The sequence below is a fragment of the Solea solea genome, chromosome 1, assembly GCF_958295425.1.
Source record: "Solea solea chromosome 1, fSolSol10.1, whole genome shotgun sequence".
Classification (NCBI taxonomy): Eukaryota; Metazoa; Chordata; class Actinopteri; order Pleuronectiformes; family Soleidae; genus Solea; species Solea solea.
This window is the reverse complement of record NC_081134.1, coordinates 40,469,066-40,590,961: the sequence shown is the minus strand read 5'-3', so window position 1 is coordinate 40,590,961 and position 121,896 is coordinate 40,469,066. Positions and strand designations below refer to the sequence as shown.

General features: G+C 40.9%; 7 protein-coding genes and 1 long non-coding RNA gene across 12 annotated transcripts; 4 read left to right on the top strand and 4 right to left on the bottom strand.

The window, feature by feature from the left end:
- The first annotated feature begins 1,074 nt into the window (after positions 1–1,074).
- On the top strand, positions 1,075–15,911 carry dap (death-associated protein). The gene is made up of 4 exons (XM_058641619.1): positions 1,075–1,276; positions 3,562–3,658; positions 11,389–11,431; positions 14,527–15,911. Exons 1-4 carry the CDS (start codon positions 1,222–1,224, stop codon positions 14,644–14,646), a joined length of 315 nt encoding a protein of 104 aa, XP_058497602.1. The 5' UTR covers positions 1,075–1,221; the 3' UTR covers positions 14,647–15,911.
- Positions 15,912–17,190: 1,279 nt separating this feature from the next.
- ankrd33ba (ankyrin repeat domain 33ba) lies at positions 17,191–35,173 on the bottom strand. Its single transcript, XM_058646548.1, has 6 exons — positions 34,289–35,173; positions 23,124–23,253; positions 22,675–22,815; positions 21,668–21,809; positions 21,259–21,457; positions 17,191–20,679 (listed from the first exon to the last, which is right to left on the bottom strand). Exons 1-6 carry the CDS (start codon positions 34,718–34,720, stop codon positions 20,134–20,136), a joined length of 1,590 nt encoding a protein of 529 aa, XP_058502531.1. The 5' UTR covers positions 34,721–35,173; the 3' UTR covers positions 17,191–20,133.
- A 3,425-nt stretch (positions 35,174–38,598) lies between these two features.
- ropn1l (rhophilin associated tail protein 1-like) lies at positions 38,599–46,201 on the bottom strand. Of its 2 annotated transcripts, XM_058638395.1 has the most exons (6): positions 46,090–46,201; positions 45,123–45,255; positions 44,039–44,159; positions 43,259–43,420; positions 42,490–42,674; positions 38,599–39,342 (listed from the first exon to the last, which is right to left on the bottom strand). In XM_058638395.1, the coding sequence occupies exons 2-6, from the start codon at positions 45,251–45,253 to the stop codon at positions 39,240–39,242; spliced, it is 702 nt and encodes a 233-aa protein (XP_058494378.1). In that variant the 5' UTR covers positions 45,254–45,255; positions 46,090–46,201; the 3' UTR covers positions 38,599–39,239. The 2 variants fall into 2 exon arrangements, with proteins under 2 accessions (XP_058494378.1, XP_058494369.1); XM_058638386.1 differs by lacking the exon at positions 46,090–46,201 and having other exon boundaries at positions 45,123–45,452.
- An 841-nt stretch (positions 46,202–47,042) lies between these two features.
- On the bottom strand, positions 47,043–58,419 carry nup58 (nucleoporin 58). Of its 3 annotated transcripts, XM_058633292.1 has the most exons (14): positions 57,976–58,419; positions 56,971–57,125; positions 56,829–56,861; positions 56,465–56,743; positions 56,211–56,376; positions 56,032–56,097; positions 55,701–55,875; positions 55,534–55,613; positions 55,166–55,284; positions 54,738–54,820; positions 54,347–54,548; positions 49,925–50,008; positions 49,051–49,149; positions 47,043–48,690 (listed from the first exon to the last, which is right to left on the bottom strand). In XM_058633292.1, the coding sequence occupies exons 1-14, from the start codon at positions 58,053–58,055 to the stop codon at positions 48,518–48,520; spliced, it is 1,794 nt and encodes a 597-aa protein (XP_058489275.1). In that variant the 5' UTR covers positions 58,056–58,419; the 3' UTR covers positions 47,043–48,517. The 3 variants fall into 3 exon arrangements, with proteins under 3 accessions (XP_058489275.1, XP_058489282.1, XP_058489290.1); XM_058633299.1 differs by lacking the exon at positions 49,925–50,008 and having other exon boundaries at positions 57,976–58,418; XM_058633307.1 differs by lacking the exons at positions 49,051–49,149; positions 49,925–50,008 and having other exon boundaries at positions 57,976–58,416.
- Positions 58,420–59,084: 665 nt separating this feature from the next.
- Positions 59,085–68,449, top strand: mtmr6 (myotubularin related protein 6). The gene is made up of 15 exons (XM_058647846.1): positions 59,085–59,287; positions 61,446–61,577; positions 62,313–62,475; positions 63,262–63,419; positions 64,328–64,456; positions 64,597–64,731; positions 65,191–65,323; positions 65,434–65,543; positions 65,773–65,898; positions 66,282–66,331; positions 66,410–66,503; positions 66,587–66,693; positions 66,999–67,133; positions 67,285–67,411; positions 67,745–68,449. The coding sequence occupies exons 1-15, from the start codon at positions 59,264–59,266 to the stop codon at positions 68,096–68,098; spliced, it is 1,977 nt and encodes a 658-aa protein (XP_058503829.1). The 5' UTR covers positions 59,085–59,263; the 3' UTR covers positions 68,099–68,449.
- Positions 68,450–74,165: 5,716 nt separating this feature from the next.
- amer2 (APC membrane recruitment protein 2) lies at positions 74,166–79,036 on the top strand. Its single transcript, XM_058641793.1, has one exon. The coding sequence runs from the start codon at positions 74,245–74,247 to the stop codon at positions 76,363–76,365; it is 2,121 nt and encodes a 706-aa protein (XP_058497776.1). The 5' UTR covers positions 74,166–74,244; the 3' UTR covers positions 76,366–79,036.
- Positions 79,037–82,619: 3,583 nt separating this feature from the next.
- LOC131468373 (beta-1,4-galactosyltransferase 1-like) lies at positions 82,620–85,040 on the bottom strand. The gene is made up of 2 exons (XM_058642537.1): positions 84,421–85,040; positions 82,620–84,036 (listed from the first exon to the last, which is right to left on the bottom strand). Exons 1-2 carry the CDS (start codon positions 84,820–84,822, stop codon positions 83,368–83,370), a joined length of 1,071 nt encoding a protein of 356 aa, XP_058498520.1. The 5' UTR covers positions 84,823–85,040; the 3' UTR covers positions 82,620–83,367.
- LOC131468379 (uncharacterized) lies at positions 84,835–91,329 on the top strand. 2 transcript variants are annotated; one of them, XR_009241699.1, is made up of 5 exons: positions 84,893–84,972; positions 85,481–85,587; positions 87,600–87,755; positions 89,253–89,341; positions 91,235–91,329. It is a non-coding gene; the product is annotated as an uncharacterized LOC131468379 (long non-coding RNA). The 2 variants fall into 2 exon arrangements; XR_009241696.1 differs by lacking the exon at positions 85,481–85,587 and having other exon boundaries at positions 84,835–84,972.
- The last annotated feature ends 30,567 nt before the right edge of the window (positions 91,330–121,896 follow it).

Sequence of the window (121,896 nt, the reverse complement as noted above, 5' to 3'; positions counted from 1 at the left end):
AATTAAAAACGCGCATTGGAGATTGGGTAACTTGCTCAGGAGGACCCCAACCCTCGGGTTACAAGCCCAGTTCCCTTCCATGGACATTAATTTAGTTTCATGGCAACCTCATAGTATCTTTAGTATTTTGAAAATACAAAAATATAGGATTTTATTTGGAAATAAGGCATGGCAGCTGTATTTGTGAGTGATACAACCAACAATATTTGTTTACAAAAGTATTCGGCTTTGAATATTTGAATATTTGAAAGACCCCAAGTCTCAACCCTGGAAAAGCCCTTTTAAGTTCAGACATTTTTCAAGACATTTTTGCTAATTAATCATTTATGTATACAATTATTACGCTACAGAATTCTGGGAGCTTCAACTTTATTGAAAAAACAATTCTATTAAGAGGTAACATATGACAGGGACAATAAATAATGATGTTCCTCCAAGTACCACCAGAGGAAGCTCACGTACCACTGGTGGTACATGTACCACAGTTTGAGAACCAAAATTGACACAATATCAAAATAGTATTAAAAGTATGCAACTAAGGGGGTTTCTTCTTTGAAGAGATGCGAGTGGAGTTTAATTAATACTCTTATTTGTATTGACAAATGTCAAAGTTAATGTGTTCTATGTTCTTTGAATTCCGTGAGAAAGACGATACAAATACCAGAAAATTTACTTTTGTGTATGTGATATGTGCCATATAAAACCACTCTGTCCCTCTTTGTTTTCCCTCAACTTTATAAAGAAAAAACTTCAGCTTTGTACATGAAACATACATGTACTCAGATCCAACAGTGTCAATAAGCCATAAAAACAAAAGATAAGTGCAAAATTTAAATTCACAATTCACTAGATTAAAAAAAAATGTTTTTTTATACTCCCGTTTGTAGTGACAGATATTAAAGTGCTTGTATATTCTTTGAATTTCATCAGAAAACTCGTTCGTAAACTTGCACTCGTGTACATGTGAAACTTGCAGCCAGATTCCCCTTACGTGGTTCAACGCCAGACTACGTCTGACGTCATCGCGCTCTTTACGTCCTTCGTGCCCGACGAACGTCATGACGTCACCACGCATCGTTTCCAAACAATGCTCAAGGAAAAGCCACGTTGGCGATCCACACTGTAGTGAAGTCCACATTTTGAGGGCAGAAATAACGCAAGGACGTTAGCTCCTCGCACACTCTGGTTCCTTCTCGCCTCTGACGCCACATCGGAGCCGAGATGTCATCACCGCCGAAGGAGAAAATCGAGACGAAAGGAGGACATCCCCCTGCAGGTAAAGCTCCATGAGCTGCTTCTGCTGCTACTGTCTGTAAAAAGCTTCCTATAAGTCCACTAGGCCTCTGCTTGTGCACAGTGTTGTGTGTGGGGAAAGAAAAAAAGAATCACATGACGATGATTAACAACCCTTCTGCCTGTAAAGTGGCTGATGCAGCGAGTGGACGTGTCTCGACCACGCTCAAGTGGAAATAATGTGCTGTATTAGCTAGTTTTCCCCCACTTCCTGATCAGAGTGACACCTTGGAGCAGTAAACAATAACGTGTTGTGGGGATTATATTGAGGATTTTCTGGCCCACAATGTTACAGATTGGGGTTTGCTGAGTGGTGGTGACGTGGAGGTCAGAGGCTCCAGTTTTGTGGCTGTTAGCTAAAGGGGGGGGAGAAGAAGGAGAAAAAACAGGAGATAAGGTGTACGTGGACATGAGCTGTGTGGAAGTGCAGGAGGCCACAGCAGCACACCACTGATGGCACAGTACGATTACAAATGCCCCTTGGCACACAACCTGTAATTAGTGCGAGGCCCAGTGAACACAGCAGCATGCAGGTATGTCACTGTGCAGTTATGAGCTCTGCATGGATGACGTTAATTATTATTTAAAATGTTGCCCCTGCTGTACAGTACAATTCAAACTATCCACGGCAGTCATTCCATTACCCTCTGCTCTATTCATATTTATTTGTCAGTTTGTTAAACATGGAGAAAAAAAAGTCAAATCCCTTGTATGTGCACTCATATTCTGAAAACATCATTCTTACGAGCTGGTCTGGAAATGTGATACACGTGATTCACTTCATTGTCCCTGTGGTGAAATCCATTTTAGGCTCCTGTGACTCTGCGTTCATCACAATCAATAAATGCAATCGACACATATGACAGTTACTAATGAAATGAATAGAATAACCAAACATAACATTAATATTGTAGCTATTCAGTTGCCACGTATTGCACAGACCCTCATATTGCACTCCAGATGGTATGGCACAGAAATGAACAGCATACTGCCACAGACAGATCTTCATGTCTGTGGCAGAATCTCATTTAAAATTGCTCATCGAAAAAGGCTTTTAAAATGATTCAGTTGACACTGTGGTACTCTGTGTCTTCCCCGTATTCACAGTGAAGGACTTGGGATGGATCGTTCACTATTCTCCATACTCCTCTTATGACACACTACTCTGAAATAGTTTAGAAGGAATCAACCCTTCTGTTATTTTCAGAACTTTGCCAACACTGTAATTTTAGTGCTAAACCTCAGTTGTGGAGTTCAGGGTTAGTCACTATCCCACTATGCTGTGCAATGTAAGGAAGAACATGGTTTTATTTGTTGAGGAAAATGACTTGTGACTTAAAACACAAAGACAAGCCCCCAAAAAGGTTTTGAAAGTGAATTCTACTGCAAAAGAAACATGATTGTTCAGCAGTTTCATGGGATAAATACTTGTTGTCTCCACCTGTGCCTGCGCTGCTGCTGTATTCACTGGAGCTGCAACTAATGATTATTTTCTCGATTAATCGTTTGGTCCATCCATAAAATATCAGAAAACCTTAAAAAAATGTTGATCGGTGTTGTCAAACCTTGATCTTCTCAAATGTCTTGTTTTGTCCACAAACCAAAATGATTGACTTTTAATGATTTATTTGTTATTTGAACTCATTTATAATGACCCGTAATTCAAACCCACCCCTGCGAGCGCATGCCGCTGCCGCCCCCACCACTCCCCCAATACTCCACAAACGTCATGGTTTTTCTTTACTTCTTTACTTTAATTTTAACAATTGTTATATTATTAACAGTGCTGCTAGTGTTACATGTATTAATGACATACAACAGCCAGTCAGTCAGTCAGTAGAGTGGCGTGAAATAAAAACTCCACTCTTACTTCTTGTTCTTTATCTAAATTATAATGTACATCCATGTTTGTCAGTGCAAACAGCTTTTCTGATTTCTGATATTATTTAATAGAAACCCAAGTCTTATTTACATGAATACCCACTCATGTGCAGTAGGCTTGCATGTTATCCTCACTGCAGTTGACACTATCATTTGATGCCCTGCATATAACCTTTAATCCCACGTTCAAATTTCAAACAAAAAGTGAAAAGAAAAGTTGCACACTGCAGCTTTAATTGTCCAAATGCTCAAGTGTTTGTTTCATAGCCGTATCGGGAACCTTGGTATTCCCATATTATTGTAAATGTCTCCTGCACTAAACACTTGTGAGCTCTTGAGGTAATTTTATCCATTAAGTAATCAAGTGTGTGTGTGTGTGTGTCACAGTGAAGGCAGGAGGTATGAGGATAGTGCAGAAGCATCTACCACCTGCTGCCCCAGAACCGCTGCCGAAAGAAGAAGAGGAGGAGTACGCCAGCAGCAGGTAATACACCCACGCAGTCATGTAAAATCGACAACCAGTTAAGACACACCCACTTACTGATATTGTAAGTTGGTCACGCCCATACAAACAACGCACCAAGCAGCAGAACAATTGCAGTGTTGTTACTTTCCCATAGGGCGATGAACTGCGTGAGATTTTGCCACAGACCTGTTGCATTGATGGCAGATTCAGTAAACAACATAATGAGGGTATAATTACAGTATTAACTTCAGCAGCTTCTTACAGCTGTTGCCATTGTTTGCTGCAAGCAGCCTCAGATTGTATGTTTGTGTTCTCTGTGCATTATTGTTTCTCCTGTCGCTCCTGTTTCTTCCATCTATAGTTTGTACTGATGTCGCATAGGGATGGTGCAAGGTGCCGCTTCTTGTGTGTGTGTGTAATGTTGTGCAACATATTTTATTTGGTCATATGATTTTTCTTTACGTTTACGTCATGTACCGGCTGCGTAGTATGTGTAGTTTTTGTATTACTGTGAGAAATCCCTGTCTCTGCATACACAATGACAGTTTAAGGGGAAATAATAATGACATAATGACATTTTTTGCTGAAATCTATAGTTTATAAATGCTTAAGGATCTACTGAAACAATCTGTGCACATGGTACAGTTTAGATCGAACCTCCGTGAAAGAAACCACCATGTACGATGTTGATTTCTTTTCTCTTTTTTTTTAATAACCAGTATTGATTTCTGCCAGGGAAAATTGATAGACCAAGATACACACACTTGCCATACTCGCCTACATCATGTCGCCTCAACATTCACGGAGGCCCCTCACCTTTTTGTGTGTGTGTGTATTGGTTCAGGTGGCGTTTTCACACCGCATATCTTTTTGTGTGTGTATATTAATGAGAGGTGATAAACGAGGAGTGACAAGCAGTGCATAGCAATAAGTGAGGTTCAAGAACATAGCCAGCTGTCCAGAAATATTCTGTGCGTGTATGTCATGCATGTATCCTCACACCGATGATAAATGATGTAGCATGTGATGCTCCACTTCTCGCTTTGCCAACATAAGTGACAGTAATAGACGCAGCCTAAAGGTTTAAAAACAGACTTGGTTGCTTTTAAATTTACATGGTTTCTGTTACATAATTACATGTTTACCTTTTTATAATGTAAGGTTTAAGTTGAACTGCTTTCAGTAAAAACCTTACAAATATGTGTAAAAAGTGGGTCTTCGTAGTGTTTGCTCTTGCCAACGCCATTGTGTCATTCTGTTCCGACAAAATGACCAGGTATGTTAGTCTGACTAAGAATAGCTCAATTTTAGTTGGACTAATGTGTTTACATGACATTGAGAAAACCAAATTATTGTCTTAGTCTGAATAAAATTGGACTTTTGTGGCTCGGGGTAAAAACAAAAACTACTTTCACTAGAAGTAATCTCCGAGTACACAAAAACACTTGAGTGACACCGGATAATCTATAAAGTATCATCTTTTTCCCTCACCTTGTCTCATGCTTATCGTCGCACTCATAGCCAGAGTCACTTTTTACTGTTTGAATTTGGGAACGGGCCCAGATATTCACATTGATGGATTACTGTCAGGCATCTGAGATCCAACAACAAGTCTCTCAGATTGAGTCTTTCGACATTTCACAAATAGAAAGTGCACAAATGTGGCCATCGCAGATTGATTGCACCCCAATCTGGGGAAAGTAAACTGTCAGTGAGTGAAAAGTCATGTGGGAGTGTGAGCCTGTCTTGGTTTGTCTCAGTTGTAGCACACACTGATCAGGGTGTGACCACCATTCCGCACAGTTAAACATTCACTTCCTCATTTTATTGCAATGTGTCAGCAGACATGATGAAGTCTTACTGTACAACAATAAGAGCAACTTCAAATTCCTTGAGCCTCACGTGATGTTGTTAACTTTATTAATCAACTTTCAGGTGTCAAAGCAAAGCACCCTGCTGCTTTTTATGATTTGATTATCTCCTTCCTCTCACTTTAAAAAAGTGATGAATGTGTTATGAAAAGCTTCACTAGTGGAGGATTTAGGCAAAATGCCTTATTTGTAATTTCACTGTAGAATTTTGTGGGTTGAAATATCCGACTAAACTCTAAAGGGGTTTTTGACATCACGGTTCGGTACATTTTCAATTGGGAAAGAAATGTTTTTCATTTATTAACAAGTTTAAACGACTAAACACACTCAACTGTAAACATAACAGTGGCTAATTGCCCATAATGTCCTGAACGAAGGACGTGTTTTAGAATAAATAATATTGCTGCACCTACTACAAACAAAACTTAATGGTTAATGTGAAGGTTCCCAAATAAATATGCATAATAATAAAATAAAGAGCAATTCTAGTGCAGCATGTAGAAAATATTTATTTTTAACTTGACATTCAGTTAGTGTCTCAGTCATTTGGTTTTCAACCCATATATATATCTTAATTTGTTATATATGAAAGGGAAGCCATGACAAGAAGAGATTTATCCAAATTCTTAATAAAAACTGCTTAAATGTCACAGGGTTTCTGCATTTGCACAGATTCTGCGCTTGTACCCGATGATATCCACATTTCAAATGAGTTATCGTGTTTGACGTGTTACCAGCGGCATCGACCAAAGTAGTTCCCTGTGTAGTTCACTGGGGAACAGAGCTGACGCAGATCGTGGCTTCTCACTTGCATTCTCCGTCTGTGCTAACGTTAGATGTTAAAACTCAATAGTGCACCGTTACCTAGTAAACTGGCTGTTTTGGGGGTTTTTAGACGCTGCTGTCAAAGAGGAGGAATCACACATTAAGAATAATTACACAAGCACAGGGAACACATTTTAAATCGGCCCCAGTCTTGATACGCTCCTTTTGGCCTGATGATGTTTTATCGTGCGTCCGCTCATCTCAAAAAATATGCAAAGTACCATTGATAAATACAGTGAAACTCACCTACACACACACACACACGCTCCGTCCCTGTATGTGTCAGACTGATGGACGTCAAGCAGGTGGCTACTGGGTAAATTTCACATTAGTAGCAGCCAGTGAAGCGTTGTAGTCAAGGGAACACCTGCTGCACCACATCTCGCTGAGATGGACAGATGGGGCGAGGAGGGAGAGATAGGTGGCTGGATGTGGGGACGACGAGAAGAAGGAATTATTATGGTACATAGGATAAGTGAGGGGGTGCCATGGTCAGGTGAGGACACAAAGAGGCATTAGCCGGTAAGAGGCGAGTAATTGAAGGAGAAAGGTGACTGGATACAGACAAGAAAGGGTAAATTAATGCAAACTGGTGTTCCAGCAGAGGCTTCTCTCCCACTAACTGTCAGGTGAAATGTTTTTTTCTCAAGTGCTCCAGGCACAAATCTACTGATTATTTAGGCGAAGGGTCTTTTTCTCTATAAAAATGTGATGTTCTATTGAGAGTTAGAATCAGGAGCGGGAAGAAAGGCAAGTCAGTAAAGCAGCGAAATAAATAATAATACATTTCATTTTGTGGCGCCTTCACTTTACAAGGAATTGTTAAACATTCTGTAATATATACAACCGTGCAATAAACTCAGTATTAAGTGAATTATGTCACCAGATGGAAAATGATCAGCGTGACTGTGCCAGTTTAAACAGTTGGAACAAAAGATGGAACATGGATTTTTTTCCTCATGTCACAACATATTTCTCATTTTAAAGAGAATAAAGCGAGCAGCTGTTAGTTTAGATCAAATCTATTGACTGGTTTTTATTCATTATTTTATGTGTGTGTGTGTTGTCAAGGATTAAGTTCTTACACCTGACAGAAAGAGCACTCCTAATTTTCTTGTATGGTTTTTAATGACACAATGGATGGGATTATCAGCTCAGCTGAAATGTTAATAAACCGAGTGCCTCTTCGCTATAGAGATGTGATTTAGCTTTGAGGTGGATGCTGCTGTGTGTTCTTGTATTTGTTAACTGCTTAGCACCTTTGACCAAAACCTGGTCCTAATGAGGCAATACTAATCATTTCTGAGGACCTGGTTAAGTTTAGGGCTAATATTTGGATTGTATTTTAGACATTAACTGGTTATGGTGAAGGTTAGGGATAACTCTTTGTTTAGGCTGTCCAAGGGAAGTAATTGCAGTGTCCTAAGAAGACTAGCTGTGCAGACCTGTGTGTGTGTGTGTGTGTGTGTTTCAGGATAACACTGCGCATGTACACTGTCTGTAGGAGCTGTAGTTAAAAGTGCAGTATGCTGACAGCTCATGGTAAAAGTTAAGAGGAGAGAGAAGGAGGAGGTGGAGGATGTGGAGGAAAGACAAGCAACAGGCATACGTTTCCATAGCAACCACCGCCTCGCCCACGGCAACAAAATTTCAGCTCTGCTGAAGCAGAGAGGGAGATGGGTGGGGTGTCGGTTATAATGCCAAATAAATACAGAGTAGGAGAAAGCAGACAAATGCATTTGTGAACATGTCACTTTTTAAGTTATGCGTGCAGATTTGCATTCGGTGTCTCCCGCCCTCTTTTTCTCTCTCCGTCTTTCCTCTCCTTTTTTCCTCCAACTCCTCTCCTCTCTCCTGCCACAAAGGCAACTCCTTCCCGGGATTCCTTAAAGTTCTCTACTGCCCCCTGCAGGCTAATCTCCTTCCCTCCCGGTGCAGAGCCAGCCCGGTTTTCCCCCTCACAGAACAGCAGCTGCTGTCGCTTTTGGTTTGTCTGTGTGTGTCTGACCTTTTCGAGGCTGTGCGTACAATTTCACCAGGGATGTTTAAAATTGTGTCAGGGGCACAATCATGTGATGAATGCTTTTGTGCTGTGGATCTAGATTAAGGTGTTCAGGCCTGATTTTGTGAATCACTGACTAAAATATGCCATGTGTTATCTCTGCAGGATCCTGATACAGTTTTTATTGAACCACCAGCCCGATTTTTCTGTCTGGCTTAAATTTAAAAAAAGAAAATTAGAGTTTGAAAGAGGTTGGAAGGAATCTCTCTGACAGTATTATACCATTGCTCATGTCTTTTCTGTCTAGATGTGTTTTCTCTGCCCAAAAACCAGTACAATTTAGAGTAACATACCTGTCCTTCCTCAGGATTATTATTTTTTTTTTATTTTATAATGGAAATAGACATTTTTCAGAGCAAAAGCATGGTGTGATAGCACAGTATGGTGGACACTGTCTCACTGTGTCAAAAGTGTGAGTGTCTCACTCTGCCAGACTTCACTCTAGGTGCTCCTGGAACTGAAGCAGCTACTGTACATAATGTCAAGCATGGTGTGGAGGACAAGTATATATAAATATGCAAACTGCATTGTTGTTATCAAGTATGTTTACAACCCTGTTGGAATAAACCTGGGATCCTGAAATGCCAGCACACCGTCATCAGTTAGCGATCAAGTGTGATACCTCTGCCATGCTTCACGGCAGCCAACGAGATGAGATCGATATTAAACCTTTTTCAGGTGATTTTATAAATAAATCCCCTTTTAACTCTGCCTCTTGCATTTGCAGAAAAACGACTTAACAAATGGATTTGTAGTGTTGTAGCCAGGATTGATATGAATGAGGAATGCATTAATACAAACTGCTTTAGTGAAGTGCAGGGATTTCCAAAGTGTGGGCTGCAACCCCCTAGTGGATTCTGAAAGTATTACATGTGGGATGTGAAAGGTCATTTAAAAAAAAAAGTGGGTTTGCAATTACAAATTGTTACATTTATGTGGCTGGATCATTTTGTACTATTCACAGTACATTTATGGAGGTATTGAAAGGCCTGATTTAAAGTTCAAATGTTATTTTCTGCCTGTGAATACCTAATATATATGGAAATACTGAAGCCTATAGTGTAATGAGTCGATCCCAGGTGTGTTTTTAGGTTTTGGTGCACTGCAGAAGATTTTGGGAATGATATCATTCAATTAATTCAATTTCTAACTTAAAAAACGTAGAGGTGTGGGCAAGAAATCCATGTTGACATATCCTGTTGTTGTTTCCCATCCACTCTGTTGTGGTGTATCCTCATTGGATGCCATGGAAGCGGGACCTTTGGTTACATAGAGCTCTCTGATTGGACAGAGGGTGGTGGGGGGGTGGAGAGTGGAGGGGTAAATGGCGATGACATGGTGCATTCTGTAAGCAACCTGTCAAAACTCTTTTCACACTCTCACTTTGAAAGTAAATGGATCAGGTGGCATGTCGATCCGAGAAGGTTCCATATGTTAATGTGTTAGAATGATTGCTTATATAAGAGATACAGGGCGATGGACAACCCCCCCTCTCATGTCTCATCTCCAAGATGTAGGCCATTTGAAGCAACCGTATTTATTTTTGTGTGTGTGTACTTGTGTCGGTTGTCCCTTTAGGGCCTTTTTTGGAATAAATACTGACCGTGTCAGGACCAGTAGTCCTCATGGAGACCAACTCTGGGTCCTAATGAGGCAGAATCTCATTTGTGAAGAACTAGAAGTCCAAGATTTGAGTTGTGGTTCTGTCGTGTGTAAGATCTGTCAAAATTGATATCATTATCTCAATTTAATAAAAAGTGGCTGTGTCTCTCTCGAAAATGTCTCAACACAACATTGTAATGAGATTATGAGACAATAGATGTCACTAATTTCTCCTCCCGACTTGTGCAGAGTAAATATTCTGATTGGGATAAATAGCAGAAGGCTACTCTGTGCCAAGATGTTGATTGCAGAGATGGCTAATCATCAGATGTGTTGAGATTACACAACTGTTCATTGACTGTGATTAAGAAGAAGAAGAAGAAGAAAAAAGTTGTGCATGAATCCTAAAATAAATCCTGACTTCACGAGCAGATGTTTTGGAATGTGTTTGGACTCTGGCTGCTGAGGGCTGCTGCCAGAAACTTTTAATCTTCTCAACACATTTAGGTTATTAATGAGGTAAGCATTAAGTTGGACATGCTTGCTGTTGTAACTAATGTCTTTGACTGGAGTTTTGAAGGTGGCCACCACCACAACTGTACTCCTGTGCCGGGAGGGGGGGGGCGATGCCATAAATTTAGACGCTGCTCGTTTGTCATGTCAAGGTCGATACTTACCTCGGGTTCCACATTTTTCCTCCTCATTTTTTCTCTGCCTCCGTCCCTTCCTCTACGTTCTGAATGAGTGCCCACCTCCCTCTTTTTTTTCTCTTCTCACTCTATATACTGAAAAGTATATAGGTATATCAGTATTTTTGCTCCTGTGTCACCTTCCCATCGCACTCTATCCCCTCCTTTGTCTGCCTTGACCTGTCATTACCCCTAATCCCCCCCTTTCTTCTTCTTTTTTCCCTCTCCTCTCGCTTCCCAAATCCTTTTTTTGTCAACCTCTTCCTCTATTACTCTCTTTTCCAGCTTTCTGTCGCCTCCTTCCCTCTCTCCTCTCATGCTTTCCATCCAGCAGCTGTGAGTCCCACTGTTTGGCCAGGATGAATGGGAGCTATTTAAGCTTCTGGCAGGTCCATCCGTGTGTGTGTGTGTGTGTGTGTGTGTGTGTGTGTGTGTGTGTGTGCGCGTGCAAGTGCGCATGTGTGTGAAACTCAGGTTTTTTTTGCGACATGTGAGAACGTTTGCTTTTTTTAATGTATCCAGATTAACTTGTAAATGTTGCCTGGACCTGCATGGTTAGTTACACACACACACACACACACACGGTCAACACAAAGTAAAGCTCAAGGCACACCCACGTCTCTGCTTACACTCCTTCATGATATGACTCTAAAGATAACTGTTATTCTATCTTTTTTTTAATCTCTCTTTCTCCTTTAGTCCACCAAAGGTACCCGTCATTGTGTCGGGAGTGGTTACAAAGGTAAGAGGTCCACACCCACACCAGTAGCATTGAAATTAGCGTTAAGGGACTGAAGTTTATATCTGGATTGTGCGCTCTGTCGAGAGAAAACAATGGGGAATAAAATGACTCACTGTGGCAACTGTTAAGGCTGTCTTTATAACGGCATGCAAAATGCCCTTAAAACTCATTTACACTCATTGAATTGCATGCCACTATTTTATATAATACAAATGTTATGTAGCATTTGACTGTACGTGTGTGTTTTTAAATCTCTTAACACATAACTGTACAGTAAGCGTGTGTGTGCTTTAAAAACTGTCCTTGACTTGTTGGATGGCTCTGGTCTGTGTGTGTGTGTGTGTGTGTGTGTCAGTCAGACGAGGCTGACTGTTTGCAGAAGATTGTGGTGATATCAGCAAGGTGGCAGGCATCCCATTTATCCCCCCCGATCCTTCTCTAGAGTTCCCATTTGGCCCCTATCACTGCCATCAAGCGCTGCACAAAGCCTCAGAAAAAGCCTCACGGGAACAAAGTGAAACACTTTGTGGTCTAAAGTTAAATAAATAAAACATTTCCCCAGCTCTGTATTTTACATATGTTTCTCTTTGGATGGTAGATTCAGACTGCGGCTTTATAATGCTTTTGTGTATTAAACATTACATGTATTAAACGTACTTCTTTTCTCCTAGCCAGGATCATACAGATATAAAATATCTATTTACAGTACATTACTCCAAAAATGACACACTATTAAAGGTGTATTGACTGAGGAGAAGTACTGAAGCATTCCTTCTTCATATTAACTTTTTTATTTCATCATTTTAATACATTTTCAGTGCGATGTACAGTATATATATATATAAAAGTATCGCATTACTTGTTCAGATAGTAAGTCCAGCCATGTACTAAAATGGTGAGAATAAAGTTGGAAACATGACTAGTAGCCAGTCACAGCGCTTCTATTCACAGTGTTCCTCCGTAATAGAGTTAATTTGTCTCGTTTCTCTCCCGTGCCTTTTCATCACCGGGATGGAGATAAAGGGAAGGTTTGAGCCTCTGAGATGAGACGGAAGGGCAAATGGAGGTCAGGTCCATCCACATCCCATACAGTTAGCCATGGAATTGGCTTTAAATGAGAGAAGCACACACTGTCAATGTTCTATGCCCACCTACACACACATTCTCTCACACACACACACATACAGAGAGGATTAGGGTCAAGCAAGGATGGGGTGGGTGAGTCAAGTTCAGGAAAAGGCTTAGCGACTCAGCTGATGTGTGTTACCTTATGTGTGCATTTGTAGAGCTTTGGTTCAATTGCTTATATATAATTTAGCTTCACATGAACCAGAGTCAGTAATACACATACTTAAGTAAAGACTCAAATCCAGGATCGCAGACCAAAACTATTAAACTGCTAATAATTATGCTGTAAAATAGTGTGCTTAATGTATGCTCATCATAAATGCTGCCTCTAAGCCGCTTTACATTGCATTTAAATGCAATTTTTCACACCCACGTATATGTGTGTGTAACATTGAGGAAGTAAGAAAAGAAAAAAACCTGTCACATAGAGAGTAGAAGAGTAAGAAAGAGAGGGATAAACATGAAAGAGAAATAAGCGATGGAAGTTTCAGATTAAAATTCTGTCTTCCTTTTGTGGAGGATCAAATTCCTGCCTGATCCGATTTGATCGGCGAGTCTGTTTATGGGCATTTTTCTTGGAACGAGAGATTGAGGTTGCACAGCAGATGAGCCAGATAAGTGCTGTGCCCTTTGTCCATTTTAGGGATTTCCTGGTTGTCGTGATTTTTCAGGGAAAACTAATTTAAATATGGGCCAAAATGTCCACCCTACATACATGCTTTTATAAACCAATATTGGTGCAGTAACAAGAAATATTATTTAGTATTATAAAAATAATAGTATTTTTTTTAATTTATTTATTTTTTTGCATTAGTTGAATTACTCTGCTACACTGCTTTGTCCGCAATGTCAAATATTGACATGGAGCAACTTACTGGTAACAGTTTCATCACCGTCACCCACTGTTCAGTCATATGTTTGTAGTAGTTGCAGCAACACTTGTGGGTGGTATCATCTCAGAGATCTCAGAGATTAAATCAGCAGACATGCTGTATATACCATATGTATTTATTTCGGTCATGTCAGTTGGATCACTCATCATCACCCATCATCTTAGTGTAGTTACACTATATATATATATATATATATATATATATAAATGTCCTGCATGACCTGATTTAATCTTGTCTGTGGTTTCAGCATTGAATCCTGCCCCCCCCCCCCCCCCACAAAAATCAATATGACTGATAATAACTGATTACTTTCTCTGGTTTTACATGTTTTTCTTTTATAAATGTCAACATGTCAAGTCGTTTTATTAATGGTTTCATCTTCATAGACTCATATGATTGAACTAATTTTAATGCTAGGGCTGTGGCTGTTGTGCTTTTCCATGCACAGTGTAGTGGAGCGCCACCATCTAATTGCACTGTGCACTACTGTCCTTGTAACAGGAGAGAACTAGTGGAGAATTGATTTATTGAATGAAGTGTGTCAGACTCGACTATGCCAGGTGGTAATATGCCCCTGTTTCAGCTTGTTAGAATTAGCGGTTTTTTGGTTGGCATGTTATGTTATGTTATGTTACGTGTAACGTACGTTACGTTACACGGTGTAAATAAAGATAAATGCAATATAAAGGTAAATTCACTTTTTTTAACATGTTCATGCAAGTTTAAGTCATTGAATAATCGTTTGAAATAATCGCGATTTCAGTAGCACTATTCCAAGTCTCCCTAACGTCCATAAACTGCAAATATATTTAATTATTTAAGCTGATCAAGCATAAATTTGGTCTCCTCATCCGTCCAAATTGTAACAGCCTGATTTTCCTTCTTATTCTTGCTGATGTCACTGCTTTCTGTCAGATTTCAGTCTGATTTAAAGTACATGTACAATAGTAATTTACTCATAACCACATTATAACACAGTAAGTTGTTTTCTTTCATGTCATGCAAACATACTGACCAACATTGCCGCTTCCGTTTGCACTCTCATGTCCTGATGACTGACTGATTTGTGTTCAGGGTGATCGGGACTTCACCCCGGCCGCTGCTCAGGTGGCCCACCAGAAGCCTCAGCCTGGTGTCCCCAAGCTGCCGTCTGCTCAGCACATCAACCAGCACATCCACCAGCCCCGCAAGTGAGCCAGGCGGCACGCTACCGTGGCTATGCTAACTCCACCAGCCGGCCTTCCCCAATGGAACACACAGGATACAGATGTTTCCCCCTCTAGGCACAGATCTCCTCTAAATAATGACAGTCTTTTTTTTTTATCAGGCTGTTGCTTCAAATATGCAAGGAATTTGACAGCAACAGATGTGTAATGGTAATATTGTCACTGTAGAAGACTCGCTCTTAACGCACCTGCTCTTATTGTTGCTGAACTTTTATATTCTGCAATTGTGGGTCCACTCCTTACATGAGATTGCTGTAGAAGTTGTCTAGTCTTAAGATGGTGTAAAGGGACAGGGAGGGGTCTTCTACAGTGACTATATTTCTCAGATTATACAGTATATATATATTAGAACTTGATCTTAGATCTGAGTCTGTGGAAGAAACTCTGAATCCACCTGTATGCTGACCAGTACCGTGTTGCCACAACCAGCCGATCACCACAATTTGTCAATCAGGCCAACTCGCCAACCAATCACGCCACGGTGATGAGCCGGGCCCCAATGACCAAAAGAACCAAGTTAACCGTTTTCACCTTAAACCAAAAACATGGAAAGAATCGTTTATTCGGAATCACGTTTGACTGTTGCCAAAGTGCACGTGTGCAGCAAGGACCAGAGAGAGTAAAACTAGACAGTAACATGAGAGCGTGAACCAGTTATTAACCCAAATGCTGCGGTTACAGCAGCCTTGACAAGCATTCCAGATGGTTTATCAGATTGCAGTTGAAGATGAGTTAATATACTCCGCTTTACATGTGCCCCGCAAAGGGAACAAATTAGATTAAAACAGGACCTATTTTTCTCTAACGATACTGTATATTCATGTCTTAATGTCCCACTCTGAACCTGTTGCTGCAGTTTCCTCCTCTTGCCTGTATTTGACAGAGGTTCGATTTGCTCTCCTCGCAGTGTTAAGTCATTTTAGTGCAAACTCGACCTGCTGCGTCGTAAAAGTCGACAGCCTTTTCCTTACTCACATGCCCCCTTCCACTTAAGTGTCATATGTGACAACAATAATGTTCAGGTTTCCAGGAAGAAATTAAAGAAAATTTACCTTGCCAAGAATGACTGATCTTGTGTTAATTTAATGAAGTTAAAAGAGTTTTATTTTTTTTTTCTCAGTTCTTTTTTTCATGAGAAAATTGTTCAAATTGTACAAATCTTTAGTCATTAGGTGGACTTTGGTAGTAGTTGTGGTTGTCATAGTAAATAAAGATATAGACTATCTTGGAAAATTTGCCTTTGTTTGATTGAAATGACGAACGGACCAAACTCGAAAGAGCCGATTTCTTGATGGCTCCAGTGATACAGTGCGACGTTTTCCACACCTGAAAGAAACAAGTTCTCGCATACTGTACATCCTCCTCGTCTGGAGGACCTGAACATCCCATGGTGAATTAGCACCTCACTCTGAGGGATTAGGGCTCAGCTGGCGTTTTCAAATGAAACAGAAGCATCTCTCCAAGAGCTGTCTGCTGTTTTTCCCCCTTCGGCGCACACGCACATACACACTCCGCGCACCAGGTGTTGGTGCGTGTAATCCATTTTTACACAAGCACTGCACCAAGGTGTTCTGTCAGCTTATGTTAGCCCAATAAAGCAGCCAGTGCTGGCTTAGTTGGTTGGAGTGTATGTCAGAAAGCTGAAAGAGCGTATTAAAGCAGACACAATCTCCTTGACTCTCCGTGTTTGGATATAGTTTCCTCAGTGTGGCAGAGCTCTCCTCCCCCTGCCATGCTGTATTACTCTGACTGGGCGGAGTGAGAGCACCGCTGCAGAAAATGCACCTGTGGTTGCATGAATTATACAAGAAAGAAGGTCAATTGGGCACAGGGTGCATTTGCAGGTCTTGAACGTCTTAAAATGTATAGACTTTTGAATTTTTCCGGACCTTGAAAAGTCTGGAAAAATAGTTAAGCTCATAGTAACTTTTTAGAGTCTGCACAAAAGCATTTTAAGCAAATAAACATTGATTTTGTTAGCTGGTTGAGTGATATCCAAGCAAAGCTCATGTTACATGTTCCACTTTGAGGAGGACAGTCACGAAGTGTGGGATTCGACAGAGACACCACGATACGATATTATCACGATATTTAATGGAAAATACTGTGCTGTATTGGGAGTGAGCACTTGGCACCATCTAGTGGCCTGAAAGGTCAATAGATTTGTATATGCTAATCCACAAAAAGAGTGTTTTATTTGTAACATCACTTAAAAAAAACAAAAAAATTGATACTTTGTGTCTCAAAAGTGATATAATATCACCACACAAAATAATATTTCACTGTATCGTTTTTTTCCCCACCAGTCACGTCATTTGGTGAACCGGTGTTTGAAGCTCGGGAAATAAACATTACATTTTTTGTGAGTTTAAATGATAAGATAAAGGGAAGTTATGTTCAGGAATGGAAAAGATTGTGAATTCTACATGCATGCATTCATCCATGTATTCATTCAGTCATGCTTTTATAGTTCTGACTGTGTCCTTGGTGAGACATGTTTGTGTGAAATGTGTGTACTTTTGGCAGTTACTGAAGAAAGTGGGGATGCAAGTGTCTTAAAAAACAAAAACAAACATGTTTTCTGGTTTTCAGGAAGAGCCTGAAGGTTTTATTTGGGGAAAAGGACAAGCTATTTGTCTGTAGTCTAAAACAGTTATGACTCCAGCAAATGTTTAGTTAGTTCATAACACTAACACTTAAAATATGTCCCAAAAAAAAGGTAAAATGTTCCATATACATTCAAATTGGCTGTTGGCCATACTTACACTATAAGTCTATAGAAGCTTTATTTCAGCTGGTACAATCACTGATTGGCTCTCTTCGTTTGCTCTGGGAAAACAAGTTATCTGTCGAGGTCAGTCTGACTCCAAAGTGTTTACTTTAAAGTTTTTTTTTCCCCAACACCATAAAACAGTGAAGGTTATGGCACTTTACCCTCAGGACCTAGTCATTCTCATTTAGAAGCACTTTATTACATTAGCCTTGAGCGCACACACACACACACACAGCACTAGCTATTGCAGCCATGTGGACATCAGGGACATTAAAACTGGCTACAGCTAGTTTCAACCGAAAACCTTTCACGGATTCTTTTGGTTTGCTCCAGCAACAGTACGACAGAAGAGGTATTTCAGTGCGGTCAGTGCCATTCTGGACATGATCTAGGTCGATTAGGTTGATAACATACGATAAGATAAGAAGTTTATATTAGAAAGTTACACTGACACTTTTGACCCAGAATCAATTTTATTTCTTCCCCTACATTTGCCAGTTTTGAACAGTTTTCCCAACATCCCACAAAATCACACCCGTTACTCGTCAAACAGCACGTTTTCTGAAAAACGAACCCATGTCATGCCGCGATGCTGTTTCTGCATCATCTACATCTAAGATTTTCTGCTCAAGTTTTCCTCACTTTTTTTTAATCAATGAGGTCATTTTAAATTCATCATCATTGGTGCTGATTTAATTTTAAGACACAATAATTTATTCATGCTTTTTTAGAAATGGAATTCATTAGGAGGGACCCACTTTAATGGAATAATCATATGGCTTTTATTTCCGGAGGAATTGGGATGAATAATATTTGGGTCTTGTTAAAAGAAAGATAAGATATGGAAAGTATTATTTGCAAGCATTTGGCTAGGATTGTATCAGTACTATGTAATAATCCCTTAGATGCAGTACCGAAACCAAACACCAGAGAGCCCCTCCCCACTCTGCATTGTCAGGTTTGACAGGAGCTTTCAGTGCACATAAAGATTCAGGTCATCCTGTCTGACTGTCACCCTGCAGCGGTAAAGCATGACATAACACATGTGGCTGTTGCCTTATTCATTCGGTCACTTCAGAGATTCTGTGAGGGATTTAGGTTGTGCAGGTGCTGACCGGGCCTGTCGTGTCTCATAATCTTATATTACAATCCGAGCCAACAGCTGTTTGAGCAACAACAATGGCCTAAATATTATCTGATGCATTTGGGGATAATAGTTTTTGCCACATAGACACACACACACACATGCATTCCATTCCATTCCAACACAATAGCATGAAGTTAGTGAAGATGAACGAGACACAAAATACTGCACTGTCGGCGATTCCGTGCACACGAGGATTGTCTTGTGTTAAATGTGTTAATTCTGCAGCCATTTGTATGGAGTTCAACAAACAGTGCAGTTTGTTCATCCTTTGTCACGTGCAAACGACTTCCTCTGGGGAGCATCTGTGAGTCGATTGCCGCTCTGGAGTCAATGAAGTTTATTCAAAGAAACAATTTGGCTACGGAATGCCCCTATAACCCCCTTAGTAGCTCATCAGCATTTATATTAGACGCGCACTCTTGGACGGCACTTTGGCTGCAATCACCGCAAGGAGTTAGGAGCGTGAAATTGTCCTCTCCAAATCCAGACAACGTTGTATCACTGCTTTTCCTCATTGTCAGTGTGTGTGTTTCAACTCGCTGCAGGGAGACGACCTGGTTTTCATCACAGGACTTTTTTGTCTTTGTCGGCGAATGACAACACACCTTTAAATTGTTGGCTTAATGACTATCACGCCTGACGTTGCGGTTAGCAGATGTCGTTGGGTTTTTTTTTTATTTTTGATTCACATCTTCTACATCTTGCACACACCAAACGCACACATCTCCTTTGCGTGACGCTATACCGCCAACATAACCAGTGTCAATTTGGGTTTTTTCAATATAAAACCACCACAAAAGTGCATTACATCGTTGGTTTCAGTCTCCAAACAATAAGACTACAGAACCTTTCCCGCGACGGCCGATGAAAAGTCCATATTGAATAAAAAATAAAGTTTGTCACCAGAAAGCATTAAAATCTCTAATATATATATATATAAAAATATGTAAGTAAAATAGGTTAATAGAATGATCATCATTAAGCAAAATAAAAGTATCTAAACTTTGTCTGTCAAATGACAATAATATCTATGAAAGCTTATGTTTAAATTTCAGAGTGTCTGTGTTCTTTTCAAGACATTGCTCCACAACATCTCCATTTCTTTAGGAAAATAGATGCACACACATCTGCTTTGGTTAGGGTTGCTATTAGTGTCTTCTGCCCTACAACAACAGTGCAGCACACTACAAGAAAAGAAATATATATGACAATTTCAAAAGCAATAAATACGAAAAAGAAAAAAAAAATAAGTTATCTAAAACATTTCAAGTATCAAATATCCTGTGTTTTCACTGTGTTGACAGTGTAAAGGACACTGAGCATCACCAACCATTATACATATCTGCTGTAAAAGACCGAGAGCAAACAAATCCAACGTCTTCGTCTTACTGTTGTCTTTCAGAAACTCTGCTGGTCATCTCGCCCTGAGCGTTTAAGATTTTAAAAGGTTGCAGAAAAACACAAATGTGTTCAACCTGACGACCTTTCCAGCATAAAACCTATGTTTTATGGTTGTGCTTGAGGCAATTATATTATTATTTCCTTTTCCCAGCAGTGAGGTGTCTCTTGGTTACACCCTCGAGCCTCCTTCTCTCAGCCTCCTCAGCTTTTCTCCTTTCTTCTTTTAGCTCCTTGTACCGCCACCTTGGGATCTGCAGCAGGTTTCCCCCTCCGTCTTTGGCGCTACTTTTCCTTCGGATCTTTTCCGGTTCATAAGTTGGTGGCGGGGCCTTGGACACCCTGAGTCTGGGGATGCTGAAGCCCGGCCTGACGCTGCTCCTCCTCATCACCATGTGCATGGGCATGAGGCTGGTTCTTTGCAGCTCCATAGCTTCATGACAAGCCACAGTACCCAGGCTGGAGCTTCTGTGTCGAGACCTCAGGCTCTGGGTCTGGAGGCTGGCCCGGCGATCCGCTGAGGTCTTGGCCACAAAAGTGACCCGAGAGTTCTGGAAGAGTTTGAGGTGGCTGTCCATCCTGTCCGGGTTGGCAGAGTGGAGCCCCTTGGCACGCTGCTGGCGGACGATCTCGGGTACTGCATAACGCCGTTTGCCCACGCCTGGGGGACTGTCAGGACACACCTGAAACAAAATCAACAGTCCCTCAATGTCAGGTTTTACTCCTGACAAATATCAGTAGCACTGCATAAGCAAAAACAGGCATCATTCCTGGTGTTTAATCTATAATAAAAAAGCATGGCTTAGTCTCTTAATATGGAATTTATAATCTTGAATTAAACCTCTTATCAGATACGGATTAATTATAAATAAATAAATAATTCCTTGCATGAATTGTATCCTTTCATTATGACTAATCCTATGACGGCAGAAGAATAGTTTGATGACAAAATATACATTTATTTTTCTTTCCTTAGCTGTACACTATAAAGCTGCTGGGACAAACCTTTTTAGTTATTTGCATATTAACGCAAGACACACAGCATCAACCGTCAAACTTCAAGTCTGCGGAACAGGTTTTTTTGCAAGACTATTTGGTTCCGTTCAAAAGTAAATGAGCTCAAAATATGCGGAGTATGTGTAGATACCACAAGAGAAATAATGCAGACAATGTACTGATACTCTTATCTCAGCTTATGTGTGGAACACTTGTTGTTTTATGCTGATTACTAAATATAAATAAGTAATGTAACCATTACTTACTGTTTGGCAGGCCACAGCGAGGAAAGGGCTTCTCATGGCCGTCGTTAGAGAAACCATGTGGTCAATCACGCCCTCGTCCTCGGGGTTGGTGACATTAGCGATGCTGAAAACGTTTTTTATGGTGTCAGACAGGCGCTTCAGACAGCCACGAGACTCCTGGGCTTTGACGACTAGTGAAGCCAGCCGGGGCCACTCTAGACTGGGGGAGCAAGATTGACGTCAAATAGTCACAGTGACACTCTCACATGCTCATTTCATGCACTGATATTAGTATTTTCCAAATGAAAACTACTAATATTACAGCTATTGAATCCTCTGTTGAAATACAATTCATAATGTGGCAACATAGGGATTAACCGGTTGAGTTATTGCACATGATAAACATAGATCAACAAGTAAGCATGTTAACCTGTATGTATCACGGTACTGGTGGGGACAGGGTCGTTCCATCAAGCGTGTCATCACCCAGGCAGTTTCATAGCGGCCCGTAAATAGGGCCCACTCCCTTGCAGTCAAATGTCGCCCACAGTCTCTCGCATTTAGGGAAGCACCTGGAAGACAGAGCGGGTGGATACATTAAGTGATGAGGTGACAAAGCTGACCACCACAACTCCACATGACCCTTGAGGGACTTTGTCACAGCCAAAATATGCTCTGTAATTAAATAAAATTTGTCTACATGTCAAAGTTTTACCACCTATAGGACAACAAACATTTGCATAAACACTGGTCATTATTCAATTAGTCTAGAGCCAGGGGGGGCAGGTGGGGGGGGTTGGCCAATCTCTGGGGCAGAAGTCGCCGAGGTGGAACCCCAGGGGTGGACGAGATCCGCTGTAACATCAAGGCTATGGATGTTGTGGGGCTGTCTTGGCTGACCCACCTCTGCGACATTGCGTGGTCATCGGGGGCAGTCTGGGATGGTGGTTCCCATCTTTAAGAAAGTTGACCAGAGGGTGTGTACCAACTATCGGGGGATCACACTCCTCAGCCTCCCTGGAAAGGTCTACTCCTGGAGAGGAGGGTCCGGTCGTTTGTTGAACTTCAGATTGAGGAGGAGCTTATGCCCTTATGCCCGTGTCCCCAGGGGTATCCTGTGGGGGTGCTCTTGGAGGCCTCCCTGGTCAGGTGTTAGGGGCATGTCCTTCCGGGAGGAGACCTCGGGCCAACCCAGGATACGCTGGTTATATATCTTGACTGGCCTGGGAACGCCTTGGGCTCTCCCCGGAGAAATTGGTAGAACTGGTTGGGGAGAGGGCGGTCTGGGCTTCCCTGCTAAGGGTGACGCCCCCGCAACCCGGTCCCGTATAAGCAGAAGATAACGGAATCTGCTTCTAGAATCTAGCCAGTAGTTTGTGAAACCTTGACACTCAAACTTTGGATACATTATTTTAATGGTGTACATGAAATCCTCACCTGCCATCATGAGTGAGCGCACACAATCCACCCTGCCCTGCATGGCTGCTTTCATCAGTGCAGTGAAGCCGTGACAGTTTCTCCTCTCTATGTCCAACCCAGAGAAGTAGTTCAGCAAGTAGTTGGTGATTGTTATGTGGCCTTGAAAAAGCAAATACAAGAGGGAGAAGTTACTGTGATTCACATTTCACAGTCTGTAAGCAGTGTGCTGGCTTTATAATAGACCTGCTAAACACTCATTCACGCTTGTTCGCTATATTTTAGACAGATCCACGTCAGTATAACCGCTCCTTATTCACTTTCACTTTGAGTATTCTTTTTTATATTCAACTGTGTGTCAGCATTAGTGTCATACTGTGTGTGTGTGTGTGTGTGTATCAGTATTTCATCACTACCATTAATGGCCGGTGTAAATGTTTATGTAACCCTGTGGTTTGTCCATCTCTTACCAGCTTGAGCAGCAGTGATGAGAGCAGTGTTTCCTTCACTGTCCTGCCAGTTGACATCCAGATATGGACACTGTGACAGCGCTATGACAACGTCCACGTATCCTTGGTAACACGCAACCAACAGCCCGATCTGATATTTAAAAAAAAAAAAGAAAAAATGACAGAAAATACAGTTAGAATTATGAGGAAAAGGTTAGAGGAAGTTTAAAGAAAAGGGAAAAAATGTGCTTAGCTCTTTTTTTGCTACAAAAGTCATATCTGTGATTATGCCTGACATAAACACCTTGAGTTTGTCTCTCCATTTGTTGTTGTATACTTTTGTATGTGTATGTGTTTCTGTATTTATTACCATTTTAGGCTCTTTTCTGGCATAAACACTGACCTTGTAAGGACCAGTCGTCCCCATGGAGACGGAAACTTGGTCCAAATGAGGCAGAAACTCATTTCTGAGGAACTGGTTACGTTTAGGGCTAAGATTTGAATTGTGGTTCGGTTAAGGATAGAGTTGGGCATTCACTGGTTGTGGTTAAGGCTTTGTTTAGGCTCTACAAATAAATGGGAGTCAGTGCAAGTCTTTAAAAGGATAACTGCACAAACCTGTGTGTGTGTGTCGCCAAATGTGTAAATGTTTGTCTGTGAATGTGACTGAAAATTTGCATAGACATTGAATTATTTCCAGAAGGTGCACACATCACCAGCCAAAACAAACACGTTTACAACCACAGGGAGGAGAGAGACAGGGGCCAGAAGAGGCAGAACAACAACAACAACAACAACAACAGTTCTAAACTGACACATATAACATTATCATACACAGAAACACATACATTTTACTCATTGTGTAAGTGTATGAACATTTTCACATTAAATAAAAAATTAATGTTATTTTACTGGACCTGACCTAAATGTTGTTCCTCTTCCAGTTTCTACATGACAAAGGTTCATATTATAAGCTTTAAAAAAAGCTTGTGTTTAATGGGACAGGTACATCATTTGGTTAGTTGCTTTTTAAACATAAAATACAGAGATCCACAATGTAAGTCACAGGTGTCTTGGTTAATCAGGAGCTAGTGGACGCACCTGTGTTCTCCCACAGCTGAGGGCAATCAGCCTGACTGCGAGGTTACACAGGCAGGCTGGAGATTCCGTGAACAGTTGGTTTTTGTGTCCTCAGAGATTTTCTGTTTTCAATGAAGTCTGAGTTGTTTACATTTGGAACATGGGCTTCTTACGGGCCATGTATTTTGTTTCCCTCCCTGTGCAGTGTCTCCCACATGGCTATCATTCTGATAAAATCAGTTGGGTGGCTGCGGGGAGTTTTTCTTTCCCCACTGCCACTCTTTAGAAAACCCGACAGCCCATTTGTTGCAGTGTTTCGTCAGTTTCTCAAACCGTGACTCTGACCTTCAGGTTTTGTTTTCTGGAGAAATGTAACAGCCCATTAAGATACTAAGTGGCCGTGCTTCTGCGATAACACCATCGGCCATTCGACGTGACTTAGAGAAAGACACATTAGCTTTAACTGAAAACTGAAGTTGCAACAAAATTAAACAAACAATGTGTTGTTCACACACACACACACACACCAACTATTAATTGGCAAACCAGCAGACCCAAATGGGACTTTTAATTAGTGCTTTAATGAAGCCAAGTGTGCTGCAAATGACAAGCAGTCAGACCAACTCATGTCAAGACAGGCATAGACACTGCACGCATCAGCTGCAAGATAAACACCTATGTGTTCTACTGAGAGTAGTCAACAAATACTCCAGGCATTTTCATTCTGATCGTGTGCCCTCAATAAGGGGGAGACTTCATGCTGCACTCTCTTTAATAACGTGTTTCCATTGTGTGGAATTGAATAAAATATAGAATCCAATTCAAGTGGGTAGAACACTTTTACAAGACACGGGAGCTGAAAGGCTGTGTCGTGCTTTTAGCTGCAGAAGAAACAGAATGCATCAAACTATCACCTCTCCATTGCTGTGACAATCTGATTGACGTGACTGCAGGATATGTCAAAGTATAAATGGGGCAGTGGCAAACATGGCAAGTGGTGTTGAAGCCAAAAATAGATATCAATTAGGTGACATCATGAATTTTGACGTTGCCTGGTTGCCTTCATCTTTACATTTACTGCCCATAGAGCAGAGGTCAGATTATTGTGATTTAGACAAGATCAAACCTGGGATCTCTTATGGGTGATATATTTATTTGACATTATTTGAATATGTGTGAATAGTTAAAAATCAGATTTTTCGGAAAGATTTGCCTTTTGTGTATTTATGACTTAAGTAAGATGCTGCAATTTGTTCCACGTTTAATATTCCTTGAGCTTCGGTGAACCTGCTCGTGAGACATTATGTTCTCCTCATACAAGCATTTGTCTGATGTACTTGTGGCTATGTAACTCTTGACAGGGATTTTCCGTCACGGTTTCAGAGCACACTGTGTTACTCGACTCGACTTCACTGGCGTGAATGTGATCAAACGTTCTGTCTCACTGACATGAATAAATATAATAATGGGTAGGAATGGTACAGAGTGTGCCTGCAGGTTTAAACAAGTTCACAAAGTTTGTGCCAACCTCCCACATAGACACACACACACACACAATCTGACAATATGTGAAATTATAAGGGTGCAAAATAGATCTTTAAGTAAAACCTCAGGCAAAGTACCTTCAGTTTAGTTGATAGATCTTATATGAAGACTGTACAATTACTTTCACACCTATTGCCAACATGTTATAGGCTGATAAATCCTGTTATTTTGAGTTTTTATCCAAGTATGTAAGGATTTAAATATAGTAACTTAATTTTGATGATGTCATTTCAGCAGCATTTTATTTCTTAAAATGTGCCTCTTAAAAGCAAGCTATACAACATATTCCACTTTCATTAAGCTGATTTTTTTTCAACTATATCTAACCTAATTATTGATATTAAATACTAATTCATTTTACTTTACTTTTTTATAGTAATAAAAATGATCAATTCCAAGGCAAAGGGAATTTTTTCTGATTTACCCGGGAATTTGAAAAAACTCTGCGTGTTTGCACAGAAAAAACTTTCCCTTCATCCAAAACTTTCCCAAAAAGAAGTACCTACTCCTGACTAGTGACTTTTCAGATTACCAGGAACTCTAGAGGGGGCGGGACTTGTGTGCTGAAGAATTCTGATTGGTGGAAGACATTTTGCAGCTGTCTGAGCCAGTGTAGCTGCAAGTAGTTTTCTGAAATTTTGATGTGCGATGGAAACGCAAACCACACAGATTACAGATACAGAATTATTTTCCTCAGCCAAATAAGTTCCTGGAAATGTTGGTAGCAAAGTGGCGATTGACGCCCACATATAATACAATGCATATATTATGCTTTAATGGAAGTGAGAGCCAGAATTGCAGTTTGAGTGTAGCCTAACATTTGTTTGTACACTGTAAATTTTAGCCTTACTGCAGGAGCTGAGCTGGAAATAACAAAATCAAATAAAAAAAATACACAATCTTGCCAAAAACCCATGCCATATGCATGAACACAGCCAAAATAATCAAAAAAACGAATAATGAAAAGTGCGTGCAATGTGCACAACAGTCCCTAGGGGTTCTGGCTCCATCAAGCCTGACTCTCAGGCAGCTGTAGGTGCAGTCACGTTGATGTAGCAGTCTGTAAGAGTTTTAAGGGGAAAAGGTGGAGAGAGAGGTCTGTCAGTGGAGTAACAGGATGATTTGTCTCGAAGAAATTCACTTACTATCGCACCACTCCAGATCGCTCTATCTGGTTGAACCTAGACTTTTTTTTCCTCCCTCACTCTCTCTGTCTCACATGCTTTCATGCACATTCTTGGCAAACCTCCAGTCTTGCTGTGATGTACTGTAGAAGCATGCCCTGCAGCATGTCTGGGGCAATTTCTTCACACAATGTCCTATTTTTTTCTGCAAACATGTACAAACACATGCATACACACACAAGAATTATGGATACACATTAACTGTCCTCCGATTTTGACACAGTAAGTAGTGAAATACACGCACGGCAACTGCAGAGAACACATTGAATTGGAGGGAAGGGGGTGAGGGGGCAACAGCGCTCCAGAATGTTATGCACTCAGTGAAAATCTCAGGGGCTAAATGGATAAAAATATCAACACTAGTGCTTCAACAACCGCGTAACAATTGAGAGAATCCCAGGAATGGATGAGTGTGTGAAAACGTAGATACAGTACAAAGTACAGAGGGAAATTTTCGACCATGAGACTGTAATCCTTACCATTGTGGGGATTATGTCATTTGTCTATACAGTAGGAAAAAAAACGAGACAAAGACTGAACGATTAATTTTGTTGAAACTATTGCAGTACCCATGCAAAATCTGTTTATGTGTGTGTGTTTTAGTAATTATTGGTTTGGTGTGTTTGAGTTCCCATTGTTACTATTACACTGCAAAAGTTCAGTGACATTTTTATTTGTGTACGGTAGAAAGCAAATACTGATGCTGACATAATGGCATACAATAAGTATGGAAAATGTAACTACATGGTTGCATAACTGTTGGTTGGTTATCACCGGGATGCAGAGCTAGAGTTCAGTAGGGTGACAGCTGCAGGAAATAAGCTTCCTCTGAACCTGCTGGTTTGGGTGCGGAGAGACCTGTAACGCCTCCCGGAGGGGAGTGGGGTGACCAGTCTGTGGTTGGGGGCACTGCGTTCATTGTCTGCCTCAACTCGACGGCACCTTGTGTCACTCACAGTGCTGTGTGAGTGAGAGGGGGAGTGGCTACAGAAGAGCTTTTACTGATATATTTAACGATATCTTTTGCATTATTTATCCAAACAATGTCAAACTTGGCACTACACTTACTCGTGCCTGTAGCGAGACACCGTCAAGTTTGAAATCAATCGGACCATCGGTTTGAGAGATATGCGAATAACACACACAGACACACACATAGACAGACATTCCGGGAATTTATAGATAGATGCCAAGTATCCATTTTGTTTCCTGAAGCTGTGATGTATCCTTTCAAAACATTCTACATTTGGAAGTAAACATCTGGCCTTTTTTTTTTTTTTTGTTCTTTTAAAGCCCAATGATTAACTGACTAGTTCCTGCAATTGTTTTCCTCCTGCCCTACAGTAATGCTGATGGTGTCAAATGACCAGTAATGACTCCTATTTTATTAATATTTCAGACAATTATTTCAATGTCCAGTTGCCTTTGATCTCTATGATACATAATAGTTAATTATTTGAATTTAAAGTGACGACTGGTAGCAGTTCACAGCCACTCAGTTACTGGAGGGGTAGCTTTATTGAACAAAAATATTGTGCAATTTAATGACATAAGGGATCTATATGATATGCATTAGGTATCTGCAAATATTGGCTTTAAAAACACACCAAACACACCAAGATCTGCCAATATGACTAATGACTAAAATAGCAGGCTGAAAAAGTTGCTACCTCTTTGACTTCTATGCTAGCGCCCCCTACAGCTATAATTTATATAGCACAATAAAGATATTTTATATCCACATCTGAAAAATACTGTGTTACCTTGCACTCCCGATATATCGGCTTTACGGATATCGGCAACAAATCCAATATCCTGCATCATTATAATTCCTTATAAAACTATAATAATTTGAATTTGCTGTCAAGGAGCTCTAAGGCAGTCTGCATGAATATGCACACAAACACACAGTCAAGAATTATGTCAGCTTATTATTTAACTGTCTTGACACATAAACACAAAGACATTTACAAACACACACATAAGGCAGACTTGGTTGGTAATCTGGGGGATATCCAGAGCCAGGAATAGAAAGGCTTAGCCTTATCAGTGATCGAGACACAAAGAGAGGGGGAGGAAGAGACAGAGAGAGAGAGAGACACACAACTGTGTATTTACAGTTCATGTGAGAATGATGTAATTATTGGCTCCAACAACAATAACACAATATCCACTGTAACCCCCTAAAAATAACTTGTAAATGATCAACTATATCAGTCGCGTCTTATTTGAATTATCTCCATCATAAGCAGACAAAACGATCCGATGATAAGATTAACTGATTAACTTTAGTTGGCGCTTAACTGAAAGTTACTTTAAATTGCTCATAACCCATACTTGAAAAAAGCTTATTTTTCTTTTATTAACAAATAAAAAGTTTACATTCCTTTTATATTTTATCATACACTTTTGTGTTCAAAAGTAAACTGGCCTCAATCACATCAGTGAAAGCATCAGTGACGGAAACTTCACACTGGGCCATGTCAATACCCTCCCCTGTTATGTGTCTTTCTGTCTGCAGCTGGACATTCACATGGCTGTGTCAAATCAGATGTGTATGACCGTCGCCTTTGATTTTTCCACCTATCTATATTTGCTAGCAGCAGCATCATGCTTGCAACCGCGTGCGGTGCCAAAAAACGCCATGTCTTCCCTCCGAGAGCCCATCGCTTAGTCCGGTTTGCCTGCTGACGATCTGTGTCAGACATCCTTGTTGCTCGCCAGACGCTCTTTGGTCGACTTTGTCGCATGCTGTTTTGGCAGGCATGGCTGACGCATACTGTGTCTGTGGTTTGTCAACCTATTTGCATGCATGAGCATGTGTGCGTGCGTGTGTGTGCTGCAGGTATTACTCATGTTGTGGGGACATAAATCTGTTTGTACAGTCACATTATGGGGACGTGTCTTCTTTATAGGAACAAAAAAGCAAGTCCCCCCATAAATGATTGTATTTTAAGGCGAAGACATGTGGTACGGTTAGGGATGAGGTTGAGGTTAGAGTTGGAGTTAGGCCAGTAGTAGTTATGGTTAAGGTTAGAGAAAGTCTCCAGTCAATGCAATGTGCTGTGAAGTCATGGAAACCAGACTTTGTGTGTGTGGCACATGGCCTCATTTAAGTTGATTGGATTCTGTGTGTGTCTGCACTTGTCAGGGTGTGTGTGTGTGTGTGTGTGTATGCATGTATTGAGTTTTCATGTAAGCATGACAGCTTATGCACTCAAATTGGGACACACACAGTGTCCTAAACAGGGTCAGAGGTCTCAGAGGACACCATTATGAGTTTAATTCAGTCCATACTCCTGTCCATACCCCATACTTTAGGACAAGCATAATCTAATGCATCACAGCATTATTAATAATAATACCATCTTTTGTTAACACCATGGACACATGGAATAAAAGTTGAGGAAATCAGAAAATTCTAATTCAGGCTGACATTGAAAGTATTTAAATATCTCAAATTGTAATTGTTTCTCCAATGTAAGAAAGCAATACGGATACATATTGAACTCTTGCTACATTGCTACAAAGTTATGTCTGCAGAGACTCAAACGTCTGCACCTAGTGGTGGATTTGTTTTAAGACGAAGGAGAATATTGGTCTTTACCTTGTGTTTCTAGCCAAAATTAAACACATTTAAAACTGAAAACACATACAGTGTTTTTTTTTTTCCTTTCTCCCCCATGATTAACAAAAGCTCCCTATAAAATGCTGACAAGAGACAGGGCAAATAATGAACACAAGTCTTGCCTGTAACACCCCTCTTTGTCTTCCACATCACATTGTCAGGCTGTCTCTGCTATATTCGGACATTTCAGGATGTGAAACACACACACACACACACACAAACTGAAACTAATGAGCTCTGCAGATTTATTGCGACATGTTTCCACTGGATGCGTTGTTTAACCTATATTGTGTCTGTGTTTAATGTACACAACCCCGAGGTCAGAAAACGTTGAGCACACATCCTGGTTATCTACAGAAACACATCGGTGTAATCCTTTGCACATATCACTGCTGTACGTACAAACACACACACACACACACACACACTGTATGCAAACATTTGTTGTGGGATGCTCAGCGAATTCATTATAGAGCCTTCATCTCGGGAATCGGACTGTAAAAGGCATTTTAGTTCTTGTTTGGGCTCTTTATGACAACAATGTTTGTTACACAGTTGGAGAATTGTGTCTTTGAAATGATTTGGCATAAATGTGTTGTTAATGGCTTCATAGTTCATAAATGGCATAAAATGACTGTATCAAAGTGACATTGGCAGATACTCGAGTTTGGCCAATCTTTCCTACTTAGACACAGATTGACACACATACTGCACATATTGCACATACTGTCTAATGAAAATGCCTGAAAACACAGAGGATCAGTCGTTGCATTCCAATGATGTCACACCACTCTCATCTTGCCTCATGAGCTCATCAGTGATCACATGCAGTTACAGTACACACTGAGACATATGAAGTGGTGAGAGAGGGGTGTGTTTGCAGAGAAGAGTGGATGAAATTGAAGAAGAGACAAAGACAGACGGGGGCGGCCTCGAGGTCAGAGACTTAGTTTTGTGGTGTTCGGTCAGAAATATGCCGTCGCCAAAGGCAGAATTACTGTTTTGCAACTTTATATCTGTGTGCCTGCCTGAGCATATGGGCAAACTTACTTTCTAAACTTTCTCTGGATAAGGAAAGAAATAATTCTGACACACAATAAGATATGATTCAGCCTCGACCTCAGTGTCAGCTTATTCATAATACTGTCCAATTGAATAAAGACTAGTCCAGCATTCCACACTTGCTTTATCTACAAGGTATATACAACTGTACATTGATATGTTTAAGAAAGCAGTAATTGTTTCTGACAAAGATTTAAACCACTATATATAGTGAAATTGGTCAAATTCTATGATACAACCTGTATGTGTGGTCTAATATAGTGCAAAAGAAGCTACTCCATCACTGTTTCTGTCACTGTCACACATTTTCATGTTACCCAAATCAGGGAATGGAAAATATGCACATATGACCACACACACACACACACACAGATTCACACTCATACAGAGCTCTGTTTGTTCTGCTGACTGACTCCCCAGCAAATTTGTTTTTAAAGAGTTTGCGCTGGCTCGCTCTCCAAAAACTGAGATAGGCCATCGCACAAACACTGTACAAAGAAAACACTTGTGTAGTGTGAAGACTTATAAATAAAGAATGCACAGACGCCAAAAACTATTTCAGAATAAAAGCACATCTAATATTTAAAGCAACACAGTATGAAAGTGTCTATTCACTGCAATCTCCTTTTTGAGTAAACATCGTATAAGGGGTTTTTTTTTATGTATCGTTAACTGCTAACATTTTCATTGAGGCTGACCAATGTGTATTCATAATGCGACGTACAGAGGTCAGACCAGATACTTTCACAAGGTCTGGAAATAAGTGCTAATCACAAGCTGAGCTTTAATTATTCCAATGCCTAATGATGGTGAGGCTTCTAATCTGAACTTGTTACACTGAGGGGCACGAATGAAGGACTTCAGCTCCAATGTGTCCCGATGTCTTTTATCTTTTATGCAAAGCACTTTAAAATTGCCTTGCTCTTGCCTCTTTGTGAGTGCAGTGTAATAAAATAAAAACTTGTAAATGTATCACTTAGGAGTAAAGTTGGGCTTCTCTCAGGGTTTATCATACCTGGTTATTTGTGAGATTATCATGCATCAAGCGTGAATTTCCATTATAGAGATAAAGGTGTTCAAATTTCACGCGAGTGACCTGAAAATCTGTCGAGCTTGACTTATTTTAAAGTTCTATAAGGGGGAGCCTGCATCTTTAAACTCCACACTACTGTACCAGTAATAACAATAGTTCATCTGCTTCCTCTGGATCTGTAAGCCATTTACATATTTATTTGCATAAATATGTAAACATTTCCAGAAAGTTTAGGGATACAAAATAGATACAAACTGTACGTGCCAACATGAAGGTAGAGAATGGACAGAAAGCCCTACCAGAAATAAAAATAACAATAATCAGTCCATTGTGAAGGAATTAGTGACATCTACTGGTGAGACTAAAAGCTGCAACAAAAGGAGGAATCCCTTCTCTCCCCAAATGCATAAGCGATGGTGGCCTTCATACAAGAAAGATTTTTTATTTATTCATTATTTCCCTGTACGAGGGTTTTTGTTGAGAACATAGCGACCATTAAGACGCATTATTTTTATTGTGCTTGATCTGAAATAGACTGAAGCACAAGCAGATTTCGTGGCAGTTGAATATAACACGACTAAATGTAAGTCGTACCATTAATGGAGAATATTACTCGTTGGTGTTGCCAATGAGAAAGAGATGGCGAGCGGGATTGTCAATATTTCTGACAACTTGTTACACCCCTCGAATCCCCTCAAAGCGCTGCCAGTAGGTTTTATAGTTCTTCGTTGTTTCCCTGACTATTAACTCTATACTGCCCCTATGATTTCTGGTGGTATTGCTCCGTTTCGCCCGTCATCGTACGCACCCCTGCTTGGCGCACGATGCCGGATGAAAAGAACGCAAAGTTCTCCATCTCTGTCTTTTGCCGAGAGTATAAATGGACCTTAACGGTTGAGGGTGTCACTTGCTGTACAGACTGTAAAGCCCTTTGAGGCAAACTGTGTTTGTGAGGTTGGGTTATATAAATAAAATTGACCTGCCTTTATTTGCATGGTAAACACTAAACACACACTCTGGCTGGGTGAGTACAGTACAAAGGCTTACTGTAATGATACGCAAACCAATTATTATTACTTTTAGAGCAAATAATAGGGCCGAGCGACGAATAACAAGGAGGTGAAACGGCTCCTGGCACGAATCTGTGCAAGAAACCTATTGTTATCCTTCAGATTATTATTATATCTGTGGCTTTGCAGCCATTTTTGAGGGGGTTAACATGCATAAAAACTCTTGAAGTTTTGCATGGAGGTCAAGTCTGGCGAGAATGAGATATCGGCATAGTTCCCGGACCTGTGCGTTGCTCAAGGGCTCTATAGCACCCCCCCTAAGTTGAAAACAGAGGCATTCATTGAGTTCCACTGAATTTCCTGGAACTTGGTGGAAAGATGTTATAGACCAAGACGAACAAAAGAGTCGACCGCAACATGGCCTCAACTCAACAGGAAGTCGGCCACTTTGAATTGTGGCGTCCATTTTGCCAATTTGCACCCTTTTCAAAGAAAATGATGATTAATACATTTAAGTTTGGCCAGTGAACCCTCACATGTTTCACTCTGAACTGAATCATCAATAACATGAGTTTTAATGAATTTAAAGTCATTTTTGTTCATGATAATGAGGAGAGTAAAGTTTCACATCGTTCCCTGCTCACCCTGTGGTTCCTGTCCGTCTCCTTGACCTCCTCCTCCTTGACTCCGTGCCGGATCATTAACCGGACAATAGCCGCGTTGTTGGTGCAACACGCCTGGAAAAACGACAGAGGCTCGGGGCTTTCCGGGGATGGAGTGCGCTCCGAGTCCGCAAACGCGTCGTCCGGCGGGTAGAAGGAGTCGTCCGACACGATGCTCCGACACTCATCCAAGTCCTCCAAGTCAACTTCTTCAAACTCCTCGTCCTCCTCTCCATCACGCTCTGTGCACGAGTCCAAGTAAAACTCATCGTCAGAGCGGGTGAGCGGCTCTTCCGCTATGATCGGGTGGATTTGGGCGACGTTTTCCCCGACTTTCTGCTGCTGCAGCTGGAGCTGCTTGAGTCGGACCATCGAGGCGCCTCCTCCATCCCTGTCGTCCGTAATCAGCACCATCTAACCCCCGGAACTAGGGCACTGTCCTCGGGGGAGGACAGTGCTCAGAGTGCAGCCTGACACGGGGGACGCAGGCATGGGACTCGCGGTCTCGTTCCAAACACCAGACTCTCGTGGATAAAAAAAACAAACAAAAAACAAAACTAAACAAAAACTAAACTCTCACATCGTTCGCCAGAGCCTTAATGACACGAACTCTTTAACCTCTGGTGCCTCATGTAGTCGGGCATGTCGCGCGTGCAGTTCGCGGTCATCTTCGTGGACCTGTTGACATGAGTGCGCCCACCTGAGCCGAGAAAGTCCCGCGCAGTGAGAGTCGCTGCCTGCTCATCCGGTTACAAGACACGTGCATGAACATAGAAGACGGAAAGTAAAAGCAGGGACGCACAGACGCTCCATGTGGGCAGAAGCCTGCTAACCTATAGTTGTCTAAGCCGATTAAAAGCGACTGGGACCTCTCTCTCTCTCTCTCTCTCTCTCTCTCATTCTCTCTCTCTCTTAAGAGATTATTCTCTCTCACACACACAAATTACAGTAATCTCTCTCTCTCTTTCCACTATGAACCATTAATATTTATAGAATATAAATGTATGAATAGACTATATGTTTTATTTAGTCTTTTATTATCATAATGTCTCCCTGACACAGGTCATTATGTTGTCACAAGTGTCTGACTGTGTTAAAGGTATAGTTCAGGAGGTTTGGGGTTTTTTTTTAAATATGAGGTGTTGTCTACAGCAGGGGTCTGCAATTAAATTTGGCCCAAGGACAATTTATAATTTCTAAGCAACTGAACACCAGGCTGAAACATCAAATCTTCATCTTTTTTTCTACTAAAATGTGCCTAAATTATTCAATCTTGGACAAAAATGGCAAATTTAAGCAATGTGTTGGTTTAAAAGACTGTTATAGTCTTAAAACTGCTTTTATGCTCAGTGAAAATAGATGTTCTTCTTTATTATTAAACACCTTATTAATAACAAATGATACAAACATTCATTTATCTTCTATCTTCACTTACAACTTGCAATGCATGTCATATAAAAAATAATATATAGAATAAATATTGTGAAAAAAATATGGTTTAATTGACAGAGGCAGTATTCATTAAGTTTCTGCTAAAGAGTACAGTATGTCAACTTTCACAAATCAGTAATTATTGGCCAGTGAATCAAATGATATTTGCTGATTTCAATTATTGAAAAAGGAAGCAATCAGCCTGATTAATTTACTGTTATTTTAAATGATTCTAATGTGTTTTTATTGCAGTTTTAGGTCTTGTTCTTAGTGTAATCAGTGTCTTAATTGGTGAGACAAAGACAAGTTTCCTCCCCGGTGGACAATAAAGATGTATTATTTTCTAGTTTATATTGCAGTATTCGTTTTTTACTAGTAGTACTTAAGAAGTGACACATTTTCTTCTTTTTTTAATTTATATATTTGGAAAACAGTAGAACAAAAGTTCACATTTGAATGAACATTAGTACATAATACTAACCTTGATAGACATGGATTGAGACCATGTTATGTTGGTTGCTTTTGTGCGTGTATGTATCAGTGTGACATATCGTCAAGATTTAAAGTTCAAGAATAGACTAATAGTGTGAGTGTGAAGTGATCTGTGGATCATGTAGCACTTCAAGGTCTTAGAGATACGAAGGATCACTGTATGTGAGCTGGAGAATGAATTCTTTACAGGGGCCACTGCAGAGATGCCAACACTAAATAGGACATTCTGATAAGTAGTCGTTATTATTATTATTTAGTGATTGTAGAGGTGACTAACAATGTACTGTAACAGCCAGATATACTCTATAATAATGATCCCATTTCTCTCAGTAATTAATAACATCACTTGGCTGACATCAGCTATAATGAAAAAAAAATTGCCCCAGTGTGTGTGCCATTATTATACAGACACAATAACAAAGACATGGTGGATAATAACCGTACCCATAATCTACCATATTACGTCTCGTTAAAAGATAAATACTGTATGGTAAATTAGAGTTTAGGTTAAAGTTGAAATCCTCTTTTCACTGATTCATTAATGTCTTCACTCTCTCATGAATGACTTATGTTGTAAAGTAATATTGCTTGGAAACGAACTGGTGTTTTAGGGCGATAAGAGGAAATAACTGGAGCCGAGATACCTGACGTTACCTCAGCACTTGCCATCAGTCAGTAATATATAAGAGCTGCGTTATGAAACCATTAGTGCTTTATCTCACACTGTGAGTGGCATTAGTGAGCTGTAATTAGTCCGAGAAACAAAATGAAGGAAATTATTAATACATATGAGGAACATTATGAACGTGTTCCTGTTCATTTTGGGTCTGAGTTGCACAGCTGCTGGTGGCGTGTTTGTAGTTCATGTTCATTCAGGGACTCTTGAGCCTCGATCCCAAAAGACGAGCTGCTGCAGAGCAAGATGTTGTGCTTTGTATTTAAGTGTAAGGCGGGAAGAAACATTACATTGACTTAGATGTGGACAGATTCATATTCTGTCATTTGCACATGTAGCCGTGCGAGACTAAGACAAACTGTAAATAGCACAACATCATTACTTGAAGGGCCAATTGCATCGGCTCAATCTGGCCTCGGAGCAAGATCTAAATCCCTCGGACAGATAATCACACAGAGCTGACCGGAGCCCTTCTGTAAATGTGTGTCATGTAAATGTTGAGATTTGCTCGGTCCATGGCTCAGTCCAAGTTCAAAGCTCTGACAAAAACTGGGAGATGTGAAATACTTTTAACCCCAAAAATTGAGTTGTTGTGGCAAATTAATTTGGGGGCGGGGGGAGCAGGGTTGGTATGGTTGCTGTTGCCATCTCGTCTTCATTTGTTTTAGTTAGAAGAGTAATCACAGATTTTAATCTGACACCCTCTCTCTTGCAGCTGACCATGCAAAGTTCACAGGCTGGATAAAATGGGTAATCTGGGTAACAGTAAAAGTACTGTACTTACCAAAATGGATTTGTTCTTTTCACACCACAAATCTGCAACAATCATTTCCAAGCATGTTGTAAGAGGAAGGATACAGATGCTGTTAACCTTCCATGTTACACATTTAGCTCCACATGAGAATGTATAGAAACCTAACTCTCTTTGTAACTTCTGTAAAACATCAGCAAACAGGCTTATGTCAGACACAACAAGCAACCAGGTCAAGAATGGCTCACTATAGACAAGCAGTCGTTGGGTACGTGGAAAAACTGTGGCACAGACCCGATGACTAGTGACTTTAAAAGCGTCTGACCTTCAGCGCGTTCTCTTACATGCCTGCATCCCACATAAACCTCATGAGTGCAGCACAACTTTGCTGCTGGTACGTTTAAACAGACTCCCCTCATTCATTCATTCATTCATTCATTCAATTTATTTATTCCAACTTAAAAACCACAAACATACATAACACTCCATCACACCGTGGCCTCCTCCATGGCATACCTGGAGCGGGAGTGCTGCACAAAGATCGTCTCTGTGTCTCCTCTTGACTCAAGGACTGAACTGTTAGGTGTGTGTGTGTATGAGTGTGATTATGAACTGAATGTGTCGCTATAACCACGTGTTTATATCTGGGTTGTGTTTGTTTCTAAGAAGATCTGCCTGGAAGTGTTGTTTCTTTTTCCTTCCTCTTTATCGTCAAGGCCTAATGTAGTAACTATTAATTCACTCCAGTTTTAAAGGCTCCTCATTATTGCTTTATCAGTTAATGAGGCCCGGCAAAAGTTAAAGAGACAACTGAATCTAGGGACATCGCTTTTTCTCCGAGTTAAATATGAGAAAATCAATAATCCACAAGTGCTAATTAAGTCATTTGAATCATCCCTCACCGGCCCTTAAGGACTTTTTGAGACGCACACATTTAAAAAGCCTCGACAAATCAACTTTATTTATCGTTAACATATTCTGCAAATGCTCCACGACCACAGACACAATCAAACAAAAAAAAGATTACGTAGAATTCAATTCAAGAGATAGAAGTCACAGCACAAGACAATAGTCTGGGTCATCCTGCAGAAGTAAAGACTGTCCACACACACACACACCCACACGTAACCTCACTGTAATGGTGAGGCTGAGTGTTTGTGGAGGTGTTTGTAAAAACTAACGTCTGCAGGATACTGGCTCCAGTGAACACCACAGTGGACTGGAAAATTCCACCACCGCCTCTTGACATACACGTAAATGAGATCATCTAATCTTCACAAGGAGTTTGAGTCTCATTAATTAATGCCACACCTGCTCCTGTGTTGTCACAGTTAGGGAGATTATAAGATTATTGTTTCATTAATGAGATAATGAGGCTTACGAGGAAAAGAAAAAAACAACAACAACAACGTTTGCTTGATGGACTGGTGCCTGTCGTGGGTAACCATGGCAACCTTTGGTCGCTCATCCCACCTCGCCATGAAGATGGTCACGAGTAGTAAAAAACTTGTGTTTCTGTCTTTCTGTGTGTATCAGACTCGTCTTTCACTGTCACAACACAGCTTTAAATATGAATTCCCTTCCTATTCAGATCTTGACGCGTCTCTGGTGAGGCTTGATGAGTCCAGAGGCGTGTGCTCGCCGAGGATGAAGTCCACAGGTCTTATCATCCCATTTTGGAGGTCCCTGTAACATAAAGTGAGTAGTTAAAACATCTATAACATATATAAGATCACGTCAGTTCTATGTATTACTGATATAAACGAATACACACTAATAAAAAAAGCCATTTTTGACCAATACAATCATACAATTTCTGAACAAATGCTGTCATCAAACACAGTGGACTGCAGTTGACCCGACGGATGACATCCATGTTCTCGAACATGACAATGTATGATTCATGGTTTCCCCCTCAGCTTACACTGACATCTGTTACACAACAGCTACAGAAAGGAATGCTAAAAGACAGCCTTTGTATCCACTCTCTCTCTCTCTCTCCTCCTGACTCTTTCTCACACTGCTCTGATACATTCATCATGTCCCCGGAGAAGTGACGTTACGGGCAAAACTTGAAGAAACATTAAAGCTTGTGCAACCAGTTCCACCCTGGAGCTGAGGTCCCTAAACCACCACAACATCTTGCATGCAATGACGTCATGGTTTCTACCAAATTTCCAACATCCTGCAAAGGTGGAGCAGCCGAGTAGCGTGACAGCGCATGATCAACATTAGTTTAAGATAAGCCCGTAGATACTGTGGGAACAACATGTCATTGTTTCTTACTGTAAACCGTGAAACGGCGGAATCAGAACAAGAGGAACAATCCTGATCTCGCTGCCTGTAACAGTGGTTGTAGTGGTGATTCATTATTATTACACATGCATAAATAATAGAATTAACTGTATTAAATCCATCTTTTGTATTCAGTTTGTCTATTAGGACAGGTGTTACTGGTGATAATAGAAACCATGTGGTGGTTTGGCTCCACGCGGATTGTTTTTCTTTGTAGAATTATTGTGAAATTGTGATTTTAAATAAATGCTTGAAGGAAACTCTGCAGTGGCAAAAAAGACCAAAAGGGCAAGTGAGGGCTTTCGAGTGGTTTAGACAATAACACACACACTGCTTCAGTCTTCAGGCTCATGTTCCCCATGTCAGCAGTGTTCTACTTCGCAAACTCAATCCACTGGAAAGTACCAGCTGATGAGCAGGGACTTTTTAAAGAGAATAAACTTTGGCCTTGAATGTGTGAGTAGCTGATTCTAATTTAGAGCTGGGAGACAACTTTTGGGCTTAAACTTGTCACTATGGTATTATAATGGACTGCACAGTGTATACTGGCAATAAAAAAAAAATGTCTGCAGTTGCATTGGTTCCCTGTAAGCCTTGCTTTTACTATCTTATTCTCTGGCGTACAGAATTACAATACAAAGGATTATACCATATTTAAAACACGGCAGAGCGCAGCTTTCACCAAATATCTCGTGGGTTTTGACACAGCATAACACCAGCTCTAAACAAAGAGTATCTATGGTTTTTTTTTAACCAGTATCTTGCAACTGCAAACGCCTGCATGTCTGTAACCACACATGAACCACAAGGGACACGAAAGTTGGCCGCTGCTGCTTTAAAATTCAAAGTTTCTTTTCCGAGTTTGTTATTCGAGCTGGCAATTCCCCAAGATGGCAAATCTTTGATGTCAAACACTGCACAGAACTCTCAGTTGCAGACCATAAAGACAACAATATTTTCCGAGAATATGAAAATAAACGCTGTTGTTTTTAACATACTATATGTTTCTGTTTCACATTGTATTCTCTGTGTCACACAGGTGGAGGCCCTGCGGTCATCAGATTATAAGGGATTCTATCTGTCCTCTGATCCCCTTTGACTCAGCAACAACTGCAATCCTTCATGGGGTGAAGAGGGGGCAGTGAGAGGATGAGACTGAGGAGAAGAGAAAGAATATGACAGGGTAGGTTTTTCCTAAGTCCTGAAGATGGCAGTTATGCAACGTCATGGATTCAAGCTGCCATTGAACCCCACAGGGAGAAGAGGGGGGAGAGAGCGAGAGAGACAGAAAGATAACGTAAATAATATAATATAAAGTTCAGGCTCGGAGCTTCACATCACATATGTGGGTAATTGATTAGTTACATGTGATGTTTGCGCTCAATGTCTTGTCCACATACTGTTTAGTAGTATTTTGCTTTTTTTTACTTTAAGTCACTGAGACACAAATTGCTTTCCAAATCGATTCAGTTCTTGCATCATACGTTTTGAAAAATCGTATCTTCAGATTTAACCCTCTTATGACCATCATGATAATCAGACGCCTGATTATCGTTGTGATTTTATGGCTTTATGAGTGAGTGCGCCTGCCCCTTTTTCCAAGATAACTTCAACGTCCAATATCTGGCAGTTATTCAACTGTTCAGGAATTATTATTATTATATATATCACAAACGGTCTAGGAGTTATGGTAATGAGAAGTATGCATGCCAAATCCTGCCGGTTTACGTGGTAAGGGTTAAAGAAGAACGTTTATTCAACAAAGAAAATATCTGTATTATTAGTATGATCCTTTTTTTATTACATATTCATTTATGATGATGATAGGAATACTCAAAATGAGCGCTATGGCCATTTTAGTCATTATAGAATTCTGGCTGTGTTAACATGGGCTAAAAATTAGTTTTCCCTTATCTGTTTACGTCTCTTTTTGGCCACTTAATAAAGGGAATATTCTGGCAGAGAAGCCAAATGACGCAAGTCTAAAAGCTGATAGGGTTGAACGTATGATGAATTAACTTTGGCAAACCTAGACATCAGGGAACAGGTGATTAAAAAAAGCATACACACACTCCACCTGACAGACTGTGTAGAGCGGCTTTGTGCCTCTCGTGCTGCTCATTAAAATATTCTAACCTGACTCAGTGATAAATAATAACCAACTGTGTCTAATTCTAACAATTAATGGAACCCGTTTGTAGGTAATGAAACACCAGCTGGGCTTGAAGGAGCATCACTGGACCTAATTGATTATTATCATTATCATTTATTTTCCTCCCTCCCTGTCTTTCCGTTGCTTTATATCTCTCCTTTTTTTTCAGTGGACGTGGAAGTAAGGAATCTGAATTGTGTCATTCTGCTGATCGCTGTCAGACAAAGACAACAGAACTAAATAGAAAAAATTGTGGCTTCATAAAGTACCATCAGTAGTAAAGTCAATACCCATGTCAAATTGACATCTTATCTCACCTTGATTCCTGATGTTCATAAGAGACAAAAGAGTAAAATAAGCCAACCAAAAAAAAAAATGACACCTACGTTTGTTTTTGCAGACAGCCAAGGAAGTTGTCAATCTCCTCCTGTGGCATGTCCCCCTCGAGATGAGCCAGGTAAGTGTAAATTTGGGCAAAGGTGTCAAATGGGATCCTCGCGTCACTACTGTCCACAGCACCCTTGTCCTCTGTCAGGATCTCGCAGGCAAACTTCAAAGAACCAAATAGGGTCTGAGAAGAAAAACATGCATTCAGCATTCAGTGATGATATTGTAAATACATGTCACATGTATTGACATGTATTTACAATATTATCACTGAATGCGTATATGCAACCATACAGTATATGCAACCTAGTTCACAGCTGGTGAGAAAAGCAACCTCATCTATATAGAACATGACTGCCACCGTGTGGTTAAAGTGATGAGAGGCCCCTAAGCTCAGCAGCATAAAACTACACTGACACTGAGCACATAAAGTTGTTAACGCTGATCTGCAGAATCAGAGTTACCATCTGCAAAGTTCTTTTTACGATATTCTTTTTTGATGTGTCTCCGCTGTCTGAGCAAAAACCTTGGCTCGAGAGAAAAGCAAAGATTTTCCCAGTCAGACAGGGATTTGTGTCGTGGAGTCTGGGGATGTCTGGATCACAGGCGCCTGGATCTAGTTTAAACACTAGAAAGCGAGACTGCGAGATGAACAAAAAAACTTGTGGATCTCCAGCTGTGCTTAGACTCACATTGGGTTCTGAGGCTGAAAAGAAGCAGCATCAAAATGGTTTTAACATTTGTATCTGGCCTTATGTAACATCTCACCCCTCCAAGAGAACTGCAGCCCAGGGCAAAAAACTCCATCCACTCAATTTCTGAACCAAAGCTGCCCAGCGATAGCAGGATGTCCAGCTGATCCTCTGGTAGACACAGATCCTTCCATTCATTCTGCAGATCATCCCTGCTACAAGTTTGCCTCATGGACAGCTGTGATTGGGTGCAGTAAGATGGGGTTAGGATCAGTGTGTTGTGTAGGAAGCCACATAATTAAGTAACAACTAAAATCTCCTGCTCCAGGCATTTACATTTAATATTATTTATAGTAGTGGTAGATGTTTTTTTCATTTTCTAAATGAAACGTTACAAAAAATAAATACGTCTCATACATTAATGTCACTGGCATGAAGATTGAAGAGAGGCATCCTTACGAACATGGTAGCTCAAGTGTTGACCTTTAAGGAAATGTTAATTATTCATTTCTTTTAATGGGTCCATCCACCACACTGGGATGCCAGCAGCTGCCCCAGGTAAGATAAAATAGGCTTACAATAATGTGAAAATTTAATGACCCAACACGAGGAAAAAAAGAATCCACTGCATTTTACAGATACAGAAAAGAATAAAACAAGTGTAAGCAAATGTGTACACTAAACATAACTAATGGTCACATCCATAGAAACGTGTAAAATAATCCATTACACAATGTGAATTCAAAACAGTGATGCAAATATGCAGTGCGGGCGTTACATTATGTATTCCATTTATTGCTTTTCTTCCATCACCAGTCATATTCAATGGATTGGTTTGTTTTATAAAAGAAAATACCTGTTTATGAAGAGTCTTAAGTAGACCTGGAGTCAGCTCCGCCTCGTTCTGGGAGGCAACATTTATCTCCAATCTGTCCTTGACAGGCAAAGCATCTCCCCGTGACAGTGCAGTGAAGTATCTGGAAAAGAAAGCACAGTATATTAGCAGGCGCTCAGATGTTATCATCTTTTCTTTTTTTTTTTTTCCTGCATGAAATCTTCCGACATTTTTTATTAATGCTTTCCTACTTCACACTTTCGATAATGAAAGTCATTTGGAAGTCTTCATTTCACAGTGGCTGTGATTTAATTTGCAGGGAACTCAGAGGCAGCATTACAGTTTACATTTACATTTACATTTACAGTACTACCGTACATGTGCATTTGCAGAGCACCTCAGAATGTGGCCTCTGTGGATACATCAGAGCATGCATTCAGGATGGACTGGGAGTGCTCACCCCCAATCCTGAGACACTGTTTACATTCTGGGATTTAGCGTGTGTGTGTTTATACGTCTGTCAAATTCTTTGATTCTTGGCATTTGGATTGGAACGATGTGACTGAACGTTTGTCTTATATAAAGTGTAACATTAATAAGGGTTCCACCCCAGTTTCAATATATAGCTGTTGACCAGTAGATACGCTCCTATCAGTTGACGAAGAAATAATTATACTGTATAGTCATTATGGCATTTCCAAAACAACACATGTAATCGAACACAACACATCTAATTTTGCAAAGTACTGTATGTGAGTCACTTTAATATCACCAAAACATGCCGTAACTCAGGATCCATTTTAATTGTTTCACCCTAAACACCACTGTGCTACAATGGCCATAAACTACTGCAACATAACAGTCCTTCTGGGGTACACAAAAATCCCAATATATTTAAATTTCACCCGCTAATCCCAAAGTCCTTGGTCTTTGCTTGAGAAAGTCAGATAGTTTAAACACTGCAGTAACATGGAAGCCCATGGGATCCAATTATAGCCATTCACTTGGCAGTGATGCTGCCTGGAGACACTGTTTATAGTGTCTTTTAACAGATCAAAATGGTGAGAAAGAAAAACCCAAAAAAACATGTGGAGACTGTACTTACTCCACAGCCCACTTCAGCAGATCCTCAGGCTGTGTTCGGATGGCTGCCTTGGTGAAGTTTTTGAGGATGCTGGGCAGTTCAGGAGGGATCCTGATCTGCTCAGAGCAGTACATTGTGTCCGAGAGTGGCATGGCTGCAAGACAAAGCACGGCAATATATTATTTGAAGTTCTAGCCAAAATCGAGTCTAAAATAACATAAGACAGCACTGTGACTTTTTTCGCTTTCTTCTTGGGAGTGTTTTGTCACTTGTTGTGTCACTGCATCCTTCTTCTATTTGTTGTTTCTGATCGTGATGCTGTCTTTTATCCTTTTATCTTGGGAAGATGCAAAGGAAAGACACATTTTAATGGCATATGAACGGCATAGCAACGTGCTTTACAAGCATCATTCACACAGAGCCAGTATAGAGAAGAAATGAGCAGAACTGAACAGACAGAATGTGAAATAGTGATAAAACAGAACAATATACATTAATCGTAAAGAAAATTCTCGTTTTTTTAAATGAATTAATGACTTTTTCTGTAAAATAACTTCAACCATTTTCTAATTTAGCAAGAAAATGTTTCATTGAAATTAATTCATGCTCCCTTTCTGAATATTTTTCTTTTTCGTTTTTAATAATTAAAATAATTAGGCTCTTGTCTAAATTAACAGGATCTATATATTTTTTTTTATCTCAAGTTTCATTTTTTCATTCAGAAAAAGATGTTTAGTTTAATCTATAGGTGACCACTGACGTTTGTAGTGACCCTAATCTGGATTATGGTGATGATTTTTTGGTAAAATTATTAATGAGCAAGGCTGATAACAAATGAAACCTCACTATCATTATTATTTTTATCAGAAGTTCATTTTAAAAACATAGGAACATGTAAAATGTCGCTGGAAGACGCTTCATCATCAGCTTTATATGCGTCACAATAAAACGTCTTCATCACCAAACACATTCAACACTGTATCGTTACCTGCATGAATGTAGCCAGAAGGTCGCAGGGAGGTGAGCAGCGAGCTGGAATAAACGTGTCTGGGTCAAAGAAACAGACTTTATGCATCGTTTTCTAACTGTATTGACAAGACCTAACGTTGCCTAGCAACAGCGTGCTAACTTGCTTTAACAACGTGCCTGGAACCCCGCTTTCATCGCATTAGCGCCCCCTATATGCAGGAGGTATTTACCCAGGTGACAACGGGCCGAGTTTAATCATTGCTGTGTTATATTTTAATAATTTAATAATATACATTTGTGCTTTTCCTACTGTGACGTGTCCAAATGGCGTTTTTGATAAAGGACATTAACTTTGCAGCTGTTTTTTTACAAATAAAATGAAATAATTTGACCTTTCATTTGCACAGCAGTCATTCTGACACGTGACAGAGGGAAAAACCACAGGTGCAAACAATCAAAAATAATTATGCTGCGTTCAATTTAGCTTACTCGGTTGCAGGGTCCATGCTGCCACAAAAAAAAAACTGTACCATAGTTAGTGGTCTGTAATCTTTGTCAACAGAGACCAATCTGGAATCTTCTGGTAGATTTTGAAGACAATAAGGTATGGATTTGACAAAATTGGAATAATTGAATTTGGCCATTAAAACATATGTACTTTAATTTATGCTACGTCATGTCTCCTTGTGTAGTCTTAAAAGATGCTGCTCAATTAGTTGATAGTACTCACTATTTCCAAAAAGCTATCAAAATGCAAGTTAAACTGTGGTTCATTCAGACATTAAGAATAAAAATGAAGGCAGAACATTTTAGCCACCAGGTTCCTCTTCTGTGGAACCACTCGGTTTCTGAGGTTTCTTCGTCTGTAAAGTTGCTTCAAATTGTAATATAATTCTCGTTACCCACCGTGAACGCATCTTTATTGTGAAATTTAAGTTGGAACCAAATGTGCAGAAAAAACCACATTGACAATTCAGTGTCAAGACACCCATTTATTGAAGTGATGCCATAAACAGGCAATTGGTCAAAACGAAGATTTTATTATTAAACAGCTTCTTGAAAATACATGTTTACACAGACTGAGATTAGAAAATGATAGTACAATTACCAGTATTTGGTATCTGGACAGACATGTACAATTTAAAAAGGAAGGGAAAAAAAAGAAGCAGAATACCGACCGCCCCAACCACAAAGTTGAGCATGACAGACCAGACCAGAGACAAATTCATACTTTTGCAATAGGCACACATGCACATTCACACAATCACCATCACGTACACTGGCAAGTGCAAATTTGTCCAAGCACGTGTATAAATCGAAGTGGATAGAATCTGTCTTTGAAATCCCTTTTAGATTCAGCTAAAGTAACATCTAATGGGAACCATGTAATAGAAACAGGTTTGCTGACTTCTTACACACACACACACACATACATAGGGCAAACAAAATGGGTCTAAAGACATTAATAAACAATGATAAGGATGGAGTCAAGTGAAAAGAACACAGGTTACGTGGACTAGATAATGGGCTATCCCGAGTTGATATTCCCCTTTTACCCCTCCTTAATGTCTTTCCCCGCTTGATACAAAAATAAAATTGTGCGTCCCCAAAAAACTAACCCACCCTGGACACTCCTGTGCCTATAAAACTATGTAGACTCAGATAATACTCCCTCCCTCCCGAAACTTCTGAAACCAGACTCAATCATATCAACCATTACATCAGAACCCTCTTCTTCTTGCACCTTATCACAAACTTCCATGGACACACACAACGTGGACAAAGTCATCATTTGAGAGTCGTTCGAGTGCAGTTTTACAATTGGAATTTGTGTCGATACAATAGAGCCGACTGCACTGTCAATTTCAAAGCACAAAAGCCTGCTTGTGAAATATTTAAGTCCATTTTCCACATACAGTAGCTGAAATGATGTCAAATTGACTCGTGTGTGTCCATGATTGGCAACTCTAAAAGCAATGTGGTGCTACAGATTTCATTACATGCCAGTAGCCCCCATGGTCAATGGAAGAGGGCAACTCATCTTCAAAATACACATGTCCAGAGCAACTAATTGTTAAGGTTCAAGAAACATAAATCTTTTTTTTTTTTTTTTAAATTGATCCCGCATGAATGTGTTAATATGGGCAGATTTTTGTCATTTATTTATTTGGACTAAAAGTTTGATCACATCAATGGAGAATACAAAAAAAGTTAAAGAAAATATGGAGCAGCCACTGTGTCAACAGGTTAGTAATCCTGTGTGGCGGTTTGATGATGAATTATAACCCGTCTAAAAGTTTAGCACACTTTTGATTTTCTTCTTTCCGGAGTTAGATAATGATTCCTGTAGCACTTGCATGCTTTTCTTGAGGCCAGGCTTTCACCCAGTGCAAAACCCTAAGGTGGTCAGCTGGTCAATCACAGGGTTCTTCTGTCTTTCCTTGGTTCTATCTCTTGCCTCTTTTGTTACCAGCAGGGGGTTTCTTGAGCTGCAGAAAAGACCCTCCTGTGCCAAAGCCCGCAGCAGGAGGGTTAGACACCCCAAAGGTCAGGCCGGCCGAGGGGTTGATGCCAGGATTGTTGCTGAAGTTGAAGCCTGAGCTGCTGGCGCTACCAAAGCCTAGAGAATCATCAAAGCCAACATCATACAAAAGTAAGTTAGAAAAAAATGAATAAAAAGAAAAAATACACAATCAAGAACAATCAAGTACTATTGAAATTCCAACACACTTAATGTGAGCATAATGCCTGCAACTATTGGTGTTGCTGGCAAAGCCTTCCCAAAGCAGACAGGAAACCAGAAAACTATAAATAGTATGATAGTAATTGTACAATACTTGCACATTATTTCGAAGCTCTGACCTACCTTTTATCTATACTTGAAGCTCGTCTAATTTACCTTCTGACTCTAATTCCACTTTATTTTTTTTCTAGTTGCTGTCCTTGGAATATGACAACGGTATATACAGCATGTGTGTACCTGCACTCAGACTGCCTCCTGTGGGCTTACTGGTGGAGGAGAAGGCAAAAGAAGATCCCCCAGTCCCCACCCCACCAAATGCTGGCCCACCACCAAAACCTGCAGGAGAAAGTAACATGGAAGTAAGTTTGAGCTGACGCAGCCTACGCTACAACGACAAACAAGCAGCAGCGCCTCAGCGATGAACACAGGCAGGCATTAGCAAACGTGTACAAACAACTTAACCAATACACCACTGCACACAGCCTTAACGTCTGATGGGGAGACCACACACACACACACACACACACACACACACACACACACACACACACACACACACACACACACACACACACACACACACACACACACACACACACACACACACACACACACACACACACACACACACACACACACACACAGTGCTGCATGGCAAAGCAAAGGTCAAAGGGAGGGGGGGGAAACATAGCAGTTGCAAGGGAACACCCCATCTTTGTGTGCGTTCAGACCACTTGTTCCCACAAGTGAATTCACCCACTGCAAATTCACTCAATTGCTAATTGTTTTCAGCCAAATTTATGTTCACCGTGGACAAAAAAAAAAAAAAAAACAAGCATAACTTGTGACTTTAATGTAATTTGTGCCATCCACCAATCTAATTTGCTCTATTTTCTTGTGGTGTGAACGCACTTGACCTCTTGAATGAGAAGGAACACAAACTGCCAAGCATTAAATTGCACCACTCTCAGACACATACACATTGCTTATCTATATGTTCATACAGGAGAACACAGACGGTCTTACTAAGATGTGATGGTAAGGGCAAAGTAAAAAGCAACAATCATGAATACAAATATTAAATAATAATAAAAAAAGCCAGAGGTAATACCTCCTACGGTAGAAGAGCCCAAGCTACTGCCAACTGTCGAGGCAAAAGGGTTCCCAAACCCTGCCCCCAAGGCTGCCTGGGTCCCTAATGCACAGAGAGAGAGCATTTTCTTTACTCCTCGGAAAATGTTGCATGTTTGAGGCAAGTTATGTTTCTGAAAGCTGGCAAGACCATTCACTGTGACTGGCACTAATACCACATTACAAAATACTTTGATAGAAAGGTTAAGAACCACAAATGTGCAGATTTTAAGTTTTGACTGCAGTAGATAGTGGAGTAAACTTTTGTTCTGTGGTAACATCAGTTAAGAGATGTAACATCTGTCACAAATTGAACTCCTTCATAAAAATTGAATAACATTCAGACTAATCTGCCATTCACTCGTTTCTTTCAAAAATGCTGCTAGTTCTTTCACTCAGAAACTTGTCTTTTTGTTTCCTTCTGCAATTATTTTGGTGTGCAATCAAATTTCACAAAGGGTTTTCAATTTATCCGTGTCGTTACAGCAACTTGTGTCGGAAAGAAACAAGGACAAACGTTTCTTCGTTTAAAAATTGATTTATTGTCAATTTAATATGCAAGTCCACTTACATAAAACACAAACAAACAGTTTAGAACATAATTGATTGTTAATTACTAACTGCTACTGCATTTGACAAGTTTCAAAATTTCTCAAGAGTGAATGAACTAGCACACATCAAAAAAAGATCACACAGTGACTGAATATAGCTCAAAAAGGCACACCATATTATATATTAACTATCATGTATCAACAGGCATAGGTTATATAGGTTGTAATACTCATCTACAAGTAAAAGCACTCTAGATAAAACTGTGATCTTGGCATCTGCACTTGCCTCTCAGTGTAAAATGGTGAAATTAAATGAAATGTATTGACGTTAGTTTGCCTGTGGAAGTAAATATGATTACGTTTTGGGTCATCCTTCCAACAGGAACCAACCTTTTGTGGTTTGTGTTTAATTTCACCAGTGTATTCTTAGACATTCTTTGTGGATAAAGGTCGTAACAAAATGTACACGAGTTCAGACTACAAATACTTTTTTTTTTTTTACTTGGATCAAAAGTGATTTAGGTGAGGTAACCGTTTAATGCACTGCAAAAAGTTAAGTGTGGTTTTCAGGTGAACAATGTGTAGCTTGTCAAATATCAAAAGAGACAAACCGACATCTAACCAGAAATGATAAGAACCTGTAATAAGAGGAGCAGTACCTCCTGGAAGCCTCGTATAGAAATACCACGACAAAAAGCACACGTGTAAGTGTAAGATGAGAATATAAAGGAAAACATTCAAAACGGTAACAGCCAAAAGACCACACTCAGATTTTCGGGATTTTTGATTGCTCCACTAAAGCTCAACATCACCAAATAGAAAGATACTATACAAAACAAACCATTCAGAATCAGTGAGTTTTAGAATGACTCCAGTTTAACTGAACACTGGAAGCAAAATATGACGCCAGTGCTTTCAGTTGTCAAAAGAACTATTATAAATAAAAATCACATTTTACTTCCTTCACTTGTTTAAAAAAGTAAAAAAAAAAAAGTAAATGGGATAACTCTACCTGTGTTGTACCGGTATTCAAAAGAAATACATCAGTCAGCATTTGTACACATATGACGGACAATTATTGAGAGGTTGCCTAACATACAAGAACAGAATAGCCATCAATTTCAACATCCAGAGAGATTTGACGGACCAATTACAATTTTTTACAAAATTTAATAAGAACTTTATGACTGTAGAGATTTGGAAGACAAACTGTTCAAGTCTACCACAAAAAACCTCCAGCTAAAAAACATTCCTACATCTTTCTTCAGTCTACACATTTTTAGTCTTTCAACAAAAGGACCATAATGTCCGAAGCAGCTGTTTAAGAGCTAACGTGCGGCAGTTTCACCAAGAAACAACCCAACAATGACTGGCAGCAATACGCAGACGAGTGCTCAAGAGTAAATTGAAAAACTGTTTTAACCACCTTTCTTTGTTCCATCATCAAGCAACACTATACCTTCATCATAAAACTGTGGGAAATAAAACTCCACACAAAAGAGACAAGGACATGCAAATCCCACATTTACTTCATTTGGCACTGATGGATCTAATTGGCACTGTGTTAGCAGCAAAAATCATTCTACTCTCAATGACCAAACTAAATGAGCACAATTAGAATGATTTTCACAATCAAGTAAATTATCTTGGCAAAAGTATGTACAAAGTACCACCACCTTGGCTAAAATACCTGATATTACATCTCGTGGACAGCACTCTCTGCATTTTCCCATGTATGTGGATGTTAAATGATCCAGTCCGGTTACACTGACAATAGCCCTTATGTGAAATAGCTTAAATCAAGTAACAGTGGTGTGGCCTCACACAACCAAACCGACAAAATGCATTTTAGTCTTCAACAGTAATACAATACAGTCTCTTTTTTTTGTCACCGTGTCGACTACTCCTAGTGCACATGAACCTCAAACGACTACTATTTGTTCACAACACTTGATTGTACATAAACACTGAGCGCACTGGCACATTAGTATGAAATGTGTTTAAAAAGGTAAATCAAATTCACCTTTATGTTCACAAAATGTGTGCAGTAATAGGGGGGAAATGTATTTTTATGTTCAGCCACTTAAATAGTGTCAGTCCTGAGTCTTTTGGGAGCTTTCGCCTCGTGTCCAGTGAGAGACAAATTTGAAACGAGCTTTGAGCTTAACAATCACACGCCACAACAGCAAATATGTGAGACAAATCTGCCTGAAATGAAGCTCCGCCCAGCTGCATGTTAGTGTCGTATGTGCTTTGATATTGGCCACTCTGCCCTTACTGGACTCAGCAAGATAAATTAAACAAAAATAAACTAGAAATAAATAGGTAAATAAATACTGAAGAGAACAAGACATCCACTTGTGATCTAGTTGTTTCTGAAATGTGAAATAATGGAGAATAAATTCTTTGGCAATAACGATGAAATTTATGGTAAATATTTACATGTGATGTCTCTTTTTGCAATTGTTCAAAACAATACTTAAATTAGTTCAATGTTTATTTGAGAATAGCTTCGACTTGCCTTGGTACAGAATCAAATGTGATTCAAATACTGTATTAATGCGTTGGAAAGAAATAAGAGCCAAATGAAACTTTACCATGTGTGAATTTCTAAACCATGCTGTTTCTGTGAACTCACCCAGTGAAAAGTATTGCTTTTTAAGTTCTTAAACATCATAAGTAAAAGACACTAGAAGCATGCTAATATACATAGTAGCTTAGTCTGTTGTTTATTATAAGTGTGTGCCCTGATGTACCAGTGAAAAGGCCTTTCAAATCAAAGCCTACAAAAAAGGCTCAACATTTGTTTAACACCTTAAGAGATGTGGCAACAACCATAACAGTTGTTAAATGTTTAATAAAAGTTAATTAGTGTAATACTGAGTCCTTTCGTGGCTGAAACAATGTACAAGTAGGGGCTTTTCAAAGTATTTTTGGGATATACCCATCATTGAGGTTTAAAATGTCTATTTGCCAACACCTTTGACTAGAGAGTATGTGTATCCATACCACTCAGTCTTCATCTATATGATTATTCTGGATATTAATATTGTGTAATCTTTATTAATACAGATAATTGAGCCAAGACCCACATGGTAAGAACCTGAACAAAAGAAGTCTTGTGCTTCTTTGAAAACAATGTTAAAATGATTTCAAGTTCTTAAGACAAATATTTGGAAGTCCTGAATTTTTAGTAAACAAAACGAATTCCTTGTTACTTGGAGATCCAATATATCATAACAAATTCATACGTTATACACTGATCGCTCCACTTTTCACAAAAACTGTCCTATGCAAACATCCTTCAAAGAATAGGCTCTTTTCAAGCATCAATGCTTGAATATTAAATGTTCAATTAAATAAAATAGATACAGCTTGACTTTCTCTGCCGTTAATTTCTTCATTATTCTCTTATATCCCATCAGAGAGGGTACATGGAGAAACAGAAATTATGTGAAGACATTTGCTATATAAGTGCATGTAGGACAATCTTTGTTTGTATGATCAGGCTTCGTATCAACACTGTAAAACTCTGGTAGTAAATTAACAATGTAGCCGTCTATATAATGTCAGTCAGGTATAGTAAGGCCCATTACATAAACCTCCTTCACTCTTCAGCAGAGTTAGAGATAAAAGGAGAAGGCAGCGCAAAGGCAACAGGTTTCTCTGATCTCTCCCCTTCTCCCACTGTACTCTCCTTTTGGTGTTAATTAATTTTTAATTGTCTTAATCTTTATTTTTGGAGCGTACTCGTCCTCATCTAACAATTTTTCTATTTCCCTTCTCTTCCTCCTTCATATGTTCTAACAAGGTGAAGTGGAGAACTTTCTAGAACTTGTAGGCAGTCAGACCTGGAGTTGGCTGCTGTTGCTGGGTCAATGTGGCTGCCATGGCAACTGCTGCAGCGTTGGGCACACTGGAGAATGGGGCAGGTCCTGTCGTGACTCGTGGCGCGCTCTGCCACTTCCTGTTGGTTGCCCGTTTGGACTCGAAGACGTCAGTGGAGTCTTCCAGGAAGGCGCGACGATAAGAGAGGTACTGATGCTTCAAGATCTGAAACACAAGACATGACAGTAGAAAAGATAGGGAAATAATGTAATTCACCAGTTGAAATCAACAAAGTTTGTCACAAAGGAAACTAAACTACACCCACAAGTGGTTTGAAATGTGCATAGTTTTCCAGCAATGCCAGGGTTGATAAGATTATCAGTTTTAGTAAGAAACAGACGGAAAAGAACTGACCTTGACGTTTTCATGAGCTGACTGGAGCTGTGCAGCCTGAGCAACAAAAGTCTGGTACAACTTCTGCATGGCCAAAGACAAGTCTGGGGGAAAAAAACACATGCAAGAACATAAAACAAAATTACTGACAAAGATAATATTTTTTTGTTTTAAAAATGTTGATGAGCGTTAAACTTAACTTACTAAAATATATTAATCAATGCTGTATTACGGTAACATTAATAAATGTCCAGGATTTATCCTGAGTCGCGCTAACAAAAGCTTAAAGGGTAACTAAACCCCCTTTTCTGCAGCGAACTCCAACCAATGTCAGATATTGAAAAATGCCAAGAAGCAGACTGAGAGCCGAGTGGCCATCAGTGGAGAAAAATCCCAGATCAAATTCATACACCTCAAAATTCAAAAAGTGTTTTTTCAGAAATCCTTACCCTGAGGAGTGATGTGGGATCCACTGCTCTGTGTCGTCAGGTGGTTTTCTAGCTCTTCAATTTGCTGTCGATATTGCTGCAGCTGCACCTCAAACTGTTCCACCAGACTGCGGAAATAACTTAACACAGAAAAATTGCACTTTTTTTCCTAGTTGTCCAAAAACATGGCATGATAAAAGCTAACACACAAAAAAAGCAGACTAGTAGAGTAACATGCAAATAAACTCATAATAACATCAGCATTTAGCACTTTGCTTTCTCAGCAAATGTCGTCCTGGTTGAAAAGAGTCTATAAAAAGCCAAGATAAATAAAACCATATGCACTACTGTACTTTTGCTTCGGGACAATTATCAGGGAGCCTACTTACTCAGATGGAGCAGTGTTTTCGTGTTGAAGTCCAGGGGGAGTCTTCTGTGTACGCAGTGCTATGTCAGCATTTTTCAGCTCCTAAAAAGAAAGGAAACACGATCTTTCAGACAAAAGTGGATTTTAAATTTAATTTGAAGAAAAAACGTCTATTGTGAGTGTTTTTACCTGCGCAGTTTCCAGCTTTAATTTGTCAATAGCCAAAGCTTGGCGCTGCAGACCACTGGCACTGACAGAGAGGAGCTGCTTTAGATTCTTGATGTCATCTTGGACTTTAGTAATGGCTTTAGATGACATCCTGCTGATGTCCTCCTGAACCTGTTTTTGCTCTTTCACAAATTTCCTGTATAGGTAAGATTAAAGACAATTAAAAATGACTACACCAAGACAAAAAACATTACATTATCAAGTCAAGACACAGCTTCATGACTTATGACCAGCAACTCTATACACATGAGAAAATTCTACTGTGCCAAGCAGTGTTGTGGCCAAAACTTACTGGAAATTCTCAACATCCTGACAAATGACTGCAGGCAAGTTTTCATCTTTTAAAGCTTTACTGTCCCTGAGGGAGAGAAATAATGGTTACCATTGGTGAATGCTTCTCAGTTGTTTGCAAGGATTAAACAATGGCACTTCTATTTAATAAACACTATCAAGTTGGTCACAAAGACTTACTGTGCATTGGCTCCAGACGATGAGTCACTCTTATTCTCAGAGGAAGTGCTGAAGTCCACTCCACCCAGGCCAAGACTGGGGGCTGGGGCCACTGATACTGTTGTGGATGGAGCCAAGAGTGAACCGAATGTTAACCCAGCTCCTCCGAGAGTGGTCTGACCCAAACCTACAACGCCACGGAAATGCACAAATTATAACCACACAACTTTGCTACAGTTGAGAGAAGATGCTTGGGCTATTTGTTTGAATCTCACCTGTAGCGGCAGTGTTGGAGAAGAGGCTCCCTCCCAACGATGGGACTGTTGAGGCTGCTGCATTGCTTGTTACTGCACCAAGACCAAGGCCGAAGGATGTGGGTGCAGGCTGCTGTGGAGCCGTAGATGTCAGGATGGAGCCAAATGTTAAACCTGCACCAGCAGGGGCTGACGAGGAGGTGGTAGCAGTGGTGGTGAGGGAGAATGGTGTAGCAGAGGCAGTAGGCTTATTGAAAGCCAAGCTAAATCCTGTAGTAGCAGCTGTTGAAGCAGGGGCACCTGAAAGAAAGTGTAAGTACAGACTGAGGTTTAAAATTCAGCAGTTTTCAATAACGTACAGCTAAGGGAATTCACACCAACATACCTAAAGCAAAGCCTGTAGTAGGTGCAGCAGCGCCTGAGAAGGAACAACATAAAAACATAAGACCAGGTGTATTGTTGCAGCTGTGTGACACACAGGTTTAAAGGCACTTAATGTCACATGTACAAACAATCGAAATAATTACTTGAGGCAGGCGTGTTAAAAGAGAATCCTCCAGTGGGTTTCTGAGCAAAAAGACTGCCTCCCAAACCAAGAGATGCGGCGGCTGTGCTGGTGGTGGAGGTAGGGGCTGCTGTTCCAAGGGCGGCCCCGAAGTTGCCAGTGTTGGCCACTGGTGTACTAAAGAAGATAAACAGTAATTTCAGTTGCAGGATATCAGAGTGAAGCAGAAAAGGACTAGTTTTTAATGCACATAAATAAAATAGAATGGGACCTAAAGAACGCAGTGAATTAAAAATGTTTTTTTAAATATTGCAAAGTTTTTACACTTGATGCAATTGGAAGAGTTGGTGTATGGCTTAAGTTAAATCTCGATCGGTGCTATGGAAACCAATTCAGCAAATAAAGGATGAAGTCTAGATATCACATGAGCAAAACTTGCAGGAAGGCAGACCAGAGAAGGTATGTGTGGACTGATAATGAAACCACAATATTCCCCAACTTTGTGTAAAAAGCAAAATAGATGGGAAGCAACAGCAAAAGACCCTTTTGATCTTACAAGCTACTCCTTATTTACATCACCTGATTGTGTATTTGTATTCTTCTATGATGATCTGGACTTTTAAGCTCATCTCAGATAACTAATGGCCAATATTAAGAGTAAAAGCAGTGGATGGAAACACATACATTTTATTTTACTACAATACACATTGTTAAATATAATAATCCGCAATTAAATCAGGATAATATTAGACCTGTGATGCCATGCAGTTGAATAAGTAACACCAAGGACAAACCACATGTTGATATCAGACAGAGCTCAGCTTTGACTTCGAGTAATCATAGCCAAGATCACTACTTTACTTCAGACATAAATATATCAATGCAACTTCAGTAAGCCGGACGACTGAAGGAATGACATATGATTAAATTAAAATTAACGTAAAAGGGAGTAGGAGTTCGACACAAGGGTTATGTCAGTGTGTGGCTACAGTAACGTTAGCTAAGTCGGCTATTCGAATGTCATTACCTTGTTACTGCTCCAAATGAAAAGCCACCACCCGGGTTGGTTGCACCAAGAGCCCCCGCACCAAAGTTGAAACCCGACATGTTTGGTGTTTGTTTTTATAGGACGCACGCATTTATTGCCAAAGAGATATTTGGACTTCAACCAGTCATGAAGAGCAACCAAGCATCACAACTAGCATGCTAGTTAGCTTTGAATGATGCCCGCGTGAGAGTCAAACCCGTTCCCCGTATCTCAATTCACAACATAGTCGACAAAACAATATCTTCGTGTAAACTACAGTCCGTTCTATTTTCGTCCGTGTTACTGTTTTTTTCCCCTTAGATTTATGAAGCTGCTATATATCACAGATAGAATTATCGCATGGTGCTTCTTTTCCTATTGCCCGCCTGGTATTTCCAGTATTCTATTGCATTTCGGGTAATCTTTCTTTCAACTACGTTTCCCGTCGTCCATATCGCTGTTTCTGGATCGCGGGTATCGCGTGAGGTACATACGAATGCTGCTACTTCCGGACGCCCCCACCCACCTAAACAAACTCGTCCATAACAACAGATGACCACAAGTTGTTTCCGGCATTCCTTTCAAAATAAGGGTAGAAAATATGAGTTACACTATTTGTCCTTTTTTGATAATTGCTTCATTTTATTCCGACCTTTTTTCTTATTTTTATGTGTATGCTTATTTTAATTGATCCTTTTTACGTTTTGCTAAACAAGACATTGGGGGACATACCTGGGATGCTGAGTTTGGGTTATGTCCTACGCATGCAGGTTTATGATGTGATAGCAATTTACTAATAAAAAAGTTGTCTCTAATGCTTCATGCACCTTAAAAGCAGAGTAGGAGAATCCAAAAATAATATGCCTCTCAAGGGAACACCTGAATTAATAATAATTACCAAAGATAACTCCCTAGTTGGCCTTTACCAGCGATAGATAGATAGATAGATAGATAGATATTGTCAGTGAAGTACATTTTTGTTTTTACGTTAAAATATACTGAGCATAAATTAAAAAGTTGTAGCACCCCACCTTATTCATACAGAACCCGTGCTTTTATTTTTTTCAAAACGACACTGCATGTGTTGACGTGCTTGCCGATAGCTTTACGCGGATGGAGGAGTGAAATAATTGACAATAAACACACAATTGTATGACTCCGACAAAGTCCAGGTGGTTTGTGAAGCGCTTTCCTTTCCCCCGTCACGTCATCAATGAAAGCGCTTTCTGTGGAAAACTTCGTCTGAAGCTTTGCAGTCGCTGACAGCTGTTATAACTCAAGGGGAGAAATGGAGCACATCCGAACGCCAAAGGTAGCTAACGTTTCAAGCTAACTGCAAGTGTATGTGGGAAGAGTCAGCAGCTCGGCCTCGTCTGTGCGCTAACATAGCTGTTATGTTTTTATTTGAATACATTTATCATGTGTCCGTGTTTCTGTGGAAATATGTGCGAAGCAGTGTCATAGCATGTTGGCGAGCAGGTGTCGCCAGCAGCTGGGAGACGTGACGAGCATCAGTGAGCTGTTTGTTTTTGGCCGAGCAACAAACATTATAGCAGCACTTCCTTTAGAAAACATCAGGCGAGTGAACGTCGAGTGTGCTGAAACAGACCTAGTTGTCTTCAGACATGTGGACACATTCATGGAGCCGGCAGAAATACAGAAAATGAACACCTAACCCGCCACTTTATTAGGTACACCATGTCAGTACCCTCAATTCTTCGTGGCATAGATTCATCAAGGGTTTTGCACGATATTATGCCTTGCGACAAATAAATGTTTATGACATTATTGCCTTTCCACTTTGGATTCGCTGCCAATAGACCCATACAGTAAACAGCCCAAGCAGACACTGAAAAAAACATTTTTTCCATTCAAGTGCTAGTGTTTTACAATACTGCATATCATAATATCCCTCTTATAATAACAAAATTATCAACAAAATCATCCCTCACTATCCTAGGTGGTTGACCAAAATAAATCAACAACTTAAATTTTAAATCTATGTATGTAAACATTATTAAGTGATTTTTTTGTTTGTAAGTAAGGATTATTTTAATTATGATTTGCTTATAATTTTCTTGGTCTAGCAATTTGTTGTTTTGTCCATTATATTTCAAAAAGTGTTGATTGGTGTTTCCCAAACCTTACAATAATACTGTAACTTACTGTAATGCTCAGAAACCAAAACATTTCAACAAAACCAAAAGCCCTCTGTAGTTCACTACACAAGCAAGGCCTCCACTTGACCTGACCTTTGTGTGTAATTGTGAGGGTGTTCTATATTATGTTAGAAAGCACTGTGATGTGTACTTTCTTACTAAGAATACATCATTAAAAAGTTCTAAGAAACATAAGGACACACTGGGAACAAATGGGTGGGAGTCCAAGCAGACTGTGTGTGGCCACAGTTGGAATTATTTGCTTAAATATAACCGCACAGGAGTTTCTGCTGTCCAAAAGTTGCAAAAATATGTTTTCGCGTTGTGTAATAGGACTGTTCCAATGTACTCACACGGAATATGTAATAATATAATGGTATGAACTTTCTCATGGGACATGATGACATTTTTGCTCTTCCTGTCCCCATCTCATTTATTCTCTTAAACACACCTCTGGTTTCCGAGATGTGTCAAGAAAGGGGTTTATGGCAGAGCTGTGGCTCACTGGTTGCTGGGAGACAGAGATAGCCTCAAACGTTTCATCATATCTGACACCAGCAGGAAAACGGAAGCAGAGGAGAGGATGTCTGAGTCAACAAGAGAACCACTGTTGTGATGAATCATGAATTTAGACAGCAGTGAATTCAGCAAACCATGCAAATCCAACCGTCTGTTTTGGCCACACAGTGAAGCTGGCGACAGACAGTCTTTTCCTGAAACACTTCTGGTGTTTGGAACAAAAGAGAATTTAAGACAAAAACAACACTGTAGATTGAACAGTGTTTTTTTATTTTTAAATCATTTACCAGAATTTGCATTGGGACTGATCATATTATAAGTATTTAATACTATAGGTTTATAAACAATATCCTTAAATGAATATATCCTTGATTGCTAATTTCCTGTATAATGTGAGTAAATGGACTTCTGGCTGTCAGGAAATATATAACCTGTTTATTGCATGCAGGGCTTTTTTCGTGCATGGAAACTTGTGACTTGAGTAAATGTTCTACCTGTGTGTTCAGGTTTCATGTGTCGTGATCACAGATGAGATAGATAGGGGTTTATGCATTTTGAATAAGCCAAAACAATTGAGTTGGTTAAATTAAAGTCTGGATTTCCTATGATTGTTTTTTTTTTCTACAAGGAAGTAATTTGCTGCTCTGGCTATAATTAGGTGATTAGTAATAGATGCTGTTCCAACTGACACCAGTGCCTTGTTACATGTGCTCCACATGTGTCAGTCAGACTGGCTCTCTTCTGTTTGCCGGACTAATTTCGTTATCACTGTTTGTGTGTGTTGCTGTTTAGGTGGAGCAGGTGCGACTGTTGGATCGTTTCAGCAACAAATTCACAAATGGCACACTGTACCTTACAGCTACACATCTCATCTTTGTGGAGAGCAACTCGAATAACTCCACCTCTGCTGGACAGGAGATCTGGGTCGGTTGCTATTTATCTATTTCTGAGCTCCTGAAGTACACTGTGTGCTATTGTTCTTCCACCAGGTAAACTGGGTCGTTTGGCATCCATAAACTGGCATCATTTAATGCCAAGGGGTTTGAGTCAAACAAAGAAGAGATAGAGGAACCTTTATAAAAAAAATTCACAGGACTGTCAAAATAAATCAGTCATAAGGAGTAGAATTTATGACTCTGAACCCATCACATGCATATTATGCTATGTCTGAATTAGGGCTAAACTATGAATCATTTTCAAATCAACCCATTTAGTAGATTGGAAAGGCTGCAAATCATTGTCATAGTTTTGATTATTCTATGATCTGTGCAAATTATAAAATTAAACTTACATGTTGGAAGCAATTCATGTCTTGTGTTGAGATTAGAACATCTCAACACTTTTAAATTCATGACAGTAAATATTGAACGGAATCCCGACTGTAAAAACAAATGTTTTCTTTATACCTGTACAGCACTTATGTAGTTTTAAATGTGCTTTATAAATGAACCCAAATTGGACTGGATTTGTCCTAAAAATGTGTCTGCCCTAGTAATATAATATAAACAATACTACTTTTATATTAAGACAGCCACAGCATGGCTTTTTTTCCACTATATTTGTTTTTTTTCAATGTTTTTTTTTCTGCTTTTACTTGTTGCATATAACAACTCTCTTTTTCTTTTTTTTTGACTTTTCTCCCCTCTGTCTTCCCTGCAGATTTTGCATCACCATATAGCCTCTGTGGAGAAACTCTCACTGACCACCACAGGCTGTCCTCTGGTCATCCAGTGCCGTAACTTCAGGGTGGTGCATTTTGTGGTACAGAGAGAGCGAGACTGTCATGACATTTACAGCTCCCTCCTCCGTCTTTTACGGCCAGGTGGGTGTCACAGGCTATGCTTAAATGTGCGCATTTTCTTCAGTGCAATTGAAACGTTAAGATGAACACACAAAGTAATCAAATCATTTCATTAGAATAGACCAGAAGAGGCTTCGCTTCCACCTGTAATGTAAACAAATGCAGTTATCGCTGCTCAGCCTCGGATATTTATCCTTTGCTTGTCTCCTTGTAGTGCACCATCTATTTATTTTCCTTCCTCCATCACATCTGCGACTTTTGTTTCTGTTTATTAGTTGAAAATGTGCCAATAATGTGTTCTTCAAACAGCATTTTTTGTTTCTTCTATTTTCTATAATAAAGCTACAGATTCAGCAGTTCCCACTGCTCCTGCATTTGATAAACATTTACATCAATCCAAGCACATTGAATTCACTGAACCTACAATCAAGAGTTCTTGCAAAGAAAACTGTGTTGATTCCCACCAGGTTTCTATCAATTTCCAGCAATATCACATTTATGCATGTGATGAACCAAAGCAGGACATCATGATTGAAACAACTGAATGATGATTGGCTTAAACTACCCTCTGGAGCGGAATTAAATTTCTTTCCGAATGGGCTGAATTGTCTCCTAGTATCCGGATTGATGCTTTTACATGATGCATTTTTATTCCACTCAGGCTTTTATTCTGATTTGTGTCCATGTAAACGTAGCTAATGTGTCCGTCTGTGTTGCCCGTGTGTGAAAGCTATATTAACAAAATGTACTGTGCACTGTTGTATCTTATTAAGACATGTCCTCTGGCTTTTATTCTCCCCTGCCCAGTGTCCTACGAGGAGCTCTATGCTTTCTCCTACAACCCCAAACAGAACGACCAGCAGAGAGAGGAAGGGTGGCAGCTCATCGACCTGGGAGCAGAGTTCGAGAGGATGGGTGTCCCCTGTGACCAGTGGCAGCTCACCGACGTCAACAGGGACTATAAAGTAGGCAGCTGTCTGTACCTGTTAACAATAAGAGGGGAGGTGGAATTTGGTCTTCAAGTTTACAGGCAAGATGTGAAAGTTGGGCTTTCTTATTTATTTTAGCATGGTTTAAAAACCGCCCATTTTAAATGATGAAGCCAAAAAATGAGGTTCATGGTAAGATAGCTTGAAAGCAGCCTTCTCTATTGTTAAACCCAGACACAGCACAGTATTAACATCTCAACAGTGTGTGTATGTTTACACACTATATATGCGTTTCACACAAAGACAAACGTCATTATTATTATTATTATTTCCCCACACCTTATTCTGGTTTATTATTATTTAACTAAGCTGTCACAGTTAGTCTGCAGCCCTGTCTCTTTGTTACATTACATAACATTACATGGCATTTAGCAGACGCTTTTGTCCAAAGCGACTTACAATGGAATTGAGTACAATCAGCCAGGGGTGGAGTCGAACTTGCGACTGTTGCTACCATGATGTCTTTCGCACACAGGTTACCGGTCTTAACCACTGAGCCACTGCACCACTGCCTATTTTTATTTACATAGTGATGGGACAATATACAATACAATATACATATTTCTTTATTACTTATTATTCATTTGTTCATCTATAATCATGAAAACATACGTATCCTATCTGCGATGCCTCAGACCACCGGAAGTGCAGACAGATGGCTTCTCCTGTGTTTTAATATGTAAAAAAAAAAAAAAATGTATTATATATATATATAAAAAAAAAAGATATTAAAACACATTTTTTCAGGTATTGCAATAATATCATTAATCACAATTATTTTGGTCAGGAGAATTGTGACGTAAACCGTTTAAAATAGTCCCATGCCTATGTGTACACACTCATAGTTAGAGGGGACCACACTGACATTTTATGGTCTGTTCCAGGTGTGTGAGACATATCCACGAGACCTGTATGTTCCCATCACAGCCAGTAAGCCTATCATTGTGGGGAGTTCCAAGTTCAGAAGCAAAGGACGCTTTCCTGTACTCACGTACTTCTACCAGGAGAAGAAGGTACCGAATAAACTGGTTTAGTTTTTTTACATTAAGTAAGATCAAATATATTCTTGGTGAGACGTGGAGGGAGTTAATGAATGTGGTGCAGCTTTGTCATTGCCCTTGTTCTCATCGTTATTATCTGTTCACTCTGGCAGGCAGCAGTGTGTCGATGCAGTCAGCCTCTCTCTGGGTTCAGTGCACGATGCTTGGAGGACGAGAGCATGCTGCAGGCCATTAGCAAAGCTAATCACAACAGTCGGTTTGTTTACGTCATGGATACCAGGCCAAAGGTATGATGGTGAAACAACGATCAAAATGCTCTGTCCTCAAATACATAAAAGTGTTTATGTGATAATGGAGTAAGTGTATGGGCTCTACCTCTTCTTGGAGTTTGTTTTGTCTGCCCTGCATCCTCCGAAGAAAAAGCAATGTGTATACTTCCTGTTTACTTCCTGTATTGTCAGCAGCAATCTCATAACATTTCTGAGGTAGTTTATCTTTATTTATATATTATTTATCTTTATTTTGGTGAATTTGCCCTTGAAAGATAAATCTGAAGCTGTGTCAGCACATTCAGTCCTTGAATTTGGAGGAATTGATACTGGAAAGTCCTTGAATTTGATGTCAACCAAGGCGTGGGAACCCTGGTTTTTATTCTTATTCTCCAAGTTTAACAAAGCTACTTAAATGTGTTCGTAGATTAGCAATAATTGGCTTTCATCTGTTTTTTTGTCCCCCCTGTCCTGCAGTTGAATGCACTAGCTAACCGAGCAGCAGGTAAAGGCTATGAGAACGAAGACAACTACTCCAACATCCGCTTCCAGTTTGTTGGCATTGAAAACATCCATGTGATGAGAAGCAGCCTGCAGAAAATGATTGAAGGTTAAATGACTAACTGTACACATCAGTGCACATATGGAACTGTTGGTTGACCAGATTAACATATTTACTTCTATAGTAGTTGATGAAACTAATCTGTGTGTGTCTTTCAGTGATTGGATCTCGTTCTCTCTCAATGAGCGACTACTTGGTTGGCCTGGAGAGCAGTGGCTGGCTGCGGCATATAAAGGCCGTTGTAGACGCAGCTGTCTTCCTCACCAAGGTAATATTTTTCAATTTCATTCTTTTTGGTTTCCCTCAAAGTGCGTTTTTAAATTTTTTCATTCACAATATTCCAGAGTTTTCTTCTTAACGTAACAATGCCAAAGTGGAAAGTGTTAATCATAATCGTGAACCTGCTCATCACTGACATATCTATTTTAGTCCATCATTAACAAACTGTCAAGGGCTTTTTTTTTAAGTTTGATAACCATTTTCAATTTCAATCCCAGGCGGTGACGGTGGAAGGAGCCAGTGTGTTGGTTCATTGTTCAGACGGTTGGGACAGAACAGCCCAAGTCTGCTCTCTGGGGTCCTTGCTCATGGACCCTTACTATCGCACCATCAAGGGCTTCATGGTATAGAACACACACACGCACACATTTGAAACTAAAAAACATTTTCTGTCCCAACCCAACTGAGCCAGAAAGAGTGCTAAAGCCTTGTTTACACGTTGCGGTACAGCTTTACAGCTTCACAGCTCACCACAATGTGGTTTGGAATAGTACACGCTGTCATCCTAGTGTAGCATTTCAATAAATACCACACAGAAGAAGGCAAACAAAGGGTAACTTTGGAGGAAATCCAACATTTTGTGTTCTTTCTTTGTGGAATTTGACTTTTAGAATAAAGAAGACACCAAGTTTTGTTTGAGAGAAAGGTGTTTCGCTGGTGTCACAGACTGCAACCTTGTGCTTTTGTTTCGCATCATGTTAAATCTCCCCTCACATTTGTTTTTAAGGTATTGATTGAGAAAGACTGGATCTCATTTGGCCACAAGTTTGCTGACAGGTGAGGCTTACACTGGATCAACCGAAGGATTTAGTCAATGTTTGCTACGACAGCAAACTGAAGTTTCTGTATGTGCAGGTGTGATCAGCTGGACGGCGATCCAAAGGAGGTGTCGCCTATCTTTACTCAGTTCCTGGAGTGTGTATGGCAACTGACTGAACAGTTTCCACAGGTATGTGGGAGCGTGTCAGCCCTATTAACGATTATAGTCTGCAGGGTTTGGTTGCGTATTTAATGATTTAATCCTGTCTTTAGGCATTTGAGTTCAGCGAGTGGTTCCTGCTGCAAATCCATGAACACGTACACTCCTGCCAGTATGGAAATTTCCTCGGCAACAACCAGAGACAGAGGGAGGAGTTGCAGTGAGTCCATCAAACACACATATGACATGTCATATTACATATTCAAGTGTCTATATTTCACAACAACTACACCAACGAGTCAAACAGATTTAATGGTTATCTTTAATCAGTATGCTTGTTCATATTTGCCGATATTATTTTACACAATGTCAAAAACTTGCTGTTGTAAATAGTCTTATAATGGTTATTAGTGTTTATTATGTTATGGATGTTGGCTGTTTTGTGTATGATGAGTTATTAACCTCATCATTTGAAAAGTGTTTAAATGAATGTGCTGTTTCTTTCTGTGTTTTTTTTGGCTCAAGTCTCAGACAGCGGACGCACTCCCTGTGGGCATTTCTAATGAGTGAAAAACACAACCACTTGAATCCGTTCTACAGCCCTGCATATGTTGAATCACACCCCGTGTTGGAGCCATCCACCCTGCCGTACCATTTCAAGTGAGTGCGGCCTTCTTTTCCATGGAAAGCGGCACACTTTAAAGCAACCTTATCATTTTTTTGTTTTGTTTGTTAACCTCTTGTGTAAAAAGGGACAGATAATACAAGATTTGTTTAGATCTTCACTTTTGTGTGCACACGTGTCCCCAAGGTTCTGGCGGAACATGTATCATCAGTTTGATCGGTCCATGCACCCACGTCAGTCTATCCTCATAACCGTTCTGACTCTGAGAGAGAACACCCGTAAGGCAGAGAGCAATTTGCAAGCACTGGAGAACGTGAGTTGACACAGCTTGAGTTTATGTAATAAATGCCATTTCATGACACTATTGTTTGTACAGCAGCCTTAGTTGCCGATGTTTAGATGCTCACAGGCGACTGCATAACGAACAATAGAGAGAAAATTCCATTGTTATTAGTTTAATTCGATAAAATAATTGCTTCAGCTGATCTCAGTTAGCATACTTGTGATATACAGAAAATGTCATATTGTATTCAGGGTGCAGTGTTGTTTTTACTGGAGAGAATTAAAATGATGATCATATCGTTAAAAAGTATGTTTAATTTACATTTTTTGAATTTCCAAATAATCTTGTGTTATCTCCATCCAGAGGCTCCAACAACTCGGTGTGACCCCCATCACGGCCTCCGAACCAACTGCGCTTCCCCCCGGCAGGGATCAGCAGTCCAACATCCTCCCACCACGTCCCGACTCCCTCATTTTGGGGGCTCCTATCAACCACAAAGAGGTGCAGCGGCAGGTGGAGGACGACGAGCAGCAGGAGGAGGTGGGCGAGGAGGCCATGGAGAGCACTAACATAGAGCGGACTGTAGAGGGCAGCAGTGGCACTGATAGCAGGAAGCTGAGCTATGGAGAGTTGGAGGGGTCATTTAACAGCGAGCTGGCCAAGGAAGAGCCTGCTGTTGTCAGTCTGGAGTTTGGAGTAGCACGCATGACCTGCTGAGACCTAACTTGACAATTGTGGGACACTGAGGGACAGGCATGTCTCAGAGAGAAGACATACTGAAAGTGTGTGCATGTCCAGGAGAGGCCATTATTCTGTAAGTGATTATGTGCTAATTACACATAGGCCCTGAATGGGTTGAGTGGATGAAGTTTTGTGTCTTTGTAAACTAAATCTCTATCAAAAACCTCATTATTATGTCATATCATGCACCTATAGGTAAAAGGCTTGTTTTTTTTTATTGTTTTAAAGCACTATAGAAAGAAAATTAATGGAAGAGCGAATAAATTCATCCAAACTGGTAATTCCTCATTTGTTCAATCCTTATTGTCCATTGTAAAAAAAATATAAGGCCTTTTATATTTGTAACAAATGGTCACATGACTCAACCCCCATGATGACAACACAAGGTCACATGAAACATTGTTTCTCCCTCAGTTGAAATATCAATAAAAACACTTAAAAGATAATCTAGTACAAACAATGTAGTTGCACCGCTACTGCTGCATTTGAGTTCCGGTTGATTTGCTTTTTAATAAGTTGCCATTATTTCACTAATTGCACTATTACAGTCTTGATGGACCATGTCCAGGTGTCATTTGTCACCCTTATTGATCATTTAATCCTGTTTTGGCTCTGATATTGATCAGAAAACCTGATTTGTTAACATACATTGATCCCAAAATTCTTCAGTCTGCCATGACAGACATGACTTCTGACTGCTGACCTTTATCCAGGTTTACTGTCACACACACACATTGTGTGTCCTGCAGTCTGCTTATTTAAATATTCTAAAATGCAAATTCTTTTTTAAATCAAAGTTCTGGATGTTGAAATACCTTTGGAATTTAAGAAAAAAAACAAAAACTAGATCAAACATTGTGGAAAAAAGTGATGAAATGTGGGTTAAGAGTTGATGTCATATTATGGGACTCGATATTTATATTTTAGCATGTGAATTTATGCCACAAGTTCACATATTTTTGAGCCAGCCTGCAAGTTTTGGCAGACCATAATACAATACTGTAATTTTTTTGGTAATTCCATGTGAAATTTGCTTAAATTTGCAGGTTTGCTTCAAATCAAACCTCAGAAAGGATTTGTTTCAACCTTCAACTGTTTGCTGCATAGAGGCCTGATGGCAAATCTGTAATATTGCAGTGATGCAGTGAAAAAAGAGTTTTGTTTTTCTCTCCTTGGGACACATAATAGAAAGCTGACACGGCCAAGTGCATATAAGAACGTCAGTATCACTCTTGTTCACCACCCTCACATTCTGAACCACTAAAGTTTATTGTCTTTACACGTTCAACAGATTTATTGCCAGTGAGTTGTCTTAGTAAATGTATTGTATGTAAGTCATTCATCAGTGTCACCAGCTTGCACTAAAGATAGCTTGTCAGTACAATGTGACCTCAGTATATACCCCCATCTGAACAGAAAAGGGAGCACAGTGCAGACATTATCCACACGCACAGTGCAGACATTACCCCAACATTTTAAACTTTCTCTTGTTCACTTATTGCTTGAATATTTGTTAATTTCGTAATAATTTTATTAATTCAGGAAGTCATTCAGGCCTTGATTTGCAATATTCTGTGACAGACAGTCACTAGGGAGATACTCCATGGGTTGCAAAAATAACTCATTTTAAATTGAATATATCACTAGTTTTGGGTCTTCTCCACTAGCACATGATGTCAATTTGTAAATCCTGTTCCCCTAAAGGTAAATAGATAATAAAGTACCGCACGCATGAGTGCACAGCAGTGCGATTGTCAGCTGCTATTGTTTAACAAGGCACCTGGTTGATTCTGTTTGCTAAACTTTAACACGCTGTTAGGCCAAATATCCCATTTGAAGCCTATAAATCGGGAGTTCAGTTTGCTATGGGTGAGGTCACAACTGTTTGACAAATAGGTGGAACTTGGCAAGGTGACGGATGTCGGGTGACGATTATGATGATATATTATTATGATAGTCACGGCTAGTTCTATTCCATCTACCTGGGAACCAATGAGTTAATGTGCTCGCAACAAGCAGCTTTCTCAAGAACACAGTACTGGCGTGTGTTTCCACTAGCTTGACTCGCCTCAACTCACCTCAGTGCCGCACAGTTATTTAGCTTTTCCATTAGCGATGGTACCTGGTACATTTTTAGTACCTGCTCTGGCGAGGTCGAAAATCTTCATCATTTAACAGAGGAGTCTGGTGTATTTAGCACTGCTGAAAGCCATCGACCGCGAGCTGCATCACAACCTCCGCCCCGGTATTTCAGTGCAGTGACTTTGTCAGGCGGTGTCTGTGCTGCGGTCATGGAGGAAGTACTGAACAAATCTTTTTTTAATTAACTGATTCTAATTCAGTACATTGAAAACAACTGATTTTACAAGTCAATAGATTGAGGGTTAGAATTTGGCACCACCTGAGGATGCCACATGAAATAGTGGATGTTGCTGGATGGGGAAAAAACAAACAAACAAACAAACCACTTTTTGACAGTGTAAGATAGAGAGGCAAATTGACTCTGTGTGAAACTGAGTGGCCTTAGGGGAGATTTTTATTCTCTCTCAATGGTCTCTAGAGATTGTATTTATGAATTGTCCTTCAGACCTGCTCAAACTCCCCTGTAGCCTAGAGGCTGGAGGTTCCCACCCCTGCTCCAATGTACACAGCTCTTTGTAGAATGTTGTCAAAGAGGTTAGTCTGGTAGAGGAATGGAAGGAAAGTGTCAAAGTGGTTTGTGTTTAATGCACCTCTTGGGGTTGCCAACCCAGGATTTGTTTCGCACTTGAAAGAAAAACGCGTGTTCCGTATTGAAAAGATAAGGAAGACACGTTGTTCCTTATTTTTTTTAACAATCAAGTCAGACAGAAAAATTCCAAATTCCATGCAATCACAAATGAAGATTGCATGGTTTGTATGAGGGTGGAAATTAAATCCTCCTCCTGCTGTCAGGCCCTCTCCATCTGTCTGTCGTTCATTACTGTGTATCATAGCAACAGAGACGCGGCAAGATGTAAAGGTAAAATGGTGACAGGAGGATACTGCTTAGGCGAAAAGTATAATAAAAATGATTATGTCGTTTTTTAAACTCATATTTGGTTGATAGAAAATAACATGCATAGAAATAAAGTGCGTAGTGTGTGGGGGGGTAATGTAAAGTGCAGTATATCAGGTACTGCATTTTGTATGGGGCCGGGGAGGCAGGTGCAATGTATGTAATTCAGGCTTCCCGTGTACACCTTGTGCTCACAATAAACATTGAAAGGTCTCGCTACAACCGTGTGTACTATACTGGTAAACAACATGCCTGAGGACTGGGCGGGAAGACTGAAGTTGTGCCAAACATAATCACATGCAGTGCTCGTGCAAAACACTGACGAACAGGCAGACAATTAATACCATGTACACACAGAGAGTTCACTGTGTAAACTGGATGTGATTATCTTGATTTACATCTGCCTAAATCTCAGCCAATCCCTCCTCTGTCGCCATGACCTCCTTCACAACATCCATCGTTTGATCTCTTAAAGGATGTGTTTTTTTTTTTGTTTTTTTTTACAGAAATAATATTTTTACAGCTTGAAAATATTACACTTTTATTTCTGTTGCAACGAGGCCATTTGTGTGAAATATTTACTGAACTGTTGTGGACAGTTATGAAAAAGGCAGTAATCCTTTTGATTATAGAGATGGTTCAGGAGGTGGGTTTTGAAACACATTTGAGTTTTTTGGAATGTAACTGTGTTGGTTAAGCCTGTGCTTAGGTGGCTTAGCAACTGTTGGTACCACTCCCTGCTGATCACTACAGTAACAACAGGGCAAAGAAGATAATCCTAGAGGTGTCAATACTGTTCAAATATTCACAAAAATGCAGCGCAAGTTTAGCAAGTTTAGTCGCGGTCAGTCAGTTTAGTTGACCACCTTATGACTGTCAAAAGTGTGGTCACTTCAAACCAGTGATTAAAACCAAAACAAATGCAAATCCAGTTCCTCAAACTTGTTTGCATCTCTGCAAGTGTTTGCATAGAAATGAATGGCTGTGCCCTATTTTGCCTGCGCGCAGAAATGGGAAAGTTACAAAAGGTTTTCTCGGACACATTTTCTTTTAGTTGGTGTTTTCACAATGAACCAAATGATGTACTCAATATGAATATTTACTCCCTGAGAGTTCAGATCCACTTAAAGCAGGTCTCCATAAAGCATGCGCATTATGGAGACGTCGTCCAACTGTCCCACTTAGTGTCAAGCTTCACTCTCAGGGGCTGAAATGAGAACCCCATTTAGACAAAGGGGGGGAGGGGTATCTTCAGTTTCCAGTGTGTGTTCGGAAAGACACAAATGAATCAATAGGTTATGAAGAAAAGCTTGTTTTTCGTAAATTCACCCAGAATTAGCTCACTTAAAGTTCCGTTTACATGCTGAAAACTTCGTTTCTATACTTTTGCCTCATACTTTCCTTAAATTTAAAGTGCAAGGTCAGAGAAAGCTGTAATTTCCTTCAGTAACTGCTGTTTCCCTAAATTCAATCAACCAAGCTGCCAGATTAATGGCAGTGATGCTCCATTGATAGTTTGGGTGCCAGGATGCATCTCCACTCGTAACTCGCCAGGGTCCCTTTGTTTCATCGTGTGATAACTGAAACCCACCCATCAATCCACCAGCCATCTGCTGCTCAGTGTCAGCTTTGGGTCCAACCAGTTGCCAGCTGACCTGCCAGCATCGCTGCAGGGTTTTCTGCCCGTGTTTCTGATGCACCTGAGAAACTGCACCCTGGGTGACTAGCTCTCTTTTAAGCAGGCGGGCTGGGTGACTGCCTTGTGGGCTGAGTGGGCAGATTGTCTTTCTTACTGGGAAGAGCATCATTTAGATATTGTTCAGCGCTTCACTCTGGGGAAGCCCTCAGAACGTGTTTGTGTGGGTGTTCAAATGTCTGTGTGTTGCCTTGAGCGCATGAATGCAGACATTGTTTGATAGCAGTGGGTTGGAAGAGAAGAGCCATGTGCCCACAGTGTCTGAGGAGGAGTGAGAGAGAAGGAAGGAGGGGTGAGGAGGTTTGTAAGTGGGTCGGAGTATCAGGGGAGGTTCATGGGGGGTTGGGAGGATAGAATAGGCAGCAAAAAGAACACCCTCCGTGGAAAACAGGAGAACTTGTAGGTGATGTTAAAGTGTGAGATACTTCCAGAAACAGCATTATCAACATAATGTATGACCACAGAGTGCTGGTTTGTTTAAGTTTTTACGAAAACACAGACACACACTTAAGATGACGGTTAGTTGTGTTGTCACAGCTCCCAGACACCTGGCCCTGTGCATCCATATGGAAGAGGGCCCAAGGCCATATGGCTTGTGTCTGAGCTGCTCAAGAGTGGGGCGTGTCTGAGCAACAATAATAATAAAAAAAAAAATCTAAATCCATATTCCAATTTAAGCCAATTTATACTGTTGCTCAGATGGTCTCATGTATATAAAGCGCGACACGCTTATTTGAGACTGGAATTCCCTCTCAGGGATGATGCGTGATGAGACACGTCCACAAAAATATTCATATAAACCCTTGTTGTTGATGCTTTATTTGTACGTTTTCACCCGTTAGATGTAATGCCTCCTTTATGGCCCGTGTTCCACAGACATGAGTAAACATGAAATCCAAAATAATATGAGAGCTGTCTCCGTGATTAGCCGCTCCACTCCGTCTCATCACGACCCGCTCGGAAAACTCGCACAAGTGTACACAAAACTTGTGTTCAATGTGTCACAGGAAGTCATGTGCAGAACTAACACACATGAGAGAAATGGGTGCAATGACTTGTGGGACTGATTAATTGATGAATAGTTAAAAGAAATGAGCAAACAGTGCAGTGGAGACAGGGAGGCTGGAGGAAGAGAGGACGAGGGTGGGGGAGGGAGGGAGTGGAGGAAAGACGCTGGCGCCCTGCCAATGTTGATGAAAGCTGCTTAGCCCACCCTGTTGCCATGGATACAGTGAGGAGCAGCACTCAGAGAGAGAGAGAGAGAGAGAAAGAGAGAGAGGGGAGGGAGGAGAGAGAGAAAACCAGCAGGCATGCGTTAGATGAAGTCAGAGTGGGAGTGGAGAGAGGGGGTGAGTGTATGTGGTGCCAGAAAGAGAGGAGAGCTAGGCAATGAGAGAGCTTGAGGGAGATGATAGAGTGGGAGTGACAGAGTGCGAGATAATGGAGGTGCAGTCTGAGTGTGCAGATCCTCCTGTGGTCCCTCAGTGTGACCCCCAGCCAACGGGGAAGATCAACAAAGCTGCCTTCAAACTCTTTGGAAAGCGACGTACTGGCTCCGGAGTGGCCAGCTTCTTCTCCTTCAGGAACAAAGGGGCCACAAGCAACAATGGAAATTCTGACAATGGGAATTCTTTGAATGGAAACAGCTCAACAACAGAAGTGGAGCTTATCAGGAGCAAAACCTATGACGGACTTACAAACTCCAACAATGATACTGACGGACAGCGAGGGGAAGGGCTTGCCAGCCAGGAGGCAGGACCGGTGAGGTCTCTCAGCAAATCGTTGAGTTTCTTCTCTCTCCTCCGACGCGGAAGTTTTAGGTCGGGTGAAAATGGAGGATCAGGACTTGTCAGAAGAGGGAGGGGCCTCAAGGGATTTTTTAGCAGCATGCGATGGAGACGCAAAACAAATGATGGAGACGGGGAAGAGGTGGAAGCTAACAAAGAGCAAGATGGGGATAGTACCAGCTCTGAAAAGGCGAAGGATATCACTCTCACCCTTGAACCACCTCCACATCATCACCCGGAGGATTGTGGGAAGACCGAGGCAGAACCTAACCTCCAAGCAACAGAGACTCCTATTACTCGTGTTACCCTGACACCTTCACACTGTGTTGTCATGACAGGACCATCTGTTGAGCCAGACCCCCCCTTTCCTTACACACCCACTGACTCGCCACTGCACCCTACTATTCAAAAAGCCAAAGCCTCAGTTTCCAGCCTCTCCCCTTCCCTCGCTACACCTCCATTGGATCGCTGCAGCGCGGGTGACCCACCCTCAGAACCGTCCGTGGACAGACTGTGTTCTCTCCTCTTCACTGACGTCACATCCCTCAAAAGCTTCGATTCACTGACGGGCTGTGGTGACATTATTGCCGATGCAGACGACGAGGGAGCAGCAGGTAATGGGGGCAGTGGCACGAGCAGCAGCAGCAGTGGAGGAGGAGGAGGAGGGGGTAGTGTGGGAGCAGGTGTTGGGAGAGTTGTTGGTATCACCGGCGCCACATCCTGTGTATCCCCGTCCAAACCGCCTCTACCCTCCCAGCTGACCCAGCACATGTTCTCTGTTTCCTCAAGCTCAGTGCCTGTCTCCCTCCCAGCCCGGGCTCGGGCGCCACCTCCGCCACAGCAGCACCCAGCTGGTAGTGGTGTGGTGGCTTATATGGGTGGAGGGGAAGAAATGGCGAGTCCAGAGGGAGTAGACGATGCAGACATGCAGGGGCTGTGGCACATGCTGCCCTCCACCGGGGACAACTCTCCCGCTTTGCCCCGATCACACCAACCTCCCTCCACCACCCCCACATCCACTTTCCCCCCTCATACCAACCCCTCAAGCAGCCACTTCCCTCTAGCTTCCAGAAGTTCAGACCGAAAGGTCAAGGCACTGGGACTCAGTAAGATTCCAATAGTTGGCGCGGCGGGAAGTCGACCGGCTAAATCTGCCCACCCTCACACACACGGTCGTCATCCAACATCACCCGGAGATAAAGAGCTGCTCAGTGACGAGGGCTACTGTGACACACCCTCAGCGACACCCACGGCAACACCTGATGAAAGCGGGCTGCAGCGTAACCAGAAGATGGCTCTGTCACGTGACAGCTACTCTGGAGACCAACTGTATGACCTTTACGATGACCCTGAGGAGCAAGGGGATAACGAAGAGCAGGATGGAGATGACGATCTAAACAGCACCCCATCTCCGTCTACTGAATACAAACTAAGCCCCACATCTCAGACAACTATTCCTTCCTCCTCTTCCTCTTCCTCGTTCCAATCACTGAAAGGCAGCACCAGCCTTCCTCGGGAATCCAAGATCCCGGTAAGCTGCAGACAAATGTCACCTCCCTCCTCTGTGAGCCAGTCAGCCCTGTCATCTGTTCTAGAGGCTGAATCTCTTCCACCAAAGACTGAAGCGCCTCCCTCAGCTCGCACCAGAATCCCTGTATCCAAGGTGCCTGTCCGTCGTTCGGGAAACAAACCTGGCAACAGGGGATCTGCCCACAAGAAGTAGTTGTTCTCTATGGATTCGAATGTGCTGTTTATGCAGAGCCAAAATTTTTCCCAGACTGGGAAATATGTTGAGCCGTGGAGTTAACAGCCCATAAATTGTTCTCAAAACTTAAAAGCACCCGTTCCTTTAATGTTTTCGCTTTCAGCAAATAGAAAAAAGTGGTTTTGTGCACTTGAGAAAGTCGCAAGGAGACTCCAAAAAACTGGGTTAACTCTTCATGACCCTCACAGGAAGTTTGGAGGTTGACTCTTGACAATCTATGGACACATTTGCCTTTTACCTCCCTGGAAAAACCTCTAAACTACTGACACTTGGATTCAAAAGCAGAAAAGAGAGGAGCTTTTTTTTTATTATTAAATCCGTCATATTTTACTTGATGAATTCCACATGACATAATTTAATTTGTTCATAAGGACCTAATTTAATCAAAAAATATTTTAGTTTCATCATATTGTCTAATCCGTAACAAATTACCTCCTAATCCTCTGAGTTTAGAGCCAAAGTTTATGAAACAGTCTCCTTATTTAACCTCCTCTGATAGTCTGCAAAAGACTCAACAGTAATCCACAGCCTGGGACAACCCTCGCCTTTGTTGCGTCAGTTTTGCTTCTCGAAAAATGACCCTTTTCTTTTCTGTCTGCACAATGAATGAAAATGTATGTGCGTATTATGAACACGAACGGCCTTTTATTGAGTTTCTGCTTTGCAGCTACAATTCAAGACGATATCGTTTTGTTTTTTTGGTGGGAAGACCTTTTACTTTTCTTATTTTGAACATTAAATGGATTCAGCCTGTTACTTCTGGATCTCACCTACACCCAAATGCATCTCTGGAAGTACACCCACCAGACGTCAAATCTCTGGGATTTACAACTGTTGACTAACCTGAAAAACTATCGCAATACCATACCAGGTGGAGGGAACCCTTGCACTAATGCTTCAAGACACAGACACACACAGACACACACAGACACACACAGACACACAATTCATTCTCTGCTCCCTCTCTGCATGCAGTGCCTCACACACGAGGCACAAAGGTCAGGAACATCATCTCACACCGAAGGATCTTAAATACACACTGTTCCACCTTTGACATTGACTTTGTAGCTCGACACTGGATCACTCCCTTCTCTAAAGACCTGTGCACTAACAACTAACCTTTTTCTAGTCAGAACTGTCTCCTTCACTGGATTTCATACTGTTTTTTATACACCCCCCCCCCCTTTTTTTCCTAAGTCATACTTACACAGATCTTTAACTGTGATTGCACCAGCTTCCTAACACTTTGCTTTTTTTGTTGATAAAGTTTTGAACCAAGGGATGAACGCTCAGTGAGTTCACCCTCCTGTGTTGTACAACCACAGTATGGAAACCGCTATAGCTGTGTGAGAATATGAATGTAGCTTGACATCTTTGTGGGGTCATATTTTCCTGTGTTGGCCTGTCTTTGTCCCTTGTTTGTGGGGGCAAGTCAGATGGTGGAATTGAATGTTTTCTAAGTCTCCCGTTGCTCACAGTAGTACAGTGTGTGCAGCCCCTGCAAAGCATCATTTGTATGAAGAACGAGTCGTGTGTATTGCAGTCATAAAATGCCTTTGTCTGTGATTCAGTCAGGCAAATTACAGGGGGGCAGAGTTGTGCCTATCCTCGAGTGAAAGAGAGATATTTTCATAGGGAAAGCCACAAGAGAAGATCAAAGTTCTTCTCTTCCTAACCACAATGGTTTCAATGACATGTGGGGGTCATTCTCGCTCATGTCAGCTTTCCATTTCATTGAGAGCATGATAATTGATCTACAACGCTGCTCCAGAATCAGATACCTCTTCGGCCTCTGTAGCGTAGAGTAACCTGAGCCCAGGTCCACAGTTAGAGTATTTCTCGCCTCATGAAAAGGGTAGAGCAAAGGTCACACGGGGCAAAGGAGACTTATCATGCCTCTAGTTCTATTATGATTTAGAATTATGCAATTTTTATTATTTTTAAATTGAGGAAAGAATTGACAGATGGAAAAAAAGAGGATGCATGTGGTATCATTTTAGCTGGTAGAGATGGGCAATAGCACTGATGCTTGTGCATTGATAATTAAAATGATTGTAATTTCAGCTCCCTAAATATTAATTTTCACCAATTAAATTACATTTTGCTAAGGGAACACAAGAGAATGCAAGGTAGGAATCATTAACAAAGTAACAATGATCACCGTGTGTTATGTATTTAACAGGTTTTTATTTTAATATACATGTGGCTTCCTCTTTGGTTTCTGTTCCCCATGCCGTTGTGTTTTATAGAATTTGATTCCGCTCTTCCTCCACAAGTGTGACGCTGTGAAAACGAAAGTTAGACATGTGAATGCTGGGATGCATTAGCACGACACAGTGGTGGCATCAACCGCTGAGGCCAGCTTCAGTAGTTAGTGGAGCAAACTACTGAACAGGACTCAGAGCTGAATGACTGAGAACCTTCCCAGACACACAGACATCTCCCTCGTCCGTCCCCCCCCCCCAGGTTTTACTCTCTTTTCTGTCTGATTACAAATCTGATCCTTTATGTGATTATTACACTAAAAGGCACATTATGTTTTTTTGTTTGTTTGTTTTTTTAATCATCTGTTTGCTTTTGAAATCCTTCCACTTTTCATATTTAAAGAATAAAACTGTGTTTGCGCCGATAGACGAGCTCCCGACTCTTTGTAACCACGTTTGCACAGAATTCCCTACGTTTTCTCTATTTATACTCCGCTGCCCTCCTCCCCTCACATCCAGGTGGCTCAGTAAGAGTCCCCTCTGGTTTACAACAAAGATGTTTTTGTTCATGTGCAATGTTTTTTTTGTGAAGTCACACATGCAAAGAGGTCTGCTTGGCTTGGGTGTAATAGGTCAATACATTTCATTGATTGCTGAGATGAAAGCCTGATGGATGGGATATTGTCTGCTGTTGGTCTCGTGGGGAAGTAAACATGCAGGGGTCAGAGCAGACAGCCAGGATGAAAACAAATAGCCAGCTGATTCATTTGAAAATTGAACTTGTGTGTGGTGCTACCGGAATATAGATTTAATTTGGGGGACGACACATGTTGCTCAAGAAGATCACCGTTGTTGGTGTGTATTAAGTATAGTAGGAGACTTTGGTGCAGTGCGAATTCCCTTTGTAATGGTGCGGCAGCAATCCCTCCCTCCCTCCCTCCCTCCCTCCCTCCCTCCCTCCCTCTCTCTCTTTCTGCACACTGAGGTCCGTGCAGAAGGCTTACGTAAGACCATAACACTCAATGCTGCCCACCTACCAAATCAAAGCCAGTGATGCTGCTGACAGTTAGAATGGTGCATGCTGGTGCATGCATGCTTGTTGGCTGATCTCATCATTAATCTGCTGCTGCTGCTGCTGCTGCTGCTTTAGTGGTGCTGTGTGTGGACACTCCTTCTCATTGTGCACGCTTGTGCATGACGGGGAGGATTCCGTTTGTCCTGAACACAGCAACTGTTGTATCAACTAGTGAAGAAGAAAACAAGGGTGAAAAGCCCTGAGGCAGTGGGAGGAATATGATGTTACCCCGCTTTGTTGCTCTTGGTTGCTTTTATTTACCTTTACATCCATGTGACCAAAAAGAGGACATGTATCCGGTATAGTGGTGAAGTAACTGGAATTAATGAGTCACAATGTCAGCTGCTGTATGTTTATTTTCTACCAAATCAAACATGGGAGGGTGGATTGAATCAAATGATATATTGCTTATAAGTTGTTTGCTTTAATATGTCTGAGTGTGAGTGATTATTGTTCTCATTGTTGTAAAAGTTGTGTTCTTTTAAAAGCTTTATTTAGTAACTGAAGTCACATTGAGGGTTTTGATCCATATCTAGGTCATCACCCAAATCTGATAATTGTTTTTTCTCTGAGTGATATGGAGCCTTCAGCAACATTCAAAAAGCTGTACCCCACATTCAGCATGGCAGCCTCTCTACAGTTGTTCCCATAGTAACTCCACTAGGTCAACCAATGAAAAGAGGGGGCCGGGCAGGAAGGAGGATGGGAGAGTGTTGAGTGCTCTACACTGAGGGAGACATGAGCAGAGCTGAACTGGAAGGCAGTAAAACATTTATACAATAAAACACACCCAACGCAGTGTTGCACTGCCACGTTTCTACAGGACAAAGCAAACACAGGCTCTGGGGAGTGTTTTTCAGTAGATTTCTTTCACAAGGATAACATTGGATGCAATGTGCCACTTCGCCACTAGATGCCATTAAATCCTTTTCTCCAAATCTTTCCAAAACATCTGCAGAGAATGAGGGATGTAGTAATTCAGATGGCACTCTAATGAGAGCTAACTTATAAGTAACACACCTCAACTCATCATCCTTAAACAACAGACACGCTTTTTTGTCTTTGTGGCTGAATAAACATGAGCAAAGCAAGACAAACAGTAGCAAGTCAAAGTTTGTCAAAGGCAGAAATAAACCACCACACACACACACGTGTGCCAGACCGCTGTAGCAGAAAGACAATTTAATTATGAGTCACAAGATTTTTAGATCTCTTTACATTCTGAGGTCAGAGCAAGCGAGTGAAAGGGTCTTTTACAGAAAAGAAGGACTTGAAATCTGTAAGTTAACGACTTATTCCGAGTTGTAAGACATACGACTGGTCATTTTTTCAAGTGAATTCTACGATTGAATCGTTGGATTTAACGATCAGAAAACAATCATCATGAACCCACTGTTTTGCATGTGCTGCCTCCCATTTATTTAAATGAACTGATGTGTTGATATGCTAAGCTGCACAAACACCGCATAAATGCTGACGTGTGTGTTTGCTATTTGGTGTGTAATGTTGGCACAGCGGCTTAGATTAGTCCTTAAGTGTCTCCAGCATGAATAGACTGAAAGGCCAACCGGTAGATCTGGATAACTGAACCCAAACAGGTCATTCCAGTTCTTTAGAGGTCGGGAGTAGGGGAGTAGGGTGTGGATTTGGCTTTCCTTTGTTTCTCGCCCACAGGGAGTGAAATTAACTGTATTATTTAGTTCATCATATTGAAGATGAGGTGTGTGCTGTTTTTTTTTGCTTCCACTGAAAGTTTATTCTCAAAGAGCTTAAGATATGCAGTAAGTAATTGAGTTATTTGTGACTTAATTCAAAAGTTCAATAACTTTAAAATAATTTAGAAGATTAAACATCCAATTGCAATTCTTTAAAACAAGACCATAAAGCCAAAATGCAAAACCTTGTTGATTCTTTTCTTGATTAATCGTTTTTTTTTTGTCCATAAAATGCTGTGAAATCTTATAGAATTGGAAAATGGTTTATTTCGTTTCCAGAACCAAACATCGGTTTCTGTCACATAAACAAGTTCAGTTTACAGTCTTGAAGCAGCAAAGACACCAAAACATCAGTTTATTCATTTAGTACTCAATTGATAATCACTTGTTTGTGGTCCTAAAATAAACAAAATAATTAGAACGATTCAATTGCAGCAGTTGCAATTTGCTAACAATTAATTTGTCAGCTCTGTTTAAGGTATTTTAATAAAATAACCTTAAAAGGGCCACTTCACCCATACAATGTTTTTTTTGTTGTTTTTAAAAGAAAAAACTAATTTCCAGGATCTGAAATACATGGCTGATTCCCACAACGACAGAGGAAGTTGGGATTGAAAGAAAGAAAGAAAATAAAAGCCCCCACACTGCTCTTCACTGTGTTTCAGTCAATTATAACAAGTTTTATGAGTAAAAGATCGGGGGGAAAAAACACTGGTCAAATTTAATCCAACTCTGTATTAGAATGTGAATTAAACACAAAAAAGAGGGAAACCATTTCCTTTAAAAGGAAAATAAACCCCTTCCTCCAATTAAAGCACTGGAGGATGCACACATGAAACCTCAATGCAGAAAGGCCCTTTCTCGGAACACCTCGCAAACCCGGGTTCTTTTTCACTGTAGGGCATCAGTGCGAGCCACTGCTCTACCGTGTGTCCCCACACACTCTCAAATCTTAATGTTTGACATTCCTTCTCTCGGTTTAAGGTTGCAACTATGAGTAGAGTAATCCGAGATCGGTATCAAGACTTACAAAAGGAGTAACACCGATAAACACCCAGGGCACTGTTTAAAAGGAAGGTGAAACACTTTCCTAGGCCATCATATGCTAAATAAACTGGAGATGATGTTAGTTATTTTATGCAAATACTATGAACCTACTCAACAAGTAGATTAGTACGTCTAATTATTAATTCAGGCTTTGATATGTGTTGAAATTAGTTCTGATTCCTGAACCAAAGTGACAATTTATTTCATCATTTCAAACATTCCCAGCTCACAAATTAAACTGTTCAATCACCTTATCATTTTATATTGTGCCATGAATGCAAGTGCATAAAAACTCCAAACCGTAAACTAATCCATACAAAACAAACAAAAAACAGTACATCCCTGCCACCATCAAACTTCAACCTAAAATGGTCAAAAGGTTTGATGTAACGTCATCGTCTGAAGTCAATGTTAATTGTGTCTATCAAAATATTTCATAGAGGCAACTTTTACAAAAAGTGCCAGGTTCCTCAGTGTCATAAGTAAAAACTGTAATGTGTGACTATTATGTGACAATTCTCAGGGGCTCCTCTCCGCTTTGGGCCCCTGGGCAATCGCCTGCCCGGGGGCAGAACCCCTTGAAGGACCTGTTGCATAACCCCATGAAGACGTACAAAAAACAAACAAACACGGTGCCTGGAGACAAGCATTTGAATGCAATGCAAACCCTGTCAGGCCCCGTCCGTGGCTTTCCTACATCAAACTCAACCTGCACTGAAAATACAAGCCACCATTCAAGACGCCATCATCATTGTGGGCCATTGCATCTGTACTTCAACAGCATCATAAAGTTTACATTTTTACTATTCCTTCTCATTACCACACGCACACTTGAAGATAGAACCCCACACCTAGATTACTTTAAAAAAACAAAAAAAAAACTTGAGGGAATAGGTCGTCATATAAGTTTAATCGTCCTTCAGCTTGGTGGATTGTTGATATCTACAGTGATTAAAGTGAACAGCACATCCTTCACAATCTGCTTGACGTTATACGTGAGCTTATTGAACCCATCATTGTCCATGGTACGACTAGTGTGTTTGATTTTGTCGGGATTGACTGGATTGGGCTCGTTGTGCACATCTCTCTCATGTTTGATCATTTTGTACTTTCCCATCTGGGAGTCGGGCCGCGAAACGGACATCTTACGGAAGAAGATTCGATTATAGATGTCGTCGTCCTCGCCGCCCCAGCCCCAGTAGCTGTTCGGGAAGCCATTGATCTTCAAGAATTGCTCTTTGGTCATCGAAGAAACCCCGCCAAAGTAATTGTTGTAGGGCAAATGGAAACCAAATTTGTCCATTGCCACGGCCAAATGTCGCGGGCTGTCAAAACACCGGTAGAGGTTGCGGTCATCCATCGGCACCAGGTCTACGTCGGAGAAGACAAAGCACTCGTAATCATACTCCTTCAGTGCCTCGGCGAAGCCCACGTTCATCAGCTTTGCACGGTTGAACGTTCCGTCTCCGTCCTGGTTGATGACATACACTCCGTAATCCAGCTGCTGTCGTAAGAATATGGGATGGAGGTAGTACAGCCAGTGCTTCAGGTGGTCATTTCGATTTCGAAATGGGATGATTATCGCCACCTAAACAAATTTGATAGGTTAGTTCGGTTAGTAGCAGCACATATTGCAACTTTTATAAACAAGGAACTGTTGAAGAGATCCTTATCACCAAGGTTGTTTTTTATGTATATCAGTCACCAACGAGACAACAAGATATGGACTGTACAATACAGTAATGTAGTAAATTTTACTACACTTTTATTGTGTTGTTTTACTATCAGGTTTCACTTCATATTTCCAGACAACATGATGCAGGTTATTTGCTGATTTTGACCTAATAATTAATAATTAAAATACCTTCACATGAGTCATACTTTTACATGACCTGAAAGGAAAACTCCACAGAGTTTTGGAACAGAGAGTTAAACTTAGTCTGTCAATTAAAGAATCATTTTATTCGCTTACCTTCTGTTGGGCGATACAATTCGGTGGCTTGTACCGTCCTCCCAACTGGAGATCCGAACCGATTAAGTTCCTCACTTCATCCAAAGACCGTTCTGTTTTAAACTCCACAAGCAAAGGACCGACAAGTTCTGGAGGGTCTACGGGACATGGTTCCAAAGTTTTGTTACTGGCAGCTTGCTGGTTACTTGAACCCGTGTCTCCTGCTGCGCTCTTCTCTTGGTCACCTGCTGTGGTTTGGTTCTTGATCAGAGCCGCCAGCTGCACGTCAAGGGTCTCGGTCCCCGCGGTGAGCTCATCGATCGCGTGCTCTTTGTGGGTTTTGACAAACAACAAAAGCACAGCATAGCACGCCACACTGAAGACAGTGAAAAGCATCAAGAGTTTGAAGAGTTTCTTCAACATGTTTGCGGCCGTTGGAGGTGAGCACAGTGCGATCCCCGGCAGCACTGGCGTGGCTTCCCTACCTGCGTTTCTCTTTGCAAGTCAAAACCATTCGCGTTTTCCTCATACCAGGCTGCTTTTCATTTCCCCTGGAGCTGCTTCCTTGTTCAGGTAGGCTGTTCAGGTTGGGCCTCATCACACCTGTAATGAATTATTAAGCACCGTCTTTCCCTGCCATTTAAGTTTGCATGAGCTTTAGCTTAATATCGTGTATCCCAGTATGATATTTATAAAAAGTTAATTTGCATTACATTATCTATAGGGGGGGCATTACTTTGAGACTGATGTAAATAAGTGGGAAAACAAAAGAAAAGGGAAAATTAAAGAACACAGTGCAGCCTGTTGACTGTGATGGTTGAAGTTTGTTTCATTGTAAAATAGACTAAAAGGTAAAATATGTCATAAAAAGTGTATCATTGAATTACAAGTGCGAGATCATAAACTCCCTATGTGTTGTCAAACAGTGCCCTCTACTTGTGTTTAGACGATAGTGCAGATTTTACTCACCACCACCCTTCATCCACAACCCTTCATCCACAACCACGTCATAGAAATAGAATTCCTTTGAATGAAAGAAAGATTATTTATTTATTTATTTATTTCACCTTTATTTAACCAGGTAAGTACGGTGGCCGACAGGGGCAAACGCACTGCAACGACCCACAACACATGCAGAAGGAGAAACGAGCTGCATATTCACAAATGCTGCGGATTACTAAAACACCGGTAAATCCTAAAACGCCAGCAAGTCTCAAAACTTTTGCAAAACAGTACTTTGTGCAGATGATTATGTCCGATCTCTGACACATAGCTGCGAGGAGGTGAGCTGAGTGTTTTATTTTGAAAACCGGACGTCGATGTCCTTAAATGTTAGCTTGACGGCAGGCTTTTTACTGTTGATCCCTTAGTAATTCAGGCGTTAAAATTCAGCGTCAGGTAGTTTGACTACAGAGAAATGAGTGTCGGACAGCTTGACGACAGCCGGATAACCTCTTAATAAAGGTATTTTAATAAAGTAACAATTAAGTACTCCCCGAGCAACGTAACGGCTGCACGAAAACGAGAGCTCCCACAGACCCGAGCACTTCCGTTTTCGAGTCCGCTTCTGTTGTCGTTTCTGTCCTCCGAACTTAAGCAGAACATTTTCAGGTTTTTCATAATACGTTTTGTGAAAAGATTCATTAAATGTAAAACAAAGGGAAAGCAACAAGTTTGACACCTCTGTTGTAAAGGTTTCAGGCCTTACTATGTTCTGGGCCTTGAGATAATGTATGATGTGACTTGGCGCTATCCAAATAAAATTAAATTGAAAATAGAAATAATAGTTTGGGGTCCAAAAAGGTCCAATAAGCCTTTGAAGTTCAGTAAGATCAGGGAACTACAGTAGCTCCAGCATAACATAAAGATAAAGCTTATTCCAGGGCTATAAACAAACGTGAAACACTCATGCAGAGTTATTTATGATGATAAACCCTCATACATTTTTACACACATGACCTTTACATGTCCAGTGTGTAACATTCAGGTGAAACTATTGGCAGAAATAGAATAACATAATGATTACACTGATGTTATTTTTCGGAGTGCACACGTCAGTGAGGGAACCACTGAAGGTATCATTACATGTCATTTAGCAGACGCTTTTATTCAAAGGGACTTACAAGGGAATTGAACTTGATCATGATGTCTTCTGCACACGGTTCTTAACCATTGAGCTACCCCACCCCCACGGTTATCAACGGTTGTTTCCGTTACCACAGAATGAGCCCATTATATTTACATCAGGAGTAGGACCACTGTGTTTTTCCTGGACAAACTTAACACCTTTTGGGTTTTTAACATTAGGTTCCTCTCATGCATGGAAGAGAGGGGTAAGATGAGAGATGGGCTGAGCACATATTCATAAAACCGGACTTGTATGATGTTCTCTCCAAGTTGGCTGTGGCTGTGCGAGACCCGCAGTGTATTCCCATGCTACATTCTCAATCTGCTGATTATATATACAGAAGCAATAGCATTAAGTCATATGTAGGGTTATTGACCGGTAAAATAAGCAAATGCTTCCACATTCCATAACATTTTCCCACGACTTTGACGGAATCATGCTTTTATCCCCGTTTAAGCAATTTATTATGGTTCCTCGTGCCCACCATGGGGGATTCCTTTGTGTTTTCATTGCTGCTTCACATAATGTGAACACACGACTTTTACTGACATATTTAAATGAAAATCCCAACCAAGATGTAAAAGGTTTGCTTAAAATCATAATTTGGTGTTCCAAATGGAGCCATAAAAGTTCAACAAATGTACAATTACAACATGCGGGTACTTTTCCTGCCTCTTAATTTTTATTATCAGTGTGTTATAGGTTTTTTAGGGATAAGTGAGGGGAAATTGATTCTTGGAGATGATTCATCTTGTGAAAAAGTCTTAAAACAGTCAATAACTTGGTCTGTTTCACTAATGCAAATAACGTACGAGAATGACCAAACCACAACACACCTAGGGAACACATGGGGTGATTTTTTTTGGACGACCACTAACACAACACATTGCCAATGTTTGAATGGACAACATGTGTGGCTCAATGTATGAGTGCAGTCTGGTTATTTACCACTAGAGTGTAGCCATGTATCAACAATTCACAACAGCCGCAGAGCCACACTTCACTGCATATCTGGGTTTTTTTTTTTGTGTGTCTCACCTTATCCCACTCTCTCTTTTATTTATTTTTGCAGCAACTATACCAACTCGACTCTGAGAACAAGAATGATACGCACAATATCCATAGGAGGAGGAAAAAGGTTGGCTGGACTTCCAACCCGAACCAAGCGAGCAATTCGAGTATCCTCCTGCTGCTTTAGCCACACACTGTGGCATCCCTTTGGAGTTGGGTGGGTCTGCTTTTTTTGGACACATGCGTGCATGCTTGCGGTGTCAGAGTGACATTTAGGCCTGTATACTTTCGTAATTAAACAGATGAGACTGAATTTTAAAACAAGGTCTTCATCTCTCTTTTTTTTTGAGGTTTCAGTTTTATATATTTAGGTGAAGGCTTTGTTGAAAAGGAACCGATGGAGTTGAATGGCATAATATCTTAATTCGCGCAAATTCCAATACTTTCTCACACTAATATTGTGACACGTGTCTCATGTGGGTCAACGCGATGCTCAAAATGTTCGTACGTAAAATGACAGAGGGGCCATTGATGCCAAGAATAAAAACACCAGGGCTGTGGTGAGAAAGAGAGAAGATGCTAAAAACATATTGTGTGTGTGTACACCGTATGTAACATACTTTTGAAGTTTTACATAGCTTAAAATGTCAAATAAGGTCGTATATGTTGTGCAAACTTGAGGGGAAAAAAGGGCCATACCGTTGAGAATGAGCATACACTGCAAATATACAGTATACTTTTTGCAGTCATATCGACAGATGTGAACACACACTGACAGACTCATAAGCATTTATTCTCAACCACAGCTCTTAAAACAGCCCTTACAGGCCAGAGAACTCAGCAGTTTAGTGAAACATGATGCCCAGACCATACGATTGTGTGTGTGTGTGTGTGTGTGTGCTTGGTTTTGAGTGGTCTCAGCTGTGTGGGACACACTGCACTGACAGCCAATCAGAGCTAATTCAGAATCAGAGTGGTTTTGATGGCTCCATGGTCTATTCGAGGGAACAAAGCAGTTTGTGCGTGCATGCATATATGTGTGTGTGCGTCTGTGTGTGTGTGTGAGAGAGTGTGAGCACACCTCTCAACCTTATTCTGCACTCCACCTGCTTCTCATTGCCCAAATGGTCTGACAAAATCTGCTTTTTGATACATTTGCATTTGTATACCGCCGCTTTGATGGCACTGGGACGAGATGACAGAAATGGTTCTTTGAATTTGAATGAAAAATGATCAAATAAATTAATTTAAAAGCTTTCTTTGTCTCCCTTCTGAGAGGACTGGAGGCTCATTAATTAGACGTCGACTTTAGTCCTCCTGGGCAGAAATTAATTTCCACAGCACCGTACACATAATCAACAAAATGCCACACAACAACAGGCTTGTAGACACTAAAGACGACAGCATGACAACTGGCAACACTCGGTAAAGACAACAAAGCATTCACTGTGGCTTCCTGTATGTGGCAGTTATAGCTGCAGGAATCAGGCTTTTTCCAAAGTGAGCCTGTCTTCACCTCAGAGTTTTGTATCGGCTCCCAGAGGGCAGAAGGTTCAGATGCTGGTTGACTGGGTGTGGGATGTCTATTTATTGTTACGGCCTCATTGTTCAGTTCTGTAAGGTTGGGTTTAGGAAGACTGATTATCTTGGCATTTACCTTATTTTTAAAGTGTAAATCTCACAGCATTCCTTCTTCTTCTTTTGTGTTTTACAGCAGTTGGCATTTTTTGGGACTTGGTGAACTCAGTGAAGAGCTGCCACTACGAACCGTTTCAGAACAGCTTGATGACTGAACCTAACACGGTACATTCTCTCAATTTGGTGTTTTGCAATGAATGCAGAGTAACGTGTTGGTCCAAAAATCTGTCCAAGTCTGGTGATTGTAAAGGTGCAGTTATACGCATACTCTACATTATACGCTAAATACCACTGCGCCATAAATGGCTTAATTTTGGGTGTCATACCTCCAGTGAAATACGAGGTAAAGTGTAATCATTGGTGAAAAATAGCTAAAAAAAAGGCAATAATGTTTTGTCTGGAGGGTGTTTATTTAATTTTCATATGCCTTAAGCATGAAAATGTACTGATTTGTTACTTTTTATTATTGGAGCTTAAGCATCGAGTGGTGCAATGACCCTATAGTTTTCCAAGCCACTGTTATTAGGGCCTGAAATTACTTGTGTTGAACATTTGATGGACTACTCCATCCATCCATCCATCCATCCATACCGCTTTATCGTCCAATCCCAGGTGACACAGTGCGAAAGGTGGGGTACACCTTGGACAGAATAAGGGTATTTGTGGCCCCTACTGGCAACAGAAAGTAAGCCTCGGATGAGATAGAAGATCTGTTTGGGAAAAACCCTTTTTGTTGCTGCATTTAAGAGTCAGACGTCTAACCAGCAAACACATCATTCCTCATATTTACAGTATGAATCATAGTAACATTAGTGGGAGCACTGCTGATTAAATGAGGGTGAATTAAGTTTAAATTAGGAATACTGGTCAAAATCTCACAATCTACAATCCAGAAATCACATATCACATGCTTCACTATGCACAGACTGTAAAAATGTCTAAAACAGGGGTCTCAAACTCAAATGACCTGGGGGCCACTGAGCGTCTAGTGTGGTGAGTAGGGGGCCGGTCAAGTGAAAAATAGTCCAACAATAATACTCGTTATGATCATATTTCATATCATTTCAAAGCGAAAGTGTTTATTTTGATACGGAACTAAAAATAGTTCACATTATAAACGTATTTATGATGCAAAATTAATCTTTTAATATAAATAACATACAGATATAACTCATGATATCGTGAAGTTTGAGATCTCTGGTCTAAACTGACTGGATCTGACTGATATCGGTATCGGCAGATACTTGGTGGCATTGTGTCATCCCTAGTTTAAATATTAAGTTAATAATTGTGTAGCAGCTTAATAGAAATCGACCCAAAAATAACATTTTCAGGCTTTAATTTGTAATATTGCTCAACAGTATTCCTCCATTGATATGCCCTGATTATTTTGACCACGTATTTGGCCAAGCAAAGCACAAGTTTGTGACCTTAAAGTGCCTCCAGACTGGAGCCATTTGCAGCTAAGTTTGCTAGTTAATTTCTTCAAGTGTGGGAGAAACATCAGCCTCAAGTCAGTGGGCTGGCTGAGAAGCAACCTCCTATATGCTCCCCTTGTCATCCATTGCTCTTGTTTTCTCAGTGACATGAACCTAGCATTCTCCCAATAGGCCCTGCAGTGGCAATGTGCCAGAAGCAAGCAGAGACTGAAGGGAAAACTCTCAATTAGGACCAATTGACGTGTGGTCTTTATGCCTAACTATCTTTTCCCCTAATGCTGATAGGAAGCTCTGTCGAGGCGCAGACTCTCTCACTTGCTTGCTCAGTCACACACTCTCTACCTCGAACGCCCACGCACTAGCTGTCTCGCTCACTCACGCACTCGTTCACTCATTTCCCTCTTCATTAACGCTTGGGTCCTTTCTATCTCAGGTAGATAGACTTCTGTGCTCATTTATTTGCCTGTCACCATTTTTAAAATGCCTGCCTATTCTGCCCGGCTGTATTAGAATATCTATTCAGCAACACTGTCATACATTGTGAATTTGACGTAATAGTTGCGGTTGACATGATGACAATATGTGCAAATAACATTGCCAGGCACATTTCTCATTACAGGTGAGATGAAAGGGTTCATTTGGCGATGGGACTGACAGGCAACTATTTTTTTTAATTCTATTTTAAATGAAATAAAACACATCTTCCTCTGGTGACTTTGTTTCCTAATTTCTCATTTCAGGGATTGCTCTTATGAAATCACGTGAAAACATTGCACTGTTAATCAAAATAGCTGTGTATTAATGCTGCGGCACAACAAGGAGATTCCAACAAGTGCTTGATGATAATAAAGCTCTGAGGCGACTCATAAGTCTCCTGAAGCAAAATCATTTGGTTGTCATATTTGGACGGAGACCGTTGCCTCCGTGTTTCCCTCGTTTCCAGTCATTGCTCTAAGAAAAGGTAGGTGCTTGCTGTTTATAGTATAGAATTACCATACAGTCATCAGTGTCTGTCCAGAAGATTCATGTTTCCCTGTTTTAGAAGTGCTCCTGGTGCAGACTGTGTGCAGTTAATATGGAGTGCATGGTGTCATTTGGACCTCATGCTCATTAAAAACTGCGCCAAATCTGGCGTGGACCACACTCATGGGAGGAACAACAACATAATTAGCCTCCTGTTTGCACTGGGCCAGATGCAAAAAGGAATGGAAAAAAAAAAAGATGGAGATGGCTCTGGGACTGGACTGTTATCCTTAAGGACACTGGTCCAGGTTGGTGTAACTTATCTGTGCCAGATATGGGCCATATGCATAAAAAATGTCACATTATTCCCTTTAAACATTAGAATTTTCCATTTGGGACGAGCAAAGGTACAACTTCAACCTTATAACAGCTAATGTTTTGATAAAAAATTAGAAATTCAAGCAACAATCTAGGCCCCCATGTGCTCTGTGTGGAAATACACTTCAGTTTGTCTTGTTTTAATATCATTTAGTGCATATATTTTGAAAAAGGTGGAATCATGAAGGCTGTGTTTTTTATTGTATGTTTAATTGTTTGTTTTTAGGTCTATTAAGTCTTATTGTTTTATTTATCTCCGATGTACAACACTTTTTTCCCCTCAGCTGTTTTAAAGTGCTTTATAAATAAAGTAGGATTGGATTTATTTTTAATTTTTTTGTCATTGTTTTAAAAATACGTTATAAATAAAGTTGGACACAATTTTATTATATGTTTTATTATTATGATTCTTTTTTTCAGCTGTTGTCATTGTTTTTGAAATACGTTATAAATAAAGTTGGTTCGGATTGGATTTCTTTATTAAAAAAAGAAGAAGTTTGCAGTAAGGTTAAAGGTCATGTAGGGGTCAGTGTGTCGCGCAGCGCGTGGGACAACGTGGAAGAAACATGTGGGAACTGTGCTGAGGGAACACGCGAGAGGACCGGGAAGGAGTTAGCAGGCTAATATTTGAGGAACACACGCGAAAAAAACACGTCAAGCTCAACACACCTGTGATAGCTCAGCTGCTTCCCAACGACACGAGAGACTTTGAAACCGTGGAAAAGTGGCTGTTGTGTCAGCCGTAAAGAAGAACGGACACCCTGAAAACGAAGCGTCGAAAAGGTAAGACCCCACTTCACAAGTGTGTTGCTTTCACTAGAAGTAAACACGTGTCGCTGGACAGTTTTTGTTTGTTGTTTGTCTTGTTGTGGTTGTAAACACCTGCAGCTCAGTCATTGTCTCAGTCTCCTCTTTGCTGGAGGAACTGTTGCATCCTTGGCTGTGTTATTTATTCACTGGCAGTCTCCCTAATTCCTGATGCTTTCTCATTGACCTTGCTCACTCTTTCTTTACTGAAGCTTTTACTAAGTGCACATGAGTTATTTAAATAATATTGCCTTATAAATGATATTTACCACATAATGCATTCGTGTCTGTGACTCGTTGCGCATTCAGACAAGCAAGGTCAATGTTTATTTGTAAGACTTTGTGTAAGAGTGAGTCGCTGTGGCTCTTTGGATAGATGTTCTCTATATGTAGTGTGAACATAATGCAAATACTTAAATGGTTTTCCAACAAATTCAGTGCTTTGAAAGCACTGGCTGTTAAAGGGGATGAATGCACTGTGGGAGGCCATGTACATCAAAGTCCTCCATCAGACACAAGACATGCATGTACACACTGCTTGTTTACGCACCCAAATCCTTCACATACACCCTGGAAATGTGCATATACACATCCAAGACATGCATTATTATTCACACACCCAAAGCAATTATATTCACAGCCAAAGACTTCACATAACCTTTTTAATACCCATTAAATGGCGCCTGACCCTTCACTTCCAGGTGTGTTGGAGAACTCTTGTAGCCTCCATTTTGCATCAAAACTAAACAAAAGATGTTTAGTTTGGCCATTAAAACATGGTGGTCCAGCCTCGGTAGAGAAGACCCACGCTTGATGTAAATCAGGGTTCTACCCAAAGTGGAACATTGTTCTTTTTACACCATGTTATGTTCTTGATGAGTCATTTTAATACCTTTTGTATCTTGGCGGTGTGTAACCTTGACACAAGATATTTAAACTTGGAGACAACCCAATCACAGAGATAACACTCTTGTACAGTTGTTTATGTCGATGAAATTGATGCACTTCTGTAAGCAGCAGTCCAGGTGCCCCAACCCGGCCTTCCAAATATGGTTATGCTAACGTCATGGTTAGTTCTTGGAATCTAATGGAAAGCGTGACGCTGCTGGGGATGGTTTTCATTTTGGAGCTTGGTCCCAAAACAACGTTTTTTTTTTAACATTTGATCTGGCATTATTACACAAGTTAATACAGTCAAAATACCGTTACGCTGATTGAAAATTAGCGCAACGGTCCCAATTTTGCGTGTCGGCTGCAAATCGCAGTGGAACGGGCCGATACACTACCATGCGCTAGCCTGTGTAAATGTAAAAGGCTCATTCTCTGGCCTTAGCCTATACAACTGCAAGGTTACCGTGGATTAGTCTGTTGCGCAAACATCAAACCCAGGATGAGAAGGTGTAGCTTGTCCTGGAAAGTGCTCATTCGTGGCTTTTTGAAGTAGACCCTGAGGTCGATCACAGATTTACCGATGAAGACATGGAGAGGACACGTGTCGCCAAGCGAGAGAGAAACGTATGAAGAGGCGAAACGCTTGGAAAAGCCTGCCAGATAATTGCATAAGTAGCTTTAATGTAAATTCTTACACAGCTCATTTGAGCATAAAAACTGTTTTTATACCATTCTGTACCGTTTTACGTAAACAGTAAACCGAGGTTGGTGCCTTTTGACTACACTCAAATTCTATGTAACTAAACAGAGGTATGCTAAAAATAAAACACTCTGTTCTTTCATAGTAGTTATTTGTTTTTGCAAATGAGCCCCTCGCTTACCACTGCACCACTGAAATCGTCATATTTTGCAATTTTAAAGAGTTGCCTCTCAGTTTCCCCGGGGTACGTTTGATGTGGATCTGTGTTCGGTCCAATCACACGAGGGAATGCTGTAACCCAAACTCATGTTGAGTTTTTCTACTGCGGCAATGGAAGGGAATGTGTTTTGTGAAATTTGCAATTCATGATGCTGATAATCGTCTTAAATTTAGCACGATCTTCTGTGATTAATATTGTTATAGAGTGACATGTGGGTGCTATAATAGCTTATGGCAGTAGAAGTCACTTCGGTCCTCTGCATACAGTTGTTGCTTGTATTAAAGTCAGCTGAATGGAAGATAACGTTTCTACAAAGTTTCTGCACCTGTTCGTTGATATCCAAAGATATCGCACACAGTTTGGATAGTGTGGCAAATCATGCCTTTTATTTAGATTTTCCACATCTCCATTTGAATATAATAATAAAAGAAAACATAGTCCCTCTGTGGTGAGTTCACTGCCTCTTGCTGTGTGAAGCTGAATTTTGGATACCACCACTAGATAATCAATACATCTCATGCGCGTACTTGTCAGGAGCATCATCATCTAAATCACTGTCCACAGTCCTTGTCTCTGACTTAATTGAAACCACCTTTGCAACCTCAGCCATTTATAATCATCTCAACAGGCGCAATAGTATTTCATAAATGCTTTGATCAAACCTCTAATGGCATTCAATCGCATGTTGACAGTGATAGGGAACTGAACGGATTGAGCTGCAGGATTAACAAATCCTTGTTGTTTCGCCTGGTCTGGAACTGCACACAATAAATCGCCATGGTAATTTATGATGATTGTACACATACAAGCAAACAAACAACAAGCTTCTGTTTTTTTTTCATGTGAGACGGAACTTCTCGTGACTTGCTGTATTTTTCAGTCTGTAAATTATTGGATTTTGTAGACATTTAGCGTGAGCCGTCATTAGCCGACCGAGAAATTGAAGTGCATCCAAAATGATCCTGCACAAGTATGTTCGCTGCTTGCCTTTTTCTCAAAGATTGTTCTGCTGGGACACTCTTATATTGCACGTGAGCTTCAGCAAATTTGTTTCCTCTGCATAGAAGCACTCTCTTACTGTCTGGAAAATTCGCCATCACAATAGAAATCAGCCAAGGTGCAGATGCACTTGGCTTTTAAAGGGAATGGGAGATAGCACTCTGATTGATTTATTCTTAGTGACACCCAAACACTCATATTATAGTTAATAGGCTAAACACAATCCCTTTGAACAATGCACCTGCCGCAGTGACCCTTTTTCAAACTACAAAAAAGTGATGTGGACATGGTTTAAATGCACTACTTTAGACCGTGTGCTAAAATGGAGCCCATAAAGTCAGTAAATGTGGGGGCTTGCCTCATTCTTCTGTGGTGTGCGATGTGTTGCAGTGACTCTTCAGACAAGAACACTTGTGATGAATCTCTGAGGACCTGGGTATCTGTCTTCCTTTTTGTGTAAGACTGTGCTGAATTAATTTCTAATAAAAAAAAATGGGAACTGTTCTTCAGTTTGCATCTCTGACAATCTTTCAATCGTCTCAGAGCGGGAGAAGAAATGCTTCTATTACCACTACACTTCTTCCCCCCACTTGCTCTTCTTCTTCTTCTTCTCCGGTTTGCCCTCCTCCCTCTTGACATGTGTCACATTTTGGGCTGCTGCTCTCGAGGGATAAATGCCAGATTACATGGTGTAGTATTTTTATCCGTAGTACATTAACCGACGGAGCTTACAGCATCAAAGCTTGGAGGAGATCAGTGCACGCACGCACGCTCGCACAATCACACGCGCGCTCGTATCAGAACTGAAACAGAGTGTAAAGTGCTCTCTTTGATCTTTCCCTCCCTCCTGTTCCTAATTACCCTGGTGACACACTTATATGCCATCACATCCATACGGGCCATGCACGGTTGCACCGACATGTACTCTCCCTCACGTGAACACAAAGAATGAAGACGTCTTGTAAAACCATGAAATCTAGATTATCCAACTGTCTCATACTCACCTGTGAAAGAACATCGATTAATTCTGAAATCATGGCATCATGTTGTGGAGGATGCTGAGAGCACTGGCTGCCTTGTTGTCTTGTGGGTGTTGTTAACTGGTCAGTCAGGGATTTATTTACTTTTTCACTGTTGCTGGATGTGTGCAGAGCGTCATCCTAAATCAGAAGGGTCACCCAGAGCTTGCAATAGTGGAGCGAGTGTTTGTGCTGAAGATTGAAACTGTGTGTGTTCATGTTGGCATTGCTTGTTCTGGAGATGTAGCGTCAATAATCAGTGTGTTTACATGCATGTTAAAAGTCCAATTTTAGTTGGACTAAGACTCTTTTTTTTTAATGTTATGTAAATACGTTGGTCTGACTAAAATTGGGCTAGTCTTATTCGGACTTACATACCTGCACAATGCGATTCATAGTCTGATTACTCCTGCACGTGTACACTATGGTACTTTCTTAAAATTCCATCCCTGGTCTTTGACCCAGAAGTAGAAGGTGACGACATATAAACTGCACAGCACTGTTGCCGGAAATCATACAGTGGCGTCCTTCTTCGGACAAACGGCAACTATGTTTTTTTATTTGTATCAGGATTAACACGCAGGTGCAAAACATACAAAACCACAGCACGATCCATCTCACCGTCCATCTTGCGTTTCCGCTTTCTGTGACATAAAGGTCGACAGAAAACTGATTTCATATGCACTAGCTTATAGAGAGATCCAGTGCCACTTACAGAGGCCGAGTCGGATGTACATGTCGAATAAATCGATTTTCTCCTCCGCATGTATACTCAGAGTATTCAGTTACTCAGATACTCTGTCTTATTTGGACTACGGCCTTAGTTTTGTGCCTGATCATATTAGATCTAGTTTGACCTCTGAGGTAAACTGCTGTAAACTTACTTTTGCCTCTTATTAACTATGAGGCCTTTTTTTCTTAAACATACAGTGGTTCATTACGTTTAAAAATGATGTCTTTTCACATTGTCTGTTGTGCACCATAGTAAAGCAGAGTGATATTGACATCATTGTCTATAAAAGACCTGAAACTAACAATTGAGGCCGTTAACACCTTGTAAATCAAGTGAGACTAGTTTTCTCATAGACTTCCTTTTTGCAACCAGTAGAGTCGGCCCCTGGCAAATAGCTGAGATGGAAGCTGCTTGGAAGACTGTACATCATTTTTTATATACAATCGGTGCTCTGGGTGATCTCCAGAGTTTACCATTCATATATGACGAACACAGCAGGAGATCTTGGCTTATTTGGACGTTTTAATTTAGGAAATTTAGGATAACGGAATATTTTGCGCATTGGCATTCTGACACGTCTGTATTTCAGTTTAGCCTGAGTCAGAAAATTGATATAAAGTCAGTAAGTTATACAATTTAAGGTCAGTGAGATATAAAATTTAATAAAATATACTTGGAGCTGTGCACTTTAGTTTATTGATTTATAAATACAATTGCTTATTTTTGCACACACCACATTAGTGATGGTGAATTTGACCTGCATTCAGAATCAGTGGGCTGTACTTTTCTGTGCCTGGGGATCAATGGGGATTGGGTGCGTTGCTCAGAGACACCCCAGCCCTTGACCTTGGATTTGAACTGGCGACCCTCTGGTTATAAGCCCAATTTGTTTGCTCCTGACCGTGGGCTGCCTGCTATGATCTATTTTGCATAACATTTTGACAGGATTTGGCACTACTGGGTAAAAAGAGAGTCATTTGAGGTTGAGTGCAGAGTTAATGTCTGTCTCTGTTTCTCTGTGTGGGGTACACACTCCCACCAGAGTTAGCTGACAGGAGACGTCTGTGGCTTACCACACACTGAGAGCGCTGCTCTTCTTTAATCTCCCATGCCTCTCTTTTTTTTCTGTGTTTTTCCTCTCTCATTTTCTTAATTTCTCTCAACTCTGACATGTAAAAGCCTTCCCTTCCATCTTAAAAACTGAGTTAATCCTGCTGCAGGTTTGGGGACTCTTCCACTGACACCACGGTTTAGTATCATAATGGCTTGTAAACACCTGTCCAATTAGGCTGATTGTGATGCGTCTCAAAGTGCTTGACAGATCCTGGCGTGGCGCAGAGATTTAGCAAGGAATACTTTCTCAAGAGAGATGTTTTTGCACTTTTGTGACAAATGTCTTTTTGTAAATCCAGGTTTAGTGAAGGATAATTGAGGGGACTTCAAGAGTCAGTTGTCAGAATAGGACAAAAGCCTTACCACTAAAATTAAGTCCCAACATCAGTTTGATCTGTGTCACTGAAGTGGAGAAAATTACTAGTTGTCCTCAGGTTTACAGGAACTTAAACTTTAATTCGTCGACACTTAAAAATGGCCCGCTGGTATGAGCATTTTTTATTAAAAGGAAGATATTTTAGACGGGGTATATTCCCTAACGCAAGATTATTCACTCGAGGTGCTTATACCTTTTGATTTTTGACAACTCTGTTACGCCATTTTGTGGCTTATTGCACCATTGCTCTTTAAACTGCACAGTGCAATCACACAAATCTTTCTTTCTGTAACTATCTCCTTATATTTGATCAATGCCGAGTTGTCATGACTCGCACTAGCAGGAATGGGATGCCTATGGGGAACAGTAAGAGCTCAATCATAGGAACTGAAAATCACATCTCAGTATTTATTTAGGTTGAACAAAATATTTCATTTATTGCCACATTGTTCCGTGTCGTGGGCTAAACGTCTAAGTTGTACGTCAAAGATGAGATGAGATGTCACATGCACGTTTGTTAAAATAGACTGTGATTAATGGATCATGTAAAGTCTGTTTTGGGAAAAAGAAGAGCTGCAATACGTAAAATATAACAAGATAAAGAATTTATTAAATAAAAATAGGTCTGTCTCCAAGAACGCTCCATCAGTGGCTGACAGAAATGTAACGGATTGTATAAATTACAGCACATACAGTTCCAGCATTTCCTTACACAATGCACAGCAAATAACAAATAACAATAAACATTGTAAACGGAACAAAAATAACAATACACCTTCCTGCTGTGGCAAACGAGTGAGGTATTCACCCGAGAGATAGAGGGTTCTTAGAAGAGAAACCAGTGGCAATTTCACGTTCCTGTCGCTGCTCACTGAGTGTAAGCAACTTGAAAATTCATTTTTAGTTTACGCTTTTACTTGTGTGTTTTGCCGCTCTTCCTCTTTTAGTCGTTCTCTGGTCTTGGGCGTGGATGGTAGCACAGGCAGGTGAGGCTGTAATGCATCACTCTTTTCACTTGAGATATATTTGGCTGTGAGTAGTGAATCCACAAAGTCAGGATACTTGACCTTTAAGATATCCAAAGTACAGCTCTTGTCTGATACATAGTGTATTTGCTCTCTTCATGTTCCATAAAAATGGTGTACTCCATGACCTACTTTTAACTGTTACTCTTGATAATTTGGTTTTGTTGTCGTGTAATTCTTACCGCTGTTTGACTTCCAGCCACTGTAGCAGAGGCTGCAATCTGCCTAGTTGGCTTGCGCATCAACCAGAACCTCTCTTCTCCTCTTGTTTGTCTGACCTCCCTGTTTTTACTGAAGCTCCAGAGAGAAGCCTGAGAGAGATTTAAAACTAGATTGAGATAGCGCTTAGTACTATCAATCACAGTAAACGTATCAGTATTTCAAATGAAACATCAGAAAAGACCTCCCAGATCAACTGAGCCAGTGTCTTTTTTTTCAAAAGAACACGTTTTCTTTCCACTTTTCTGCTCCTTCGGTCAACTCGGTGCCCCTGGTAGCCCAGGTGGGACTGTCACTTTTTCCACTTTTCTGCTCCTCCAGCCAACTCGCTGCCCCCGGTATCCAGACTGCCCCTTGTGGCCGGGCCCCATGAGATCAGAGCAGGGTTTTCATGCTGTCCGGAGTGAGGAGTGCTGATGGATTTATGTCAACAAAATGTGAAAGACACACCAAAATGTTCCATATTGGAAAATACATTGATATTCTGTGCAGAATAAAGTTAATGTGCTGGCTTTTAAGGAGTAACATTACATGTATTCCTTGTCTGTGTGCTTTCAGATGCTTTTCAGGTTTTAATTGTATCTGTGTGTGTGTGTGTGTGTGTGTGGCAATAAGTGTGAAGGTGGTGGCAGCAGCAGCCCGCAGGCTCTGGTGCTGGTGTAGGAAGACGTCAGTCTCCAGGCCAAGCAGATAATGAAGCAGTGTACAGACAGAGGGATAAGATGGCAGACTTATGAACATAGCTCCCTCTCTCTCTCCCCCTCGCTCTCCCTCTTTCATTTGGTCACTCACCCATCACATGCACACATACAGTAAATTCAATCTGTTTCTTCCTTCCAGCCACAGTCCTACAACACTCTTGCTGAGAATGATTAGACAAAAATAGTGTGTGTGTGTGTGTGTGTGTGTGTGTGTGAGGGAGATGAATGGAGACATGAAGGGACATGTCATACCATTCACATAGCACTCGGTCTGACAGGAACCCTCAGGACATGGCACTTGTTTCAAGTAGGGTCCAAATGGAGGTGGCACCAGGCTGTCATTGCGCTCTAGTTAATTAGAAGACATTGCCGTTGTGACTCAGAGGGGGCAGTTGGAAATCACAGTCAGTTACATCCAGGCTGTAACGTGACTGTGGCAGCGCGAGTCAACGTGTCACAGCTTGTCACACTCACAGCTTATCTGACACTGACCATAATGGCCTCGTGCTATATATTTACATTCAACGATGGCGTGTCTGAACATATTCTCAATTCTTCTGGGCAGGGGTTTCACATAAAATTTTTGGATGTGATTCTCTTTTTGAGATTTAAAGCAAACACTCTCTTTTTCCCTGTGGGATTTAGAAATGTTGAAAAGAATCCAGTTTTTAATTGAAAGTAATGGATTTGTGATTTTTTTTTTTTTTTTGAGGTAAAGCTTTCAAATGGTTCTCGACAGTAGCCCTCCACTCACCCGCTGTCCAGTATACGGGAGAATATACCCCACAAAAGAGAATATGAGAGGTGTAGCAGCCGTTTTTATTACCTGTGTTTGTCCAGATGGGAAACTGTGCTTGAAATCTCACTTCATTTGGCCTTTTGTGAAACAAGTTCAGGGAAAATGTTTGTACTCTGTATGCAGAATCTTTCGACAGCACCATCACCAGTGAACCACTCAGTGCCTGATCCCTATCTTTAAACACAAAGGAAAAATGCCTGTCAAATCTTGAAAGAAATTGTGCACCTGCATTTGAAAATCCATTAGGCAAGGAGAGGAAGCTGGAGTAACCGAGAGCGGTGGAAGCAGATGAAAAAGGTGATGCTGCCGTGTGATTTGAAGATGGAAGTTGGCCGCGAGTGTGAAAGCAGAAAAGTTTGTGGACACATGGTCTCGCTTCTGTGTAATGACGCGCAGGCTTGAGTGAGTGCATGTCTCTACAGGTGTGCACATACACAGAGGCATGCATATTGTCCCCTTATCACTTAGACCCTGTGGTGTTGAAGCCAAAAAGCTACAGAAATGCACACACATCACTGGTCATTGTCAGGTAGAAAGAGGAGAGCAGGAAAGGGGGTAATCAAACATGAGAGCACTTGAGGAGGAAAGGTAGGCTGTTGTTCTTGTGTCACTGTCCCCCATCATCTTTGAAAAGAAAGCTCATTCTTCTCTTTCCATCATCTTTGTTGTGTTCTTCAATCGCCCCATCTTTTAGGCAAAACTAGCGACCAGAAAAGCGCTCGAACACTCAAACAGATTGAAAGGAAAATGCTTGTTTTCCTGTGCCACATTTGCCTTGCTTCCCATCTCTTTTATTTCCATGATGGCTGGGGAGAGCCTTGCTAGTATGAGGCACTTGACTACATGTATATCTGTAAGAAGTGTAAGAAGGTTTTTGTTTTTTAAGTTGACCTCATCTGGTGTTATTTTCCCTCTCAAAACCACTGTAAATGAAATGAAATTACTCAAAGAAAGATAAGTGAGGCTTGTGAAGACATGGGAGTGAATGGAGTGAGTCAATTTGTATTTTCATTGCTTTCAGTTCAGTGCCCCCACCCTTTTAATTTTAATTTATATCTATATTTCAATGTGTTTTCTACCCTTTCTTATGTATTTGGTTGCCAGATGTAACATCAAAGTTCTTCAAAATGACAACTTTACTCTTGGCCAATGGACCACTAACTCTGAACTATGAGTAGTTATTTTTTCTTCAAAATGCGAAATGTACACTTTGGCTAGTTTGTCTATTTGGGTCACTATAGAAACATGGTGGCACAAGATGGCCTCTGTTAACCCTTCTGTTACCATCGCTATCGACATGCGCACTTCTCATTACTGTAGGTCCTAGACCGTTTGCGATATGTAGAAAATTCAAAAACTGTGGACTGGCCATCTGTCCAGGGTGTGACCCCGACATTGGCACAGCACCCCTTGCCCACACTTGTGTGGAGGATAAAGCGGTAGAAGATGGATAGATGGAAACCTGAAAGCAGAGAAATAGAACTTTTTGGACTTCACAGAATCACAGAGAAGATTCACCAGCGCATCACACGTTTGTGACGTCAGCTTCTCAGTACCGTAATTCCTAAATGGTTGAATAACTGCCAGATATTGAAAGTGAACGTTATCTTAGAAAAATTATATCTACACTCACTCATTGCAATTTTTTTGACAATTCTACAGCCATAAAATCAAAATGAATCTAGATGGCTTGATTATCATGATGCTCATAAGAGGATTAAGCAAGGCCCTTGTACATAAAATGCTAACACTAAGAAAACCATCCATCATCTACCGCTTTATCCTTCACTGGAGGGTGGCGGGTGGGTGCTGTGCCAGTGTCAGCTGACATAGGGCGATAGGCGGGGTACACCCTGGACAGTTTGCCAGTCCATCGCAGGGCCACACATAGAGACAATCTGAAGTTATAAACACCATCTGTACTTGTATTGTAGTCATAAAAATGTGTGATAATAACAATGATTTGCATTAATTTTGCTTTTGGGCTCAGTTTACTATCCAAAGACTACACAGCAGTGAGGATACCTGCTGATATGAGGCGGGCCGTCAGACTAATGGACAGTTCTTACATAACCCTTCTTTTCGCTGTATTCATGATGCATCCGGATTTGTGTATTTTCTTTGGCAGTCCATGAAAGATGCTCTGAAAACACAGTTGTGTGTATCCTTCTCCCGTTTCATGGTATTATTTGGAACATTCTTCTTAAGTGGTTGACTGATCTGCAGGATGGTCTGCTGGCAAAGTAAACACACAAATGCAAATCAGATTGGTAAGACTGTGTTGTCCTCGTTTCAAACATTCAACAGCATTTGCATTTTTGGGCCCGACCACATCCACCGCAGACCTAAAACATCGCTTATTTCAGCCGTGTTCTGAGTCGTGATCTGATTGCACGTCATGTGACTCGTTGTAGATGATTCATACACTCCTGTAATCGAGCAAGACTTAGGGGGCTACGAGGAAAAATGGTAAACACGAAGTATGAAAGATGCATGGTGAGGCTTAAAACAACATTAAAAAATAATATTTATGGACATATTTAGGCCACAGGAACTGCCAGTGCAGCACTCTCCAATGTAAATGCACATTAGCATATATTATGACTTGGTGAGGTATGCAAATGAGCTGCCTTAATTAGGGATAAAAAGTAATCTTTCCCTCTCAAGTAAGTTTTTTTTTTTTTTCCCAGGCGAGCGGGGCACTTGGCTGTCAACAGGGAATTAACTAAACAAAAGCGCTGTGGAAAAGCACAACTTTTTCTCATCTGACTAATTCCCAGTGTTTTCTCAGTTAATGGCATCGTGATTAGTGGCTCACTCCGTGGTCTCAAAGCTTCTCAGCCATGAATTCAGACTCTGAGTGGCTTCAAACCTCCGACTGAAACACTAAATGTGATTGGACATTTCTGGGTTGGCTAGATGGCATGTTGGATTAGCTGCTATATTAATTATGCTCTTAGACAATCAACAGCTTAGACTAAGGTTCCACTTTGATACCAAGCTTCATTTCCATGCTGCACAAGTGAAGTCCTGCTTATGTGCTAAACTTGAAACACAGGTGTTTTTAAATATAGTACATCTTTGCATACCAAAGGCCCGAATGTAACTTGTCAAATTAACAAGAGTGGCTTATGTGATTTTATTTTAGTTTTAGTTTTCTGGAAAAGCTGAGCGTCACACTGAATTTCTATAAGCAACTCTCAGTGAAGTCGGTTTGTTTTTTAGGTCACAATTGTGGGACAGGGGAACCACATGGTTCTGTATCATTTAACCTTTGGAATGTAATGCATATATCTTCAAACCAACAGATGCATATATACATAATTATGTAGGGCACATAGCTGAACAATCTAGTTTTCACTATCTGCATATTAGAAATATAAAAATACTGTTAACCCTCTTATGACCATCATAGGCTGTAGAATTGTCATTAAATGTTCAATGAGCGGGTGCTTCTGCCCCTTTTTCCAAGATAACTTTAGTTATGATATCTGGCAGTTATTCAACCGTTTAGGAATTACGGTACTGAGAAGCTGACGTCACAAACGTCTGTGATTGGATGGTCGTTCCACGGAAGTCCTGAGGGCTACCGTAATGACAAGCATATGGGCGCAAAGCTCTATTTCTCTGCTTTCCGGTATCCAGCCATCCGTCCATCCCTCTTTTACCGCTTTACCCTCCACATGAGGGTGATGGGGGTGGGAAAAGGCAGGGTCACACCCTGAACACACGTCAGTCCATAGTTTTTGAATTTTCTACATATCACAAATAGTCTAGGAGTTACGGTAATGAAAAGTATGTGTGCCAGATCCTGTCAGCGACGACAGGATTGGTAAAACAACCTTCAGGCCCCGAGGAAATGTCCCTCTGCTCTAGACAGGCTGTCGGCCACTGCTCCACACATACACGTCACACACACACACAAACGCATGAGTGATGCAGGGTGACTCGTGATTGTTTTGAACAACATACTTTATTGTTCAGGTGTGGAAAAACACCATTTCCATCTAGTCAACATAAAACCTATAATAAGATAAAATAATAGATACAAAAATAAGAAATATCCCTGCAGTGTTACAGGTTTTTTTTCTTCCATCACTTTCACACTCCTCATTTACAAGTTTTCATTTCAGACGTCTAAACGTATACACTCTGAGACACAAATTCACATTTAGAAACAAGATAAATTGGCACTGATCACTCATTCTGATGTGAAACTGTCTGTTTCGCTTTAAAATCCGTGCTGAGACGAAGCTACACATTAGGATGCTGCGTTTCTTCTTAATGGCCCTTCCTCTTACAGATTCCCTTATAGCTACAGACGGTGTCTACAAACATGACGGTAACATTAAGATAATGAAAACTCTGAGTCCCTTATCTTTCAGTCAGAACCATACAACTCAAATTTAAAGAAACTATCTGCATTTGCAATTTTCTATGACGTTGTACCTTGTGTTTGCTCTCCTACTTTGGTCCAAGCATTTCCTGCTTTAGTGACGTTATTATTATTGATTTTCTTCTTTTTTTAATGCTACTGGCCACTGTGCACCACCTGGGAATGAGGAGTTGTGTGTTTGATTTCATGGAGTTATTATATAGACACAGGGGGCTCGGGGTAGTTTGAGGAGCCTATAGCATGCGCACAAACACAAGCGTACACAGACACACACAAACATACACACATCTGCTTGGTAGGGGCCGATTGTTTCAGATGATGGATGTCACACTCTCACCCGTCAACATGGTGCCCCTGCTGCTTTTAATTGCCCAATCAGAAAGGTGGAACATTTGTTATTGTGGGGCAGTTAGGCCAGATGGCAAGCTATGCACACACGAATGTGTGCACACACGCGCACACACACACACACACACACACACACACACACACACACACACACACCTACCTACCTACCTTTTCTTTAATCACTTTGAAAAGGCAGAGAACAGTACTCAGAAGAACAAGAAGAATAAGAACAATGTGCCCGTTCCTCTCTGTATGTACATTATTGATGACAGCGCTTTGCCGTTGTCACAACATATTAAAACACCTTGACACTTGTAAGTACACGCTCGCCTCATAACTGTCCACTTTAATCTCGGGAACAACAAACACCATTTAGCAGTGGAACGTGAAAGCAGGGTTCCGGTGCAGACGTGTAGTCATGACAATCAACTCGTTTTTTCCGGCAGATAAAAAGGGAAGGAAATATAGAGAGGAATGAAATCTAGTCAAATCTGCTTTGGCTTCACACATTTTTTCCTCGGCGATGACTCTGTCTTTTGTTGTTGAGCTTGTGCCAGTGGAAAGTTAATAAACTCAACCAAATCTACTTCATACTGTCAAACTATGAACTCAAATCAAAGTTACACATGTCGTCTTGATGCAGTGTGTGTGTGTGTGGAGGCTAGTGGTTGTGCTGGTGTTTTTGAAAGATGTAGGACAAAGTCATACATACATACAGGTAGAACTGAGTGATGGCAACTGTCATTTTGTGCCTGAACAGAAGGGGGCAGTGTAATACAAGAGGAAATTTAGATCCAACTCTGACTCTGTCTGTCTCTCATTTTATCCTCCACTTCAATCCTGTCTTGATATTACTATTTTCCACCATATTCTGCTCCATCCCCTTTTTGTACGTCTGTCTTTGTCTGACTCTCTCCTTTGTTTGCACACACACGCGCACACACACACACAAATGCGCGCACACACACACACACACACACACGGAAAGCCTCACGCAAATGTGTGAAGTAATCTCCAGTCTGATACACCCGCTCAATTATGAGCTACAATGCGTGTAATTAGAAAAGAATAAAATGCATTTCAGTTTTCATTAATGAATTTCATTGATTGGCTCTGTCTCTTTGTTCCTTGTTTTGATGAAGTTAACTTTGAGGGGAATAGACACAACACTTCCACTGCAATCAGACCAACTGTGGATGTGCATGTGCGCTTATGTGTGCGACATCGGTTTGTGTGTGTGCGTGTGTGTGTGTGTGTGTGTTGTCTCTGGCCGATTTTTCGATGCTGTGTCTTTTTAATCTGGCCAGCAGGAGAAAATAGAAACAGGGCCCTACCACTAGAGAAGGAGAATTAAAATCAGAAGAAAGAAGTAATAAATCATGGGATGAGATGGAGGGTGGAAAAAAAGAGCAAAAGAGCGTTCTTAAAAAGGAAACGAGTGGTAGGGAGCAGGCTAGAATAGATGAGGTGTGGGGAAAAGACATAATTGGTACTGTGTTTGGGGACATCTTGCTGAAATACAGTAAAATAAACCACAGCTGGAATAAGAGACAAGGAACTGGACTGAGAGCACTCATGTGTATTTCGGACCATACAGAACACTCTGTGTGCGCATCACTGACTTACAAGTGTGTTTGTTGGCAGGAGTGCATGCTCCACCTCTCTGCATATGTATGTGTGTTTTAATGCCAGAGGCTGTGCCTGGATGGATGGGTACACTTAATGCCCACACCTTTTGTTTCCATGCATTTTGTGCGCATGTTTGCCACACGCTTTCGTGTATGTGTGCTGCCTCCCATGCTCTGCTTGCCGTGTGTGTGCGTGGTGGAACAGAGGCTCTGTGTCAGCAGTGGTGTGCCCTCAGTGAGCCTGTCTCTAATTACAGTCTAGGGTTTCAGCGTTTCAGCCCGTCCATCTCCCTGTTTAAACCCGGCTAAGGCAGCCAGGCCCCAGTGAGCCAAGGTAAACCATACAGCTAATTAGACAGAGCAGCTTCCATCTCTGTACCAACGAGGGAGGTGGGTGGGAGGTGGCGGCGGAGGGAAGGCGGGGGGGCATAAATGGAGAGAGGGAGATATGTATGGAGGGAGTGTGAGAGAGAGAGAGAGAGAGAGCTGGCAGAAATTGAGGAAGTGAAAAAGTGGATGAGGAGAGATAGGATAAAGGGGAGAAGGAAAGGCACAATGACACATCCTTTTTTTTTTTTTTACACAGTTGATGTAAACTCATTGTCAGGAGTTAAGAGCAAAAACCCCGTTGCTACTGCACAAAACAGCTCAAACACTTCAACACTTCATCAAACAATCTCCCCCCTGCTAAGTTGTTTGTTTCATTTACACATGTTCACTCACGTGCGTGACTGTGGGGGAGCTGGCTGCGGGTGAGGCAGAGTTTTTTTGTGGCATTACAATGTTGCTCTAAAGGTGTTTTGACACCCACTAGTGTGTTTTTTAACCCAGATGTAATCTGCATATAGTAAACAAATGTAAACGGGGGGGAGAAGGTTATTGGTCAACCTGGGGCAAGCTAATCTGCATAATTGGCTCCGGTGGTTCAAATTATAGCCTGCTGCTTCTCTGCTGAGAGAGGGAAACAGACGGGGAGAAAAAAGGAGGGGTGCAATTATAGTCATATGCAGCCAATGAAAAAAAAAAAGTCACTTTTCTTTTTTTTCATTTCTCTCTCTGGCCGTTTCCTCTCCTCCCTGGCTTCTCCTGACCAATGAGAGCGCTCTGTGCTGCCGGGCAGCAATCAGAAATTCATCTTGCTCCTCGACAGCTAAACCCCACCCCCCTTACAGAGAGAGACGGAGACGGAGAGAAGGGGAGAGAGAGAGAGACAGGAAATGAATGAATGAGAGAGTAAAAGAGAAAAGGGAAAAGGAAGGAGAGAGAGAGAGAGAGTGAGTGGGTGTGAAAGCGGGAGATGGCATCTGGACTCGCCAGTCTGGGTGGTACAAAATGTGAGAGTGGAAGGCGCCGCCAGGGAGGGCGAGGACGGGAGAATGAGGGTGCGAGGCAGACATTGGCTCGGGGAAAGGAGCTAAAATGAGAGGAGGACAGAGAGCAGAGAAATGGAGGGGAAAATAAGATGCTACTGCATTGTGAGATAGGGTGACAGATCTGTTCTCCTCGCCCCAAACACCATTTTCTCCTGCCCATCCTGTCCCAAGTGAAAAGCCACATTTGCAGATTCCACCTTATCACTGAAATACTAGAAATCATGTGTTTGTGTGTGTGTGTGTGTTGTGCAGGCAGAGGTTGGATAAGGGCACAGTAAATAAATCATGTGGGGCTCATTGGAAGAAGGTCACCGGCTGGACCCTGCCTACACACACACACACACTCACACACACACACACACACACACACACACACACAGACACACTCGTGTGCTGACAGGCCCCTGCCCCTCATTTCGGGGTGCTCTGGGTGATTCTCCCAGCGTAATGGCTTCTACCCCATTTCCAGTCTCCTGTCTGAAAGAAATCAGACACAGACCCTCCAACAGTAGCTCACACACACTGACAAACACACACACACCTGGCCAGTTGAGCAGTGGGGAAAGGGAAACGGATGGAAACAGTCGGGTAAATACATCCTTTTGTAGATATTTGGTGTTTTTCTGCATTGGCATGCTGTGCATATCTCTATCTATTTATTTATTTGTTTATTTATTTCTCACTACATTGTCCGCAGCATTGTGTATTTCCAGTCTTTGCTATGTGGTTAAGTTTCGTTCGTATGTGCTCAGCTTTGGCCTTCCTCTTCCGCTTGGGTCTTGTCTTTTCATTGCACGCTGCTTTGTCAGGGATGGAGCGCAGTAGGTGCGCGCACAGGTGCAGCAGAGCCGCAGTCAGATTTATTGCACTGAACACCGGGGTGAGTTTTGCTGTCAATCGGGATGTTGCAAAAGCAGCGAGATGGATTTTTCAGCAGTTACTTGTCACACGTTAAGGCTCGAGGTGGAGGAAAGTTGACACCTTGAGGGATTTAAAATGGCTGCAGTGACTTATTGAAAACTCTCACGGTCCATTGAATTGATTTATTCATACTGCTCGCGTCCTGTAGTCTGCGGAGTTGACGCTCAACTTCTCATCGATGCGAGTTGTCACAGCGGTTTTGTTCTTTTTGACAGTTTCAGTTGAAGATTAGTATGTAAAATATATTCAAATATTAATTAAAACAAAAAACTATACATGTATAGTATTTATTTTAAGACTTGCTTGAGGCCTATACTGGGCACAAGATCTAAACTGAGCTTGATGCTGGACGAGTTGTAATATTGACTGCTTGTCCAGACCCACAGTGCCGAATTAAAGCGCTATTCATGGTTTATAACTTGTTGACAATTGGCACGTTTTTATGTGTAAAAGTGTGTGACGGACCGGATTAGTGCGAGTTAGAGCAATGGAGAGACATGCCATGAAGGAGAGGGAAAGATGCATATGTCTGGATTTCTATCTGTCTGTGGAGGGCGGTGAGTGGGAGGGTCTATCAATCATTCCCAATCATTTATATTCAGCGGCTCATATCACTTCACCACGATTGAGAGTGGGAGAGAGTCATTTGCATAGGGAAGAGTAACTGTTCAAAAGCTGTCAAGAGTAAACAAAATGTATGGCTCTATTGATGTACACATTTGGTGTTTTTGTTCGGTGTGAAGAGCCGAGGATAAATGTGCGTTTGCCGCCTGCGTATGTGGTGACAAATGCAATCTCACTGCCATGCATGAAGAAAGGCCTCTCTGACGACTTCGGCATGGCTTTTCTTCGTTGTTTGACAACAGGCTTCGCCGTGACAATAATGACAGTAATGACGTTAATGTATGAACTGTTACACAACAGATGTCTAAAAGTAAAAAGAAAAAAATCAGAATGAGAAGGTATCTTTTTTTTTGCTGCAGGGCCACAGTCGAAAAACTGAAAACTGAACAAAACCAAACGGGTATTTTTTTTGGGAATGATGATTTGTTTAGGAAATCACGCCACAATTTTAACCTGAGTAATAATGAAAAAATAACCCTCATTTATTCTTGTTTTCTTCATTTGAATCGACTATTTTAAGGATGGGCAATATGGATGAAATCTTATATTTATAATATACATGTGTATCTACTGTTGGTGGCAGAAATAGATTTTAATTCTTGGGAAGTCGTTCACTTGTTAAATGACTCGAAGGAAACAGCTGTTTGTCTGTCTTTTATTATATTCATGGAAATCTTTTTTGTTGTCATTATATTCTCTATTTTGAAACGTGGAGTTGCATTTTAAGAATAATTCCGTCACTCCGTCAGTCATTTTTCTGCAAGTTTTTGAAGAGATGTCGTTATTTTAATATTTAAAACTTTAAATGCACATTTTTAATTTAGTGCTGTTTAACCAACAGCTTGTGATGATGACTTCAGACAACTTCAAACTAACCATGATGAATGATGGAGGAAAAAGCTATATATTATAGGTTGAGGCCACTATGTTCTTTTTCCATTTTTTCATAGTCTGTACTTGAAAAAAGGCATACAATAAATTCATATAAATAATCAAAAACACTTGCAGATTTTTCCTCTTTTTTTCTATCGAGGCTCAGTTGGTAAACTGGTAAACAATCCTTTTTTTTTTTGCTTTAAGTCTTTCCTCTCTCACTGGTGCCTGGATGTAGGGTTTTCTGCTAATGTGAGTCCATCACTTGAAAGGGAGAGAGGACAAGTTCTTCATTTTGCAATCACTCTTCATCTTTGACACATTATAACAGATAACAGACATGGGCTGCACGCAGGCTATCCATTATCGAGTTTGTAAAGTGGTTTTTACCCAGTCCCACGGATGTCTTTCAAGAAAGTGGAACAGAAAATGTGGTCATGCTACACCTTCCTTGTGTCTTCATTTCTTCGTCCTCGTGCTCTGTCCTTCGTTTCTGCTCATTTCTGACTCACTGTGTGACCTTGTGTTCCTGCTGTGGAAATTGGGCACACCTAACTACAAGGGCTTAAGTGTAATCATGTATTTAACTGCAAAAATGTACGGATGCACTGTTCCTCCCTGGAAAAAGAGAACTCCCAACATTAATTGAGGGATATTACTGTTGAGATCAATTTCCATGTTTCTGACAGTGATATTCATTCCCTCAGACCTGAACAAATATTTATGTCTGGGTGCAAAAAAAGAGAGAAAATTAGAGAATTAGGGAAGAAGAAGAAGAAGAAAAAAAATCAATATGAATATTATTCTATAATTTCAGGCAGAGTTGAAATTTCACTTAAACCAAACAAACCTTCACTTGTAACTGTCAATACATGAATTTGTTAACAGTGCAATCTGTATAACATTCATACAATTGTTTTATTTAATTACAATTATATATTTAATTGTTAAAATCCAAACAGGATTATAAGGCACACGGATCCATTTCAGAGCACCTCGTTTCAATTCAAAATAAATAAATGAATGAATAAATAAATAAATAAATAAACAAATAAAACAGTAAAATGTATTTCTGCCATTTGTATGCATCACTGTGTATTTGTCCAAGTGGTAAAGCCGCCAATAGGGGCCAGTGTGTAACCAAGTATTGGGCTTCGCTGAGGCCAGTATTCATTGGTGGAGGAGAGAGACAGTCTGTGGAGGTGGGGGTGGGGGGGAGAGGAGGGCTATTGTTGGAGGGGTTATTGTGAAATAGGAAACGGCAAACAAGGCGGTCTTTAACTCTGCTTATAGAATATGTTAAAGTGATGTCTGTGATGCACTGTGTGAATTATTTGCTTTATCACAAAGTGCATTTATGACGCACGCTCATAAATATGCATCAGTGCGACTGTTTTCAAATTGAACCCCCCCCCCGCTCTTTCCCCCGTCCCACCCTCCCTCCCACCTCCTTTTCGCTTAGTGCTAACAACACAAAAAACAACATTTTTAAAATGCAACCCACCAGTGGATGTTTTGGAAACATTTTCTATTCCCTCCCCTCTCTTGTCTTGTAGCTGCCATCATCACCCCCCCCCCCCCCCCCCCCCCCCCCCCATCTCTCTCTCTTGTGGTTAAATCTGCTTATTGTATTATAATGTGGGATGATTTGAAAAATATTTTTCAAGTCGCAAAGTAATTAGAATATTCCAAAGCGACTGGTACAATTGTACTTATAACGCTGGTCCTACAAGTACACACGTACACACACATCAACTGCTCTCTTCCTCCTGCTCACCCCTCCCTCTCTTGTGTTTCATCTTCATCATCACAATCCCGTTTCTAATTTCTCTGGATTTCCTGCCAAGAGCAGCCACCGCGCTGACCCCCTTCACTCGGACATATAATGTTCTTAATATCCAGATTAAAATTGTTTTTCTTTAAGCTCTTTTCAACAACATGTGAAATTATTTCTGCAATCAACCACAAAGCCACGCAGCTCCACCCTCACCCTCTATTCTTCCTTTCTCCTCGACTGTGGCCCGGCCTGCACAAACATAACTTCCTATGCAGATGCTCTGAATGCACCCACCACCCACCTAGTCCCTGTTCACAGCACACACACACCCACTCACCTCCCCCTGCTCTTGTCTCTGTGCAATTAGAAAATGAAAGACTGCAATAAAGGTGGCGCTCTACGAGGAGGGCAGTTAATGAAAGAAAGGATTATGGGTAAAGGCAGCATCAAGGGGAGATTAGGAAAGGACAAACAGGCTTGCTGAGACAAAAGATCCCACTGACGAGAGCTGCTTAAAGCTTATATCTCAAAATTCACAGCATCTATACACACACGTTTCAAAAGTGTACGCATGTGCACGTCCACACAGCCATCGGATGTTTAGAGACGCTCGGAAGAGCCAGTCAACCATGTCACGTCGGCTCAGGCGGCGGCTGTTGCTCCGAATTTCTGGATTGTGTCCTGATGGAAAAAGTACAATTCCGGTGACACATGGCAACATGCAGATACTTCAGCGAAGGATTTAGCCAAGATGTTGTCACATAATCCGTGTGAGCGCAGAATTAGAGGATCTCCCCTTGAGTTCAGAGAAGTGTCTTGTGATACTAAGCGTTAAAGTTTCCAAATCCAGAAAGCAGTAGTTGTAGGTGGGGCGCAGTACTGATGGGGAAAGAAGTGGAATCCACAAATCTAAAAATCTCCCGACGAGACAAATGACACAAGAACAGAGGAAATAGTTCTTTTTTATTTTAAATAAATGGATAGCTGATGATAACGCTGATATTATTTGGGTTAAAAAAAAACACAAACGCTTTCTATGCTCTCGAGTACACTAAATGAACCATAGCAGGTCCACCAGTACAGCTCAACATGAAAAAGGCATACGGCCTCTTTAAGTAGAGTGATAAGCACTTCGGCCTCGATGCTGAACAGGGAGCAAATTGAAAGTGAAGATTGCCTTCCCATAGACTTTATCTTTTCCCACTAAAACAGGGAGCGGGCGGCTACGACTACACCTATTGATTTTGCAATTTCAGCAAATTAAGAAGGAGACAGCCGGGCCTATTAGAGAGCTGTCTGTGGCTAGGACTCACATGGCCACTGTTGTCTGTGATGGTATGGATGCTGAAAGAGGAGGAAAAAAGAGAAAGTGTGGGACCATTTTGAACTGTTGCCTAATTATGTTTTTAACTTTAATAACTGGACGGGTATAAATAAGTGTATAGCATGAAATGTCTTGATTTTCGTGGTATTCGACATGTCACTAGCAGCTGCCACAGCAGGTTGGCTGAGGCATAAAGCTCTGACGTATAAATATAACACGAGGCAATCAGGCTGAATGAATTACCGACGCATGTGGCCAACATCAGGATTTCAGTAATAAAAGAAGCTAAAGGCCAATCTGTACCACTCTAATATCCACAGTAATATCCTCGGCAATATGAAGAGTAATGAGAGAAATAAAAATTTCTATAAGGGTGAGGTGGGGGAAAAAATGCCAGAATTCAATTACACACATCAAATAATGCGAGGTTCTATAAAAACGCTGTTGGTTTGCATGTATGAGAGATTTCTGAGGTGTTTTGTCAGTGTTTTTGCTGGCGAGCAACAAGAGAAATGCAACAAGAGAAAGCACAAGGACCCTCTAAGACATCAACAGATTTCTTTTTTTCCAAGGAAGTAACCATCCAATTGGACTAATCTGTGATATACATTTATTGGCAGGAGGTGAATCTTCCTCAATTTTTCAATCTGATTGTGTTATCAGCCTATATGGCTTCCATATTGGAGTTTTAATATGGGAAATTCAATAGGAGAAGTGATGGATGATTTCTCCGGTAAAGGGTGCACATTTTTCATACTGATGGCTTTTTGGGGCCGCTAAAAATGATGAAATATGAGTTTTTTTTATTGATCATTAGTCTCAGGACTGCACCTGCTTCACCAATTTGTTTCCAATCAAAATTGGCATTAAGATTCACATTTGGTATCACGGCAGCGAAATTTTCTCATTATTCATTTGATAACTACTGGGAATTACAAAGACAAAGAGCAATACAAGACATCCAATTTGTTCAATTTTCCCCTGTTGTGATTATTTTTTCTTAAGCATTTCTTTCCTCAGCCCTATTTTACATTGAATTTTAAACTGCTGCCCCAAGGCATTAGGCGCGTCTATCAAGCAGGAGAAATTAAATTCTTGACCACTTTGCTTACAGGAGGTGCAAAATGATTTTACAATCCACCTTGGGATATAAAACAAGCTAATTGGGCAAAGTGTGAAGTAATTCTTATTTTCTGTGACATCTAAGTTATGTAACGCTTTAACTATTGGCCTTGAGTGTGTGTGTGTGTGTGCGTGTGTACGTGTGCACGTGCGCACAGAAAAGTGTCAGCGACCAAGTGGGAGAAGTGAGGAGAGCGTGAATAGGACTCGGGCTTGCAACTCGTTATGGGAATCACAAGCTAATTCATTGATTGCCCCTTGGAAGAGAAGGCTGCTAATTGTTAGGTAATTAACATGGCAAGCTGTAATTATGTTCGCCTAAGGACCCGATTAGTGTTTCTGAATGTCTTATGAGCACCGAGGGGCTGTATCTGTGTGTGCGTGTGTCTAAGCCTATCTGTTGGCTCGAGGACAGATGGCACATTGTCAAAAGCTGACATGTTTTGTTTTCCCCTGATGTGCCTGGAGAGAGGGAGAGAGAGCGAAAAAGAGGCAGCAACATACAGAGAAAGAGAGGGGACGAGCTGCGCCCAGGGACTTGTCCTTTTGTTTCTGAATTGTTAATTAAGTGCTAATTGAGTGTAATTATTTACATCATCACACACGGCGAATGGAGATGTCAAGTGGCAGAGGCACAGAGGCTGTTGATGGCAGGCTGGCAGCTGAGAGCCTAAATTCTGTTGATGCCTGCATGGTTACAGCCCACTGGCAGCTGAAATGGGAACAATTAGCCAAATGAATCCCAAAATTGTGCCCAAAAAAAATCCTCATACATTCACTTGAGATGCTCCCTTTATTTTCCTCTATTTGTCAGTTTAGTTGCATTTAATTTTTGAATAAAAAAAAATATATTGTGTAATCTTTGAAAAGCAAACTGGAGATGGAAGGAGAAAGAGTGAGATTTAAAGTGACATTCATCAGTCAGTTAGAGGATGAGATGCGGCTGCATCTACCGTGTTAACACCTCTCGCTAATCAACATGACAGAGTTTAGACCAGGTCGAGGAGCGATGCACGCACATGCATGTACACACATAGTGAACACGCCATGTTCTCACACAACCCGACTAAAATCCCTGTCACGTTTGTTTTAGAGTCGTGCTCCGACACAACGCACTCTGTAATAATTCCCCCAGCAGCTTCCTGTGGGTAAGGATCTACAGTATGTACATGAAGCAAGTTTGAATCTTTAAAAAATAAAAAACCACATTACACCACTCACACCCTCTATATCTTCATCAGAAAACCGCTGAACCCTGAAACAAATTTGGCTGCAGCCAAACTTCTTTTTTTCACTCTGGGTTTGTGGAGACAAATGAACAGCAATGAATCTTGATCATTTGCTACTTCTGTCCACACATAAGCACCTTTAAAGGCCGAGGCAGGCAGAGCCGCTGTTGGTTCAATGATTGTGTGAAGCATGAAGAACAGGAATTTGAATAGTCGCAACCCAAACAAAGACAAAGTGGGCCCTGTGACAGGAGAATGAATGTCACTTAAATATAAGTTACCAAAAGGTCACTTAACAACAAACCAGAATAAGACCAAACCCAAGAGTCCTAACACACCCATGCAGCATTTTTTATTTTAGTTATTTATTTTTTTTTTTTAGAACATTGTGTTTATTTTGAAGAATCACAGTCAAGTAGCTGTGACATATTGCTGTTTTTAGAGTTTAAATGTATTAAGAGGGAGCCAGCCTATATTGATGTTGTAAATCAATACTGCTGGAGAGAGGGGAGCTAATGCTGTGGTGTCAAGTGTTCCATTCAAAACTTACACATTTGAACAGGCTACGTGCTTAGCGGCAGCATCACCTTCTCTCAGGATATGTATATTTTCTGTTATCTTTAGATAGTGGAGAATATATTAGAGATTTGAATGTGTGTGTGTTGTGCGACACTTTATTCCACCTGTAAAGCTGGAATAAAGGGAAACAAGTGTCAAACAGTGATCGAGTCTTAATAGCAGGCAATGAGAGGCCACTCCATATTCAGTGTATGTTCCTTGTATGCATGTGTGTATCAGTCTGTGCGTGCGCGCGCGTGTGTGTGTGTGAGTCTAAGTGCTCGAGTGTGTGCTCGAGTGTGTGCCCGTGTGTCTCTGTGTGCGAGAGCTTTAGTGTGAGTTTGTGGGTGTGTGGAGAGGGTTAAACAGTGGGGTATTCTCACTTCTGGTCAGAGGTGGAATTAATTTTAGCTGGCAGTCCCATGCTGTGGTCATTTGGTTTAAAGGGAGGTGTTATTATCCTGATTTGGCCATAACGGCTGGGGATGGGAGACCCAACTGGCAGTTGGACACTCTCATTTTAAAGACAAAAGGACTTTAGTCTCTGTGTTCTTTTTTTTTGAGGAATAAAAAGAGTGGAGAACCAGCTCTCAAGCCAGAAAAGTGATGCACTTTTACCACCTTTACCAAATCTAACTCAACTTTCTTCAAAACGTAGAACTGGTTTGTTTAAAAATGTAGAAAGATATAATGAAAATGTAATTTTACAGCTACACGGATGTGTACAGGGGGACAATATACTTAATATAATCAGAGACAGTGGTTATAAAGTCATTCTATTGTTTATTCTTTAGGGTGAGTCTAAGCCCCCATTTCATTAAATCAAAGATCTATCATGACTGAAATACCCAAATGACCACATACCCCATTTTAAACACAGCCATCTGCCAAGGAGGGCCTTTTCTGCAGCCCAATCATTTGCATAACCAAAGGATGATTATTTTTTCCCTATGAAAGTTGAAATGACTGAATAATTATAATGTAGTGGATTAGAATGAGGAAAAAACATGCCTTGATGTCAGAAAAGATTGCTGAGTAGTCACTATAATCGCCGCTTAGGTTTTTAATCAGAGTGAAATATGGGCCATAAATTATTGCCTTTCATGCAGACTTGTGTTTATGCACTGGCGCATCACAAATCTAATTTTTCAGCATTTTTAAGAGGCTTAAAAGATAGTTATTTTTGTTCAGGAACTCTGAATTAAAAATCGTTGGGGTATACTTTCACTCATGGGAATTACGTTCCATACTGTACATTCTCTTCTCAGAATGACATTATAAACTCGAAATAACCTGCTCTCGCCGCAGTGCAGCCGCTAGCTGAAATACAAAACAAAAAAACACACAAAACATGCACCTTCAACCTCGAGCTGACATTGTGTAATACCTGGAAACCTTCTTCTTCATGTCCTAAAGGAACATGCTTTGCTACACTGAACATGTTGCATCACCCTCGAATCTACATTTCTGAAAAAAGTGTGTGGTGTTAAATCTTGCAGCTCACGCACATTACTGTAGTGTGAGCAGAGGAAAAAAAACACCCCAGAATACATTCATTTAAAAAACCTCTCAGCCCCCGGAGAGTGAAAGATAGTTTTAATATTACAAAACACCTCGGGATTCACCCGCAACGATAAGACGCTCTGCTGGGTATGGAAGAGAGAGACGGTGCACATACGTACGGGGGGTTTATCTATGAGCCCCATTCTTGCTCCTCACACGCTAAACACAGCAAAGTCTATGATGCCTGCTCACCCCTTATCCTTAACTAAGCAGCAAAGCCAATCCATTGTGCCAGACCTGTCTGTAACAAATTCATACATCCATATCGACACACCAGGAAACAAGGCACCCAAGGAGTGAGGGATAGAAGGATGAACAGAGAGATGGATGGATATATTTCTTCTTCTCTTTTTGTTTTTGTTGGGGAGGGGGGGGATCAGTAATCAGAGCACCCCCCCCACCTCCCTCCTCCGTCTTTACAGCTCTAAATTGCTTTGCCATCTCTTCCCCCAGCAGTGCTTCCTGCCAGATCTGCCCATGATGTATCATTATCACAACTTTGGGTGGAAATCCATAGAATCAATAGGTTTGTCAGGGAAACTCACGCCTGGGATTGCTTACACGCTGTGAGGCTTGTTCATCCACTAGTCAGGCCTATTCTGCCACAGGCAATGGCAAAACAATGCACACATGGGTATGCCCTGGATGTACGCACGCAAACATCATTCATACATACACACAGGCCTCCATGCATGTATACAGTGTATGTGTATATATATATGTGTGTGTGTGTGTGTATATATATATATATATATATATATGTATATGTATATATATGTATATGTATGCAAAGAAACACACAAAAAACATCGAGGTCGAGGTGCCACAAGGACACATGAGCTATCAATCGTTGGCTCTATATATCTGTCTCATTAGCTGTGTGTTTATATATCTGTCTCTGTCTGTCCTGTCCCCCTGTCTGCCCTTATCTTCGCCTATCTGTCTGTGTTTTAGTTCATTAGTCGAGCTGGTCAGCAGGAGCTGGACGGACGTCTATTCCCATGTAATTACTGTCCAGTAAACAGGTCAGAAGGGTAGAGTCCAGCCACAGCTGCTGCAGCTTTCGGCAACTCACACACACACACACACACACACACACAAACGCATGCACAAGCGCACACACTGGCTGTGGGTCCTGAGCTTTCAGAGTGGTATTGATTGGTTGGGCTGTGACATCTCCTAAGCCATGTCACCCTTGTGAAAGAAGCCTCCAAATTGACCAATAATAAAGTGGTGGAAGTTGTAGTGGCACTCTCCTGGGAGCTGTCCGTGTGGACAGTGTCACAGTGTGTTTGTGTGTGTGTTGGTGGGTGGGTGGGTGGGTGTGGGTGAGGGCTGTGTCTATGTACGTATATGATAATATGTGCGTCCTTTTGGCTTCGCTGTACCTATTAACACCACAGTGACCAACACATTTTCCGCGTGTTGGATCTTTTGCAGCTGCTCTCGTGAAGAGCAAAGCCCACAGTAAATGACAGTTGGTTAACACTTGAGACAGGAAAGCCATGAAGAGTGTGTGTGAGGTGTGAAGTCATTTAGCTTCCGTCATCTGCAGCATATAAACATTTTCAGCAAAACATGAACAAATAATAATGAAGGTATGAAATGTGAAGAAAATACTATAGATAATCATTGGCATATACTTTAACCCTCAGTGCTCACGCAGCAAGGATCTGTGACGCAGGTGCACCCAGGGTAAATGAGTTAGGCTATAGGGTTGTTATAAACAACTCCTTATATGGACATCCTGGGGGTGTGTGTTTATAGGTCACATATTCAGGGTTTAAAATAATCAAAGCTATGATTAGATGAGATAATTTTACATCACATTATAGTAGTGATATAAAGTAGGAATAATTATGCAGAAGTCACAAAATAGACAGTTTTTCATTTCTTTTTGTTCGTAAAAACGAGACAAATGAACGTTGAACTGTGACAAATTTCACAAATTCAATCCGATTTTAAACATTCTGAGTACTTTTAGCTCAGGTGTGTTTCATCAGATTGCCTATAGGTTGTGCTGAGGAAAAGGATATAAGACTCTAAGACTATAACACTCTGTATTGCGCATTCTTATAGCCTCTGTATATACTGTACGTTTTAACATAGTGCAGTCGAAAGCTCTGTATTCTAAGGGTTAACCTACAAATAGATTTTGTTTGATCACTTATTTATATCGATATTATTTATTTCCGAATGTGATGACAGCAAATAACATTTGAGCAGCCGCGTAAAATATCGATTTAGCGATTTTATAAAAAAAAACAACAAATTCATCAATTTCAGTTAGCCTGAGCTTCTGTATAAGAAATGCATTTTTGCGATTATGGACACAAACTCGGCTCGCTCATTTCCAATGGCGATCACACACACACGCTGGCTTTTGCTCTCTAATTCAGCCATTCATTGCAAGCTTGTCTGGTTAAGTGGCCCAGTCGCTGCAGCAATGTACATTATGTAAATTCGCTTGCCTATACTTGGCCCAGCTGAATGCAGGCTTATTAAAATCTCACATGCACATGTCAAAAAAAAAGAAAAAAAAAGCATGATTGTTCATGAATGCACAGAAAATTGAGCTTTTATAATTGTACGGCTGATGTAT

What these genes read in the sequence shown, in the direction of transcription:
- dap (XM_058641619.1), top strand. Translation starts at nt 1,222, where the DNA reads ATGTCATCACCGCCGAAGGAGAAAATCGAGACGAAAGGAGGACATCCC. An exon ending in AGGAGGACATCCCCCTGCAG is followed by an intron (nt 1,277 to 3,561) that starts GTAAAGCTCCAT and finishes TGTGTGTCACAG; the next exon opens with TGAAGGCAGGAGGTATGAGG. An exon ending in GAGGAGTACGCCAGCAGCAG is followed by an intron (nt 3,659 to 11,388) that starts GTAATACACCCA and finishes TTTCTCCTTTAG; the next exon opens with TCCACCAAAGGTACCCGTCA.
- ankrd33ba (XM_058646548.1), bottom strand. Translation starts at nt 34,720, where the DNA reads ATGGTGCTGATTACGGACGACAGGGATGGAGGAGGCGCCTCGATGGTC. An exon ending in AGACGGACAGGAACCACAGG is followed by an intron (nt 23,254 to 34,288) that starts GTGAGCAGGGAA and finishes TTTAAATATCAG; the next exon opens with ATCGGGCTGTTGGTTGCGTG. An exon ending in GCGCTCACTCATGATGGCAG is followed by an intron (nt 21,810 to 22,674) that starts GTGAGGATTTCA and finishes TCTGTCTTCCAG; the next exon opens with GTGCTTCCCTAAATGCGAGA.
- ropn1l (XM_058638395.1), bottom strand. Translation starts at nt 45,253, where the DNA reads ATGCCACTCTCGGACACAATGTACTGCTCTGAGCAGATCAGGATCCCT. An exon ending in GCTGCAGTTCTCTTGGAGGG is followed by an intron (nt 42,675 to 43,258) that starts GTGAGATGTTAC and finishes TTTTCTTCTCAG; the next exon opens with ACCCTATTTGGTTCTTTGAA. An exon ending in GGCTGTCTGCAAAAACAAAC is followed by an intron (nt 39,343 to 42,489) that starts GTAGGTGTCATT and finishes TTTATGTTACAG; the next exon opens with GGACCTCCAAAATGGGATGA.
- nup58 (XM_058633292.1), bottom strand. Translation starts at nt 58,055, where the DNA reads ATGTCGGGTTTCAACTTTGGTGCGGGGGCTCTTGGTGCAACCAACCCG. An exon ending in TACTACAGGCTTTGCTTTAG is followed by an intron (nt 56,744 to 56,828) that starts GTATGTTGGTGT and finishes ACTTTCTTTCAG; the next exon opens with GTGCCCCTGCTTCAACAGCT. An exon ending in CAGGATGTTGAGAATTTCCA is followed by an intron (nt 55,876 to 56,031) that starts GTAAGTTTTGGC and finishes TTACCTATACAG; the next exon opens with GAAATTTGTGAAAGAGCAAA.
- mtmr6 (XM_058647846.1), top strand. Translation starts at nt 59,264, where the DNA reads ATGGAGCACATCCGAACGCCAAAG. An exon ending in CCTGCAGAAAATGATTGAAG is followed by an intron (nt 65,324 to 65,433) that starts GTTAAATGACTA and finishes TGTGTCTTTCAG; the next exon opens with TGATTGGATCTCGTTCTCTC. An exon ending in TGACTGAACAGTTTCCACAG is followed by an intron (nt 66,504 to 66,586) that starts GTATGTGGGAGC and finishes TCCTGTCTTTAG; the next exon opens with GCATTTGAGTTCAGCGAGTG.
- amer2 (XM_058641793.1), top strand. Translation starts at nt 74,245, where the DNA reads ATGAGAGAGCTTGAGGGAGATGATAGAGTGGGAGTGACAGAGTGCGAG.
- LOC131468373 (XM_058642537.1), bottom strand. Translation starts at nt 84,822, where the DNA reads ATGTTGAAGAAACTCTTCAAACTCTTGATGCTTTTCACTGTCTTCAGT. An exon ending in ATTGTATCGCCCAACAGAAG is followed by an intron (nt 84,037 to 84,420) that starts GTAAGCGAATAA and finishes AAATTTGTTTAG; the next exon opens with GTGGCGATAATCATCCCATT.